The 144,179-nt window shown below is 41.7% G+C and overlaps 2 protein-coding genes across 2 annotated transcripts; one reads left to right on the forward strand and one right to left on the reverse strand.

Annotated features, from left to right (window-relative positions):
* The first annotated feature begins 17,245 nt into the window (after positions 1-17,245).
* ppp1r3ca (protein phosphatase 1, regulatory subunit 3Ca) lies at positions 17,246-19,701 on the forward strand. Its single transcript, XM_040034015.1, has 2 exons — positions 17,246-17,432; positions 17,729-19,701. The coding sequence occupies exons 1-2, from the start codon at positions 17,419-17,421 to the stop codon at positions 18,750-18,752; spliced, it is 1,038 nt and encodes a 345-aa protein (XP_039889949.1). The 5' UTR covers positions 17,246-17,418; the 3' UTR covers positions 18,753-19,701.
* Positions 19,702-62,796: 43,095 nt separating this feature from the next.
* Positions 62,797-118,510, reverse strand: hectd2 (HECT domain containing 2). The gene is made up of 22 exons (XM_040034016.1): positions 117,962-118,510; positions 110,388-110,529; positions 104,358-104,496; positions 104,141-104,243; positions 103,876-103,965; positions 103,229-103,293; positions 102,899-102,944; positions 99,290-99,399; positions 97,269-97,417; positions 97,049-97,172; positions 94,877-94,973; positions 94,627-94,734; positions 92,100-92,232; positions 87,939-88,027; positions 81,763-81,827; positions 81,430-81,523; positions 78,857-78,931; positions 74,386-74,473; positions 72,449-72,555; positions 68,968-69,083; positions 67,810-67,953; positions 62,797-66,807 (listed from the first exon to the last, which is right to left on the reverse strand). The coding sequence occupies exons 1-22, from the start codon at positions 118,043-118,045 to the stop codon at positions 66,687-66,689; spliced, it is 2,289 nt and encodes a 762-aa protein (XP_039889950.1). The 5' UTR covers positions 118,046-118,510; the 3' UTR covers positions 62,797-66,686.
* Positions 118,511-144,179: the final 25,669 nt, after the last annotated feature.

A 144,179-nucleotide genomic window follows, 5' to 3' on the forward strand; every position in this document is an offset into this window, starting at 1 on the left:
CAAACAGTTTTTCCTGCTTGTCAGCCTGAGTCTACCTTCTCCACCTGGATCACTGGATTTTCTGTTTCTACTGCTTTGGTTTTGACTGAATAAAGGTGAGTTTTTGTTCATCAAGTTAGCCTGACTATTCCCCTGCACTCGATACAATGACACACAAAAAAAAAACCACTTTAGAAAACCGTTTAAATACATACATGAGGTAATTTAGGAGAGAGGACACAGCTGGGGAAAATAAGACACAGGTGAACAGAATCTAACTAACGAGACAAGGGAGCTCAAAACTAAACACATGACACATGATACAAGAGACTAGCAAAATGAAACAGGAAGTAGCAAACAACAAACAGTGATGGAGACCTGACCACAAGACAGTTTGTTGCATATGGAGCTCTTCTCTCACCCCAACCGGTCGCAGCAGATGGCCCCGCCCCTCCCTGAGCCTGCTTCTGCCGGAGGTTTCTTCCTGTTAAAAGGGAGTTTTTCCTTCCCACTGTCGCCAAAGTGCTTGCTCATAGGGGTCATATGATTGTTGGTTTCTTCTCTGTATGTATTATTGTAGGGTCTACCTTACAGTATAAAGCACCTGTAGGCGACTGTTGTTGTGATGTATAAATAAAATTGAATTAAATTAAATCAAAGCTGTGACGCTGGTCTGGAATCTAAACTGAATGGAAGTTTGGGTTCCAGACCACATTTTCTCCAACCATTTATTCACATCATTTTCTTTAATTCACTGTGTGTGTCTTCACTTAAGCTTTGCACTGAATTTCATCAGAAGTCACAGGAGTTGCTTTATATTTGACACACTAACCTTCTTCCACATAGTCGAGGTCTTCTGCTGGACCTCCCCTCCTCCAGTTCTCAAGCAGACACAGTTAAACAGAGAAACTCTAAAGGTCATAAAAAGCCAGACTGGAAAGAGTAATCAGGTTGATGGGCTGTTATTGCAGCCTTTTCATGTCTCGCTCCACATCATAATCACCTCACCCACTTCACATCTCCACAGTGGCCTGATTGTCCTTGAACTACACACACACACAGAGGAGGGAGCAGCATGGGTCACATCCTCCATAGATCGGGACACTAAGACCCCCCATGCTGGACGCTGGCTGCCTGCCTGTGAGGACTCGGGCACAGCAAGGGTCTGGCAGCTCCCTGCTCTGCTTTTCTTCCTCAGCTTTTTCTCTGCACTCTTCATTTTTCCTCTTCCCTTTGTGGGCACACACCTCCACGCACACTGCCAAACAAATCCAACACTCCTGTGAGCTGCAGATGAAGTCACAGAGACGTTCTGGGAAACAGATTTCTCCTTTGTCCTTCAAGAAACTTGGTAAATCCTTTTCTGGGGAATTCAGCAGTTAGAAGCTGTTTTATCTCTGAATGAACGGGAAAAAAGTGTAATTACATCAGGAGTTTAACCAGTGATAAGAAATCTTTATCAGCTAAACACCTATTTCCTGTTGCAGAGATGATGCAGCGTAGCTCCTGCCAGAGTCAGCCCTAAAGGCTGCAGTAAAGCACGAGATGTAACTAAAACAGACTGAAGTCTAAACATGACACTCACTTTGGCTTTTTGACATAGCTCGTAATCTTATATATTTTTCAGGAATTCTTGCATAAGAATCAGATTTTATCTGAGCAGCGTAGAGTTGGTTTCAGAGCTGTTTGTGGGACAGTTTAGATGACTTTGATGAAGGACACTTCAGTGTATCCTCAGGTGAAGGAGGTAATCAAGGAAGCACTGAAGCACCTTTCCTCAGTATCCAGAGAACTCAAAGTGCTCTGAGCTGCAGATACTTCAGGGTTACTTCATTCAGCAGCGCTGAAACGCGAAGAAGGTTGTCTGTGAAACAGAAAACAGGTGGAAACATGGTAAGGCACCACTCAGAGGAAAACCAAAACTTGGCAAAGATATGCAACGTAACATTTTTTAAAAAAAAGAGAAAAATAGAACCTCTCCGATAAATAGCTGAAATCATTTTTCATTGTCTTATGATTTCATTACCTGGAAGCAGCGAGTGGATGGCAGTAACAGCGCAGCGGGTTTAGAGTTTATGCACAGGTTCAAACTGTTCTGGGGTTTTATTAGAGAATAAATGAGCTCCTTCAGTGGGAGGAAACTATAACTGTCTTCTTCACACCAGCAGGATTTTTCCATGTCTGCTCTCACATAACGATGCCTACATTTCTCACCAACTCAGTAATGAAGTGTTTCCAAGCACGTCGATGAATCTTCTGGGCAGAAGATAAATTACTTTTGTTTTTAGCTGTTTTTTTTTAAATCAGTGTGGCCTCTCATGTTTGTCCATCACTCTACTGCCATCTCCAGGAAATTCGCTATCATTGCAAATGATGATGCAAAATGTGCATTTTCTGAATAAAGACATCGAACTTATAGGACTGTCAATAAGGTCCTAAACAACAGAAAACCTGACGCTCTGACTGACTGTTGCTTCAGAAAATTAGAAAGAAAGTCAAAATCTCATGAAATTAGGAATAATTCACAGCTTTTGAACAGTACTGCTCAGTCTTGTCTGTATAATATTGCCTTTAATGTACACAGTATACACTGGCGGTGTTGTTCTAGTGCATATTTTATATATTGTGCAGATAACGTCCTTCTCTTCCACCACGTCTACGTCCATTCTTGTCCACAGTCTTGTTACCTTCCACACTGACTGTTTGAATTCTCTCTTGCATGGTCTCCCCCAAAAATCCCTCCATAAGCTTCAACTGTTTAAAACTCTGCTGCCCGCATTATTACCAGACCCCCTCCCCCCTTCTTCAGGAACTTCACGGGTTCCCTGTGAAATTCTGGATAATATACAAACTTCTTCTGCTCACCTTCAATGCCCTTCATATCCTTGCTCCACTTTACCTTTCTGATCTCTTAAACACTTCAATCTTCTTCTTCTATCCAGCTTTCTGTGCCTTCTTTGTTTTTCCCTGAGTCATTGGTTCTGTCACTAGTTAGCTAACATAAACTTAGTTGCTTCTCAGAGGCTTAAATTAACTATCCAACCCAGTGACGCCATGCTCTCTACTGGCACATGATGATGAAAACTATTCTAAAACACTTCTTCCTTAAAGCTTCACAGGCAGCGTTAAACCTATGATGCTTTGATATATGCAGTGTTTCATGTCCACTTTAAAACTGACACATGCAAAGTAATTTACTGTGTACTTTGTTTAATCTTACTGAAAATGGTAAGTTAAAAATGATATGAAGACAACATTCTGAGCGGCAGCTAATGCATGAAGCCAAATTTCACCACCAGAGGTCACCGTGAGATCACGGCAGAAAAAAACCTCTCGTGATTTAGGGAGAGACAGAAAACCCGTAGTCTGTCCATGCATCCGTTTTTTTAACTGCAAAGAGGTCATGATGGGCTGTCATGGGGTGGGAGGGGGGGTACACTTTGGGCAGGTCTCTAGTAAAGAGTTAAATATGGACACATATAGGAACAGAAAAGGTGCTCAGCTCCTTCAGTTTTATACATTTAGGTTTATAGCAGTCATTTATATCAGCTCATCCACACTCTTACAACAGTGAGTATGGTTAATTATTCACTAGTTTTATCACCTGCCTTATTTCCTCCCTGACTGTCCTGTTTAACTGTGGCTGCTCTCCTGATAGCAGCGTGATGGTTAAAACGTGAAAAGTGGAGCGTTTCACACATCAGTGAGCTCTTACATCAGTCTTCTTTCTCCATCCAAAGGTTGAGACATGATCGAGGACTTATTCTGGTTTCATTCTCACTGTGACAAATGGGCCCAGTGAGTCTGGCTACTCATTTACTTTAAAACACACAAACCTGAAACTGAACAGCCTGTGGGCAGGAGAGTTATATGATGTCCGAGTGACACCAATACCCCAAAGTGAAAGATATTTATACCCCTGGAGGCATATGTTTCTATTTTGTGCCTGTAGTGACACGTGAAAGGGCCGTAGAGCTTTCCTCTGCTTACAAACACACTTCAGTCTTGTGTAAATTCCTGTGTGATCAGCTGTAAAGTGTGAATTCATGTTTGACCACTTCCTAAAACACCGTATGTGCTGCAGCAGCATTTGAAATGCAGTAGAGGAATTTCACACAACTACAGTTTAAGACCTCAGGAAGACAAGCTCACTTTGTTTCACCTGCTCACTGTGTTTCTGATCCAAGTATCTGCTATGTCAAGATGAAGCACGTGTTTTTTTAACATGCTGTCCTGCTCTGCCTCGCTCCCATTTTTTTGGACAGGCATGAGGCTCATGATGTCCTGAACAACAAATGCTCACTAGGGAGCGTCTCCCTTGATTGCAAAAAGACTTGTGGTCCTGTAAACACTTTACTGCTTATGGGCTCGTTTTACATTCATTTCTGGCTATAATCGATAAAACATTAAGTTTATTTAATACATTTTGCTCAGCGCGAGTGTCAGAACAACTATACTCACTGCCTAACGACTTGTGATTCATAAGTCATTAGCCAATAAGCATGCAGATTCTGAGTCACCTCTCCCTCAAATCATTTAATCATGTTGGACTTTTGAAAACAGGAGTCTAGTAGAGGTAGCACATCATTACCACCTTCCAAACAGTGCTGATATTAAATTTTTTGTCCAAACATATAATATATTTCACTGTTTTTCTTTGTTTGTGCTTTTTTTTTTAAGCTGCTAAACCTCATAAACCTTCTTCTTCATGGATGCATGGACGTTAACTTTATTGCAGCACCTGAAAGAGAAACCACGCTAATCATTTTGTTGACGCTAAAAGAATACGGATCATTCATAACGCTCTTATTGTTTGAGTTTGGCAAATGAAGAAACCTTTGGACCTTCAACTGAATAAATGCCTCAGACTTAACAATAAACATGCTCTGTTTTTTATTCACAGCACTCTCAAAGTCATTATTAGTGCAACTTTGTTTTCAGCTATCAGCTTTAGATCTGTTTTAGCTTAAGCTAATTTTCAGAGTGGCTTCACCTTTTAAATATACGAACCAATGCATGCTCACGTTGGTTTTTGATAAAGAATGAGATAAAACACTTCCTGTGTGTTTGTATTTAATTTTGGTTCAGGTGCATTAAAATACTTTCAGTTTGGTATCTGACAAAATTAAGCTAGAGTGTTTTAGCTGTAGTTAGCTATAACAACCATGGAGCAGACAGACTTGTTGACCTTGCCTTATCCTTCTGCGTTGGCCTGTAATGACCGCTACTGTGAGTCCCTCACGCCGCTGTCATGATATTTACACAAGCTGCAACATCGATCAAACATCAGTCAGATTACTCTCTGGCCTCAGACAGCTGGTTATTTATTTCAGGACCACCTGAGCATGAGGTGACAAAATCCAAGAGTGTGTAGGTGTGTGTGTGTGTGTAGGTGTGTGTTCTACATACTTTTGTGTTTGAAAATTTTCCAAAATAGAGTGAGCTATATATAAATGGACAATGCATAATGTTTGTGCATGTATGTGGGGCCAGGACTGACCTCATTTCTTCAAATAGTTCAACAGGGCCTGTGTGAAAGGTTAAAGAGAAATACAAACCTTAGTATCTGAATCTAAAAGATTATATTTTAAAAGTAATTGGCTCCCTTTGTTACGCCATTAATTACCTGCGATTAATCACAGTTTTGGAAAGCTGATATCAATTTCACTGCCACACTGAGGCCAAAGAAACATCGTCCCAAGAAACAACTTAGAAATAAAGTCATTGACATCTGTAAGACTTAGAAAGGCTTACAAAGCCTTTCTCACAGTGAGACCTATTATCCACACATAGGCAAAACCTGGAACAGCGAACCTTCACAAAACTACTCCAAGGCTGTAGATGAACCCTCAGCAACATCAAAAGAACTGCAGGCCACATGTGTCTCAGCTAAGTTAGAGTTCATGATTTGACACTATGAAAGAGTCTGGGCAAAGACGGCAGCCTGGGAGAGTCCCAAAGGGAAGACCAGTGCTGACCAAGAAGAACACATAGGCCCATCTCACAAGAAAGAAACATCAGGATGACTCCCGAGACTTCTGGCAAAATATTCTGTGGACTGAATTTTTTAAGGTTTGAGTCCCGTTAGATTTGGGGCAAAACTAACCTCATAAAAAGAACATCGTAGCAACAATCAGACATGGTGGTGGTGGTGTGATGGCCTGGGGCTGATTTGTTGCTTCAGAACGACAGAACGACTTGATATAATTGATGGTAATGTAATGTAATTCATTGAACTCTCCACCAGAAAATCCTGAAGGACAAGGTCCGGCCATCAGCTTGTGCCTTGAAGCTTGAGCTGATGGGGTATTAATGAAATACCCCTCTTGATTGCACTCATCAGTGTGTTTGGCCAGATGGGATTTGTTAAAGGCTGTTTTTCTGGCGAGGGCAGCATGACCTTGAATTGGATAAGTGTAAGAGAATGATTAGCCCACCTGCTAATGTGAACTAATTACTTGATACCCAGCATAGCAGCTAGAGAGCTAACCCCAGCTTGCTTTGTCACTTTTTGGACGTGGAGTTTGTGTCGGAGTCTGGCGGGTTGGGCAGGCAGTTGTTTGGTGGCATTAGTGATTAGTGGACTCCATTTCTAAGCTAATGTTAGATCCAGTCTGTTCGGGCACTGGCAGTAAAGAAAAGGCTCCAAAACTGAAACAAATGTTACCTAACTCACATTTAACTCTTGTTTTAGCAACTGAGCTACATACAAAAGTCAGTGGTTCTTTTCCAGGTTTTAATTGTCTCATGTTGCTTTTATTTAGAAATGGAATCATCATTCAAAGTTAATCCAGAGGTTATAATGAAAACAGCAGCTGGGTGTGACAAGTGGAGCAACAGGTGGGAATTTCTATCATGCATGACAGGCAATTCTGCTGAAGCGGTCGGTGATTCTGGATACCTGCGCAGGTGTTGTCAGTTATTCTGGTTGATTAAGCCTTTTCAAACCAAGATGGCATCTTTCTGGTGGTTCGCTATTTGGAGTGACAGATTGCATCCTGAAGATTCTTTGGACAAGATTAGGTTTGATGGCTTAGGAAATTCTCACAGCAAGACACTCGACCACATACACCAACAGATGTCTTAAGCCTCAGGTGCCACAGATTCAAGGAAATTTGAATTTGTGCTAAGATAAACGGGTAAGAAAGGAAAGATCTTTAAAATTGTTCGACAGCATCTCTTCAGTCGGTTTATGTACAAGTGATTCTTTAGGGCCAATAACCAAAAGTGTCACAGTCCTCAGTCCTCACTTACTGACTTCACAAAGGTTTGTTTTTATTTTGCTGAAGCTTCAGGGGCGGGACCCATTCGGGGTCTCCGCCCCTGAAGCTTCACATCTGGGATAATCAACGCACGTGCAATGAGCCCACCCGTGGCCACTACTTGAACTATGCCATTAGTAAAGCCCCGGCTCCTTAGTAAAAGTATAACCTAAATATAACATTTACATTTACAATAATTGATTACACAGCAGTGGAGAGTAGACTTTATCACAGTAGATGTCTTTCTGAAAGCGCTGTAACTAAGTCTAAGAATATAATCCACCCACTGTTATCATCTTCAATGCCCTGTACCAACACATAGAGCAGCTATCTGAACACTGCTCCAACAGAGGTCGATCATCTTGTTAATAATTTCACCTCCTCACTGCACGTACGACTCTGGATACTGTGGCTCCTGTGAAAACTAAGGTCTCTAATCAGAAGTACCTGACTCCGTGGTATAATTCTCAAACACGTAGCCTAAAGCAGATGACTCGTAAGCTGGAGAGGAAATGGCGTGTCACAAATTTAGAGGATCATCATTTAGCCCGGAGAAATCATTAGAGGAAAAATTACTCATAATCATCTCACAGATGTAATATTATCTACAGCTACTTTTAGTACCATTGATGTTAAGTTAGAAATATCAATTGGAGAAAAAGAGCCTAAGTTCACTTCAATAATTACTTCCTCCAAACCATCAACGTGTCTTTTAGACCCCATTCCTACAAAACTGCTCAAAGAAGTCCTGCCATTAATTAATGATTGGCTTAGGAATTAATTAAAGATTTTCCCTGCGTAAGCAATCTGGTCTGACTGGAAATGACATCTGCAATCAGACTCAGGATTAAGTCAGGGTGAGACGAGCGTTGTAAAGGCTAAGTTGGCTCATTGCTCTATCAGTGTCATGAGGCGCAGACGTGCTCGCTGTGTTTAGAGTGTCTCGGATTACAACAGCTTTGAAACAGCGATCCCCTAATCTGTATTAAAAGAGGTCAGATTAACGTTTATTAACATATAACAAAAACTAGATCTCACATGCACATTGTCATGTTTGCTGCAGACACACCTACGACTTTGTGCCAAGACAAACACAAAGACAATGACCTGCATTTACCTGCAGAGCTGCTAAATAGCTGCCAGAGTTTACTCATAAAAATCTCTATTTTGATAGTGGATCTATACCAGCCCTGGGCTTTGCTATTGTTTTGCGTCACTCAAATTCAGCGGACTGCTGGATGTTGTTTCAGTATCTTCATTAGGTTTGATGCTTCGGGTCAAAACTGCAGCTGCAGGAAACTACGAATGCATTTGCTTTTATATTTACATCTCCATAGGAAACCAATCTTTCTTTATAATATATAACATATTTCCATAGGTTCAACCAGTCGCAAATTCACAGACTGTTGGAAGAAAAGATTGCTGAAAAGATTCCTTTTGGAATTGTACTTCAGAAGTACAGAAAACTTTGATAGAATACACAAAAAGTGAAATTATAGAACCTCAGCAGCAACAACCGTCTCCAGACAATCAATCCCTGCTTATGCTTGTGTTTGAAGCAGCTAAACTTTTTCAGCAGTGTCTCAGGTTAACCATTATTTTTTATTATTGGGTTTTTCAGTCATTCTCTTGTTGGTTCATCTTGTTACATCACCCAGCCACTCCTACACTTCAGGTCATGGACGTCTGCCTTTTGTTCTTGTAAAATAAGTGATCTAGAAGAACAAAGGGGAACCTGTAGGTTATTAATGTCGGTCAGGGTCTTCTAACCAATTACACTTGGCTGGACTTGCTGGCTTTGACTCTCTGACACTTGCCAAGCATTTTCAAATATCTCTCACTCATGCTGTGGCAACAGTGCAGGTCTCACAGGAAATGTGAGTATGTTGCTGCCTGGACCTGTGTTTGCCTGCAGTGAGGCAAGGTGAGAACAGACCGGCAGTTGCCTCTGTAAGATGAGCTGTACGGTCAAAAATACAACTAATCAGACCTTAAAGTCATACAAGGTGATCTGAGTCTCACGCACACTCACATTATTTTGGTATTTAGTTTAGTTTTCCAGTTGAATACAATTTAATGATTTAAAGTACAAGTTTTGTCTCATGCTACCAAAGAATATTGTTATACTTTACATTATCATGCTTTGCATGAACAAGGATATTATCCTTTTCCACCTCATGGTGTGATTTCTGCAGGACACCCACTCTCGGGGGAACAAATGAAAGAAATGATGAATTCAAGTAGCTCATAGTGAACTCTTTTGGTACACATCTGTGTTATTGCTGTTTATTATTGCGAGTTAAAGGTCAGCCCACATTTAAGAAGTGATAACAGAGCTTTCAAAAGGCTCTACAAACTGTCAGGCAGCTGTTAAACCTTGTTTTTAGCAGCAATCCTGTAAATCCGATTTATACTGAATACTTAATTCGTCCAGCCTTTGAGTGTTTGCTTCGCTGCTCCTATTAACTATTTATTTACATATAATGTGTCTGTTGGCATCCAACAATAAAAGTAATGGTTTTAAATTTTCTTTGAGCATTAATTATTTACCTGTGAGTGATGTATTCAAGAGTTTCTCTTAAACCAACACATGGCCCTTTGGTCCCATTTCTCTCCAAATATTTAAAAATTAAAAGCTTTTGTTGGAGTTTTTAAACTCTGCCACTTAAGTGCTTGAAAATGCTTGATGTTCCTGCAGAGTAATGAGCCTTCTGCCCCTGCAGCCGCTGCAGTTGTTTGGCGTTTGCTAGTTTGAGTTCGGTGCACGCTCGTACAGGTGCTCACGCATGCATGTGGCTAATCCCCAAGCAACAGTGCTGATGCTGATGAATTTGCTCAGGTGTTGAGTAATAACGGGATTCGTGTTGCTTATAAAGTGGAATTAAAATGTCAGATCCTGTGTCCTTCTGTAATATCTCTGTCATCTAAAGCCGTCAAAGGTCTTCGCTCCATTTGGGATCGAGTGGCCCGTTTGATGTGCCTGCACTGTCTCAGCAGGTCTTAGCACTAATGCGTGCTTCTATTTCTGTCATTGTCCAGTGACGTCACACTGCATTGTTCAAGAGCGCCAAGGTTTCACCAGCAGCCAACTGGCAACGCTATGAGCAGAATTCGCTGTCGCATTTCAGGTCTAGTTTATCTATTTGATGTGTCACCACTGCTTAGAAACCAGGTCTATTTTGACTGTAGGTAAACCAAAACCAGCTAACTAAACCAAAATGCAATGGATGGAAAACTAAGTATTCCCTGAACTGTTTCCACAGGAATTAAGTCATTTGCAAAACACTTTGAAAATTTCAGTAATCATGCCGGGAAAGTCAAACTAATTGTTTTTAATCGCCATATTATCTGGGGATGGAGCTCCTTGGTGCAGCCTGGGCTGATTATATCACTCACACATGCCACTCAAGCAAATACCAGACTGCAGCCAACAAGGCATCCAGTGACAACCAAAATCCAGATCAGAGGACCAGCGACCTGACCCAGCAACTGCGCCCTGAATACATGTGTAAAAATAAAACAAAAACAGTGATTTGCATTTTTATATCTATATTGTATAAAAAACACATCGGCTTTTAGCTGCACGGACTGATCGAAAGACTTCATGGTATGTGTTGTTTCAGAGCGTGAGCAGGTCTGATTAGAATCTTTATTAACGATTAAATGTACAGAAATGAGAAGCAACTGTTTAAAAGGAAAGTTCTTGCTGTGTAAGGACTACTGCTCCATTACTGATAACGATACATATACTGAAGCTTCACGGAGGGTTAGTGTGAGGGTAGCTGGGTTATAGAAGCTTATAAAAACCATCCAGGACACAGTGTTTAACATGGTCACTGCTAACATGCTGACATGGTCACTTAAAATCTATATTCCATCCATCCGTCGTGGATTAAATCTAACCAAACACAAGTTACTTTTCTTTCCCAGTTTCTGAGATCTGTTCCACTGAGTAATGAGGGTTTTCTTTAGACATGTGACCACAAATCACATGACTTGGACGTGTAACGATGATGGTGAGGATGCAGGGTCAAGTGAATAAGGCCGCAGTCACACAGGCCGAGAACTCGGGTTAATGATGACTGTCTGGCACCACCGGCTGTGAGGGAAAATGATATCGATGGCAGTCGCTGGGAAAATGAAGAATGTTAAAGCCCCAGTTACACAGGCCTACCAACATGGAAACCTATCCTCTCTCTGATTCCAACGTTGGACTCTTCAAGGACTAACCTGCTTTTGGAGCAGCATTCAGGGACGATTAGCTGACCTGCCTCACATTTGTTGATTTATTTCGCCGCGACAGCAATAAAAACCCAATTTATACAGTTTAGGTTGCATTTCTAATTCGAAACAAACTGAAGAAGTTGTTACGGTTAAGTAATAGGGGAAAAAAACCCTGACTCCATTTACACTTGACCATGTGACTGAACTTGAGTCTCAAAATGAAATAAACCAGGACTATTTTTATTCTGGGTCTCATGCAGGTATGCTGTACCTAAGCCTCTTAAACAGAGTCATACATAACCTCAAAACCTGTCAGCATCTTAAGAGAAGTCTGCGTCATGTGATGACTGCTGGCCATTAACTATGCCTGATAGCCTCTCCTGATCCCATTTTTGCCTGCGTGCCTTACGTGAAGACTAACAGTGCCAGCTGGCAGCTCGGGAATCACACCGGAGCCAAGCGTGTCATAAGCTCTCTCCTGTTTGCTGCTCTCTCTCGCTCTGTGGTCGGGAAAGTGTCTCAATCTCCCTGTTATCTTCAGATCTGATGGAATATGGAAATTTTGAAATTCTACTGAGATTTCTCCTTTTCTTCCTAAGGGAGAAAATTTACTGTCAGTAGCAGAGAAAAGAAAACAAGGAAACAAGAAAATGTGAGTCACGGTATTGACTGAAGTCATTTGCTGCCCTATGGGAATGTCCCCAAGAGGGTTGTCCCCCAGCCCAAATTGCTCTTTGGACTGAACAAGCTTCTCGGATGAGAGGTGAAATGTTTTCAAGAAACTTAAAGAAGTCCAGATGCAGACCAAAGTTTCTTTTAGTTTCTGTTCCAACTCTCAGTATCACTGTGAGTCCACTCAGTTCTAACAGCTCGATTCAGTTCAGCCTGATTCAGCTCACCCAATCCTTTCACCCACTGTACTGTAAAGTGGCTGGTTATGATATACTACAAGACGCTTCAGCAAGTTATCAACAAAACTCCAACAGAATGAACGGAATTAAAGTGCTGAACATGAAATCAACTGTCCACAGACTCACAAAGAAAAGCGTGCCAGTGAGGAGCACTTGTTTAATTCAGTCAAAGTTCCACCCAGTTGACCGCTGTGGGCCATACGTACCTTTGTGCACGAAGAGCCCAGGCACCGTGACACTGACTGACTCAAAGCTGGAGGAGGGTTGCAGAGCGGCTTGCAAAACATGTCAAAGTATTCTTTGACAAGAACCGTGAACCCCGAGTTGCATTTTTTGTGTTTGTGTGTGAATGTGTGTGTGAATGGGTGGATGACTGAATGTGTAAAGTGCTTTGGGGTCCTTAGGGACTAGTAAAGTGCTATACAAATGCAGGCCATTTACCATTTAAAAGTGAGCATAGGAAAAGATGTGCTCGTAGTAGAAGTGTTGCATAAATAACATTTAACTTCTCACAATTAATAGCCTTCATTTTCTTTCTTTAGACTATAACTGCAAACAACTCAAGGAGCCAAATTTGTCACCAAACTAATCAACACAACAATTATGTGACAACTTTGTCAGCGTTTTGGGGAAGTTATTTTTTCTCATGATCATTTAGCCTTCTAACACGATTGTCTTTACACTGGATAACACAAACCATTTGCTACAAATTCAGCTTCGCACACTTAGGTTGAATTCATATTAAACAACATATCTTTAATGATAAATGACCTGGGTAATCAAAATTAATTAACAGATGAAGATCAAAATGAGACAAGAGTTTGGAGCAGTAGTGTGGTATCATCTGAGTCACGTGTCAGGAACGCAGGCCGAGTCCAGCGTTGGTGAGATCATCAGCTGTGTGTTTGTAACGCCGCTCACTCCTCCTGCCAGAATCGTTTCCATCTCTTGCTCACGCTGGAAGCCACAACCAGCTGCTTCTGAACCGTGATTTGAATGAGCTCTGCACTGGTTAATGATCAGCACACCTGTGATGACTTAGCACTTTGTGTGTGCCTCACAAAGAGATTCAAGCCAGTAACTTCACTGCTGGCTTTCTTGTGTTTAAGCAGCCGTGACCACAAAATATTCACCTGAAGGAAAGTGGTAATACAGTCGACCCCTCCACCTCTTTCATAATGTGATTGAACCTAAATATGAGCTTGTACAGCTGCAGGCTCGCTGTGATATTATTAATTTAATCTTTATTTTCTATTATATCCCAGAGGCCTGAGCTTCAAATGAGGATTTCATCTCAACTTCAGGGTTAACTTTGGCTTTTCAGTGGTTTACTTCTAGACTGTGAACCTAATTTGCTCTGTAGGAGGTCATAGAGAGTAAAAATCACCAATGAGTTCTAATTAAAGCAGCATTGCTGTACTAGGAAGATCCCTCAGACTGATGAATACAGATAACATGAGGGTTTAATAGTGTCTCTGTGTTTCCCTGATCAGTAATAAATATTGATTCGTAGATGCAACTTTACTCCTCGATTAGATTTCTCCCTGTTGGCAGTAAAATATTTTATTGTTCCATAAGCTAAAACAGAGCAGCTATGTGTACTTGCTGACCTTAGATAAAATTTATTAAAATGTTGTTTATTAATTTACATAAACTAAGCCAGTGTTTGAATTCTGATTTTATACAGTCCTGATCAACCATGCAAAAAATCATATTTTGCATGGTTGGATCTTAACAAGGTTCCAAGTAGAGCTTCAACATGCAACAAGAAGAAATGTGAGTGAGACAAAACATTTTTTTGAGCATGAAATTTATTGAAAACAATGCTTAAACTGAAACAGGCGGTTTTACAGCTGATCCAAAGTTTAGGACCACACCTCCAAAAAACCCGTAAACTGCCCCGAAAACAGAAACAGTTCCAAACAAACTCAGTAATGAGAAGCTTCACTGCTATTATCGATCACTTCAACAATTCTTTGCAGCATGTTTGATGCAACATTTCTCCAAGTGGTGCAGACGGTCGCACGAAGTCTGGAACTGTTGTCCATGTTTGTAATCTTCCCTCGCCATCCATCCCCAAAGGTTCTCGACTGGATTTAGATCAGGGGGAGATGCAGGATGGTCGATGATGGTCCCTGTTTATGCAGTTCAACAACCCGACCGCGTTCAACAAGGGAACGTTAGTTTGGCTTTGCCGTCAGAACATCAGGACAGCGTGGCTACCTGACACAAAGTTACAATGAATCCACATGTTTGCACAGATTTGGCCTTTTAAAGGCACGTGGTCCTAAACTTTTGATCTGCCACTTGACTAAAGGTAACTGATACTAAAAGTAACTGAGCAGCAGCTGAGTTACCTTCAGTCTATTTTCTATATTTGACTTCTTCAGTCTTTTCTAATATCATGTTATGGCAATAACAGATAACGGACAGAAAACGTGGGTATATTGAACTGTCTTCACAGTGCAGGACCCAGAGCTGCAGCTCAGGCATGATCACTGCATGATCACTAGAGTCAAAACATGATGTGCTGCATCGAGACCACAAACGGAGCACGCCCAAAGAATCAAGCATTCGTTTCTCTCTTATCTTTTGAGTGAAAATATGAACAAAATATTCTTTGGTTTATGTGAATAAAAAAAAAGTCACATGTGCTCTTCACACTTTCAGGGATCTTTATAAATAAACCATGATAATAACTTTATTTAACCTCTTATGCAAAGCTGCTATTTGAACTGTTTTCATTGCTTTCTTTATAGCACTTTATTTGGGTTTTTCCATCTGTCACATTTACTTGGATGTTTCTATATAAAGAAATCTATTTTCTGATTATGCAACCCCGAGGCCGTGTCAATATTGACCTTCAGACAGACAAGGCTGTGATAAGTAGTGTCTGTTGTCTGTAGGCCCATGTGAAAGTGGCGTGGATGTCACTTTGAGTCTAAAGTCTCTCTGCAGGAGACTCAGACGTACACAGGCGGTGTAAAGGGGGGAGACCCCTCAGCCTCAGGAGGAATCCTGCCCTCTGACCTGAAGAACACAGGAAAACATGCATCGCTCTAATTGGAAACTCTGTGGCTTTTCTCTTGTGCTGTAACAATGTAGCTACAGGTGGATGAAGGCAAGAAGGCAGTCAGATCTTTAATTTTAGGCTTGTTCGGAAGAATCTGGAGAACTGAGGTGGATGGAGCATGTTCAAATAGGGTTTTTCCCCCTAATTTTGGTTCACTGTGGCCTCGGGAGCGAGCAGAGTTTATAAATTTTCACCTTCCTCCCAAATGATAACAAAAAACAAAACAAAACGTGAATACAGCCATTAGCCCGGGGTTTGGCTATTTCTGTGTTTGATAAAAATCTTTTTTGATGGGTCTAATCAAACTTTCAGATGGTAATGTTTAACCCACGGCTGAAAAATCGATAAAACTTTAAAAATAGCATCTCTGTCTAAATGTCTGAAAGTGAAAACAGCAACAACTGTGAGTACGAGGAACCAGAGATGCTTTTTGTGAGCCTTTCTCAACACTTCTCTGTCAGTGCGATTACACTGAAAGCTACAGTATAAACATGATTCTACACTTTGTAAAACTTTGTCATTTGATTCAGACATGAGAAACCAATGGTTAGGTTTAGCTACGGTGCTGCATGGCATTAACTAACAAACACTGGCATCTTTCAGATTCACTGTCATAAGAAAAACAATGTTATTATCTTTAGTTATTCCCAAGCTGCAACCAGCCATTTGTAGAGACCATTACAAAAAACTAAGCTAGTCTCTCGGGCTTTAGGCAGGGGAGGTCAGTCTGGGTGACCCAAAACAATTGTCTAAAACAGCAACATGTCAAAGCTCTCAGAGATGTCACAAATGCTGTTTTGGCCAATATTCCTGTTACTGATGACACAGTAAATAAAGTTTACGCTCAAACAAGGATTACCAGACTTGTGTCGACACAATCAGCTTACGGACATCACAATAACCGCACGCGTCACAGTGCTGTGATTTAAATCTTATATTGTTTGTTGTCACTCTTTTCTTTTCTCTCTTTGGCTTTGCCTCAGGCAAAAAGCCCCGAGCCAAAAATCACCCACTTGCAGGCCTCACCTCGGATAATTCAAGTTACTATAATCGACCTTGCAACTGTTGGTGCCTCAGGTTTGATGTGTGAGGTTCTTACCTTGCACTAATTATTGTGCCTGTGTCACAGCAATGTACCCACACAGTCTGAATGCAGCTTTTCTGTTAGCTGACATTAAGCTGCCATTAAAAAACAACAACAGCACCAAAGAACTTCAGAACCACTTGGAAACATCACTACAGATTTGTCCATCTTTTATACCCAGCCTGTTTCAGGCTTTGACATTGTGCTCTCTGATTGAAATTCTGGGTCAAAAGTACCAAACACTGTGAGACGGTGCCTTGCAACAACACCTTTCCAATTTGCTTGTATTCTGTATTATATAAAAATATATTACAAAGGATCCCTGTGTTGGATTAAACAAGCCAAATATCGGTTTCAAGATTCCTCTCGGTGCGTTTGCTCTTACACGAATAACCCTGCTGTGGCGTGTAAAGGGAATCCCAGTCATGATAAGGAGGAGCCACAGGGGATATGCTGCACTCTGCAGTGAGTAGTCATCTCTAACACCAGCAGGGGTCCATCATGTTTCTCAAATAGCAGCTGAGGCAACAGGCAGAGGCATCTCAACCATGAGGCCCATGCAGGGCCACACGCCCCTATCAGCTGGCTGACAGCCAGGTCAAACTCAAGCTGATTGGCTGACTTAGATTTCCACTTACTTCCCATTGGTTGTTTCAGGAACCATATGACTGAATATGCTAATTATCTCTATGTGGCAGTTGAAATCCCTGAGAGCTGAGCAGCACAGGCACTGAAAGGGAGGAAGAGAGCGAGACAGTAGGAAGAAGAGGGGGAGTGACTGCAGCATGCACTCATAGGAAAAGCTGCTCTGCAAACTGCAAAAGTCAAACTGAGAACTTTTAAAAACCGACTTTTCTTTTTCTTGGAACCTTCTATTTTTATTCCATGAGTGCTACAAGGTAAGCCTAGCTGACAAACAACAAGGAAAACATAAATAGATGCGTCGCTTTTTTCACTGTGCATAAAGTTAAGCTATTTAGAAACTGGATGGATTTTACAACCATTTTTGGCGACATGCTAACAAGTTTTATCAAACTAGAGCTGAAAGCTGATAAGTTAAGCGATATTTGTTTGGATTAGGCATCATTCTAATGTCGCCTGTCTTCCTCTTTTCATCTCCCTGAAACTTTCTCTAACTCTCTGAACTTTTATCCTCTCCCTCATCACCTCTCCTTCCCCCTTTTCCCTCCGTCAGTGTGCTCAGATCTTTCAGTCCATCAGCGATGCCCGGCCCAGTAATGCCGATGGATGTGGCTATGCGGTTCTACATCAGCCATTCTCCGCCTCCTCTTCGAGGCTTCCTCAGCCACTACGAGGACCTGCAGAGGGCCAAGAACCGGGTGAACCGGTCCAGCACCCATAACCGCAAACAGCAGCTCTACAAACCTCTGCGACCCTGCCTCAGCAACCAGCAGAAAGATGACGGTAACTGCGTGGGCTGGAACAACAGCAAGGCCGGCAAGAAGCAAGTGGTGTTTGCAGACACAAAGGGCATGTCGCTCACCGTCATCCACGTCTTCTCCAAATTCGATGATGAGCCGTATCAAAGCAAGCACCTGGACGCAATCGCAGATGAGCTGCAGTTCGACATGACAGACCTTGAAACGGCTACAATGGATCTAAAGATCAGCTCGGTTCGCAGCCTGGCGTTAGACTTCAAGCAGCCCTCGGCCGACTACCTGGACTTCCGGAACCGCCTGATCCAGAACTCGGTCTGCTTGGAGAACTGCTCCCTGCAGGAGCGCTCGCTCACGGGCACCATCAAGGTCAGGAACATCGGGTTTGAGAAGACAGTTGTGGTGCGCGTCACTTACAACTCGTGGGTCAGCTTCACCGACATCGACTGCACCTTCATGAACAACGTGTACAGCTCCCAGGACAACGACACCTTCGCATTTGTCCTGGAGCTGCCCTGCTTCATCCCGCCGCATAATCGGGTGGAGTTCTGCATCTGCTTCAAAACCCAGGGTCAGACCTTCTGGGACAATAATGACGGCAAGAATTATGCGCTCAAGCACATCGGCTGGAACGGAGAGGACCTGAACACTCGGCCCTCCCTCGGTTCTGCTGAGCAGAAAAAGTCCCCAGAGCAGAAAAATGAGGGGGTCAAGTTAGTGGAGCTCGAGGTCGATCAGTTCGGCAGCCCACGCATGTCCAGCGGACTGTTTCCCGGCTGGCAGAGCTGGGGTCAGATCGATAACACAGTGCCTTATTGGTGAAACCTGCGGCATGTTTGCTGAACTGGCATTAAGCAGAAGAAGACAAACAGACATTGACAGGGCATTCAGTACGAATCCAGCTGTGGGTTGACTCGCAGCCAGAGACTAAACTGAAGCAGTAATGTTCTCAACTGACCTGGTTTTTGCTGTAACGATTGAGGACAATGATGAATGATTGATGAAATATGGGTGGAGAATGACGAATATTTCGGGTTTCCTGTTGTAAAATATTCATGTGCCTTCTCATTGTGCCTGCCCACTAAAATACAAATTATTTGTACAAGCCAAGATAAATGGGGAGCCCCCTTTGGAGGGCCTGACGGATTGGGTAACATAAGCACTGATTGAGATGTCCCTAATAATGTGATATCTGTAAATGGAGCTGATCAAGTCCTTCATATTGAAGGGGGAAATATGGGGAGCGCATGGCGCAATTATGCTTCTCTACTACAGAAAACACAGTTGATTCATTGCTAATGAAAAATGCACACTAAACGTTTGGACATTAAAAATGGCTAAACTGTAATATTTAAGTCATGCCGCCCTTTCTTTCCCTCCATGTAAATTGCACATATTTGTCTGCTAAAATGTTTGAGTGGTAATATGATGGAAGTGAGCTGCTATTGTGTCTCAAGAAAAGTCGCTGCATGTGAGTGGTTGCTTCAAACTGGGGAGAAGTTTGGAAACGTCTGTGGTTCTGGTATGTTAAGAAAGAAATGATGTAAGAGCGAATGTTTGCTTTTAGAAGTGCAATTCTTGAAGATGAGTGTACAGTATGTGTGGCTGGAATCAAGAATTTTCTGTTTTGAAACAGCTTATGTATTTTCTTCACTGAAGAAAGCTCTGTGCCCGGCCTTCTGTGTATCACTTGAAGGCGTGTGTTGCCGACGCGCACCACGTCGTTATGTATTTCCTTTTTGAAATAAATTTCTATATTTGTGCTAAAATGTTACGAGTCCAGACCTGTCTTTGAAACAAACGCTGGTAGCTTTTACACGTGTTGGGGAAAAAACATAATCCCAGTAGCTTCTCTCTGGTTTCGTTTACAGTCAGTCTTTCATGCAATTACACTGAAGACTCCTAAAAACAAGGTTTACATGCTAACAAGTATAAAATATAGTCTGCTTGTGAGCAGCATGCACCGCAGGAATTCAAACCCTCAACTCATCAAAATGATTAATGGGCTGGTTTTAAATATCTCATAAATATTATTAATAGTTTAATACTTTATTCTTCCAATTACATAACTGATGTTTGTAAACACAGCAGCGAAACAAGCTTGTGTTTACAAACATTTGAGATGAATCATTTATGTGTGCCTATACCGGGAGTGGGCGGGGCTTTTATTCAATCAAAACAAGAAGGGAAAGTACGGCAAGACTTTATTATATGCAACATAGTAAATAGTCATGCTGAGTTACAGATTTTCTTCTATAGTTTTACTTTAAAAATCCATCTCTGTCACATCAGATGGATTTAACACAGGTCTGAATGGCCGGAAGGCTTTTAGTCGGTATCATGTCACCTGTATACACTAAAAATCTTCCCATAGAGACAGTTTAGTTAAAGCCGGCTTAATCATAGTGACCGGTCAGTCCTCACTGATCTACACAATGCATTCGTCCATGCATTATGTCCCACGTGCAAGTTTCAGTTTCAGATAACAGCTTCCTTAATTTGATCAGCTGCGTTCAGGACGTGTGACTTGCTCCACAGATTTCAGATGCGTTTCTTGTACATTCGGAGTGACTACAAACAGAACACGCCTCAGCTGCCTGCAGGAATTTGGGCTTTATTTCGCTTCCCTCGTTTCACTTGTCCCGTGCGGCTGCTCGTGCTGGATTCATATTCAGCAGGAAGAATGGTGACCGGCTGGCATGCACAAAGGAAAGTCCTCGGGCTGGATCAGAGCGAAGCCGGAATATTTTCTCTCTTTATCACGCTTTAACTCTTGGAGTGCATCTTTAGCTTTCATGTGTATAGCTTTTACATAAGAAAACTCTCTACTCAAAGCACGATACAGTACCGTGACATACCATGGATGAAGACAGTGATGTTTTTACCCCATGACTCATCAAATTATCGTTATCCAGTTGTACTTATTAGCTTATCCTCCTCAAAAAGTATCCAAGTGTTCCTCCGACTGTTACTGGAGGCCTAGGTGATCCTATCCGGAGTGAGTTTCTGGTTATGCACCATGTTTCTGAAGTGTTCAAGGCCAAATGCTTTATATTTTGTTCTAAATTTAGGAGAAAATGCAACTTTGTGAAGTGTGAAAAACTCTTTACTAGACGTAGTTTGTCAGATTTCTTGAAATCCTTTATGTTCGTAATGAAACAATCTGAAACAAACTGAGTGGATGTGTGAACTCAAGCCCACTCTGCATGGACATGTACCGTGTGGAGCTTTCTTTTTCTTTGTGCTGAGTGATCTGTGCAGATTTCACTTTGACCTTCACTGTTGAATCTGACCTGGGGGTCTCCTTAAGAATCACCACCCTGCTGCTGCATTTCTCACTGTGGGCTCAACTGCATAAAAATTGAAAAGCTGATCCAGTATCAGCTTGAGACGACGCTTTGATCGTGAAGTCAACCTGGCTTTGGGCTTCAGCTCTCCTCCACCTGCTGGCACGTGGATCCGCATTCCTTTTAAACCTGTAATTTCCTGAAGGATCATCACAAAAACTCTTTCTGCCCGTCAGCTTTTCATTCCGTTTGTGTACGAATGTAGGTTCCTACACTCGCCGTCACTGTCTTCCCTTTTATTGCACGGCCTGCTCTCATTTCCTTTTCTTCATTTGGTTTTCCTGTTTACATTCCTCTACACTCTGTCTCGGCAGATGTGGTAAATTCAAGCGAGTAAATGAAAATGAAAGAATTTTTTATCATCAGCGCGTCTGCACTTTATTATGAGTCTTTCTCCATCATTTCTAACTTCTATGATAAATTTAGATACACAGTTACAGCAGAGCCCAAACAGTAAGTCCAGCTTATAAACTAAATGGCTGCATAACCACTCTATAACACGTTTATTACCCTCTCGACACTAACTGATTGCTAAGCACAGCTTTGCACCATAGGTTTCTTTGTGAGGGATGTTCTGACTGGACAAAAGTCAACCATGCATTCAGGTGCAGGAAAGAGTTGTGATCAGAAAGTGAATTAACTTGCTGAAAAATGCAAAGTAGACATCAGGACATGTCAGACAGAATTTGAAGTAAAGGGGAAAATGAAGCACCAATAGATTTTTTATGCATTTTTTGCCAAACAATAATATATTTAAAGTATCCTTCCACTCGCAAGGTGTCTCCTTCCTCTTTCTCCCTCTGCTCTCCGGAGGTCCTCAGTGTCTGTCCACCTGTCTTCTTTCAAAACATGGTCCTACTGTATCCCACCAAATATTATCATCAATCTGTTTATGATCCACAAACAAACATGTTTATTTTGATGAGGAAAAACATCAATACCTGAAGTTTAAAATAAAAGTCCTCATATTTGTATAACCTCCAGTGATGCGGACCCCTGGGCTTGTGCCCAAAATACATCTTGTACACCAATCAGACATAACATTAGACCACTGATGGGTCAATAACACACCTGTCAGTGGGTGGGATATATCAGGGAGCAAGTGAACATTTTGGCCACAAGGTTGATGTGTTTGGTGCGGAAAATTGGACGTGCACAAGGATTTGAGTTTGTTTGATGATGGTCAAACTGTGTCGGTCAGCTGATTGGGTGAGAATCTCTAGAACTGCAGCTCTAGTGGGGTGTTCCCAGCCTGCAGTGGTCAAGGAAGGAACGGTGGTGACCCAGCGACAGGGCCAACTGATGCATGTGTGGAGAGAAGGCTGACCTGTGTGGACCGATCCAACAGACGAGCTACAGGAGCTCAAATTGCCAAAAAAGGTCCTGCTGGTACTTATTGAAATGTATCAGAGTTCACGGAGCATCACAGTTTGTTGTGTATGGAGCAGCGTAGCACCAGATCAGTCAGGGTGCCCATGCTGACCCCTCTCCACTACCAAAAGCACCAACAAAGGGCATGAAAGAATCAGAACTGGACCACGGAGTAATGGAAGAAGGTGGCCCAGTCTGATGAATCATTTTTTCTTTTACGCTGATGGCCAGATGTGTGTGTTGCTTACCTGGGGAACACCTGCCACCAGGATGCACTATGGGAGGAAGGCAAGCCATCAGAAGCAGTGTGATGGTGTTACCTGGCCTCTTCCAGCAGAATAATGCACCCTGGCACAGAATGGTTTAGGAATGGTTTGAGGAGCATAACAACAAGTTTAAGATGTTGACTTAAATCTCGGTCCAATCCAGCATCTGTAGGATGTGCTGGACAAACAAGTCTGATCCGCGGAGGCCCACCGCTCAGCTTACAGGACTTCAAAGGTCTACAGCACACCTTTAGGGTCTAGTGGAGTCCATGCCTCGATGGATCAGGGCTGTTTTGGCAAGAAACCCTTTGTACCAGGTTGGTTTTTAGTGTCAAAGGTAGCTGAGATTTGGATTTACAGTGATGTATGGCTGTATGGGTGTAGCACAGATGTTTGCCAAGAAACATATTGATAAAATACCCAAGTTTCATTCACTAAAACTGTAGCACAAACCGCTTCCATGGTCTGTTAGTAACCTCACAGCAAATCATTTTGTTTGTCAGATGTTTCCATTTAAAGTTGCACAAACAGAGTCTGGTTGTCAGTCAGCCTGTGTCAGGTCAGTCAAAGCAGCCACATCTCTGACTCCAGTATCCAGGTGGTGTTACATCACCATCAACATGACACCTTTACCTTTTCCCTCGATGAAGGGATACAAAAGTGTTTTTGAATCAGGCTATAAACATGTTTTTCCTGTTGTAAAGTTTGGCATTTTAACATGGAAGTCAGTGGGGAATGATTCACTTTTAGTGACAGCATCAAGTGGCCGTTCAGCAAACTGCAGTTTTGGTCCTCCCACACTTGCAGGAGGACCCGCTTGGAGCAAGTATGCAACAGGGCCACTGACCACTTAGCAGTTAGCATGAGGCGACTCTGTTTCACGAGAATGTACTCTCCGCCAATGCAGAAGCAGCATGGGATGTAACGTGTTTTATTATTGCAAGGTTAGAAAACAACCAGGCGCATTCAAAGGCTTATCTGGAGGTTTCAGCCAATCCTTCTCTTTGTCTTTCTCTGCTCCTGATAACATTTGTATAATTTCTAATGGGGCAAGAAGGGGAGACAAGGCTCTGGACCTTTTATATGCAAATGTAAAAAACACATACAAAGTGGCTTCTATCCACCCTGCCTGCAGGGCTTTTGTGCTGAAGACAACTTTACTCTTCACTGAAACTGGTGTAAGCCTTGGGTTATAAACAACACAAATGCCTCGTTCAACCAGGTGCAAAGCTTTTCAAGGATGTGATTATTCAATAGTTCTACAGGGAGAACGAGGACTGGAGAAGGGGACTCGGGCTAATCCGCATTACTGTATTATGTCTGAGGCCTCATCATCCACCTGGTGAAAGCGCAGAAACTATTGTTCTTAATGATGCTCATTTCCAGCTTTTGGTTTTTAGGTTCTCTCAGACGAGAGACCGTTCATAGCTGATAATAATCCTTTTGTGGATTATACCTGACATCATCTACATGAAACAAGTAGTTTTAGTTTCTGTCTCCTTCCTTTAGAGAGCGATGTGTCAATTAGACATTTAAATCTTTAAACATTGGACATTAAAGTTGCTAAAGATAAGAAATACTAGTTGGTTACACAGATTCATTCTTTTGAATTCTTCATTCTTTTACTAAAATTTTGATTTTGTTAATTTTGTTAATGCCACTGCGCAACTTTGTGTTTATTAAAACTTAATGCTGTTGTTACACAATCACGTTGTTTACATTATCATATAGTTTCACTAGCAGCTAAGAAATGTGTGGCCGAGCTCACGTGCAGCTCAGAGTCCAGTGCTGGTCAAATATGAACGGAGTTCACACCACATCCAGGAGTGGACAGAAGTCATGCAATGGACATGACAGGAACCTCCCCTGCAGTGACAGTAAGGCCACAAAAACAAATCCAATCCTCTCAGACGTAAAGAGATGAAATCAGTCCTTTCAACCTTCAGTTTCCACCTCGTCTGATTGTTCTCATTATAAATCAAAGACATTCGACCAGCTAGCTCACTCCAAAAGCTTTGGAGTCTCCTGGTAAACTGGGGCACTCAGATGTGGCCTCTGCTAGTTCTCGCTGTGTCTGCATTGGCATCCTCACACAGTCCAAAGACATGCCTATTAAGCTAATCCCAGATTCTAAACTGCTGTGGAGCATCATGTGCAAAGTGTTTAGGTGGACAGGATAAACATCTGAATATCTTTGGAACAAGGTTAATGTAGCGCCTGGTTTAAACGCACCCTGAGTGGTCAATAAAACTAGAAAAGCTCTATATAAATACAACAAATGCTAAACAAGGACAGAAGTGGCTCAGTCTGAAGTGTAGAGACTCCAGCTGTTTGTGTTTCACGGGAGGGGGGGGAGCCTTCAGAACAGGCAAATAAGGGTATAAAGTATGTAAAAACAGACAGTCCTCATCTCGGTTCATTTTTATGCAGATGACACCCAACGACCCCCCTCCCGGTCACCTCCTGCTTACAGGCTATCTCATCACCACATCACAACATGACAAACCCAAAGCCAGTAAAAGTTAAGTTTACCTTGTTAGCTCAAAGGAATCACTTCCCAAAATTCACCCTAGTATTGTCTCTGCAGATGGTCATCAGGTCCACACTTACAGACACCCACAGCAGGCACGTGCAGAGGGGGGGGGGGGGGGCTAGAGGGGCTTGAGCACCCGCCCCTTTCCTGATGGGTGCCCAAAGTGCCCTTTTGTTGAGGCAACTTTTTAAAAAAAATTATTATTATTATTTTTAATGTGTGTGGGCGCGCGGAGTCCTGTCTGTGCTCCTCAACAATAATATTTAACTATTAATCACAGTTTTGCTAAATAAAAGGATCTGGCTTGCATCAGTCACATGATCACATTTAACCAATGATCGCCCTTGACGGCAGAACGCGCTGGCTACACAGAGTGCGTTTACTTTGATCATCGGGCTACCTGAAACCAGCCCAGTGTGCTACAAAAGAAATGCTAAATCAGACCGCACAATGGCTTTAGAATTACAACAGTTCTCCTACAAACAGACGAATGAACAAGCTGATACAGAATAAGAAGCAAAGAAATATATAGTTATATATAATTACTGTTGTGCGAGGAGAGGAGACAAGCCTCAGCAGAGATGAAACGTGCAGGCTGAGATGAAAACACTGCAGAACAAAAACAAGAGGCGCACGCTGCTCCTCCTCCACCAGAAACAAAACAAACAGAACAAACTGGGTGACCAGGTGGGTGCTGATGTGGGTGTGTAGTTGTGCTCAATTAGAAGGTAACATTGGTACTGCACAGTGAGATATACAAGTTTGTGTGTGCATATAAGCATTCCTGTGTGTATTTGAATGTATTTTCTGACTGTCTGTAAATAGTTAGCATATGCTAAGTTTAAAGGTCACGAGATGGAACATCCCCTCAGTTCATGACCTGAACGATAAGCAGCCAGTGGGAACGCACGGTATTAGGTTTGTTTGGATCGGCGTGTGTTTGATTAGTTTTTACTGATCGTGTTCATCGATGGGGGATAGAAGGAGGGTAGCACGAGGAAATGTATACAGAGGGCGGAGCCAGGTGTGAGGTGTGAGGTGTTACGTGCGCTTCACTGTAACAGCGTCATTATCTCCTCCTCCAGCCTCCTGTTTGGCCTGCACGTGCACGACTTCCACATGTATCAGTGTACATATACACGTGGAGACATCACGTACACAGCTTTGTTCATGAGTGCACAATAAAAGGATGGATGCATTCATATTTCTACTACTTTTATTTTACTGTGACGCTGCTGGTGTGAACATTAATCACTCCTCTTCCAAACACTGATTTTAAAAGCTGTAAAACTTTAGCAGCAGAGCTAATAAAAGAAACCATCCAGTTTTACAGGAACATTTAGTTCTTCATTGAATGACAGGCTGGTACAAAGGTACCAGTTCATCAGGATCAACTCAGGAACAACATGAAAAGTTAGGTTTAAACTTATCACGACCTAATGATTCACTGCTGTATCTTCCAACTGGATCCATGTAAAGTCCTGGATCAGGAATTGTAAGGAAACCAATGTTTGACTCAATAACTACCAGAGGATTCCTCATTCATTATTCCTCCATCTGCTTATCTGGCCCAGGTCACAGGAGGAGCCATCTAAGCACAGATGCTCACATCTCCTGTCTCCTCCGAGATCAAGTTCTTCTGGAGGTGCCACGAGGTGTTCCCAAGCTAGCAGGTGGAAATAATCTCTCCACTGTGCTATGGGGTCTCCTCCCATTTTTATGCCCCTGAAAGACCCAGAAGGTATCCTGGCCAGATTCTCGAACCACCTCAGCTGATTTCTTTCGTTGTGTAGGATGAATGACCCTCCACCTCCTCACACATAGACACCCTTCAGACATCACCTTCCACCTGTTCCCTGCTCTCAGCACAGATCTCAATGTTAGCAACATCATAGTCCACAGACACTCCTGCCTGACCTCAGACTGTCCATCCCCACCTTCATCATGAAGAAACTATTTCTCATATCAGCATGGTGTGGCTCACCCTTGGCTGTCCCTTTGGAGTCACTAAAGCTTCCCAATTCACTGTCTTCCATCCTCTCTCTCTCTCATTTTCTTCATTTAGGAGCTCCTCCCATCTTCTCTACAAGCTCCTTTCACTCGTTAGCACATTTCCATCTCTATCTTTAATCATCCTAACCTGCTGCACATCCTTTCCAGCTCAATCTCGCTCTCTTCTCCTATCTCCTAAACCAGACAGCCGTTCTCCACTCTTGCTTAAAACTGCTTAAAACTGAATCTCCCTCTTGTACTGCCTCACATACAGCTCATTTTAATCCTTTTCCTTTGCTTTTGAAATATTTTTCCATGACGCCATTGGTCACACAGCTCATGGCCACAGATGAGACAGAAATGTAGACTGACCTGTAAACCAGCAGGTTTGTCTTAACCTCAGTTCTTTCTTCACCGGCAGGCTGATATAGCATTCAGCTCACTGCTCATTCCTTTGACAGCCTCCTGCTCTACCCTCCCCCACACAGCAACAACTCCAGCATACTTGAACTCCTGCACTTGACACAGAAACCCCTTCCTCATTTCTCAGTTTGCCCTTGACTGCAAACTGCCCCACTGCCCGATGACTTTCTCTCTTACTGTGAAGCGTTAGCCTTTTAGTTTGAACCAAAAGAAGCAAACAAGTCAGTTTGTTACTGTAAAGACACCAAAACCAACAAATGATACTTCAGAAGGGATGCTGCTGAAGTTCATGTTCACACTGAAAGTAAAGATCGTGTGCTTTTAAAGAACAATAATATTTAAAAAGTGTCAGCTTTGCTTTGCTAGTTTCCTGTTAGTCTTTCAATGCAAAATTCCCACAGAAAAACTGCTCATTTAAGACGTTTTACTTTCTAAATGCTTATATTGAAACACAAAAGCATGGATTTATCCACAGGTAGTGATGCATGTAGGAGGTTTATAGGTGATTTTAAGGCCTAAGGTTTTCTCTGTGAGCACTGTTAGTGGGAGCGCGTCACAGTGGTTAACCACAGAGAGCTGTTCAATGTAGCTGAAGCTCTGCCTCTGAATCCTTGAAGGCAGTTGTCTCAACACAAAGACTCATGTTCACACACAAGACAACATATAAGTCACAAATACACACACAGGAAATGCTAAGATTAGCACAGTGAGTCGTGACACGTTACACTCGAGAGACATGACGATAAAAAATGAGGAAGTCAGAAATACACACAGTGGAAGAAAAATACAACACACTATGTGTTATAGGTGTCAGTGATGACTGCAACAGAAGTGTGTTTACACAGGAATCCAAAGCTTTGTGTAAAACTGCAGAGGGAACAAAATCATTTGAAACAATAGAGTCACTGTTGAAAATGTGCAGCAAAGACCAACAAACAAGAAGAACACAAATGCACTAATGTGTGAAGATACACACATGCATGTGTGTCTTTGCAACCTAATTTCACCTCAGATATACATGTTCTGTATATTCACATGCAGGATGTGGATATTTTAATAGCAGTAGCCTAAAAAACATGTGAGAGTGGCCGAAGGACGCTCATCACATAATCTGTGTATGACGAGCAGGAAAGAGTCCCAGTCTGCTGAAATCTTTATTAGGGACGCTCGTTTGAAGCAACACCGCTAATGCCTTACTATAATCATAACATAATGTTTTTCACAGTATTACAGTAATGTATCATTGTACAATATTCAGTAAGCACAGTGCTGTTACCGTAATGCTCTTCAGTTGTTTGCATGGCAGGCAGGTAGAAAGAAAAACAGTCTAACAAATGTCCTGTTTTATTCCTGCGTGTTGGTGCTGCAATCAGGAAAACTGGAGGAAAACCAGTGACTCTGTCTGAGCCACATTTCCTGAGGAAAACCTCGTCACACCAGCTAAATTCCACAAGGAGTGGGCCACGATCATGCTAACAACATGCTGAACCAACAGTCAGTTTTCCTTGGTTTACGCCACAGGTGTTGAACTCCAGGCCTCGAGGGCCGGTGTCCTGCAGGTTTCAGATGTGTCCTTGAGCCATCACAGCTGATTCAAATGGTGAAGGACCTCCTCAACATGCATTGAAGTTCTCTAGAGGGCTATTAGTGAACTAATCATTTGATTCAGGTGTACTGAAACTGGGTGATATCTAAAACCTGCAGGACACCGGCCCTCGAGGCCTGGAGTTCGACATCCCTGATTTTACGCCATGGTACCTTTTTTCATTTTCACATTCTCTGAGCACGGCCTCCGCTGTAGTCTTCACCATCAGAGCACAGCAAACACTTAAACAATGATTAGAACATCTTTAAAATGCTTCAGCTGTGACACAAAGCAAAGTCACCGCTGTACCACACCCAGGAGCTCACAACCACAGTGGGCTCTCTGTTCAGGTTCGGCTGTGCTGTCCAAAAACAGAAAAATGGCAACAAAGACCTTCTTGTTTCCTCCTGACTTCGTCACAGAACCTGCCGGAGCAGTCATGGTGTGGTGGGTATGAGGGTCACAGGCTTTCCTTTAAGTCGACCTTAATGGCAACCGCGAGCTGCTTTCCGATTTAGGGAAACCCCTCCGGTTTGAAATTTGTTGCTTTGAAGTCATGCAAATTGAATCTTATCGCAGATTAGCTTGGCTACACGAGGGTTGCTGTCTTGAACAGTCACCAAATTCTGCTACAAAGTGTTGTTTTCGCTACCAGAGCAGCTCTGCAGTGCTGAGCGCGGCTCCATGCTGCAGATTTAAACTGTGCTGGGAGTTTCAGAACTTTGCTGGCTCACACTCGAGCATCACACGTGATAAAAGACCTCTGTGTTCGGTTTGTAGGCAGATATTATTGCTCCTGGCTTTTACAAGCCCCAGAAGAAGCAAGACTTCTTTGCTTAAAAGTAATAACTTTAGTTTGCTTTTGCGATTGTGTGTACACACTTATGAATTAATGGCAAACAGATGTTAATGAAATCTGTGTCAAACTCCCGTATGAACCTGATACAGACCTTTGAGTTTACCAGATGAAAGCAGGGTGGAAGATTGTTGCTGTGGCTCAATGAGCTTCTTTATAAAAGTTCCGTTACATAATGCACTTTTTGAGAAAGTGTGTAATGGCTTTTGAAACTGGCTGCTCCACAGTCCTGACATCAGCATCGCTGTAATAAATGGGATAAACAGAGATGCTGCCTGGGGGATATTCAGGCACAGGAACACGTCCCACAGCGCGACGCTCCTCCACAAAGCATCCAGTTTTTTTCCATTGCATATTCCTATTCAAGTCCAGCAGAGACATAAATTCATTTGCACGAGTGCACAGTGGTCATTTTTACTGGATTCTACTGATGATTTCACTCGTGTGGTCTCGTAGCCCTGTTTGCAAAGTCAGGCTGGTACTCTGGCTGCTATCGTGTTTTTTTCTTCTTCCTTTTGGAGCCAGACACTGTTGGTCAAGATACTTGAAAAAAGTAATTAGTAACTAATTACTGATTACTTCTCCTAAAAAAAAGTAATCCCGTTACTTTACTGATTACTTATTTTCAAAAATAATTAGTTATTTTATTCCTTGGTTACTTTTTAAAAACATGATACACAAACAAAATATGTAATAAAGCCGAAGAGCTTCCAGCCCAGTTCTACATTTTCTGCACAATCCATCATTTAAAACTGAATCTAATGGAAAAGTCTCTTTTTAAAATGTGTTTTAATCTTTTAACTTTATGCACATTGCATCAAGCAAAAATTGAATTATATGCAACAGTCTTTGACTTTAAGAAATGTGTTTAGCATTTAAACCTATTGTGGCGAGCTCAGACAAGGAGGACACGAAGACTTCTGTTTTAACCTGCTAGTCCTGCCTTTGCCATAATGCTAAGCTACAGGGAACACAGCCTTTCATCAGGAACACCCCATCACCCACAACAGCAGCGAGAGGTGGTGCACGGGCACAGCAGTCTGAATCACGGTGCTCCGCCAACCACATTACATTGCAAATAGATGCAAACACAGCAAAAAATAAATAACATCAAAGATTCAGCAGCACTAACGCCTGTCGCTCTTAAATCTGTTGTTACCTGTTTAGCAGGAGTGGGGCGGGTGGAGGTTTGCCCACAGCGGTCATGTCAGTGGGGGGATCCGGGGGTTTCTCTGTGAATGTCACATTTCCGTGGCAGCGTGCTCGGTGCTCGCTCAGATTTTATTTGGACATAAACTGGATTTATTTTGTCATCAGCAACAACAACGTTCACTCGTCACCCTTACACTGTGTTTGAGCAGCAAACTTCACTGTTTTGGTTTCTTGCCCAGTCAGCGTTGACCTCCTGCAGCTTCACGAACACCTGCGTTGCTGTCTCATTCCCATACGGGTCTTATTTTTCCATTTTTGTTCTCCCTGGAAAAACAAGAAGGATTATTTTTTAACCCTTCAGCCGCAGTTTTCCAGCTGAGTAAGTTTCAGATGTTTTTTCAGATGGAAATATCAAAGAATGGCCTGCGTGCAAAGGGTTAAAGGTGATGTTATGCCAGTATTGTGTTTGCAGCTCTTTCCGATGCTCCTGTGAAGTTGAGTGTTCGGCACAAATGTAGGTCAACCTTTAAGCCAGTCTTCATAAGAAAACTACAAGTTCTGCGACGAGTTGAATGCTGACAAAAAGCTATTTGTCCGTTTTCATTGATTTTCATGTCTCACTTATTTTCTACAGTCACTGTTTAGTGTTGACACCCTACAGCACTGTAAAATACACACAGAGGAGAGTAACAGTGAGTCCCTGCAGAAATGAGGAAGTTTCCGAGCTGTTACTCATTTATTGAGAAGCTTCTGCTCAGAATAGATAAGAGTAACATTACTGTTGAGTCAGAAACAATGTTTCTGTGAAAACACAGCCTGTATATGAAAGATGGGCATAGCCATCATAATGTTAGCACACTAACAGCCGTGACGTATTGATTTTTGGTGTCACTTGGTGCCATTTAGTTTATGTGTCTATCTGTGACACGCCTCGTCGGGGTGTTAGTCAGAAACATGTGTAACTCCCATCTCATCATTTGTCAAACAGCATGATGGTCACTGTGAATGAGTGTGTTTTAACACACCCTAAACCTAAACTCTGACACGGTGGCCCGGCGTGTCTGTTACACGCTTTGCTGTGATATCAGGTTCCAACAAACTTCTTAAGCTTTCATCCCTGCACCGCAGCATTCAAATCGCTGTGGTTATGCGTCGACCCGACGTGAGTTACATGGCAGGTTACGTAAAGGTTGCTGCGTCGGGTTAAAAAGGGGTTCCGGTTACGGCGTAGATCTGATTCGTAAGTAGGAAGCAAATCAGTTTTTTTGGCCTTCTGCCTAATCTGAACTTTGCAGGTCTGTAAAAGATGTCTGTTATTTTCAATTCAATTCAATTTTCTTTATATAGCACCAAATCACAACAACAGTCGCCTCAAGGCGCTTTATATTGTAAGGTAGATCGTACAATAATACATACAGAGAAAAACCCAACAATCATATGACCCCCTATGAGCAGCACTTTGGTGACAGTGGGAAGGAAAAACTCCCTTTTAACAGGAAGAAACCTCCAGCAGAACCAGGCTCAGGGAGGCACGTGGCTGCTATTTCCTACAAATAATTTATTACTTTGGGTTATTCCATCAACATGTTCAACCATCTCTGATTTGCTTCTTTGATTATGGTCAAAGGTTGTTTTTTTGGTTTTTTTAATGACATTTTTTTACAGTATAGTCCATCGACCCGTTTTCAGGCTATAACATATAGATATAAAACTATAACAGATAAAAAGCCTGAAATATCCACTAACTGTCCAGCTGAAATATGAACAAACATATTTGAAACACAAACAAAAAAGACAATTTCTGAATATTTATGAGTTTCACGCTTTTATAGTTATATTTCACAGTAATTCAAAAACAACCCAAATGAAAAAGAAATAGAAAAAACTTATAAAAGACTTGCATAAGATGTGGCCTACTTCATATAGTGAATCATATCAGGCTTATATGATTTACTCATGAAAGTGGCCACTTTCTCATTACTTTCATAGATTGTTTTAGGAAGTATCCAAAAGAAAAAAGTTTCATTTATATAATTTTTCAATGGATCTTTTATCTGTTTTCACTCTTGTATGCTTTTCATACAAGTTTCACACAAGACAGATACAAACTTTATAAGATTTATACTTTAATTTAAACTGATAAAAATGTTTCGCAGCAGTGTAAGTGTATATGGCATGAACACTGGAAACTTGGTCTGGCAAGACTACGAAAATATTATAATATAAACAAAAATATCTTCAATTTTTCATGATTTTCATGTGCATTCATGTAAAAAACAAAATGTGTACATCTTGCAAAGTCTGATCCTGTGTATGAGGCTAAAACTTCACAACACTCTTTATATACATTCAAACTTTGCACCATAAATGTTTTATGCAAATTGGAGACGGCTGAGAACGAACAGTTGTAAAAATGTGCTAATCTGAGATGGAATCAGTTTTCAATTATCTGCTTGATGAGCAGTTAGGGAAGAAAAGTAAACAAACACAGTAGGAGTTTATCTTTAGAAAATAAAAGTTAAGACGTGGAGATATAAACATTGTTATTATTATTTCTAACAGTGCAAAATGCCACAAACATCCACTGATGCTAACACAGTAATACAAAACTAAACCCAGCCATCAAAACTCTTATTTTTTATTATTATTATTATTTGTGATTTTGCTGATTTTTGGCTCTTCAGCAACTTTTTTGATTGCCTGAAATTTATCACATGACCAAACTAAATCGCAGGTACAGTTATGGGCTTGCTTCCCTTTGCCTCAGCACACACGTGTTGCCGTGCAACAAGCAGCCAGCGATGAACTCTGTGACACGTGCCGTGTTGCGTCTCTGCGGGCTGACAGCGCGGGTCAGAGGTCCACGTCGGGATGAAGTTTGCGCCCCGTTAGTGTTTGACGAGCTTCCTCTCAGGTGATGGCGCCGTGCAAACAGTCACTATCTGTTAAAATCAATATGGCACTTCTCACCTCTGCATTGATCTCATGGACAGGAGTCCTCTGCAGCTCAGTGCTGCAGCTCTGTTTGACCATAAACACTCCAGTCCCAAACACAAGTGTGTTTGACCGCACACAGAAGTGTTGCTGCGTGTTTGTGTCGTCGCAGTCTTTACATCATCATGTGCATTCGACCGAGTGATGATTCTGGCTCAGTTTCAAACAATCACAGTTTCATAAACTCCAGACGAAGATCAGCATTCTCTGATAAATATGTGTGAGTGTGGCATATGTAAACAAATCTGTGCAGCACTCACTCATGCAAAGTAGCCACACATCATATTTCAACATCCATAAAGCAGTTTGTTTACTGCTACGACCCTGACCTCTTTTTGTCACAGGCACGACCTGATTTCTACTCAGGCTTCAACATGCAGGCCTGAAGATTAAAGATTCAAATGTCCAAAGTCTGAAAGTCGGAGTTTATTTAATAGGAATAAGGAATTAATAAACATATTAATTAGTATGTAACTATGTTACATGTGTATAATTAGCAGATATTTCTGTGTGGAGTCCAGCGTGTGATGCTGCATCTGTCTGTCATTTATTTTCCTTTAAGTGATCATTTACACATGAAAAGCATGAAAAATGATGACGTGGTAACTACGACACAGCAAAGAAGAGATATTGATACAGAACGTGAGACAGACTGGGGCAAGATCCCGACACACAAACAAAAAGGAGAAACTTTGATGAATAATAACTAAATCATACATGGAAAACATTAACTCTGCTGCCCGGGAGCGCACACACACACACACACACACACACACACACACACATATATCAAACATGACTGTTATTAGTAACAATAACGCATCCTGGGCTTTGGAAAGTGTGTGTAAGCATTGTGCTCATTCTTTCTTTATTAATGCCAGTGTGTGTGTGTGTGTGTGTGTGTGTGTGTGTGTGTGTGTGTGTGTGTGTGTGTGTGTGTGTGTGTGTGTGTGTGTGTGTGTGTGTGTGAGGCATTTCTCTGCTACATTATCTTACCATGTCAATCACACGGACAGACTCGAGACTGTTCAGATGGTTTTGCCTCTGCTAACAGGAACTAGATTCTAGAGCCATTAAACAAACAAACAAACAAACAAACAAACAAACAAACAAACAAACAAACATACATAGGACCTTTTTTTTGTAAATGAGGAAACACGTCACACAGTCCAGAGGTGTTTTTTAAGGGTGTGTTTGTAATTGTTTTTGGACAGCTGTCCGGGTCGTGGCTCAGAGAAATGTTAGAGCGATGTGTTCGTGTGATGTGCCAACAGCAGCATGCTAGCATGGATAGAGATAATTACAGTAAACCAAAAGTTATTTATTTGTTGAAGTAAAAAAACCTAAAAGCAAGACAATAAATCCAGTAAGTGTTTGCGTTTAATCTTTCTCAGCCTGCTTGAGAATCCACTTTATTCCAGCCACGTGTCTGCGCTCTAATCCTGCTCTGAAACTCTTCAAGGTCAAAGAAAAATGTTTTTGTTTTTATTTTTAAAAACTATGCTTCAAATTCTGAAACATTTGATCTCTGACCTCGTTTTTTACATTTCACATCTGCATTTTTTTTCTTCACCCCAAACTCATTAAAGTACGTTTAAAAAGAAGAAAGAAAACCAAATGACTCATTAAAAGTTGATTAGTATTCCCTTGAAACTAAACACTGCTGCCGCTGAGTTCTTCTCGTTGTCAGTTTTTCCTGGCTCTGCCTCGGAGCTGTCAGCTTTTTCTTTTCTCTCTTGTTTTGTGGAATCAGAGTCACGCGGCGCCGTAACATCGCAGAACAGAAGAGATCGTCGATTTTTAAATAAAGCACCAGAAGATAACCAAACATTGATAGAAAGTGGGTGGAGACGTGGAGGCAACACATTTAACACATGGAAACATCATCTGTGAATTATTAATGAGTGGAGTTCATTTATTTCAGAGGTTGAGGCACCCCTGTCAAAGGACAATCAGCTCCTGTAGCTGAGAGAAAACGTGAACCATCACCTGTCGCCTGAAACAGATCCGAGCAGAGAGCTCACATCTACAAATCTGAGAAGCAGCCTTTCACTAACCTGCACAGAAATCTGGTCACACATTCACTTCTCATAATTCTAATTTGATGATAAGCACTTTATCAGACGTGAAAGATACAAACTCTCCTTACAGTAAATCTCTGATTATATTTCCAGTAAGCTCTCTTTCCGAGTCGCTCCTCATCAGATTTGACTGACAAAGAGCCCGGCTGATGGAATCATTGGTCACAGTCAGGGTGTCGACAGCTGAGCAGCATCAGCAGCTGCACTCACATCTACACTGGCGATAAACCGAAGTGAAAAACACACAGACAGTTTCCAGCTCTGAGACGTCCGCAGGGATTTATTTCAGCCATGTTTGCTGCATATAAACTTTAAGTCACTGTTTTCACTGATGAAGTAATAAAATGCATAATTTATACTTGCAGCTCAATCAGAGAAAAACTACATGAATAATTAATTTTGGCATTTTAAACACATTTAAAATAGAAAGGTGGCTGCAGGAAGTTCCTAACTTTACAGCCACACAGCCTGAGGACGTCATCGGGTCGGCTTATATTGATATTTTAAACCTAAACAGCGTATATTTAATAATAAACTACTAATAATAAACAGGTTTTTTTTGTTTTTTGTTGTTGTTTTTTACACATCTGCTTACAGAAATTTCAGAGGTATATCCCTCAAAACTGTAAATGCAAAAAAGTTGCACAAAATAGTTCCAACCACAGGAAATTTATTTGGAGTGTCTTCATAAGTTAAGTTTTGAGATACAGAAATTTTTGTAAACTGCAGGAAAAATGAAAATAAATATAATCGTGCACAATTTGCAAAAAACAGCATCAAAATAAATCCTTATTATTTAAGTTCTAAGCCTCCCAGAAACGATACAGAAAGGCATAAAGTAAAATATGAAGAATACCAGGAAACCTTTGAAAAAAATAAGTTTACCACAAAAATTATGTCATTTCTGGTTTGACAGACGGGGCAGACATGCGATGGTCCGAGCACCAAATATGGTCACTTCTGGCTCTAAAACCAACATGGCTGTGGCTCAAACAATAAAATGCTGATGTTGATGCTTTAAGATGCAGAAACCAATGGGTGACATCAACATGGCTACCTCCATTTTTTATATACAGTCTTTGTGTGAGAGCAGTAGTTGTAAATTAACTCAGGTTTGCTCAGCTGTGGATGTTCGATGTTTCTCTGCACTGTGAAACTAACTTGATGCATCTTCACTGACTTTGTCCTGTCACTGTATTGCATCCACACCATACTGCTATTTAAATATAGACACGGTCAGTTGGCAAACACTCTCTGGATCTAATAAAATGTAAATGACACCAGCGGTTTTTGCTGCATCTGAACATCTTGCACATGTTCACATGTCACCACGGTGGAACCATTTTTATCATAATGGACTGTCTCCTAAGCCGAGGAATGAAGAGCAGCTATTCCTGGAGAGTGACGGCTGTAAAGGAAAAAAGGCTTCTGCTGCAGAAGTGTGCAGCTGTAAAGCGATGCCACGCCAGATCCACGCTATGAGAGCGTGAACGGCTCGAGAGGAGAGGGGGGTAATGAGAGAGTGGAGAGTGATAGGAGGAGCAGAGAGAGTCCAGGGCTTGGAAAGGAAATGTAAGGAGAGGCGGGGAGCTGACAGTGAGAGTTTGTGACGCAGCAATAAAGAGCCTTTGAGAGCTGCGACCTCAGCTCAACCTTGTTTAAATACAGACTCAGAGCAGCATGTGTAGCAGGGGTTGATGGGTTTTTTGTGTTGCTAGCCCTAAAATAGTTTTGCACAAGCAAAAACTATTGTGTTACCTTCAAACACTAAGGATTTATAAAATGAGCATAAAATGACCACATTAGTGCATTTATTGCATTTAGCAGACTCAAAGGGATCATATTTTGCAGCTTGCTCTGATGAACTGACGCTGCAAACTGTAGATCACAGACAATGGATAAAAACAGGCATCCGTTAGTAATTGTGCGTGGGCAGCAAGTGCATGTGCAGCACTGTTGTTTGTGCATGAGAGGAGATTTTAATGGGGTCTTGTTGTGTTTGCTGTCCGAGATTCAGAGTCTGAAAAAAGTCCAAGTGAGTTTTAACGACCCAGAGAGGAGGCCATGAGAGCGGCGTTCTCCAAAGGCCTCATCAAACCACTCAACGCCAGAATAACTTTGCATATCCACAATGTGAGCACTCAGTTTCTCCACAATACGTCATCAGTACAGACACATGCTCACGTTACTGTCAGAGTTAAACGTGAGCAGAGCTAATATTTCTATTTAACCAGAAAAATTTGCATTAATTTTTAACTGGATCTTTTCGGGACGTCTCCTCCCTTCAGACGTGGAAACACAGACAAAAAACTGTATATAAAAGATGGCCATAGTCACTGTGTCATCATCCAGTGGTTTTGAAATTTGCATTTTGAACACTTCATCTCTGTTTCCCTCCACATCTTCCTCCTGTGACGTTTACTTTAACACCAGTGTTCCCTGTTTTTGTTATTTTTTCCTCTTTCACTTGGTTGGTCCATTTCTGTACTTTCCCCGATATTTTGTTTTTACCTGCTTTTGGACTCAAAGGTTTTTTTTCTCTTACATTCTGAAATCACTTTAAGAGAGAGTTGATAAGCCACTCCCACCTGCTGTTCTAATCACGACGAGCAGCCAGTCAGATGAAAGTTGGCTTAAAAAGAGGCTGGCCTTAAAGTTGGAGGGCTAAAAAGCTTCTTTCAGACAAGACATGAACTGAGGGACAGCATCAAACGCTTAGCATGAAAGAAATGAAGACGACAAAAAACAGAAATGAGCACAGCATCTTAATGAGAGACAGTTAATGGCACATGTGCAACCAAATCAGTCGCCGCTCTTTATTCAGCCAACAAGCAAACCTCCTATGTGTGCACACACACCGAGTGTCTGAACCTCCTTCATGTCCACAGATAATATAAGCATGAAAAACAAAAGGTCAAAGGTGAAGTGCCAAAGGAGAGGGAGATTCAGAGGTCCACTTGATTTTGTAGTCAAATGATGTGCACTAATGAGGGTGCTGAGGCTCGTACATACGCCGTGTAGCGCTGCGAGCAGTTAACGCTCTAACGATGCTGCCGGCCTCCGTCCATGTTCATTAGCATCACAGCGCCTTCACCTCTTCACTCTGCAGAAGATTAGAGCTGTGATTTCTTTGGCTTTGTTCACGAGCGCTGAAGCAAGACTGAGGTCAAATATATTTAAGCACTTTGTTATGAGCGTTTAAACTCTCCGAACATACTGTAACCAGCTGACCATGAATAATGCTTAATATAACTGTAAGTACATTTCGAACAGTGAGCTTATTAAAGAGGACATTCAGCTCATTGTGATGGCTCGAGCTGTCTATCCTTCAGGCACAGCAGCTGCAGACTGAAGCTGAGTTGATTAAACGGTGCTGAAAGTCACACAACACTGTGCTGACACATGAGTCCAGGACACAGTGTAAGAGGACACAGAGCACGAAGGAAACTCAATGACAGGGGAACTGAAACCAAATCCTTTTCAATCAGTTTGATGATTAAATATAATTTTATTGACATGAAGATCTGAAGTATTCTTTTTGGCTTTTGCTGTAACTTTTCCACAGTTTCAGGAAGATTTCCTTTAACGCCACACGCCATAAATATGCTTTTTTTAATGTCCAAACATTTGATCCGTACATAAAATCTATAAAGCGGCACGTGCTTTCACGTATGTTCAGCATTTAGTGTAAAAAGAGACAGCAACACGCAGATATAAAAGATTCATGTGCACACAGTGCAGACTGTTGTTGCTGTCAACAGGTGATAAATCTGACACACTTTCAGAGAACTCAAACAGGTGGACGTGAGATGGAAACTCTGAGCACGTGACCTGGACTATGTGAGATAAAGGTCAAAAACTGTCGTGGCAGTGCAGAGCAGGTGAAGATAGAGGAGGTGAGAGGGGACGAGTTGGAGACGAAGAGCGTTAGACGGGTGAAAGATAGACTGGAAAAGATGGAAAAAATGATGAAAATTTTTTAAGGGGGGGGACAGATAAAGTGTTGTGCTGTGATCGTACATCCTGTTGTTGATGCCGAGAACTCGCTGAGCCTGTGTTTGAGATGCCACGGAGTCTGTACAAAAACAGGCAGTACAATGAGAACAGCTCACATCAGGTGACAGTGAGCTCTGCATCCTTTTAAAACTAATTCCTAATTATATTCTGTGATTTTAAAAAAGTGCATTTTATTCATAAAAACATTGTTTTATTTTTTTTTATTTCAGTCATAGACAGTGTTGGTCAAGTTACTTGAAAAAAGTAATCAGTAACTAATTACTGATTACTTCCCCAAAAAAGTAATCCCGTTACTTTACTGATTACTTATTTTCAAAAGTAATTAATTACTTAGTTACTTAGTTACTTTTTAAAAACACGATTTACAACCTGAATAGGTGATAAAGTGATAGATCTTTCAGCCCAATTCTACTTTTTCTGCATAATCCATCATACAAAATGTAATCAAATGGAAAAGTCTCTTTTTAAACTTGTTTTATCAGTTTTAATCTTTTAACTTTATGCATCAAGCAAAGATTTAATTATATGCAACATTCTCTGACTTGAATAAATTAGTTTAACATTTAAACCTATTTTCTGCACATTCCAGCACATAAAATAAAATATTTTTTGTGTTTACACTCACTCTTTCAAATAGATGCAAGTAAAACACAGCAGAAAATAAATAAAGTCAAAGTCTCAGCAGTCCTGTTGCTCTATTTTCACCTGTAAAGCAGGAGTGGCGTAGGCGGAGGTTTACCCTGGTGCAGGTGTGCCGCGGTCAGTTGAAGAATCCGCGAGTTTCTCTGTGAGTTTCCCATTACGTCGTAGCTACTCGGTGCTTGCTTGGAAGTTTAGGGGTTTTTTTCGCTGTAAAAAGAAGTTTTCTTCCCACGCACGATGGACGCTAATGTTTTGGTCACTTTTTATGGAGTCAAACTCAAAGTAAGGTCAGTACTTCCACGCTTTAAACGCTGCACGCTCATACTCTCTCCCACAATCGATATATGATCCATTGTTGATCTGCACACAGCTGTTGTCACTAACGGCGCACTCGCTTACGTCACTGTCGTGAGACATTCTCACAAAAAATCACGGTTTTAGTAACGCAGTAACGCAGCGTTCCTACGGGAAAGTAACGGTAATCTAATTACCATTTTTGCAATAGTAATCCCTTACTTTACTCGTTACTTGAAAAAAGTAATCAGATTACAGTAACGCGTTACTTCCCATCTCTGGTCATAGACATCTCGTCTGACCTCCTGCGTATAAACTGTTGATTTGAATCAAAAGCCTTTTGCTTCCTTAAGAATTCATTTTCATTTCAATTTCATTTTATTTACACAGCGCCAAATCACAACAGCAGTCGCCTCAAGGTGCTTTATACTGTAAGGCAGACCCTACAATAATACATACGGACAAAACCCAACAATCATATGACCCCCTATGAGCAAGCATTTTGGCGACAGTGGGAAGGAAAAACTCCCTTTTAACAGGAAGAAACCTCCAGCAGAACCAGGCTCAGGGAGGGGCGGGGCCATCTGCTGTGATTGGTTGGGGAGAGAGAAGGAAGACAGGATAAAGACATGCTGTGGAAGAGAGACAGAGGTTAATAACAGATATGATTCAGTGCAGAGAGGTCTGTTAACACATAGTGAGTGAGAAAGGTGACTGGAAAGGAAAACTCAATGCATCATGGGAATCCCCCGGCAGCCTACGTCTATTGCAGCATAACTAAGGGAGGATTCAGGGTCACCTGGTCCAGCCCTAACTATATGCTTTAGCAAAAAGGAAAGTTTTAAGCCTAATCTTGAAAGTAGAGATAGTGTCTGTCTCCTGAATCCAAACTGGAAGCTGGTTCCACAGAAGAGGGGCCTGAAAACTGAAGGCTCTGCCTCCCATTCTACTTTTAAATACTCTAGGAACAACAAGTAGGCCTGCAGAGCGAGAGCGAAGTGCTCTAATCACTAAGATAAGATGGGGCCTGATTATTTAAGACCTTGTATGTGAGGAGCAGGATTGGCTTCTTGACAACCAGCTGAGACCATTTCTGATGAAGATATGTGAACATGGATCGACTGACGGGCCAGATGCATCTCTCAGTCTTTGCTTGTCTCTTAAGAACATGATTTACAGATAGTGTTCATCTATGTAGACAGTTTTTTAGGCCTGTCTGACTTCTTTTGTGCAGAACACACTGCGCTGAGAGATGCAAAGCTTTTGGCTAATAACTTTTGGGAATCACCTTGTTGGTGGAAAAATCATATTTCAAGTTAAACTGTCTTATTATGGCTCCTGATCATGGATTCAGCTAAAGAAATGGGAACAAATGTTGGCTGCTGGTAACAAAGGTACAGTTTAAAGTTTGTTCCTTGCCAAGTTGTGTCTTGTGTGCAGCTGTGACACTGGTTCATCTCAGCTTTTGTTCACGCTAAAAATTTTGGATCCTTGGAAGCAAAATATGAAGAGATGAGGGGGTGACTCAAGATGTTTGCACAGTACTATATAAATTGTGTTTTAAACTTATAAATGTTTGTGGATGATGTTCCTCTGGGCTGTAAAAATGAGTTTTCCTTCCACGTCCATGGATCTTCTCGCTTGTTTTCCTCCACCTCCCTCAGGACCTGCCTTGCAGTTTCCTCTCATACAGTCTGCCAGCATGAGAGGAAGCTGCAGTGATAAAAATAAAGATGCGAATGCCCTGTGAGCTTTGAGCGGCTGCCACGAGCCACAAAAGCCACGAGAGCCACAAGATTCCCTTTCCTTCAGTCTAGTTTTGGAACATGCACCGAGTGGCTGCCCCCATCCAAGGACAGCCCACTGCAAGGCTTCCTGATTTTGCAACCTGCTTCCTATATTCCATGTGTCCTTCTCAACCCTGCTTTCCTTCCGGATTTCTCTGATCACAACATCACTGAATCCTTTTACCTGCTATGTTTTTTGTGTTTGATAAAATGCATTGAATTATAATTTCTCTATAAAACATAGAACCTAAAACCCTTCTCCCTGCTCTCTGTATTATTAATAAATGAATGGATATCCTTTCTGACATTAAAATCTATTTATAGATTCTACATAGATCTGTTGTGCAGAATGAGAACAGTATGCGAGGGTTAAAATGGTCCTTTAATGTTGCACAATTAGGAACTTGTGGAGACAGCTGAGTTTGTACCGACTTCACGTGACAGCAGATGGTGTTTTGGAAAAATTAATTATGCAGATCTTGTGCATGCACTTCACTTAACGATGTTCCAACCTGCTCACATCAAAACAGGCAAAACCACAAAAGCTGGAACTCATGAAGGTAACTGCAGGGAGATAAATGGCAAGCCAAGATCCACAATCAGCCCATGTAAGTCAAACGTGATGAAACAAGCTGCAAATGTGAAAGGGTATTTATTTAGCTTTACCAGTGCAGATGTTCAGCATGAACAAGCTGCACACTGTTAAAAGCACAGTTTCAAACCAGTTGTTGAGGTCCAGTGTTCACCCACGACTGTCAGGCCCGCATCATCACGACTGCTGAAGCATGTCGATTGGCAGCGATGATAAAAATGCCATTGTTGTCTGCAGGCAGTTTTCTCACACAGTGAGCGCCCGGGTGTAGAGTGCCAAACAGGACCAAACCCTGTCAGTAATGATCCTGTTACCACACCGACCAACGATTAATGAGTTCTAATCAAAGACAGCATCACACACTCAACTGACAGGACCAGTTTAGCCTGTGCCGCTGACAGCAGAGCTCTGACGGGGCTGCGATACTACGGCATTACCAACCTGCAGCAGAAGCCAGTCCAGGTCTGATGTTGCTGCTGAGCCTGGAGGTGTCACATTTATCCAGTCTGATGTGGAGCTCCATAACAAAATGTAATATGATTCCTACTTTTTTCCACGGGTAAGTAAATCCTACATCCCTGTAGGACGGTCAGTGTGAGTGAAAACAATTTACAGGGGAGGAAAAAGACGAGGAAACACAAAAATACTTCAGCTTTCATTCTGTCATCAGCTACAGCTACATGTACAGGACACACAGGAGAATTTCTCTCACCTTTAAAGAATTATGGACACTTTATGATAATATATAAAAGTTATTGTACACTAGTGCAATATGTAAATATATATATGAATGAACAAACAGAGCAGCTTGTAAGTTGTACATGGACAGCAGTGCTTCGTTTAGCAGTAAAGAAGAACAGCAGTGTTGATTTTAGCTCTGATTCAGTCTGTGTGGAGGCTGCGTCCACGCGTCCGCGGGTATTCTTATAAACAGATTTTCAGTTTTTTTTTTTTTTTTTTAAATCCCATCCACACGTGTAGTTTTGAAAAATATCTCGTCCACATGTAAACACAAAAAACAAAGTGAAACGAAACACGCCAAAGCAACAGGTGGTGAAATAAACCCCACCGTGTAGAAATGTTGGCCAATCAGAATTGTAGAAGCCTGGGAGGGAAAGAGTAAACAAAGATGGTGCATAGAAGCAGTCTTTCTACATACAGGGACAGTAACTGTGTGTGAAAACTGCAGATAGACTAACAGCAGAAGTTTTTGTCTCTATCATTGTAGAAATTCATCTCATGTAAGCAATAACCTGGCGCACAGCTTTGATGTTGTGCGACTAAATCTCTGTTTTCCTCGTCCACAGGTAAAAGCAAAAACTGAGTTTTCGAAGATCTCCACCCTGGCAGGGGTTTTTAAAAATCTCTGTTTTCAGTGTTTCAAAATGCCGTTTACATGTGGACGAAAGGCCCGAACGAAGAAGCTGCGTGAAGGTCTGGATGCAGCCTTAGCTTTCAGCTCGAGCTGCTCAGAACACAATTTAATTGACATGATGGATTTTTGGCTTGAAAGACTTTCTCAATAAATCGAATAATTGTGGATCAAATGAACCAACTAGACAAAGTAATAATACTGATAATTCAACCACAGCTACAAGATTATGGGGAATAAATTCCTGGTTTAAGTACGTAGATGTCATGATTGTAGATTACTTTGTTAAAATGCTTGATTGTTGGTGAAGTGCTGTTACTGGGATTCACAAACAAAAGTGCAGGCCTGGATGATCAGGAAAAACCAAGGCCTCAGTCACACCACATCAGGCTTCATGTCTAATCTTGTAACGATCCATTTATTTTCTATAATGTGATTTTCTTGCAAATGAATCTCTGAAATTCTTTTTTCCGCCAGAAATCCAGAAAAAAAATACGGCATCAAAATGTAATCACTGCTAAACCGATTACCGTCTGCTTGGAGAGAGAAGACTCCTGCCGCAAAAGACGTTCAGTCTGTCTACGGTTACACAACAACACAGCCAGGCTCGCGCGTTCCCCAGGTGCTGAACGCTGGTCATGTGAATAACTCCTGTTTACTCACCTCACGCACACCTGCTGATGAAATCGTGGGTATACCCGAGGTTGGGCAGAAGCAGAATCATCCATTTTCTCTCTATCAGCTAACGATTTAGCTCTATACAGCAAACCCAGCAACAGTGATATGTGAAGCAGTGAAGCTCAGAATAATGACAAGAACATCAACAAGTCTTAAAAGGCTACACACGCACACACGCACACACACACACACACCCCTTTGCTTCGAGCACTGAGTCACAAACGATGAGTAAATCTCTTCCCTATCACAACAAACTCATTCCATTCATTCCAGCGATATGAACGTTATTTCGCCCTCCTACACATGAACGCTCTGATCATCAGCCGAAGAGTAATGTTACCAACATGTTACTGCGCGGACGCTCAGGTAAACACACAGTCTGCTGGCTCCACAGCAGAAATCTGTGTTTTCGGCCTCTAAATGCATCAGATGGCATAATTTGAAGTGAAGAAGTGATTAATAATATTATGAGTGATCTAAAGTTTGAAAAGGGAAAAGCAGCGCCAAAGAGGAAGGATCAGCATGAATATCTTATCAGGAGGCTTTTTTTCATGAGCTTTGGTTTCCAGTACAAACTTTAGAAACCAGACGTGACCATCTTCCTGTCGTTCATGTCGTGGATGTTCGTTTTGAGCACTTTCAAAAAACCCTGTGAGTGTCTGTACAAGTAACACTGCTGTGCAGGCGTCACTCTGCTCCAAACGCTACATTTCAGACAGTTATTCTACTCTTGGCACATGTCAGGCTAAAAAAGCTCACATCTGCTGTGCAAATTGAGTCAGCTGAAGGGAGGAGGGGCCTAAAGGGGGAGGAGCTGTGAATGTAATGTCATGACTATGAATGTAAATGACCATATACAGTATAAAAAAGATGGAGCAGCTTTCTGGTCTGGAAAGTGAAGGCGGTGCAGAAGTGTTTTAAACTTTCATTCTTTATAAAAGCAAAAAGATTTGCACGGGCAGCAGTCTAAGAGCACCAGACCAGAAGGGGATTTGTTCCAGTTTGTTCTACAGTAGGTCAGCAATGTAAGAAATAACTTTACTTTTATAGCACTTTTCAAAATGACTGGAGCTCTCAGGCTCGGTGAGCAGGGCTGGTACTGACTGCCCCCCTCTCCTCAGCGTCTGTAGACCGAGTTATGCTCACTGCCAGGAGTAAGGTGGACAAAATTTTTAATACATTGAATTAGTAATCGCAGAGCATTCACTGAGGCAGGAGAGGCTGCTGAATATATTAAGTACAGCTGTGTATCATCTGCATAGCACTGGTGAGTCTGTCCAATAGCAACCGAGATTCCATAAAACCATAAACTACATGACCAAGGGCCATATATACAGGGAGTGCAGAATTATTAGGCAAGTTGTATTTTTGAGGAATAATTTTATTATTGAACAACAACCATGTTCTCAATGAACCCAAAAAACTCATTAATATCAGAGCTGAATGTTTGTGGAAGTAGTTTTTAGTTTTAGCTATTTTAGGGGGATATCTGTGTGTGCAGGTGACTATTACTGTGCATAATTATTAGGCAACTTAACAAAAAACAAATATATACCCATTTCAATTATTTATTTTTACCAGTGAAATCAATATAACATCTCCACATTCACAAATATACATTTCTGACATTCAAAAACAAAACAAAAACAAATCAGCGACCAATATAGCCACCTTTCTTTGCAAGGACACTCAAAAGCCTGCCATCCATGGATTCTGTCAGTGTTTTGATCTGTTCACCATCAACATTGCGTGCAGCAGCAACCACAGCCTCCCAGACACTGTTCAGAGAGGTGTACTGTTTTCCCTCCTTGGAAATCTCACATTTGATGATGGACCACAGGTTCTCAATGGGGTTCAAATCAGGTGAACAAGGAGGCCATGTCATTAGTTTTTCTTCTTTTATACCCTTTCTTGCCAGCCACGCTGTGGAGTACTTGGACGCGTGTGATGGAGCATTGTCCTGCATGAAAATCATGTTTTTCTTGAAGGATGCAGACTTCTTCCTGTACCACTGCTTGAAGAAGGTGTCTTCCAGAAACTGGCAGTAGGACTGGGAGTTGAGCTTGACTCCATCCTCAACCCGAAAAGGCCCCACAAGCTCATCTTTGATGATACCAGCCCAAACCAGTACTCCACCTCCACCTTGCTGGCGTCTGAGTCGGACTGGAGCTCTCTGCCCTTTACCAATCCAGCCACGGGCCCATCCATCTGGCCCATCAAGACTCACTCTCATTTCATCAGTCCATAAAACCTTAGAAAAACCAGTCTTGAGATATTTCTTGGCCCAGTCTTGACGTTTCAGCTTGTGTGTCTTGTTCAGTGGTGGTCGTCTTTCAGCCTTTCTTACCTTGGCCATGTCTCTGAGTATTGCACACCTTGTGCTTTTGGGCACTCCAGTGATGTTGCAGCTCTGAAATATGGCCAAACTGGTGGCAAGTGGCATCTTGGCAGCTGCACGCTTGACTTTTCTCAGTTCATGGGCAGTTATTTTGCGCCTTGGTTTTTCCACACGCTTCTTGCGACCCTGTTGACTATTTTGAATGAAACGCTTGATTGTTCGATGATCACGCTTCAGAAGCTTTGCAATTTTGAGACTGCTGCATCCCTCTGCAAGATATCTCACTATTTTTGACTTTTCTGAGCCTGTCAAGTCCTTCTTTTGACCCATTTTGCCAAAGGAAAGGATGTTGCCTAATAATTATGCACACCTGATATAGGGTGTTGATGTCATTAGACCACACCCCTTCTCATTACAGAGATGCACATCACCTAATATGCTTAATTGGTAGTAGGCTTTCGAGCCTATACAGCTTGGAGTAAGACAACATGCATGAAGAGGATGATGTGGACAAAATACTCATTTGCCTAATAATTCTGCACTCCCTGTATGAACACAAAGCAGACCTGGACTGGATTGAGCCCTGGGGAGGGTCTCCACATGAGGACTGCATATGGGAGCATACATAGGTTGGTAATATGAGTTTTAAATGATCTGTCAGATGATGAAAACCAGTTGAGAGCAGTGCCAATGATGCCAGTGAAGTATTCTCACCTTTGTCCAAGTGCATTACAATATCATTAGTAAATCCCAAGGATTTTGGAAATAAATGGCACTTTGAAAATTGACCTGTAATTATCTAAAACATTGGTATCTGCTTTGGGAAGGTGTCAGGTAGAACCACTTTAATGGATTTAGGTTGGCTATTATTATCAGGTGGGCAAGAAAAAGAGTCTATATGTGAGGAAATATCCAGAAGGTTTATTGTAGAATTCAGTTTAAACTCAAACCTACTGGGTCAGAAACTTGGGAGGCAGGATGAAAGTGTAGAACCTTCAGCTGTGACCTGATACTGTCAGCAAAGAAACTTTGGGCTGCAGCACGATCCAGCATTAAGGATTACTTTGAACTGAATCATGCAAAGCTACCCTAACAGTGTCCAAGAATAAAAATAGATCTATTCTGGAGAACAAGGCTTAAATGGAACAGCTGATCTTCCAAGGCAGAGAACCACAAACTGTTTATTTTTTTGCATTTTGCGAGACTGTGCATTAGTTTGTTGAACAGTGGACACAGTATCTGTTACAACAGTGATGCTACAAATCTGCAGCTCACAGATTTCAAAGTGCGATGAATACCTTTAATGTAAAACAGTTTGTTTTCAGTATGAAACCAGCTTTAGATGGCAGAGTTTTGTGAAGACTGCTGCTGTGGTGTTGGATAGCATTGTTGTGTCGGTGCCAGGGTTTGTAGTTCATGATAATTAACCAAACTTTCACAAGTCTGAATGTTGTAATGGCAGAGCAGGTGTTGCATAGTATCAAAAGTGCATATAAACCAGTGTGTGTGTGTCTGTGTATTTTATGATTGCACAGTCTTTGCATTGGTACAATGCCAGATGCAAACAAAGCGCGGAAATATACCGAGGGAGGTCTTGCAAAATGAAACAGACCTTGAGATTGTGACCTTAAACGCACAACAATTTTGCGTGTTGCATAAATACTTTTATTTTTCTCTCTGGTCCGTTAACCTGAGATGAACCTTGCACCACAGCCAACAGTGAAATCAGCTGAAAGGTTAGTTACCTACATTGAACTACTTACCAATCGAGTCTTTGGGCAGTTTTGTTGGAGAGAAAAAAATAAAGCATAAAAACACTGCAGGGTTAATTCCATCTTGCATTTGGTGATTTGTGTTTGATTTATAAAAGTTTACAAGCTGATCATGTCAACACAGTTACCGTAAACCTCGTTTCAACATCAAGATTTATTGTGTCATCAGAAACGGCAACACTCCCTAAAGCAGCGTTTGTGGGTTTTTTGGCTACAAGCCTGCAAAAGTGAATCTGCGGGTTTCAAAAGTGAAAAGCCAGTTATTACATGGCAGATGGAGATACTGGGTTTTTTTGTCCATGAGTAAGGATAACAATCATGGAAACAGAGGAATGAATAACTTTATACTGGTTTCTAACAAAGAGACACCAGCAGCAAAAACCAAACAAACCTGAATATTTCAGCATGCAGCAGAAAACCAAGAACATAACTGTGTCATTCTTGACCCTGGATTTGTTTTAGTTCTGCAGGCTGCAAAAAAAGTGTTTATTCGAAACGACCTGACGAACACGTCACGTGTGCGAGAAAACCAGCTGACCTACATATCGTCTCTGATTTTGATCTGTTTCGTATGCTTCGATATAAAATGTAATTCTGTTATGAAGATTTTGAATGACTTTGACAAATCTTAATATTTTGTTATGCATTTCTTTGCCATTTTCCTGTCACGTGTGGAGGAGGACGGGAGATCCTGTCACCACATGACCCAACATGCTGCTGATGAGCTTAATTAGAAAAGAGCATGGTTATTATAGTAGAGACAGGCATGTATCTGTGTGTGGCAGGTTATTTTGTCTTGATGAAGGTTGAGGTCAGCAGGTCAAGACGCCCGTAAATTCTCCCTGACGTCCATCATTCTCAGGAATGCCCGCCGTCCGTTTGTCCTGCATTCATTTGACACACTGACCTTAAAGCTGCAGCCTGATTCACAGACGGGGGCAAAAGAAGGATTTGATTTATTTTACTTTTTTAAAAATTAAACATCAGCATTTCTTTTTAAATGGCACTGCCTTGAAGAAACACTCGGCAACAGTTACAAAAGAGGAGGAGGAGGAAATGTGCAATATTTTACTTCTCTGAAGTGAAGGTGGGGTGAAGGTAAACAATGCAACTTTAACATGCTGTTGCATGCATCTCCTCCTCCTCCTCTGATGAGTGCAGCAGGTCAGATGAAGCTGAAGAAAGAAGAAACTCCTCCCTGACTGCTCAGATTGCTTAAAAAAAATCAGTTCCTTCTCGATGCCCCAGAGCTTCAAATGAAAAGGAGAAAAACTGAAACAAAAACATTTTAACTTCTTCATTTCTGTCATTTCCTCTGCGTCTCAAGCAGTGCCACAAATTTCTAAACACGCCTGAAATCGGAATATTGAAAATACCCCACCTGACTGTATTTCCCGAGCCTCTGAGAGAACTTTAACCTTAGAAAGGTTAAAGAGGTCATACAGTTTCATCTCTGCAGCTTTATTTCTTCACAAACATGCAAACAGAAAAGCGCAGTCCCAACCTCTGCTCAAGTTTAATCAACACCTTCTCTTATTGGAGATCATCCGCCCTGAAGCATAAAAATAAACAGTAGCAGCATATCATGGAGGACCACGACGTCTTTGTGGAGGAACAGCGTGTTTGTTTGATCTGAGCAGACTGACCGACCGTCGGTGCCATGAGCTCTGGCCTGATCAGAACACAGTAACTGAAGCCTGCACTTTAACTGGTCATGCTTTACTTCAGCTTCCATCTCCTCCCAGCCATGAGCATTTGTAGCATGAATATAAGATATAGATGGTTACCATCAGATTTTTGGGGTTTGGGTGTAGAACTTCTCCTCATGATGGATGTAAACATGATGCCAAGAGAGATAATTACTTTTATTAATTTCACTTTTCTGTGCTTGTTTTATTGAAGTACGATGCAAAGTTACATGTTTTTAATGTTTGATGTTTTTACATTATATTTAAGTCAGTGTGCCAAGCTCAATAACGCCACTACAGCGAGTCAGATGAGTTAGTCCACTTATTTATGGCCAATGGTTGGACTTGATTAAGCTGTGCACACATTAATAAACAACTACAGTCGTTTTGAATGTTCACACATTAGTGATGGTGAGGTTAAATAGAATAAAACACTCTAAAATATTAAAACGTTATCCTAAAAAATGATCAAATGGTGCAAACTTGTCTGTAATATAAAAGAACCCCCCGGACTGCTAAAGCAGAGGTTAGCTGACACACTGCCACGACCTCTGCCTTTTAAAAGCACCAGCTGGTGTCTACCTTCGTTCATTCCACCCCTGCCCTCAGAGTCTGCAGTCCGAGTTATGCTCACTGCCGGATATCTGGCATAGATATTGTTTACATGAGGGGTAAGATAGCTCTCCTCTTGCATCAGATACTAAGATACTGACATTGTCTCGTGGGCGGGGGATTTGCAATATTGCCATGAAATGATGACACCAGAAACACATTCAAAGAGAATATTCCTTACCTCTTTGAGGGGCTGCATTTGTTACAGTGACGAGGAAGAAACAAGAGAGTTAGCAGGTCTTAAATCGGAGCATTGACCACTATTGCCGATTATAGCATGAATTCTGAGCTAGCTATAGCTTTGATGCTACCTGACAGGCTGTCTCAGGTTGTAATGCAGCTTTTTAAAGACGCTGCATGCGTCATATCAGTAAATCGTTACTTGAGTGTTGGGAGTGAAAGGAATATGGTGACTGACACTAAGAGCGATGCTAAAATTACCAGTAACTCCAAGAACCCGATCACATTGTAACCTCATTTTAACTCAACCCAGCCAAGCAATGTTGGTGCTAACCACAGAGAAACCACACAAGAAGTGCCACAAAAAAGTAAATATCAGGGAGTTAAAACCAAAAACAGGACGTGGCTGATAAACCTGTGGTTTACTCTGTGCCATCCCTTCATTTTCTCTCCCCTCTATAGTTTTGTCTGTTTTCCTGCACTTAATTATATAAACTCGTCTTATTACCGAGACACCAGTGGCACTGAACTGAGCGCCAGTGTCCGACTTCACGGGATAAGAATGTGTAAATACTCATTTCATAGAAGACTGTTGGCACACTGAACCCCACAGCAAGACATGTTATTTATTAGGTAACTGAAAATGCTCCAACATCTTTTGACAGACATGGTGAAGAGATTCGTTTCAGTTACTCTGATATGTAATCTGACATGAACTGGCACTGGAGCGCAGTAAGAAGGTTGTGGGTTCCAATCTCGTGGTGATTCGGAGCCACTCTGTGCAGTTTGCATGTTTGCTCTGTGGGTTTAAGTGGCTTTGGTAGTTTGTTCTGTGCCTGCCTGCATGGATGCATGTCTGGAGACGTGACCCGGTTAGTTTACAGCAGTTTTAAAAATAAACAAAAACTGTAGCTCCACATGAACACATGAAGGACTTTAACTGTGCCACACAAGCCCTAACAAGCACTCAGTGCTGATCTCTGGATGTGACGGTACCCAAACCTGATGCAGGTGTTATTATACAATGTTTGAATCTCTGGGACTTTTTTGTTGTCTATTGGAAACCACTTAATTAATTGACGAGACTCACTTTCCAACCTAAACAGTCTGGAGATGAAAACTGTTTCTGCAGGACTCTCCCGTCAGTGTGATGAGGAAGAAGTGACGAAGCTAGAGAGCTGCTTATGTAACAGCGCTCTGTGCCAGGACTTGTTTATCCTGCACTGAACCACATTGTTGAAGTCTGTGAATCTGTCGAGTCAGACCCTGAAAGCCCTCCAAACCACAGCTGGGCAGAGCCCTCGCTGCACAACGCAGGCTGTTTATTCACATCTGGAGCAGAAACAACAGGAGCTTGTGGAGCTCTGGGCGTAGTTTCAGAGACAAACTTTATTGTGAGGAGGAGAAAAGTGGGTTTAAAAACGAAAATGTTCCTGCTTTTTCCTGGACACAGAAAGCTCATGATGCAGTAATCTGAACAAGACATGAATAAACAGGTACACTTTTATAGATTTAATACAGTTTATTATAAGGTTTCCCGTCTAGGTTGTAGAGTTTCTACGTAAAGTTCAAAATGACACCAACTGCTTCAGTGTTTTACTGTTTTTGATTGAAGCTTCTTCAATAGGTGCAAAAAACTTTAAAACATTAGAAATGTTTTGTTCTATCAAAGCAAAATTATGTTTTTTCCATTTGCAAATCTTTTCCCATATAAGGAGATAAATGAATACCATTGTTTGGATTTCCTTCACACAAACAGTGCAGTTCATAATGTGCAGTTTTATTCCCTGCAGGCCCAAACAAGTCAGTCTGTTCTACTTGACACACATGTGCACACACATTCGAGGCTGAAGGTTTCCAGGGTTGGCTGAGGACAGCCACCTGCAGGAAGGAAATCTACAGCAACTTCACAGCGAAAGGATCAGCAGAGCGTGTGATGGTGGTAAAGTGTGTCCTGGTAAGGAGAAGGCTTCCTACCACACACTCACACGGCTTTCTGCATTTTACCGACTTTCTGTGCAGTTGTGTTCTTTCAGTTTTAGACAAGAATGGGAAACTTTAAAAACAGTGTGGTCTCATGTTCAGCAACTCCTTGAGTGAGCAGTAAAGAGCTTGTGTTGGTGCTACTGCAGGAGTTTCATACTTTAAGTAACCTGAAGCAGAGATCACAGCATGAACAGGGCACTCTGTGTCACAGTGAATCCAAATACCTTTGGCAGGGTTCATATGTGCAGGACAACATCACTCACCCCACCCGTTCCCATCATGCTGGGAATGTGATCACAATGGCACCAACTGTGTCTCAGCCACACCTCCACTAACCTGCGTTCACCTTGAGTCGTTCACACGTTCACTCCGTGCTTGCACAGATGTGTTCACATAATCAGAGGATGAACAGCAGTTGCAAAATGCACGTCGTCATGTGTGAGTAGTGAAGAAAAATGAGGGCAACAAACAATTTTTCAGCCTGAAGGCGACCACGCCCTCTGCTGCTGCGACACCGCTGCAAGTTAGCTAGCTAGCTCAGAGCTACTACACTGCAGTGTAAACAGTAAAATTCAAATGGACGATTTAACTATTCTCAGTAATTATGGAGGGGCTCAGAGTAGAGCCATTGATCCTCCTCATTGAAAGAACCAGGTAGTTTTGGCTGACTAGGTTCTGGTGCTGACTGGGTTGCCCCTCAGCTGGGGTGTTTTGGGAATGTTCCACCCAGGATACACCGGAAAGGTGTCTTCCTGAAAGTGCTGGAGGAGGATAAGTGGCAGAAAATCGATTGATGGATTAAAAAAAGCCCACTGTAACCAGTTGCTGTTGGGGTTTTTTTGATCAGCTACAATCAGCTGACCGTGTTTGCCACCTTCTTTGTCTCCTTTCTTGTTGCCAGGCTGTGTTAGAATGGAGATCTATGTGTATCTGTGCGGGCCACCCTCTCCCCATGACATGTTACAGCTCGCACACAGTGATCATAAAATATGATGTTGCCACTGCCCTCACATGTTACCAGTCAGTGCAGACTGACAGCAGATTGCACACCAACCCACGAGCCCCTGAGGTACTCGACTGTTACCCCGTTTAAACTAATACCTGCTATAAACCCAAACAGGTGATTGGAAATCAGTATTTATTGGACTCGTGATGCCCAGGTTTTATTTCGGTGTTGCATACTCTTCATCATGATTCCATCTTAGTCTATTTTTACCTTGTTTAGCTGTTATACTTGCTTTTATACGTTCGTGCTTGTTTTGTGTATGTTTCCATTTACCTCGTGTTTTTTTTTTTTTTTTATTATTTATTTTTTGTACTGTTGTAAGGTGACCTCGAGGGTCTTTAAAGGGTTAGGGTTATTAAAAAAAACAAAAAACAAACCTTTGCACATTTGGAGTTTTACCTTTAACCCAGACTTAGTTTAGTTTCCATTCCACTTTTACTCGTCTTTGATTTCAGCCCATTTTCACATTTTCATGTGGAAACATCTCTCACTGATAATTAATTCTGAGTTATTCAACGTTGGAAGATTTTCCATGTATGATCGCTGCATGACTAAAACACAAAACATGTCTCCCCACTCTCATCAAACACTTACGATTGCAGGACGTTTGCCTGACAGTATAAAGTATCTTGGCACTGATGCTGTTACTAAACTGGAGCTTTTAATAAACTACTGAACTGTCGCATGTGTATGATGTAGCATCACTCACCTTGTTCACTATTTATGTATTAGTTCAGAGAAAAGGAAATACAAGAAAATAAGACGGCCATGGTATAGCTTAGCTTCCTTTGAAAGTTATTTACATAATTAGAATGATTTTATGCATACTACAAACTAAACATGTAACTAAATACATAATGAAAAACTAATGCACATCAGCCTTCAAAGTATTTCTCAGCTTTGACCCACATTTACGTTGCTGGGACCTGTGACTGTGCTCTGATTGTTTCACAATAAAGGTGGAAGTGAATCACGACTATGGACGGGGAACTCTGATATTGTCAGTCTACCTGGCTCGTCTGGGCTTCACACCTGAGTCAGACTGGACTGGAAATTAATTTATGGTTTGTTTCACTTGGCAAGGACTCAGGTATGTTGTATGTTTCACAGAACAATAACCGGAGGGTCTGAGGACTCAGCACACGAAACATTTTGAAAGTTTAGATTAGACTTTTCCCGTCCTATTTCAGGGTCAGTCAGCAAACATTTACAAACAGTGTTATTGCATCATGTCTGGAGACCTCATTCTGCTAGGCGCAAATATTGCATAGTTTTGTGTTTGCAGTATGCCAGTGTGTTGAAACTCTAATCAGGGATAGCAAATCAATGCTAATATTGATCCTGGCTAGCTGACAGTCATTATATAATGCTAACATTGCCTAAAAGCTTTTTGTTTAAAGCTATGAAATACAGTCTTTATTCTATTTGATGTTTCTTATAGAAAAATAAAAATGATGAATTGAAAAAAGCAATGCAGTGCTGCACTCCAGGTGGAAAAATAAACCACGATGGAAAAATGGTTATATGATTATGTCATCTCTGCCAATGTTAACGACCCCTGAACTTTCTGGACTATTTTGCAAATGAATGTTGGGACAACGTGAGAAGAGTCATGTCGCCTCAAACAGAGACAATTTTATGTCCAAGTGATGGAAACTTCCAAAACATCCAAAATGTTAGAATGATGACAGCCGTAAAAACGGGGCCCAGTCGGTGCTGTCACGTGTTTGTAATGAATTGTGTTAGTCGATGTTTTTCCTCATTGTTAAACTGCTTTTGTGTCAGAGTGGTTGTGCTAAACTTGTAGAGTTTGACAGGTTGTAGGTCATCTGGTCTCTGTGCTGCAGTCGATTGATTTCTTTAGCATTGCTGTCCTCTTTTCGGGGACTTTCCGCTGCTGCCGGTCTTTGTACCCTTCTAAAGGGATCAAGTTTACTCTGTGGGTATAAACATAGAATTTATTTTTTAGATGTCTTAATAGAATTTTAAAAAAGCACCTTAGGTTTCATTTGTAGAGAGTTCAAGTTTGGAATCTCTCTGTGGGTTTAATTGACTCTTGCACATAAACCTGAGTGACTTTGAGCAGATTTCAGTGTGTTGACTGGGAGTGATGGCTGCTTTTGTTCAGGCCTGCACCTGATTTACAATTTTATATCCAGTCCTGCAAAGAGAAAGCCCCGACAACATGCAGTGATACTCCTCTCCACAAATGTTTTCTTTAAATCGGACTTTTGTACCTTTCTACCATTAATGACTGGCACTTGGGCTCTACCCACCTACACAAAGCAAAATTAAGAACTTTTAACCAACCAAAAAAACCTGGATCTTTTCTCCAACAGGAGAAATCGCATGACTAGGCTCCACACCCATGCACAATCTCAGCGATGTCCTACGCCAATTCTTTGATATTATATAGCCCACATGATAAAACTAAATAAGAAAACCAACCTGCAGATATTTCAGGCGGACATTTAAAGCCAGTTGCTGGAAGCTGCTGCCAATTAGCTTCCAGAAAAGACTCATTCAGAAGCACAGCTGATGAAGCAGCTCACCTGCAGCTCGTTAAGAAACCCTGCAGGGAGAAATCGAAGCAAATCAATGCCTAAATATAATTAAATAATAGCAATTAGAAGGATTTTCCCAGCCAAGAATGGTGAAATACTAAATTCATAACTGGCCCCATTCATTAGATGCTTTAACATTAAACCCTGATCATAAAAATAAGATGAGCGATACAGATAAAAATCCAAAGCTACAGGCTGTTGCTTTAAATCTTTTCCATGTATTCTGCCTTTCTGCACAATAAAAGCTTTTAATTTGGTAACACTTGACTGAGCTGAGCAATCGCTAACCAGATTAATTTCAGTGATAGTCTCTCAGTCACAGCAGCCGGCTGCCATGAATCAACTAATCTGGATGTAATTGAACTGTCAACAATCCCAGTGTGCAAAATGTGATGCAAGACTTCACAGTTGGCGTCATGCGCATCCACTGAAGGTCTCCAAAGTCTCCTACACGTCGATCCTAATAAGGCAAACTCACCTCTGTTATCTTCAGTCTAAAGAAGGAGCTGGAATGCGACCTATGCAAGGTTTTTCTTCTAATAATAGAAAACACAGCGGCTGCAAGTCTGCAGAGGCTCCATCATTGCATTTTTAAAAAAGACTTCACTGTGAATGACCTCACAGAAACAAGAGATCAGAAAATTCTTCTACACTGTTTAACTGTCAAAGCATCAGAATAGAGACGGAAACCAAAGAAAGCTGGACAAGAATGGATCCGATGATCGGAGCCAAAGTTCCTCTGGTGATAAGAGAGGGCAGAGTATACAGAAAACCAAAACTGACATAAAATACAAATGTTAGTGAATAAATAAATATGTTCTTAAATCAAAGACAAACAGGTGTTTTGTTAATTCATTATTGTTAATACTTCTTTAACTCACCTGTGCTTACCGTTCCATCAGTCTCTGTCTTTTCTTATTTAATTTTACATTTTATTGTTTAACTTATTAATCACCAGTTATTTACCAACCCCCTCCTCCTTAAATGTGTTTCCAATAAATCCTAAATGTTTCTCCTTTCCTAAATTTGTCATGTGGATCTGCTTTATGTGAATAATATGTTTTCAAAATTAATTATCGCCCATATTTCTTTTATTTCTGTGAATATTTTTGGCAGTTTTGGTCCTCCACAGCAGAGTGTCTACATAAAAGACAGTTTTAGAATTTCTTTCCTGCCATGTTTAACGTTCATCTACAAAATGCACTTTGGCGAGGAGCTGACACTGAATGAAAAAGGTCAATGGCCGAGCAGAGACGATAAACAGGTCAGTGTCTTTTAAGCCCGGCGAGGTTTTACCCTTCCCCTGTTTGGATGATGGAAAGGTTGTTTTCCTTTTTTATTCTCACTCTGTGCTGAACAAAGTGTCAGTGTTTAGTGGGTGAAGAGCTGTCCACCTGCCAGAGCTCAACACTAAGTTGTTTGTAGCCAAGTTAAACTGAAATAAGCTGACGTCAAGCTGATCTGCCAGCAGCTATGCTTTGTATCAAAGACTGTGTTCCTCCAGGCTCAGTCAGACTCGATGGTTTTTCTGCCCAAAAAAACGGCAAAGATACGAGAGGAGTTACTCCTAAACTGGACATTCAAATGTGCTCATCTCATCTTAGGAGATAAAACTTGTTTTAAGGACTCATATATGTAAATGTCTATTCATATTGTCTAAGTTGTAACAGGACTTTAGACATGGATAACCATTTAAGGAGAGAGTGAAACAGGCTGTTTTACAGCTGATCCAAAGTTTGTTTTTGCCTGTTTCAGTGTAAGCATAGTTTTCAATAAATTGCATACTCAAAAACATGTTTTGTCTCACTCCCGTTTCTTCTTTTTGCGTGTTGAAGCTCGACTTGGAACATTGTTAAGATCCGACCATGCAAAATATAAATTTCTTTGCCATTCATCAGCTTTTGATCGCAACTGTGTATGAGTGAAACGTGGGTGTTTATCAAGCCTGGTTTAAATTGCCTTTATGAACGACTTTGTATAAATTCCCATATCTACTTTATGATTTAATTGATATTAAACACAAAATGACAAATTATGCATGAAATTCAACTTTTACAAAGATATTTTTTCCCATTTTCTGCCGTATGTCTCCTTTTGTGCTCTTCATGTCAAACGTGGCTAAAGTCTCCAAGAATGAAGTCAGTGTCAAGTAAAGCCACTCTGTTTCCTTTTTCTGCTCTTCACTCCGTATGACCTCAGTGGGAGTGGATCTTTCTTTATGTGGAGCAGCCATTTGGATGAAGTTTTCCTAAATGAGGATGAACTAAAACAGCTTGTTTCAGACAGACGATGAACTGAGGGAACAAAGTATGAAATAATAAGGATTATTTTTACCTGATTCATGTAAAGCTGCTCCAGCCTGAGAATTAAATATTGAGTTCAAATTAGGAGGCTCGCCTTTAACTTGCAGAAAGTAATAATTGCATTGTGGCTCCTTTTCAGTGACCGCTTCACTCACAACAAAATAAAAAAAAAGTCTATAGTCATGGTGCTGCAAAGCAATAATCCCCTTTCTTTCTTTTTTGCCTTTTGCAACACATTTGGCAGCTTGACGTCACGCCTCACTCAAGTTTTTAATTTAATGTCCTGTGTCAGTGTGAAGAGGTACTAATCTGTCATTTCAGATCCAAGCTAAATCACATCATCACAAACAAATCTGTCACATTACTGTTTATGGATGTTCGTTTTTACAGACAGTCCCATGCTGGGAGAGAGCCACGCGACATCAGCATGAAAGTAACCCGACCCAAAGAAGTGTGTGTCCTGATGATTAGCCAGGACACAGCAGGAATTTATAATGTGACCCAGTAACTGGGTCATATTATATCTGACACAGGTATCATTTAAAGTCTGGACACCTAATATTTTGCAAATTGCTCCACTTTGAACTTTGGCTTGAAGCTTGTTTGGTAAATGTTTAATGAAGCAATGTTATTCCATGTTGTTCTGCTAATGAAACAGGGAACAAACTAAGGAAAGTAGGCATAGTGCTAGCGAGAAGCTTTGAGCGCTACATTGTGAGTGAGCTACCAATTAACCTTGCAGTGTCAGCGGTTTCCCATCAGCACCTTGACTGCTGGCAGAGACTAAACTGGGACAAACCAGCCGGGATAATCTGCACAGAAACAAAAACAGAGAAGCGAAGACTTTGAAAAAAAAGGGTTTGTGTCAATAACAATCCACCAATGACTGCACCGCCACAGCCACTCCTCTACTGCTGTCGTGGAGTCGTGTGGAGTTATGATGATAACAGATCAATGAAAAGATGAACTAGATTTAAAAGAAGGAATCCTCAAGGTTGCTCTGCTGATCCACACAGGAAGCAGCGCTAACATAAAAAAACAAAGGACTAACTTAAGGTCATTGTCCAGACACTTGGCAAATTTGTGTGCTTATTTTTGAACATGAATAGGGAGAAAATTGCAGACTCAGCCAGACGGGAGTCCTATTAAAAAAATATAATGGTGGACTGTTGTTTGGTTATTTAGTAACAAAGCCGTGCTGGCCATGGCCTACATATTTCTGTTTGTTTAGCAAACGATAAGATCTCTTGTTCCCGGCATCAATGTGGGCCGCCTCACCACGGCGGAGAGGCACAACAAAAGGGGAGGAAAAAATATGCATGAGAAAAAAGCAATGTCAGTGCGAACTGGTGTCTAAACTTAAGGAGAGAAAAGGAGAGAGGAGGCGTGTTTGTGTATTTGGGGTGTGGAGGTGAAGCAGTGCATAAACAGCTACTTGTTCACCATCACACTTCATCTTAGTCACAGTTATATATGGTTCATATGTTTTTGGACAATTACATCAGTTATTCATCATTTTAATTCTGTAAACCAAGTAGTTTTGCCACGATATTCATCTTTGATTGATACTGACGCCTATGAACTTGGTTGTTTCTGTGTTTTAGTTTTTACTCTTTGATTGGTGTGTATGTACTTGTCATAATCATACTGCTGTCCATCTTGGCCAGGTCACTCCTGAGAAAGAGATTTTAAATCTATTAATTTTCAGAGGCTCAAAAGTAGCTGCTTGAACTCTCGGTAAGAGCTCCAAAGAGACGCTGACGATGGTGAGGGACACCATGATTAAGATGAAGAAACAAAGTTAACATATCAGACATAAAGCAGAAACGTCAGGAGCGGCCAAATCAACAATCTGTACATGAAAAGGCCTGGAAGACCTGAAGCTGTCGAACACAACAGGAGGTAACGCTATTTTATAAGCGTGTGTCTGCCAGTGGATGTGGTCTGAAGAGAGGACGAGCATCATTTGATAATGTCCATGGGCTCCAAACTTTGATGCATTTTTTTTGTTAAAATGTTTGAATTAAACTGAAAATCTGCACTTCAGTTGTTTGATTGAAACCCTGGTGGACCTGACCGCATATCTGAGAGTTTCAGTTTGAAGCCAAACTGAATGCTTCACCACCGCCGCTGATGAGTCAGGTTTGCTGGTATCCTTGTTCAAATTTGAAGTAGAGCTATTTGCACTTGACAGACACTTATTATCACGCAGCCACAATTTGCACTGCACTGTGATGCTGTGACCTAAAAGCTGTGCTCGCCTCGAGGTGAGTTACCAGTCTTGATCTGCAGCTCCTCTGGTGCAGCCACAAAACCTAAGCTAAACTAATCCAGCGAGAAGCTGCAGGAGGCTGTGATGGTCTGTGCAGCTGCCAGCTTGAACACCAGGATGTGCATGAATTAAAATAAAACTGGATGGAAAGAAAACTCAGGAGGCCAGTTCATCGGCTTTTACTGTAAATACTTGTGGAGCAAACACAGTATGTTACGTAAGATTTGGGCAGCAGAAAAGCATAACAGGTTTCAAATATGAGTCATGCAAAGTCAACCCATGATAAAACCCAACAAAACACAGGATAAAACACATTTGACACCTTCCCTGTGAAAGCAAACACGAGACTTTACTTTTTAAGTGGCGTCTGCACTTATTTACATATCGGACGTGAAAATTATTACACCGCAACAAATCTTTGAATCGGTTTGAACTATTTTCAAACTGATTTTCAAGAAGGTCTCTGCACTGCTGTCTCCACTGCATAACCTGACACAGCTTGGTCCTATTCACGTAAAACACACCCGGGTCAAATCAACATTTCAGGAAGACACTTGAGTGACATCACATTACCCCCGACGTCCACGTTCCTCTCAGTTTCCGTCTCCCGACATGTAAAATGTGTCTTTTTTTGTATTTAGCAAAGCGGCTAACGCGATGCAAATGTGCCACGGAGGCCTTCTCCAACACATGCTTGGAGACGGGCTGCCTCTTCTGGCTCCTACTGCTGCTCATTAAATGACAGAAAGGACCCATTGTTGCGTCAGGGGCTTTCTCAGACCCTATAGCTGAGTGTGAAAGACTGACCCAGATTAGGTTGATGTTTGGATGGTGCATCCATACGGCTTGCTCGGCTGTTGCTTGGTTACTTCAGTGTCTTTTTAGGATTTCAGACATTTTGCCATGGTAACATTGCATAAGAGAGCGCTGGGGGTTTGGAATTACCGCCGCCCAGCTGTAGAGAGAGGAGAGAGCGGCTTCGAAGCCAAAAAAGTTCAACAAAGTTAAAGAAGCAGGGAGTCTGGATGCCAACCGGCTTTTTACCCCACTGATTAAACTCAGTGAACGAATTTTAAGGCCTTACAAAGTAACTTTGCTCCCCTGAACTGAAGCTACAACGTAACAACTGCAGAGTCATTGTTACACTATAAACACCACTTTGGGGAAAAACAGCAGCACTGCACTCGTGATGGAAATGATGATGGCTCTATTTGATTATGCAGGGAAGAAAAATCGCATTATTTTCTTTCTAGGAAGATCAAAGAATCTCTTGTGCTGTAAATTTTAAATATAAATCAATCCTCATCGCTCTGAAACTGACACTTAATGGCCTCTTGAGCTCTAAATGGGTCACTTTCCACTACTGATAAAGTTAAACTAAACATTTTCTCTGAAATACCTGATTACTCAAGGGCATGTGAACACAATGAGTAAAACAGTGTCCCATTCCTGCTCCAAAGCCTCGAAATAACCTCATCTCGACTACAGAATGAACCCTGAAATCCAGAGAACACAGTCACCTAATAACCAGTTCTTTTTTCAGTGAATCTGTGTGTCTGTGTGAAGATACGGCAAATGTTGGGTTAACACAAATCTAGGTTTTGGTGTAGACCTAAAGACTCGTACTAATCTCATCAACAGTTACTCTGCGTTTGTCAGGACCCGAGTGCAGTGCTGCGTTTGGTTCTGTTCGATGATGGATCTCATATTTTGGCTCAGAGTGTCTCTCTGTTCCTGCTTTCTGTGACAGCCACGGCTCCACTCTGCGCATGGGTGGAGGGGCATGCAGTTTCATTGAACTCAGTGCTTTCCCAGGCCTCTTACCCCCAAGTTTAACCCACTGGATACCAAATCTTAACCCAAGGATAAAGCTAATTCCGATTTTTGTTGGATGTGGAAACAACAATAGCGAGTCGTAAAGTTCCAACTTTTTGAAACGTTTATGATGCTGGTGGCAAGAATGGACTTTTTTCATCAATTTAAATAAGTGTCCGAAATAAGTCCAATAAGGAAATTAACGAGCAGTGCATGTCAGACAGAGGTGCTTAACTCGAGTTGTTTCTCTCGGGCACAAAGATGACTTTGTGATAAAATCTGTCAGCCCTCGGCTACAGGCCGGCTCTCAGCCCGAGGGCAGCCGTCACTCATGAAAACAAAAGAAGAAAACCAAAATTAAAAAAGAAAACAAATATTAATCAACAGCTCAGCTTTAACTCCGTCATCATTTCAAAACATTTCAAAGAACTGCTGCAGCCTTTGTTCCATAAAACAGGCGGCAATGTCAAAAAACAAGCAAAACACTGATCACAAGACGATCGACGTACATCTGACGGTAGCACATCCAGCAAAGCTTTAAGTCCTCACAGTGCAAACCAAACAAAACCATATGCAACACGTTTCAAATGCCTCAGTCAGGACTGACACTAATCTCCCCTCCGGGGGTGTTTCTGTCCGAAACATTCGCCTCTGGTTTCTACTTTTACTTGATTTAAATGAAAATGTTTAAATGATGAGTACTCAGGAGCGTGATACTGCCGAACTTCCTGTTAGGCCAGAGCCTCTCCAAAGTAAATGTTCAGTGGTGGGCAAACAGCAGGTCATTGGTTAAAAATGACTCGATTTGAATATTTACCCAAAGAAAGCAGCAACCTTAAGGAGACGTTTAGTTTTTAGTTATATAAGGTTTAAGGGAACAAATATAACCGGGTTTCAGTGGCACGGACCTACAAATATATGAAATTCTGTATAAAACATAACTTTTTAAGATAGTTCTATTTCTTTTTGTATGGTATCTACAGGGTTGTGTAAAAGTTCTGAAACAATGCAAAATGATTTATAGGTCTACAGCTGTCATTGCATGTGCCAGACCGCGAGGTTAGATTTAGGGTCCTACTTTACTCCATCTTATCCTCTAGTTACAGCTTTCCCCTTGGCAAATATACCAAGCTCCCAGCATCCCTTTGCACTGCCCTGCACAGGTATACCCTGTCCCTGAAACCTCAACACCTTAACTGCAGTTTGAGACGGTCTGTGATGGCACATCCATCCATCCATTCTCTTCTGCTTATCCAGTTCAGAGTCCCGGGGGGTGTATGTGGCCTATCCTAGCTACCACAGGGCGAACACTCGTGTGACTTTAGCTAATGTGAAGCCTGCTGGCAGAAACATGGGAATAGTTTAACCACACCATCCCTTTCAGGGGCTCCAGCACACACAGCCTCACATCTTCTGGGTCAAACCTAAAGGTGACCAAACATTAGCCATTAGGACGCATTAGGATTAGTTTTTTTATTGGCCTTTTATCATCATTATTGTTTCGTCAGTAGTTTCTGTGTCATTTCTTTATTAGTGTATTTTTTCTGTTATGTTCACCTGTATTTATCGTGCTTTGTGATTTTCTGCAGGGCAGTTTCTTCTGCATTAGCTTTTCTTTTGCCCTGTCTTTTGTTTGAATTTAGTATTCTGCTGCTCTGCTGCAGAGATCAGTGTCTGTCTTTAAAACATAACCATTTTTGTCTGCGTCTATTTATCCAGCCACTCGGCAGGTCAGCTGTTCCAAGCATCTCGGCCCTTCGTGTTATCCCAGACCGACTCCGTGGTGTTGACATTAGCCATCATCACTCAGGACTCTTTGTTCTCTCACTGTCTGAAATTTGTTCTTTATGAATCTGGCTGAACGTTTGGGACTGTTGTGATGAATTTAGGTTTGAACACACGCCTCCTTCACTGTATTCTGTGGTGGGTAAGCATGCAGTAAACTAAAGTGCTTAAAGAGTTGGTGTTGTTGGTGTTGTTGAATCACAGAATGAGTCCACGCACAAACTAAAGCATTTCTGGAGTTTCTCTGCAGCTGTTTTCCTGGCAAAGCTTCCATCTCGTGCACCGCAGATTTGAATCATCGATGAATCCATCTTCATAAGAAAGTTGCTCAACGTGTTGACTCACAACGAGCAACTTATTTCCTTTCTGATCTCAGATGCGTTGCGGGAAAAGTTTCAGATAGCACTGCAAACAGTCTGTGTGTATATGTGGGAGTTTGTGTGTGCAGATTAGTCACTCAAGGCCAAAGCCCTCAGCATTGGAGATGGCAATGGTCAGTTTCTGTTTGAGCTCCTTCCTGGTTCGATACGGAGGCAAACAGATCTGATTGAAACAGGTGTGAGAGATCGGCAGCCTGCAGAGAGAAAAAGAAAAAGAAAAACAAAGTTATACAGTGAAACATAAAGAGGTGCCAGTGAAATCACTCTTTCATCAACCTTTTCTGTTGAGGTTGCATCACTTTAAAATGACTGCATCAAGACAAAAAGTCAGAGATGTTAACACTGACCACTGAAGCCTCACTGAGGCTGCAGCTGCTGCACAGAGGGAGCAGCAGAAGCCAGAGCTCCTCTGCACAGCAGCACTGCTCATGCATTCTTCACATGATACTTTTCTGACAAAAAAACTTTGTAAAGGGAGATCAAACGCAATAATTCCAGATGACAAAGTCTCTAATTAACAACTACAAAGTGTGACAATCACTTGTGAGTGCGGCAGAAAAACCCACATGTCCAAATTGTTAATCCCAAAGTTGATCATCGAATGCCTCCATAATTAATATTATACAGCCCAATATATACAGAGCTGTTAGCATTTTCCCACACAGCTTTATTTATCTATCAGCTCCTGGTGCTTCGACAAAAGGAACGAAGAAAAGGAAACAATTAAGGAAACATTTTAGAGTGTGTTTAGTTAGAGATTAAAGGTGTGTGTGTGTGTGTGTGTGTGTGTGTGTGTAAGCAGCAGTGGGCCAGCTTGCTCATTCCTGACCCAGATCCAGAGTTGGTTAAAGTTCAACAGTGAGTCTCATGTAAACAGCTCCACAAATCGAAACCTCCAGCGAGTCAGCCGAGGGAGTTTCAGCCGAGCGACTCGAACGCTTCCGAAACTCTAACCCGAAAAATGAGGATGGAAATGAAACAATTTTGTCTGATCAAGACACTCGATTTATTCTTAAAGACTGATTATGCAAACTGTTCAAAGAGTCTGTGTTTGTTCCCAGAGGCACCTGCAGTCAAGTGTGCAGACCTCACACAGGCAGGCAGCTCTGAGGACTGCTCCGTGTGCATTATGTTTCAGAGCTGACAGTGTGCAGCCCGAGTCCTCGTCTTAATATGGCAGTTTTTTAAAAACCTACCAGTCGGTCGGCACATCAATCTTGGCGATTTTGAAGTTGAGGTCGGCCATTCCTCCGACTGGAACGCGGTCGCTCCCTGTGGCAAAGTGGAGGAGCTTCTTTTGCAGTTCCAGAGGGAAGGCCAACACCACGTCCCAGAAACATCTGCAACAGCACGAAGATCATATAATAAAATAAACAAATCAATTACAGAGACTCGGAGAGGGGAAGTGGATTCTCTAAGGGTTAAAACGAGAAAAGAAACACTTGGACGCTCGCTGTCATTCAAGCAGTAACTACAGAGAGAGAAAAGTCAAGAAAATAAAAAGGAAAAATGAATATCATGATCACTGAGAGCCCTGCGACAAACTGTCCGTCCCACCCCGACCCTGGCATTGCTCCCGTCCAAACTTACTTGCTTGTAGCCTTCAACGTTTCTCGCTTTGTTAACGTTTAAAGGTGAGTTCGATCGTGTGACATCATTTATATGATTATTGCAATCTTTATGTGTGTGGTCGAGACACCAACATTAGCTGACAAAACAAAGCGCAAAATGAAACTTTAATCAGACAAACACTAACAAGAATTTTTGAAACTGCTGGCATCACAGCAGGCAGACAGCACTGAAGTTGTATAACAGGCCTGCAGCTGCTTGTCAGCAGCACGCTGAGTTACAATATCTGCGGCTCACAAGTGTCGGCATTTTCCTCCCTCACCGCCACAAACAAAGGCCTGTGTGTGTGTGTGTGTGTGTGTGTGTGTGTGTGTGTGTGTGTGTGTGTGTGTGAGTGTGTGTGAGTGTGTGTGAGAGAGAGAAACAAGTGAGAATTACACCCTGCGAGAAAAGGAATCCAAAGCAAACATTTGCACCCTGCACACGTTACTTCCACCTTATTTCAACAAACAATCAGAGCTGAGGAGACACAAAAAGGGCCGTAATTCCACTTTATGGTCTGGAGCGACAATAAAAGTCAAAGGAGCCGAGCAACAGTAACATTTTAACGGGTGCGCTGACCTCATCACATTATGTAATTTGTGCATGGAAAACTTACAGTGGGGTCAGCCTAAAAACAGAAAATGTACAGAGGTTCTCTGTCCAAGCAGAGAGTGGGAGGTATGTGTGGACTTCCTGCGCAGCAGTTAGCTAGTGTTAGTAAACAGGAAGTGCTGGGGTCGTACCGTACGGTGGCGTCGGTCTTGCTGTATCCTTCGTACTGAGCAGCTTTCTGCAGGGCGCTCATGTCGAGCTCTGGACTCCCGCACACCAACATCTCCACCTCCTCAGGCCGAAGCAACTGCAAACACCAGACGATAAAACACAAATGATATACGATTCAGAAAAAAACCTCAGCCGTTATGTTTGTTTTCCCACATTAATGTTCAACACAACACCAATTATTCACACATGTGTGCGGCTGTAATCTGCAGCTGTCTGGTTGGTGGGTAGTTTCCTCCTTTATAACAATTTCATGAAGGGGATTTTGTTTTGTAAAATATCCTCTTTGGTTTGTGTTCAGGCTTAAAGTTACTTAAAGTTGTGGTGTTGTAAACTGGTGTTGGCTGAACAATACAAACTAACTGACCAGAAGGTTATTCTGTTCATGATGTTGGACCAGAAGTCACATTAGGTCAATAACCAACATGTCGCATCATCTTCAAACTATTCTGACGTGTCTGAGGTGCAATGATTCGGCACACTTTGGTCTAATTCTAGTTTCCTGCAGGCTCCTCCAGCCACAGCCAGAGAAAGACTGGAATTTTTTGATCATGAGGTCCATCTGTTTTATTTCCTAATAGAATAAGACTGCATGAATTTCAGTCTTATTCAATTAAATCAATTAATGCAGTTTTATTTCTGGAAATCATATGAATGTGGGCTGGAGCACACTGCTCAGCTGTTCTTATTACTGCACTTCATGCAGTCTGAGCTTATGTTGAACTCTGTTTCTTCAGTGCTGTACAGGTTACACAAAATATGTACTAAATGGAAACAGTCCCTAAATTACCGATAAATATAAACTAAAGACAAAATAAAACAAATATGTTTAATAAACATAAACAGATTTCCATTTAATAAGCAGAATTTGACATTTTAACCTTGGAAGTCTAAATGTTTTAACCCACAGAGCTGATGTCACTATACAGAAGCTCTGCAGCCTTGCCACATACCAGCTTCTTCTAAATTAATAAACGAAAACATAACACCACCTAAACACAGAATCGCTTCCGCTGCTCGGGCGGCGTAAGTGAAGCTCAAACAGCAAACGAGGAGGAGAAACAGGAAGTCTCGTCAGAGCTCAGCAGCTGATAGCATCCGATGTGTCAAACAGTCAACTTCACAGGAATCCAGTGAAAGTTTCACTTTATTTTCTAATGAAATGAAAAATAAACTGCCTGCAAGGTGAAAGCAGGTTATGAGCACGCAGCCTCGTCCTGACCTATCTGTGCAGGACAAAGACTGAAACAGCGAACCGCAAAGAACGAAGGAAAACAAACTGATCTTGAGACATCTGACCCAGTTCACTTAGCTGCTAGAAACTCCATCAATACTCAGCGCACAGACGCAAAGTGTGAAACCCTCAAAGCCAAACACGCCCCCATCAAAAATACCGTAGGGCTGTCTCATCACATCTTGAAACGTCAGCGGGTGCGGACGTGACTCAAAGAGCGACACTAAACGGAAGAGTCAGAGTCATGTCAGAAAAACTGAAAAAAAAAGTATTACTCAGAAAGCAGAAGTAGGTGAAACTCACGTCAGCACATCAAAACATCACTACCTGCTTTTAGGAAGTCAGCTCAGAAAGACGGCGAGGCTTTTATTTTTACTTTGTCAGGATAATCGTGTTGATAGCAGCTTAACAAAATAAAATAAAAGTCATCATACTGGGAAAATAACAGACGCTGAACAAATTGCATTTACTTTATTTCTTAATGTGAGCAATTTGCATTGATCAGGGTGGATGTCGATCGGCTTATCCAACGCCGTGGTCCAAAGAGAGGCGCTCTGATGTTCGGACATTCTCAAAGTTACTAACGAGACAACATCAAAATTAATTTGCATCAATTCGATCTTTATGCTGCTCGGAGAATGATCGAGTCCAAGTGACGAGGCACGTGTGCAGTGATTTATTCTGCATAATAACCTCAAAGAAAACCAAGTTTGGTTTCTACACGACTCAGCTGGAGTGAAGGAGTATCTCTGGGTCTTATACATGACAGAATAGGCGTGTGTAGTGAGAGACTGACAGGTGGATTATGGGTGCAGTCTGTCATCATACGGTCTGTTATGGTGACGATACGTGGTGCTGTAAATAGTGGCCAAAAGAACAAGATGACAGATACCATCGATGGGAATGAGCTCTCTCTGGGTTCAGCTTTACAGACTGAACATGCTTCTCTGCTGTGTTGGCAGACAGAGAGCTGCACACAGCCCTTTCAGCCACTGTCTGTGATTTTCATGCTTTATTTTTCATCTTTAATGTTCATCTCATGACCCTGATAAGGTGACAAACTCAGTCATTCGGCTGAAAGAAAGAGAAAGACATGATGGTGTAGGCATGTCCACTCAAGAGGCAGGCCAAGGACACTGGACGGTTTGTGTCTCTCACCTCCAGAAGAGCTGGAAGCGCCGGCTCATCTGGAGGTCTGGGTATCTCTGATTAGACTGCCGAGTCTAGGAATAGTTTGGCTGACTTGTTAATGTTTTATTGTAAGTTTAAAGAAGACAGGAAGAGCTCTAGACTTTTGGTGTACTCGTAAAATTAGTTGCAGAAGAAGTGCAGTAAGCAAAGATGAGTTAGGCCAGTGTTTCCACATCAGTGTGTGTAGATTCCCAGTGATGTAACTTTCCTCATTGTGCACTCCGATTTGTTGTAATGCAAAAGCTACTCCAAAAAACCCAAAACCAAACACCTGCTCAGCCATCGTGTCTGCAGTCGTCTGCATCCACAATCACAAGCAGGTTTAATCCAGTCCTACAGTGACTGTAAACTGAAATGTATATATCACTAAACGAATCATAAATGATCCAAACCATCATAGAGACGTTCCTGGAAAAGCACACGGACACGGTACGCATGCCGTTTTTCCCCCAAACTGATATAAGGAGGCCAGTGGAGCGAGTTCTTATCAGCAAGCCTGAGACCTGCTGCCACTTTACTCTTTACAGTTTGACTCGTCGTTTGTCTGACCCAGATTCAGACTCGGCTGATAAACGGGGGTCAAACTGGGCAGCTTTATCTCTAACTGTAAGAAAGACTGTGGGTTTGACTCCATAATCTAAAAAGTCGTACTAACACAAAAAATAATCAACGCATGAGGGTTTTCTTTCCTTCACGGTTGCTGCTCAGGAAGCGATAAATCTTACATGACTGGCACTATTTGAATTGTTTCTCCAGCAAATTTATACACAGTTGATCTCGAAACAAACAGAGAACTGGTATTTTGAGAAGCCCTTCACTGGATGGAGTGCACAGTTTGGCCTGTTCCATCTCCCTCGAGTTTAATTCGAATGTTTAAAATGTGACAGAGAAATATTTTAAAGGTGCCATGATCAGGTGGAAGGGAATGGATGGGTGTCTTTGCGTAAGAGTCTATGTTAAGAAATGCTTAAGAAAAGGATATATTGGTCTTTAAATAACACATTTTGTAGCAGACTCACCATGAGAGCGTCCGATGCGCACACACTGTGGAAGCCGTGGTAGAAGGCAGCAAACTGTTTATAAATGGATTTATTCAGCAGGAAGTCGACATAGAGCTGGACATACTCTGTGGAAAGAGAAAAAACTGTTTGATTTCCATTACAAACATTTGCCCTTCAGCCTTGGCTCCTCCGTTCAGCAAACACAGCGAGAGGGATGCTGGTAACGAGTGGGCTCGGACCCCAACAAGAGCCACTGGATGGAAAATCAAGTTTAATAAGAGAAGCAGAGTTGATGTGCTCAGCTGGACTCTATCCCCCCAGGAGGAACAAAGAGGCTTTTTACCTGAGCCAGGTTTCACCGCTCGCATGGAGTTAAAGAGCACAGAAGGCGCAATAAAGGTGTTCCTCAGGATTACACACTCGAGACTATTAAAGACTGCAGGACAGTAGCTGTCTTTACATTAATGAGGATGTTGGATCACAGAGCTGATTTCACGCTGGAACAATTTCGTCACTAAGTGCACTGCATTAAAAGTTCAGAGACTGCGGAGTCTTATATGAATCCATCAGCCCAGCGCTGAAATATCTTTCCAGCTATTCAGCGAATGCTCATCCGAACCAATCCGCTGATTTTACATCCAGCTTCTTATGCTGCATGCTTATCAGATGATGGTCTCAGCATCTACTGAATTTGCTGCCAACACTAACGGTTCCCATGTGGTTTGCCACTGTAGTTTTCTGGGAGATCACGGAGACGGTAGAGAACTGCAGACACCCGCCTACCTGCAGAGAGCATCTGCTGCCAGATGGAGGCTTTTTACAACACTGTGGGAAATGTGAGTCACTCTTGCTTGTGTTGTTGGTCCGTCAGCCACAGAGATGAGCACAGTCACAAAACACACTGTTAAAATAAAAGAACAGGAGAGGAGTGTGCCTCCTTCCCTGTTCTGGTCCACTTTTGAACCCATAGTTACTGGTTCAAAAGTTTTGATCTAAGAAATACAGCTATCAAAACTTAGTCTAATAATCAATTTTGTATCTTAACTTTGTAACACTACCGTCATCTCATGTCTTGATGTTTCCAAAAGCCTTTTCATTTGCCTCAATTAAAATTAGAAACTCTATTCTCTAAAATGACTCCAACTCAGATGCCTGGCTTTCAACAAGAACAAGACCGCTTATGCTGACAGGACAGCCTGAGATCTTCAGGCAACGGTCCAGAGAGGCACCTAAAGGTGACTTTGCTGTCAGGTAATGAACTAAAGAAACCTGATTAATGTCATCAACAAAGTTTTATCGGAGAGCCGTTATTGACCTCATGTGATTATAATGATGATCCCTACGAGTGCTATAGTTTGTAGCTGTGTAAAAGGTCAAGTGCAGTGACTCTGCACATAAAAGGTAAAAACCATATCTCCTCTCAAGGTCATCTTCTTGTGCACCTCCGGATTGCTTTCAGCAATATATTTGGATCACTCTCTAAATGTCCTGTTTTGATCGCTGCGGGGACGTATCTGTGATCTCAAAGAACCAGTTTAAGTTCAGTGCAACCACCACCCTTTTATTACTTCCAAGGTTCAAAGGCTACGCTGTGTACTGTTTACTATGAATTTGTCACCTAGGGTCAAACTGCCAAGTTGTACTGTAACTTATGAAGTTACTAAACTCTAAACCCTAGACTCTGTCTCAAATTTACTCCTACTACTTACTACTATTTATTATGACTGTGCCCTTCAGTGTTTGGCTGTCTGATTTTCTGCTTCATACTTCAGAAGGTGAGTATCATATGCAGCACAGTTTTGCAGTACAGTTCATCCTCAATTAAAGGTACAAGTACTGCACTGCAGTTAAGGACGCAGGTTCATACAGGTACAAAATGCTCTTTGAGTGCCAGTGAGAATATCTGTTGCCTTGGAGGTGAGTTACTGCCAATGGTGACTGCAGTGTGGACTCACCCTTCCTGTTCTGCTTGGTGACGGGAATTTTGTCTCCTCCAGGCTTCAGGTTGTAGGATTTGACCACGCCCATCTCCTCCTGGAACACCTGAAACGCACAAAAATCAACATCACATATGCAATGGTGCACAAACTGTTGTAGGCCATCAGTGAAGAAAGCCCCGGCACTGGAACATCGAGTTGATTTTAGATCATGAATGTGCTTCTGCTTATCTTCAAATCAGCGGCCATATCAGCCAACACTGCCAAAAAGAAACAACCAGGCAGTCACGGCGTGCTCACCGGTCTCGCTCTCTTACTTTATTTTTCAGATAGTGGTTACTTTCACTTAACGAAAGATTAACAATGAATTTCTTGGCAATCTGATGCAAAGACAAGAATCCAGGAAGTCAGCGAGCTAGGTCAACAAACGGCACACAAACAACTCATCGTCTCCATGTTGTGGTTTCATCGTGGATCGCTCAATACAAACATCATCAAATCGAAGAAAAGTTCCCATCCGATTAGATTTTTGTCCAATTGCTCCGACATATTTAATGAAGCCATGTAGAATTTGTCATGTCCTCAAAGTGCACGGCAGTGGGTAGATTGGGCCTTTTTTGAGCCCTCATAACTTGTTAAAAAGCCTTTGTTAAAACCTGTTAGCAAATCTATTTAATTTCTATAATGGGATATATCATACAGTGTCAAACTTGTTATTGGCTCGGCTTGTTAATACCATGTTAATGGCTGTGCCGTAGAGGATATGAATAAGTGCTGGTACCCGGGATGTTTGATTTGGTTCTGATTAAAAACTGGAGTAAACTTAGAAAAGTACATTTTGAGTAAGTCTTCAGGGTCATATCACCTTGTGTGATAAGCGGCTGGTAAAACAAGTTTCAGAATATTAAAGGTGTCATTTTTTCCTGCATTTTCAGACCAGGTTGCAGCTTCACCTGCAGCTTGTTTTTCCAGAATATCCGACAGATGCTCAATCGGATAGAGCTCTGGGGAATCTGGGCGCTGCGTGAACACGTTCACCTCTTAGTCATGTTCTCCAGATCACTGCTGAACAATGTGCGGAGTTTACCCGGGCACATTATCCTGCCATCGGGGAATACCGCGGCCACAAACCGGTGCACGTGATCAGCAGCAATGTATATGTGCATGTTAAAATAGCCAGGGCTCAAGGTCTATCAGCACCTGACTGTCCACATGATGCACAAGAAAACCTGAGGCACCCTTCATTCATCGCTCCACTCTCACACTCACATGTCCATTGTTGTGGCTGCAGCAGCTCTTAGGTTTGATAATGATCCTCCGGCACAAATAATCCTTGAGCTCAGTGTGCACCAGTAAGACCTACAACACCTGTCGCCTCATAGACGCTCTGACACATTCACAGTGAGATTGTCAGAGTTGTTCAGACACTGATGCTGGACATTTTTCCTGGTTCCAACACATCGACTGTGACAGCTGCTTTTGAAATGAAATAACCACTGTGATGTGCTCTTACCTCACCTGTCGATGCTTTCAATGGGTGGATGAGTTTTTTAGTGTTTTGGTTCCCCCGGAGAGATTTTAAGAAAAGCCAAAAGTCAAACGAAAAGGCAGGGAGCTAATAAGGTAACATACTCAGTGCCTTTACAGTATGTGTAATAGTTGTGCTTGTGCGCCTCATCATCCCCAAAAGGCTCGTTCAGAGCCAGGAAATGTTTAAAAATACACTTTCATTTCGGGTTTACAGCTATGGTTACTGTAGAGAATTTATTATTTCAGTGTAGCCTGCAGCATTGCTTACAGAGGGGTATAAATGCAGTGAAAGGAATACATTGAAGTAGAAACATACAAGAATAGGACACAGTGAGCCGGAGCTAACCAAACTGATCCAGCAAACTGTAAGTCAGTGAGTTCATGTGTAGCACACAGAGGTGCGACTGTGACCAGCCTGCAGCTCACAGGGAGCTGACACACTGGGTTAAAATAACACCTCCTCTCTGCTGTTTGCAGACTCTTTCTTCCCACACATGCTCCAGCTTCACCTTTAACCTCGACATAGCACGAAGCAGCCTGATACAACCAGACTGTTCGCTAAATATGCAAGATGCTACAAAATGCAAAGTTAAGCAGGAAGAACTCATTTTAAATTGTTTCCACAGGCTTTAAAACTCACACTGCAACCTCTCTGTAATCTGTTTGCAGTAATCTGACATTTAAGTCAGTGCGTAAACTGATGAACAAATACACTATTTTTGTGCATATTTCAGGAAAATGACAGACCTGCTTTGTCATGACTAATGCAGGAGGTTGTGAGCATCCTCTTAGATCAGCAGGTGATTACATCTGCTGATCTAAACAGGAAGAGGGTTCTGAGGTTATTTTTCCTTTAAATTTTGAATAAAGGGTTTTTTTTTGCAGGAAATGTACTGCTCCTGTTGAAGTAAATTAAATAATTTTATTGAATTTAGTTAATTTTTGTTTTTGCTTTTAAGAGATGCAGCTACCCAAGAAAATGAGCAGTAGAAGATAATTTGACTTTTGAAGTCGGAGTGGACAATTCATATACATGCTTCACCTGAAGTTTATATTCAGTGTCTGAATTGAAATAATAAATTTGACTATTTATTTAATAAGAGAGCATTAAATAAATAGTCTCAGGGCAAGATTACACAGCACTTTTCTTTCTCTCGCCTCCAACACACTTCATTCATTCAGCTCATCGTCTTGTTCTGAGGCAGCTTCAGCATTTCACACCCAGCTGATCACTTCAATCAGAGGATTTGGAGCAGAGACTGGCTCCCCAAAGGAGAACCTGCGAGCTTCAGGATATATAAATATTCAACTACTAACTTACAGGAAATGGAACTTTGGGGGGAGGAAAGGATGTGATTGGTCAGTCAGGGTCATTCCTTGTGACAGGGAGGAAGAGTGGACCACAGAGTCAGGTCTGAGGAACCTAAGTAGGCCAAGGGTCAGTGTGTGTGTGTGTGCGTGTGTGTGTGTGTGTCAGGAGCATGGAGAGAACTTTGACGCATTTTAACAGAGCACCAGGATGCTGCACTACTCCAAAGTCAAATGTCAGAAATGTGATATCCACCTCTGTTTCACATCCACCAGCAGCTGCTTCACGAGGTTCCACACAGGATGGCTGTCAGTGTCAGACACACAGACTGACCCATGCATGCGCACAGAAACACGCACACACACTTACTTGGTTGCTGGGAAATCTTTTTTGACATCCACAACACGAGTATGCACAGAAAGCAGCGACATTGTTGCCTTGAGGCAAGTATATCGTAAAAAATGAATGTTTTTATTTGTAGCGACACGTGTTCATTTAACCTCTGAGACTGGGGGATTTTAACCAGGAGCATATGGGGGAATGACCCCGTTAGGGCCAACCTCTGGTGGCTATTTAGCACTTCTGTGTTGGTGTTTGTCATCACAGGCTGATGCTTTAAAAAGATCAATAATCTGACTGAACCCTGAAAACCAGGTTTCCAAACTATTAGACAGTTTCAGACCCATCTGTACCAAGAAAGCACTACATTTTTAAATTTTTGTTACTCTGATGTTGTTAGTGAAATAAACGTTCATTGGTAGTTTGTGTTTGACATTTGACTTCCTGGCTGGACGTCATCGGTGGAGCCAATCCAGGTCACCCACTGCTCTAAAATTACCAGAGCAGTCACAGCTGTCTGTCGCCACCTTCATACACTTTAATCTTGATGTCTGCGGTGTGTGACTGTGTGCATATAACAGTTCTAACAATAGCTGCTTGGAAATTTTCCATGTAGTGAGGTCTCTTTCACATCATTAACAACCGGAATCAATAAAATCCTGCAGTCAGGTAATCACTTACACCTTTATTCAATTACAGTTAACAGCTGAACTCAATCCAAGAGGACAACAAAGGAAAGTCTTTGTCAGATTTTATACAAGTGGCATTTCTGCATTTTCACACCTTTTGCAAGAGTGGAAACATGTGCAGAGCAGAAGCTATTCAACATCACAAATCTCTGAGCTTCAGGGCTGTAACACAACAGCAAGTTACTTTAACGGCTTTAACGAGGGCAAGTCACATCACTTTCATTACCACTCCCCTTTTTTTTCAAAGCCCAAGATTGGCTTCTTATAACTTGGGTTGAACTGTTATGAGTGCTGAAAGCAAACTGAATGCAATGCTGTGCAGCAGGAAGTTAACGAAGTAGCTAAATAAGCTAAATGTCAGCCATGTTAGCTGTTCTGTTGCCTTTTCTGGCTCATTTTCATTCTCCCAACAACAATTCGGACGATCGTTGGCTGCAACTGAGCGCACAACAGGAGACGAGGAACTGTCTCTAAAACCAGTTTGTCTCTTTGCTGTTGTTTTCATGTCCAAATTGCTAGCCTAATGTAGCAGAACCTTGTAGTTACCACTGGTGGCCACAGAGGGCACTGTTGACTCTGCTCAGCAAATCCTACACAAGCTGCTTTAAAAGAAGAGTTTTACCTGGAAGGTGAGGTAGAAGTCCTCTTCCACATTTCCCTCATAGCTTAGCAGCTCTCCCAAACCGTGAGCCAGCTCCTGCAGACGGACACGAGAGGTCGAGAGGTCAGAATCAGGAAACGCATGAATGAGTTGCAGCATTTTTCATTTCTGTAAGTCACAGCTTTTGTTTGGTGTTGATGGATTGGAGGGAAAACTCTGTGACTGCAGGTTAGGAATGAAACAGCGTTTTTAACACACCCTCTTCTGACAGAACACGAAGATGACAAATGTTTCACACAGTTCGCCTGAGGTCTGAGCTCTAATGAGTTTAGCCTGGCTATGCCCCACCTCAAAACGTCGACATACCTCAGAAGCAATAAATTAAAGCTCCGCTGAGCTGCGAATAATGACTCTGACGCCGATATCTGAAATCAGTAATGTGGGGACAAAGAAGACCCGAGATGGCACGGAAGCAACTAATCAGTACATTTATTTGTGTTTTGTGTCGTTACGTCATCGTCCTTCTGACTTACGATTGATTTTACAGTTTTAAGGCGCTCTGAGGCAAACACGGTGAATCTCACTGGTGTTTGGATAAAGTCTGTTCCTGGAGAGTTTCCAGAGTTATGATTCCAGCATCAACTCAGGCCTCAAACTATATCTGATTTCCTGCTGTTACACAACTAGGGACAGTTATAGCACCTGTGTGTGTGTGTGTGTGTGTGTGTGTGTGTGTGTGTGTGTGTGTGTGTGTGTGTGTGTGTGTGTGTGTGTGTGTGTGTGTGTGTGTACTACGAAGGAGAGGTTTGACCTTCATGAGGACGAAGGTGTTGGATGTGAAGCAGCTCGTGTATCGGATAACTCGGACTGACCGTCAGGAGATGTTTCACGATCTTTCTGAAGGTCTTCACGTATGAATGAACAAACGAATGACAAACATCTTTATTATCTCTTGAAGTCACAGCTAAGCTGCACGTAAACTGCAACTAAAATAACAACTACAGCAACTCTTGTGGCTAACATGGCAATTTCTGCAACTAACCCAACCATTAAAAAGTGCAGCAATATAAGCAAACCACAGCAACACCTGCAACTAAACATGGCACCTCTTCAAACTCCAGCAACAGCTGGAACTGTTGTGGCAACAACTGCAAGCAATCCAACTACAGGGAACTGCATCTGACATGGTGACTATTGCAACTGAATCAACTCAGCCTATGCAAACACAAGTACACATGCAGCAACTGTGGCAACATTTGCAAATGAACCAATATCTACAGCAAAGCTTTCAACCAAGCACGGCAAATTCTGCAACTGACCCAACCACCATAAACTACTGCAACTAAGCAAACTATTGAAATTGCAGCAACACCTGCGAGAATTGTGCTGGCAACTACAATCAGTCCACAAAGAACTACAGCAACTTCTGTATCTTAACGTATCAGTAACTCTGGCGACTCGTGCAACTAATGGTGGCTACTGCAACTTTGCATGTCTACATCTGCAAAAAAGCAACAAGTACAGCTCCATTAACTAACACATTAGCTATTGCAAACTAAACTAAATCAACCACTAAATTAACCACCAACCACTTGGTGGCTGTAATGTTTTGCATGTTCCATATCTTTTGTGATTTATTCGCCGCGTTGTGCAATGTGAACGGTTTACAAAGAAACCAGGAAACAGCCTCTGACAGCACACCGATGAAGCCACAGACCCTCGGCATGCTTTACTATCAAATCTCAAAGCTGCGTGTGTGATAGACTTTATATAAAAGTGTGTGTAAGCCAAAGAGAAATTTACTAATTAGGTGTGAGAGAAACTGGGGGGAGCACTCGGCAAATGAAGCTAAAGTTTCCAGCTATTTGTTACATCAACAGTTGCATGTGAATTTGACCAAATCAAAGAAAACACAGCGATAAAAATCTTGAAAATCTATGAAAAATGAGCATGCACAGCTGTGGGCTGGCACACTGCATGAAAAGACAACCCAGCACTGTGAAAATTACACAAGGGAATGTGAGCGGGAGAACACATGAAGCTAGGTCAGAGGAACGCAGGGCACTTAAATCACTTAACCCCAATCTCACAACAGTGCATGGAGTTAAATTTAGACTCCTCAAAGAGAAGGATTATGGGAAAGACGAGGGTGAAAGGCGAGCCAGAGAGTTCATTAGTTTAACTCTGGCGCCCTCTAGTGGCGGGCAAGAGAAATGTAAGCGTGAAAATGGTTCAACATTACAAGATTTTAGTTTTCCAGCGTAATTTAACAGCTCCTACATGTGATTTTAAGAAAAGAAAAACCTAAACGTGTTAGTGTAGTGCAACCCAACCAGCATTCCCAGCTTAAAACACGACTTTGTGCCACTGTGTGTTTTACAAAAAGTACCTTTGGCACAGCCTATATGTGCTGAGGGTTTACCTTCTTTTCCAAAGCATGAAAAGAAAGAGAAAGACGATCCTGTCCAAACACAGGACAGGTCCCATCAAGCACAATCAAACTGACTGAAGAGAACATAAAGTCAGTCTTTTTTATAATGAAGCTAATCTGAGTCTCTAACTAGAGAGCAGAAGAGGTGTAATGAAATACCTACCGGCATGATCTGCTGCAGGTCGTCCAGGGTGGCATTTGCCATGCCAACGAGGGCATTTTGGTCACATGGTACAGTGGGTGGTGTGAGGAGCTTCCTGTAAGAACAGAAGAATTACAATTATTAAAGGTTACTTCATATTATTCCCTCTAAATGTTGGATTGTGGCGTCTGAAACATCAGCAAAAGTTTCTACAGCATCTCTATGATTAGCTGCAACTCGTGCACAGGAAGCTTTTGCAGCTGTGAGGTGATCCGTCGCTGACAGCAGCGTTACACTTTAGATTCTGCAGAAGAAGAAACACTGTCGAGGTAAAAGGAATGGAAACTCACCCACCTGTAACAGTAGAGAGGGAAGTGGATGTCCAGCGCGATGCTGTTGTAAACAGCTAAGCCCATCAGCTGATCAGACATGAGGTTAAGGAGGAAACAACACAATAATGTACCGCAAAGTAAAAATAAGCTTCTCTCAGTCCTCGGGGGGAGACTCTGAATAATTATGGGTCTTTTTTGTTTTAAGTTTGTTTTCATCTTTATTATTAACTTTAAGTTGTCTATTATTGTATATTTGTTTTGTATTTTTCTGCTACACAAATGTCACTTAATTAATATATTGACTGACTGATATTTCCATGCTTAAGTTAAAATGCTTAGTTTAGTGTTGAATGTGGGCGAAACTGTGAAATTACTGTAAAAAAAAAAAACAAAACCAACAAATTGAACTTATGAACAGTCATCTAAATTTTAGCAGAAGGAAATGTAGGTCAGGAAAAACAAACAAACTGTGCCCTTCATTGTTTACCTGTGAGCTATCATCATGTTACTGCAAATATGCTAATGGTTACACGAGCCTTTCATATAACAGGAAACAACTTTTGGGGTTCTGAACCTGGAGGGAAACGTGCAGAAGGTTCAAATTTATATTCCCAAACCCAACAAGAGCACTTCTCTGTTGGAGGAACTGCCCTCTGGGCCAGCAGCAATATTAAATTATATTTCAGTAACAAACATTTCACTTTTCATCATAAAACCTGATCCGCCAACGGAGAGAAGCGTGCAGCTAACACTGCAGCTCAGATGGAGGCGAGAGCGTTTAATCTGTGCCGAGCACGAAGCTCTCAGACACACACTTTCATTTACGCAGTGTTGCGCACATTTACAATATCTAATATCACAATTAATCTAATTAACAAAAGAACAAATTTATTTCTCTTTCGTGCAGAGCAAACGTTACGATGTCAACCTCTGTGTGTGTGTGTGTGTGTGTGTGTGTGTGTGTGTGTGTGTGTGTGTGTGTGTGTGTGTGTGTGTAGGTGATAGAGAGTTCACGTTGTGAATGTCACATGGTCATACAATCTTTTTCTTCATTTTCTATGTGAAGGGCGGCGGCCCTACACACTCACAAACTGCTCACAGCTGCCGCATGTGGCGACCAGATGTGGTGTAATTGTGCGTGTAGGTTGAGAGTGTGTGCGTCTGTGATGTGAAGACCACTGTTACAGGTAGGTGACACACATGTATGCAAATAAATAAGTCGCTCTCTGTGCGCAGCACACACACACACACACACACACACACACACACACACACACACACACACACACACACACAGGCCCCAACATGAAAACAAACATAAACTGGACCATTAGCGCAACCATTTAGGAGGCCATTAAGAAGTCACATACACGCACACTCACACACCTACACACACACACACACACACACACACACACACACGGCACCTTAAAGCATTTAGCAGCCCTGGTTCATAAATCTACACTTTATGGGACAGGCATGAATAAAGCTGTCTCCCTCTGTCTTTTATCTCTTTATCCACCTCTCCTTACTCCTTACGTGCCCACTCCGTTTCACAACCCCTCTCCATCCCTCCCTCTCTCTCTCTCCTTCCTTCTTTTTGCTTCTCTGGTCCTTAAAGTCAGAGTTTTCTCATCGCTGCCGCAACCTAACGAGGCACAAAGTCACGTGTAAAATCTGCAAATTAATTCTGCTACTGATAAGTTTTTCACACAGGAAGTGCTGGATAAACGAACAGGTTTTATGTCACGGCTCGTCACAACCTTGACGAGGAATACTCGGAGCACTGCGCAGCATCGCCGCTGCTCTGTGGTAACTTCATTACAAAACACAGATCAGAGTACGTGACGACTAACACAAAACTTTAGAGCTTCAATTAAATTAGCACACACCAGCTGACACAGAGGCCGCCTCGTGGAGCCGCCCCCTTCGCATGCTGGTCTCCTTACACAAAGACTCTCAGTCTGCAAACAATCTCTTTAGAAAGGTTTACGGGGTGTGATGATGGCAGCAATATTAGGGCTGAACAAAAGATGTTTTGCACGCCAAAGCCAGGGTTAGAAAACTCGTTCACACTAACGATTCGGTTTGGCCTCTCCCGTTCGCCTACATCTCTCCTCTGATGTTATCCTTATCCACGCAAACCACATATGCACATGACTGCTCGATCACAAATCCTCCTGGTTATGAAGTCCAAACCCCAAAAAACAAAGAAAACAGAGAAACAAACAAACAATCATCATAAAAAATACAGATTTGAACGCTTTCACTGGGATGCCTAATCTGCAGCTGGTCTCCGGTCCAAATGAAACTGAAAATGTTTTTTGTGTTATTTTTACATAATTTCTTCTTGCAGATGTTTATGATTTTTAGAGCAATTATTGTAATTATTACAACATGGTACCAAAGGTAGAATAATGACATTCTAATAGTTTTAAGCTAGATATGATTTTCCTCCAGTTATTAATTATTCTCTTTTTTGGTCATTAAAAATAATATGATTAGTTACCACATATGGATCTTTTTTCACCAAATTCAGGCTTAAATAATCAGGAAGCTGTCCTCGGGGGATCCCCGTTCCAGGCTCTCAGGAACCCCCAAAGACTGTAACGATGTGCCCGTTGGTCTGCACCATGCGACAAGGTGAAAAATGTAATTTTCAGCTCTTATTTTTATTTTCATCATCGCTCTCCCTCTCTCTGTTTGTGACACACTGTGCCTCATAAATGTGGGGGCTAAGTAAGTGGCTGACGGTCGTTACTCTGAGCACCTCTGCAACGTGGTTTTCACTGTCTGTGTGGCCAGAAACAAAGACTAAACACAACATAAGTGACATAATGATCTGAGCACTGATGAATTAGGGATGTGAAGTAAAACAGCAGTTCCATTAGTCTTTGTGATTGTTAATATACACACAAAAAGATTTTTAAATAAAACAAGTATGTATAGTGTGTATAAAAGCACATGTAACTCAACAGCTGATGATTTTACACACAGAGCGCTGGAAACATTGCAGCTGGACTTTATTTCGGCCCCGTGTTGTGGCAGATAAATTGGGTTTCATCTTTCCGCGTGTTCATCTCTCTTTCTCATCAATGTTTATTCCACTTTGTTTACATCTGTTTATATTCTATCATTTCATTTGACATCCCCCCACTGCACCACTTTCCTTTTCACTTATCTCCCTCTGTTTAGTCTCTGTTACACACTCTCTACCGGCCCCCTGCCACATATCCGCAATGATACAGTGCTGCCATGGCGACAACACAAGAACCAGGGAGACAGATAAATTAGCTCCCAGCACAGACACACATGTGGAACATGCAAAAAACACCCAGCAGCAAACACACACGTGTAAGTACACAGATTTCCACTTCTTTCTTCTTTTGCTCACTCACTGATTCGACAACTGCACATTTATGTTTCCCTCATTACAGAGGACTCGTTTACTGAAGACGTACTCCGACCTTAACCGCCGCTGTAACCGAAAACTGCCTCATCCCAAAAATTTACGTTTATGGGAACTTAAAGTTGAACGCTGGATCCCCAGTGTGCGACTCAATAAACAGATTTATGTTCACACACACACACACACACACACACACACACACACACACACACACACACACACACACACACACACACACACACACACACACACACACTAACCTGGCGAGGAACGGCAGCTATTAGGTTATGTAACCTTTTGACAGTTCCCAGCTGGCTAGTAACTGAGCCCGAAGTGCTGAATCACTTTCTGGCCACATATTACACACACATGAACTCTATGAACACACACACACGCGCGCGCACATAAACTTTCATTGAGGAGAGAAGAATGATGATAATAACACGGGCCACAGGGAGGCTGTGCTGTGCATGAATGTGTAAAAAGTGAGTGAAACAATGCAAAAATATGCAGGTCCGTTTTAGGTGGGGCCGAGTCAAAATGAAGGAATGTCCACATGAACTGAAAATATTTTAAATTGAGTGAAAAATTGAAGCTAATCTCAGCCCTCCGACTGGAGAACAGGCATTTTACATTTCTGACCACCTGACTATCATTTCCTTTTCCTGCACGTGGCAACTTTCAAGCTACACACGGTGCAGTTAGCTCCAACAGCCTGAAAGAAGGCGGGAAGGTGCAGCTGCCTGTAGTCAGAAAGCTGTCGGATACAATGCAGTAAAAAATGTATTTAATTTTTAAAGTTCACATTAACACACTAACACCCAGTCTTGTAAAACAGCATCCAGATGGATTTACTGTATATAATACTGTATTCACATTATTTATTTATTCATTGTAGTTGAGTTTAATAGGAATAAATGGTGTGTTGTATTTACTGTATTTAACCCAGACTGCAATCCTTCCCCGACCTTAACTAAAGTGCTTCTGTTGTTAAAACGTAACCACAGAGGGGACTTGCAGTCCCTGGACTCTGCTCCCACCATCCACCACGTCCACCTTCCTGTGACTTCTGCGTACTTACACGCAGTGAATGGAAACTATGATGCGCGCGAGTTAAACTCAGACGGCAATTATGTGCCTGAAAACTCAGCGAGTGGTTGAGTTGATGCATGAACAGAATTTGTAGGAGACAAAGAAGTACATTTTGTAGTAACTCTATTACAAAACTCTGCAGAGCAGACAAAAGGGAAGAGAAACTGGACCAGAATCTTTGAGGACTGGGTGCCAGTTAAAGGAGCCAACATGTGATAATGCAGGAAACATAAAACCCTTCATTAGTGTTTGTAATGCATCTGCTCAGAGGATCGTGGTTTATGTTCAGAATTGTCATTTTTGTGCTGGTTTACGTTATGTTGTTTTAACAGCTTGCTGTTAAATTTCCTGACCTGAAACTGAAGACAAATGTTAACTTAATCTTGTTCCAGATTGACCTGTATGATGTTAACTGTGGATGAATGAAAAGCTTGTAGTGCGTCTGTACTTGTTGCACTTACATAACAGCTACCAAAGGCCGCCTATAGCCCGTGAGCCACACTTTGAGAACCCTGAAACAGCAGGAGCAAAACAGCTGATCTTTGGTGCGTTTCAGGCTGAAGCAGAAGGATAAGTGATGAGCTTCACTGCTGACTGAACGTTTGCATTGACTTAATGACACAGACTGTATATAAAAGACAGAAGTAATGATGTCACAGTTTCAATAAAGCATACCATGCTTTATTGCCGGTTACAAAGTTGTATCAATAAGACTTCAAACTAGCAGCTGAACCAAAAACTCATGAAGGAATTGTTTACTGAGGTCACAGATTTACAACTGGAAGGCAAAGGAAGCGCCCCCTGCTGGCCATTATTATAACTGGGCTGATCATGTAGCTCATGTACTCACACTAACGACAAATATGACTCAAACCTACTGAGAGGAGCACTACAATCATTTTCTCATAAACATGCAAACAATCAGACTGCCTTTTGCAATGTAAGACGCTGCCCTCTGCTGCCCAATGAAAAGCAGGTTTAAGGCAATTCTATATTAGGCTGTGTCCATTTTTGGTTTACAGTCTGTGATAAAAACATACTTTTTTAATATCATTTATTATTTAAAAACACACAAACCTGCTGTGATTCTATTTGTATTTGTTACGAAGCTCTTCGCGGAGGTCTTGTTTTGGAAAAATGATTCTGACCACGTCGATTCAATTTTATGTGCTGCGCTGAAAAAGCCTCCACAGAGCGAGGCGTATTTGTTACATGTGCAGACCCACGGCCTAAACACACACATTATAGTATCTTTTTCTCCTCTGCGGTTTAAAACGGAGGAGTGTTTGCTACGTCAGAGGGGAGTGCACGAGGAAAGCTCCTGTGTGTGGTTATTTGTGCCCTTCTGCACATTACACGCATTTATAGTCCGACCCTCCCAGAAACACTCAGCAGTTTTGTCTAGAGCAGAAAAGCAGATGCTGTGAAACTGCTCTGCAGCTACAAAAACAATGAAAACGCATTAAAACACTAACGTGGGAGGTGCGGCAGGTGCTAAACAAACTGCTCCGATGCACGTTCATTAAAAAAATATATATACGTATATATTATTGTCCTTCTTTTAACTTGAACCGGATAACGTAGGCAACCTCGTTAGGCTCATTAGGACCTCCAAAGAGCTCATTTATAAAGCGCTTAAACAACATTTAAAGCTCGCACATACCCTGATGTTTGTTGTTGTTCTTCATAAAGGATACAGTCCCGACCAACTGGAACTCAGAGTAGTTGTCACACTTCCAACTGCTGAACCAATGGCAGCGTGAGTCCTTCATGTAGGTAAACATCCCTAAAAAAAGAAAGTACTACATTTAGATTGAACACATCTCTTTTATTTAATTCGATACATTTGATTGGTAGAAAAAAGGATACAGGAAGTGATGGAGGCAAAAAAAAAAGAAAGAGGAAAGGTCATTTTTACGACAAACAGAGGGTCTGAAGAAGAAAAGACAGAAGAAAAAAGACACGTGGTACATGTAGTTGGACTTTTCCCGGAATCAGTGAGTCCCTGTTAAATTAAAAAGTGTCCACATAAAGTTTTCAACTCAGGACTTTCAATCAACTGTCCAAACTTGGGGGGAAAAGGGATTTAGGTTGAGTCGAAGTCGAATTAGAAAGTAGCAGTAAAACTGCACTGAAATCAAAAGCACTGCTGTTACTCTGAACACAAGCGGAGATAGAAACCAAACAGCGCGGTTTGGGAAAGTGTCGACTGGACTGCCCTGCAAGTTGAAATGCGAGGCTGAACGAGTGCCTGGTTCATCACTGAGATCACTGAGCTATATCAGAGTTAGAGGTTGGTTCGCATCTTCCCCTCATGTGGAATTTTAAATGCACATTTGGAATTTGTGAGAAGGGGGATCAGAGGGTGTGCACCACCTCCAAGGGAATTGTGGTTCTCAAAGGGTGACCGCCTCTGCAGTTCAGCAAGCAAAGGACACTGTCCCCAACTTCCATTCAATGTTGTAGAGGTGTGTCAACCAGGACAGTCCAATGGCATCAATGATGTGATTACATCACTGCTGCAGGTGTAATGTGTAGGTGTGTACATAGCACACGCTTCTTTAGCCTCCACCTGAAAAGCTTCGCTGTTTCACTGCTGATCTGCTGGATGTCAGTCACATCACCTCTTTTCTGATTAGAGTTTCTCTGCAACTGCAGCACCTCGCTGACGTCCTAAGCATATTAAATATTTAATTAAAATAAATAAATCATTAAAAAAAAAGTAACACACAAGTTGTTGAGACTCGAGCGCTGCTGAAACTCTTCCAGCTGTGACTGAAAGAAACAGCAGCAGTCTGTTCAGAGTGGAGACTCACATCTGGACCACTCACATCTCTGAACACACAAAATGGAAAAGACCTCATGTATAAAAGAGCCTGTGTGTGTGTGTGTGTGTGTGTGCGCATACACCTGTCTGTGTGCAGCTGGGTGTGTGTGTGTGCAGAGGTGGGGATTTCCCCATGCTGCTAATGAGGGGAACACAGCTTTCATTGAGTGTGTTGCTTTGGGCCGACATCCCCCTGGCACCGACAAACACAGACGACCGCGGAAAGATGGAACGACGATGGAAAGAACAACTTGACCAGAGCGGAGACGCAGAGAGCAGAAAACGCAGATGCACAGGCAGACGCTCGCTTGGTTTCCACTCGAGTATATTTTATGCAAATTCCAACATACTGAACTACAAAGGCTGAACGGACGCGGCCGAAACTTGGAGAAAATGCTATATCAATATTGTAAAAAGGGGTTTTTTGCCCAGACGTGATGTGAGAATCGTTTTGCAGTTAGGGGAAATGTTGGAGCGGCAGTGATGGAAACACACTTGTTGAATTGAAAAATGGAGGAAGAAAGGCTTGAGAAATGTTTTCCTCACAATTCACAGAAATTCAGTTTGGACTGAGATCTAAATGATTTTTGTTAACCACCAACTCGCCACCATTTGTGAAATGTGCAACTCAGCACAGCGCAGCTGGAAAGCGGTGAATAAAATAACTGTTTGTGATAAGTGCGTTCAATCGAGACTTCACATTAAAGGATTTTTTACTGTCTCCCCAAAAGAGCAAAACCAACAATGAAAGTATGGCGCTATGAAGCACTGTGTATGTATTTAAAGGCTGATATAACCCATGCATCTGTGCGCTGCTGTTCTCCAAGAACTATTAATAACACATGGCTGCACTATGCTGTGCGACATGCGCTTTAATTACCACGAACAGACACTGCAGTTTGTCCTGAGTGAATCCCACACACACGTGTAGTAATCCACCACTGAAAATAGTCCCCAAAAACGTGCCGTTTCCTCAACTTTGTTTCATGTTTGCTTAAAACTAGACTTTCCAGCTGTTTTAGGAAACTGTTGAATCCTTTCCAAAGGGAAATATTTGAGCCCTTTACTTAAGATTTATTTATCCACATTACCAGCGGGCATGGAAGTGAGAGTCTTTCGCTGCGTTTCCACCAAAGGCCCACGTAATCTTAGTTAATGTGTGAAAACTTGCCAAGGAACTACAGGTTCCTTCAGCTGTTGGTGACTGTCAAACACAGACACTTATAAAGGAAAGGCGGAGCAGCCAGCAAGCTCAACTCAATTCAGTTTTATGTATGTGGGGCCAAAACACAACAGCAGGTCAAAACCCGTCAATACCACTGAGAAATAAACTCTATTCAATTCAATTTTATTTACACAGCGCCAAATCACAACAACAGTCACCTCAAGGCACTTTATATTGTAAGATAGACCCTACAATAATACATACAGAGAAATAACCCAACAATCTGAAAATATGACCCCCTATGAGCAAGCACTTTGGTGGCTCAGGGAGGGGCGGGGCCATCTGCTGCGACTGGTTGGGGAGAGAGAAGGAAGGCGGGATAAATGACATGCTGTAGACGAGAGCCAGAGATTAATGGCCTTTTTATAAGTATAAAAGGATGAGCAATGAATGACCAATTTAGAAGAATGTGAAGGTAGATGCTAAACGTGCGGAACGATGGGGAAGAGGCGGCCTTGGCCTTGAGGAGGTTGTTTGTTGCGGTTGCTGACGCTGGCTTGACCAAGTGAGACACTAAAGATATTAAGTGTGAAGAAGTCTACGCTGACAGTTAACGACTATAAGCTATTACACAAATACAAATACAAAGGCCTTAGAAGTACTCAGTGTTAAACTATAAGGTGAAAGTGATGCCTGCAACATCACTCAAGCACTTTTTTGCATTACAGAGCTACTGGTTTCAATATGATGGGAGGTTCTTGGGTTTTTAAAAGGAGAGTATTGGAAAAATACTCATATTCCTATCATTAGAAATAATAACGGAGTAAACCCTCTTATGTCCAGGATCTCTCTCCGTCCAGCCAACGCCTGCCTGAGGCCTTTCCTTCTCATTTGACTGTATTTTCCGTTTTATTGCCTTTTTTGTGGCGAGTTCTTTCTTTTACTGAAAGAAAAGTAAAGTTTCCACAGTTTCTCCAGCTGTTCCATTGTCCAGCATTCTTGCTACTGGGGAAAAGTTGCCAATAGCTACTGGGAAAAAAACAAGTTCTAGCTGAGAGGCTGAACACTGAGCCAGTCAAAACTTGGGGCACGCATAAAAAGCAAGGCTTACACTGAACCATCTAAATAATAATGGTGTCTTTATTCTAAAGCTGTCACATCGAGCAAACGTCACATCAAACACGAGCAACTTTACATGTGATAGTTTTACCGGTCGTTGTAGAGCCTAACGCAACTGTAACGAGAAGGAGTGACTTAGCCGTGTCTGGCTTTAGATTTGGAATAAATCGTGTAAACAGAGGTGAAGGAGTTTAAAAGACTGAGAGAGCAACACTGAGAAAGAGATAGGCACAGTGACAACAATGGCAAACAGAGATAATTACAGTCAGGCAGCCAGAACAGACAAAAAGGAAACAAGAAACAAGAGAAGAAGACCATCATAATAAGAACTCTTCCAGACTGAAATGACAGCTAATTATATAGTTGCCAAAACCAACACGGGCCACTTTTCTCAGCCATCTGACACTTATTCCCGCTGCAGTTTCACTGACCCGAAAACTCACAAAGCACGTCCACCGAGGCCTCCGTCTAATAAAAATGTACTTTCCGTTTTATCCAATAAAAATACGATTTTTTTCCGCTTGACTTCAATAATAAAATACAGCTTCACTTTCCACTGACTTTGTATCAAACGGGATTTACCTTCCAGATTTTCAACCTTATCTGTTATTCTCAGCTGCTCCCTCGAGACCTATTCAAAGAAAAGCTTTTTTTCCATTTTTATGATGAAGGCTGGATTGTGAACACTCGCAGCCCAGCAGCTCATATTTCAGTGTGAATGACCTCCAATCTGAAACCCTGACTCACCGTAGTCTGTGTGAAAGATTTGTCGGACGAGTAGCAGGAACCACTCTTTCGTCAGGCCGCCCATGTCCAGCCCCGCCTCCCCTACAAAAGTCACCCGCAGCTTCTTCTTTAGATCGCATCGCTTCCTCGTCAGCTATCGGCGACAAAGAGATGAAACAAACAAACACACACACATTTCGTTTCAGTTTGCATTGCAGAAACACTTGCTGCAGAAACCTTTGTACCCCTTTGTTGGGTAAGAGTTGCAGCGCCTGAAGCGTCTGATGTGGGGTTATCCTGGGTGACACGCCTTGGCAATATTGTGTCCAGCTGTTCTGCATGTGCTTTGTGGAACTGGTGTGCGATTGCTCTTATGGTGCCCTGTTTGAGATGCTTAAGAAATCTGGGGTATCAGGCCCATTATTATGGGTTATTTGGCTCCTGTAGCACACCAGGGAAAGTTGTGCATTGCTAACAATAAGTCAGCAAATGCAAAATTGACAGACCAGTGGTTGTGGTGTCTGCTGGGATGTGGATGCTATTTGTTCTGGTAAAGAGAGATATGACAAAAGCAGCTGATTTACGGGTCCATCTACACTCCTACCCACATCTATGGTCATGATGAGGGAAGAAGTTATGAAAGGAATTATGAAAACTGCAAGCAAGAGCCCGCAGAGGCACTTTCAGCTCTGCTTCCCAGACTAGGTGAGGAGCTCAGTGGTTCAGGAGGTGCTGAGAGTAGAACTGCTGCTCCTCCACCTCAAATCAGACCAGCTGACCAGGTGCCTCTGGACGCCTCCTGTGGAGGTGTTCCAGTCACACCCAACATGGGAAAGATTCCAGTGCAGATATGATGGAGAGATTATGGTTCTCTTCTGGCTTGAGAACGCCACAAGAGCTTTAGGCACAGGTCACCGAGAAAGAGGACTGGTCTGCTTAGACTGCTGCTACAGACAGAAGCAGTAGAAAATAAGTAGATGCGGAAATATTTTCTGGGTAAAAAAATGACATCCTCTGCTAAAATTTCCCATAAACACTGTTACTTAAGTTGCTAAATGGTTTCTTCAAATGAAAGTATGAAAATGCTGTGATCATGTATTCCTCAGTGTCTGCAGGCTGAATATCTTCACAGGGACAGACCAGCAATTAAAGACCAAAATGAAAGACATTTGGTCTGAACCTCACTGCAGGAAGAAAATAACATTTCACATAATTTAGACTTGGATTTTAGTGTTTATCTCAGATTTACGGTTACATTTCAGATTGGCGGAGGTTGAGGGTGACACACGACTGCAAAACATTAAAGGCATACTTGCTGATCCTCATGGCAGGGTCTATATATTCACTGGCCGATATTCCCAGTATTCCCACATCACAAGTTTCCAATTTTTCCCCTCTTGCTTAAAACAACATTTTAAGAAATTTTTTGGTTTTTGGTTGTTATCACACTCTCAGATGTCCTAAAAATCCCAGTTTACACCCATGAGATTCTCCTCAGTTCCTTCTTTTTTCACGATCTTTGCTCAGTACTTCAGTGGAGAAGGCACATTAACACATCTCATTTTTCTTTAAATGACGCTGAACCTGCACCAATCTGTGCTTGTGTATTTCTAAAGAACATATTGTTTTCTGATTGGCTTTCCGGTATCAACTAAAATTGCATTAGGACATTTAAAACACACTAAACATAAATTCACAGTGTGTTATGGCTCAAGGTCACTTCAGATATCTGCATATAAATATGTGTAAAGATAGTAGACAAAGGATGAGTTTTTAGGGACATGAATGTTCCTGGTTTGTCTTAATTTTAATAACCAATCATGTCTGAGCAGGTACTGACCAGGTAAACATGGACAGCAAAAACAGAATGCATTTACCAAAATTCAAATTCAAAAACACTGGGCATTGTCTAAAGAGGACAAAGGTTTTTATTAGCTTTTTCTAATTTATTAACGATCATAAACTATGATTGGCAGACACATCAGGAAGTCTCGGCTCAGACAGCTGCTAGCATTTGTGCCCTTAGTTTGTCAGCTGATGGGTTAACGGGTTCCCAGATTTGTTTTTAGAAATCAGAAATCAGACATAGTAATCAGTAATAGGTTTCCATGCAACTGCCATACATGTTATCAATTTGCCCCTGAATTTGCCCCTAAAAGGAACTTTCTACTAAGATTACCGAAGCAGCCTTTATAAACCACCAAAAATAAAGCATAAAGCACCAAAATCAGAGAAACTGAATTTAGAAATTCCAGTTCGCACTGGAATAAAAATAACTTTCTGATGAAAAAACAGAAAGATATCATTGGGAATTTGCAGGAGATTTTTTTTATCTTTCTTTTTTTTAAATAAATAATCATCATGGCAGTTTTTCATGCATTAAAGATCAGACAACAATCACATTATTTCTAATTAATAAACGCCCCGATGACACCGGTCTACACTGCATGCTTTAACTTGCATATTTCAGTTTAAACAGTTTAAAAGATGTTTAAACGTCTTGTAAAATGATTATACATCAAAAACTGAAATTTGTGAATGTACTAACCTCATCCAGTGAGTCGCTGAGAAGCTGTGCTCGTCGTACTTTAATGTTGAGAAACAGAAGGTTCATGTCCACTCTCTGCCTGCGAGAAACTTTACTGACCAGACTTTGCTGTGAAGCAAAAACACAGGATCCTAAACTCAACAGACAAGCATTTGTTGCTCATATACAGCTTCAGCAAATCTGCCTGCTCTGTGTTTCCTTATTACAATATTTTAAGGCTGGAATCAGGCTTTGTTAATGTGCGACTCACCCTGGCCTGACTGATCATCTGTTGCTCTGAGTCTTTCTGGATGATGGCTTTCTTTACCACCGTCGAGAGGATGAAGGGAAACTGACAGAAAGAAAACCTGAAAAAGAGGAAAAAATTAAGAATAGTTAATAATTCTCAGGCAGAGTTTCTTAGTCTGTTTTTCTATCAGCAGTTTCATAAATATGTCTTTCTGTAACTGCATTTCTGACCAGCTTTCAAGTGTTTTCAAAATTCTATACTTTACCCTAATGAGCAGGCTCTGAAGTCTACACCCTCCAAGCCACATGAGCTCCACAAATCCCCCACCGCACCAGCCAGAGGCTGTAAGAGCCGGTCATTTCAACTGTAAACTCCAGATCCATTTTCTTTGTGAGACGTTAACGAGCCGTGACACAGCGTGAAACGAACTTCACGGCTTCTGCAAGTCTTTCCATAGTTCTGGATAAACTGCAGCTGTGGAAGCGTTACTTTATTCTGCTTTTGAGGAGATACTCAATTTCACTTCCAGGAATCTTCAAAGGGATGTTAGATGACTTGGTCATGAGTAGCACTTACTCAGGGTAATGTACTGTAATGTGGAGGGTCAATTCTAATAGGAGCTTACAGGCAAGTCTAAAAACGTTTTTTTTTTTTTGACAAAAATCAGTCATCACTGACTATATCATCAACCCATCATTACTACTATACTGTACTATACTTTACTACACTACAAAGTAGTACAGCATTTTATGCTTTCTATTTATTGCTGAAATCTGTTGAGTGTTTAGTTTACACAAAACTAAACTGATGAAGATTTGAATAACAAAAGTGAAGTGAATCAGAGTCATTCAGGTTTTGTATTATTGGTCAACCAATCTGAATCCAGATGACATTGATTTAGTCTCTTATATAGAGCAACCCAGGGTTATGACTGGATTTGAATCACAAGTTAAAGTAGAATATGTTACCTTTTTGGTATTTTCAGGAACATATCTTTGTGGAAAAGTTGTGTATCCATGAGAAATGAGCAGCTCTAGCATAACCTGCTACTGCAATCAACCATAAACTTGTTACGTAGCAACAAATCAACTACTCACATGCTGACTACCATATTCAGTGATCTACAAGAAAGAAAATAAATGCCTAGTTCATACAAAATTACAACAGGGTCTCGTTTGCGCCAGTTTGTCACCGAAGAGGTACGCCCCACCAAAATGAGAGATGTCAGCTATTTCATTACATGCAGTGGTGTAAATTTAATGTCAAAGTTTCATTAGTTTATTATGCTGCAGTAAAGATGCTTGATTTGAACAGAAATGCATCTATGCTAGCAAGAAATTATTCCTACAAATCTATATGGTAATACAACATATCTCAACCCGTAGCAACATATAAAGAAAGAAATATTCAAAGTGTTCTGGTACCTAATATTACTTCAGTTATGCCTTATCAGCCTATGCATGCATTTAAAGCCAGACGTGGTCAGAATGGCTGGCTTTGGTGTCGACTACAGTAAGCCTTGGTCCTTCAATTTCTTTGTTATTTAATACTTGAGTTGGAAGATACAAGCAGTCGTACTTTTTGGATTCGGTTTTAAAAGTTTGTTAGTTAAGATATTAGTTAAGAAGCCTGAATCTAATAATAAAATTGGTTCAAGCTTATGCGTTTTATAATTATATTTACATAATTTAACATTCATAGAATTACAGCAAGATGGTGCCATCTTATATGCCATTAGTTCCACTACATTATCAATTTATGGACTAAGAAAATGTTTGGGGGCTCGTCCGGGATTTTCACCAGGACAAGCCCTCTATCATACCCTTTCTATATGATAGTTTATATATATATATATGTAAATATTTTAACCAAAAAGGTCATGTTCATCTAAAAGTTGATTATTGTTAAATTGCAAAATGACTCAAATGAAGTCCTGGAAGTAAAATGTATCCTATCGCCTTTGGTGCTCTAAAGAACGGTTCAAGTGAACACTAAATTTTGCGATTAAATTGAAAATCATGTTCAGCTAAATTTCTTGGCAGGTAATTTGTCCAGTATTGGCTGAAAGAAAACAAACCTAATTGCAAGATATGACTTTTAGATTTACTAATGATGCAAGCATCAGGATTTAGCAGGATCGAACCAGATGGAAAATTCATACAGTTTAATGTATACAGAAAAAACACAACTGACCTATTTGAGTTGCCATAGTTCTGCCAGGTCCTATAATCCTCCATAAAATCTATGTGTTCAAGAGTAATGTTGTAAAAGTCAGTGAAGGACATGATTGGAGGGGAGGAGACACTGTTGGCTGCATCTGAGGACAGGGAAACAAGAATAATAGTCAAATGTGACAGAAATCATCTGCAGCAGACATCGAGATGTTATTAGTTTGCGGATGCAAGAGACTCACTGAAGAGGCTGAGCACTTTGGTTGCAGAGGGAATCCACCAGGCGCACTTGGACAGAGGAGGAAATTCATCTGGTTCTGCTGGAAACAGGCGAGTGGAGATGAACTGCAGGAGGCGCTCTACCAGTTGTCTGAAACGCCTTGCAGACAGTCTGACACACACACACACACACACACACACACACACACACACACACACACAGATACATGGAGTTAATACTGGTGGCTTGGCAGAGTCAAACTGCACCCTGAAATATACATGTGCACAAAAATAGATGCTTACACTTCAAGGAGGAAAAATAATAGCAGCTTTGGAGAAGTTTGGTTTTTGGATCTGAGCAGAACTAAACAGAACTTCTAATTTGAAGCAGCTTGCTAGTAAATCATTACCACAAACAGCATGAATTCAAATGTTCCTCATTCAAGCCGAGAGGGAGACGAACAGAAGCTGGTTTACATTTGTGCTTTCAGGCTGTGTGTGATGTTTAAAGTCTTCTAGCTGGACAAACTTTATATTTGGACGGTGAGGAACAATGTAATTAAATAAGATAAAGAAATTTATAAATTAATAAACATGCTTTTTTTTACTATTGGAGAGAAGTTTAATATTTCATAAGCCCCATAACTATTAATCTCTTACTGTTGATTACTGTGTTGACATTGTGAAAAATTTCTTTCATACTAAAACTCCCAAACAAGCTTCCAGTCTTTGCAAGCAGATTCTCAAACATTAAAACAAATGTGTCCTTGTTAGCATCCACAAAAAGCTGAAATGAGATTTCCATTCCATTCCCTTGCTCGTATAGACTATTTGAGTCATGTGTTGCCTGGCACCAGTTTTAGTCATGTGGTATGTCACTGACAGATTCACCAAACGTGTTCTTAGCAAAACAGTATATAATGAAAGATGACCTGATAAAACTTTTCTAGGATGTTTTTCCATATTCAAGCTAAAACAGATAATATGTGTACAGTAACACAACAGCAGACAACAACTACAATACATTAGCACACAATGTTGTACACACAATGAGTTTTTTTTTTTAACTATTTAAGAACCGGCCAGTCACTAGCAGCCCACCTATGGTTAGGGTAGGGTCTGGCTTATGTTGACCCCTTTTTTAAATATAATATAATGCTTATTTGGAACAGTCACATAGAAAAAAGATGCAACAGCTGTCGTATGACTCTTTATTTGTAATGTAACATCTTGCAGTTTCTAAAGTTTTGCCAGAAACATTTTGCCAAAACAAAACTCAAGCCATGGACAGATTATTGGTGACCTGGTGGATGTCAAGTAGTTAAGCATACTCTTTTAAGTAGAACAATTCTATTATACTTGACAGTTAATCACAAATACACGTTTGAACTTTTTTTTTCCAGAAGGGAAAGTGTTGGCATGCAGGTCGCACTGTGTGGGCTGATTAGAGTAGGGAAAGCAAAGCTGAAGACAAAAACCAAGCTGGATGTAAAAAGAATGCGAGTGCTGCGTTTTGTCAAATTTTAGGGTTTGCACCAAACGACAGCAGAGATTCATAAAACCTCAAAACTGTGTATGTGATATGCATTAAGAAAGTGAGACTAAGCAGAGTAGTTGCCTAATTTATGTTCTCATCTCACAATTTATCACCTGCTAACCCTGCTGCAGAAACAAGATGACAAGAGCCAATCCGCCCACACATCCACGAGTTATTTAAAGCTTCAAATCCCACATTTTCCACAGAAGGCTGCACGATCTCTTTAACATACAAAATCCTCTCTCCTTAGATCCAGTGTGGATGACGAAAATCAGTAAAAGACAAAGTAATTCAAATGTAAAGACAAAGAAAATATTCTGTAGCTTTATAGACGCTGTAAAAAGACATCAATCAGAATATGATACCTGACATTTTTATTGTTTATTTAAACTGCGGTGAGGTCCATTTGTTACTGGCTGCGAACCAATATCAAACTAGTTACCACACACACGCACACGCGTGCACACACACGAACACACACACGCTTGCACAGAGTTTTGGACTTACTTTTTAAACCAGTGAACCAGGAAGTGATGGTCAGCCTCAGACAAAGCTGCGATCTGCCTGAGCAGGTGAGCATAGATCACATAGGTGCTGGTGCTTGAGTACTGTGGGTTCTACACACACACACACACACACACACACACACAGCAGAAACACATAGTTAAAAAGCCGGAATCCAACATGTGAACTGAGACGGAAATCGTAACACAAATGTCAAATGTATTGCATGATGCTACTAACAGAGACCTTAACAGGACAAATTGATAGAGCAGCAACTTAGTGCCTGGATGCATGTGAACGCACATGGCAACCATGGAAACGTACACAATTCAAGGTATCCTCTGCTTAAACATTTATGAGGGCATGTACTGTCTTGTATTAAATAGTATGTGAGTCAATATATACTACAAATAACTGTTATTTATGCGGGGACATGCTAAGGTAATGAACCACATGTTCATTTTACTTGCAGTAGTTAACCATGTTAACCATTTTTGAAATTCACTTTTTTAAACATGTACTTTTCAAAGAGTCTTTTTTTAAATGTCCACTTAGGTGGACAACATATGTTTTGACTGTGTGGCAGGGCATGGAGTGACACATCAGCGTCCTATGTAGTGGTTTATGTGCAAGTATACCATCAACACTGACACAAATGCAAGAACACAGCCTTTGAATAGCTGTCCACTGTAGTGACCGCTATGTGTGAAAGGGTTAAACTGAGTTGACTGATTAAAGCATGCTCGTCTGGTGAAAGCTGTCCTGGATAATCTCAGTAAACAGTTTTCTGATGACTTCATGGGCTCATTTACTCATTTCGAGTTATAAGGAATAAAACAGTACATTTGTTAATAACTTCACCTGCTGGTTTCCAAAGCTCCATCGTGAAGCCTCAACATGAGGATTTTTGTCATCAGAGGGGGATGTGACTGTTAAACTGCATTCTCATTGGTTCACAAACTGTCGATCACAATTCATTAGCCGATGGGCATAGCCCATATAAGCCTTCTTTCTGAAACTTAGAGTTAAAGGCTACTTCTACCTTTTATACTCTAACAGAAAGAGAAACTTATCACATAATGAAGTCAAAGGCGAGACCATAAGAGGACAGTTTTCAGTGTTGTTTTCATGGACGACAGTCAACCAAGAAAAACACGGAATAGAAATAGAAGGAAAACATCATACTTGAGCTACACCAATTACTGGATGGCTGCTTTTTAACTATGAACACTATGGATGAGCATTTACATGCAGATTCTGTCTCAGGTGGACCTTCTCCAGTGGACTGCTGCTTGTTTAGGGTGTTGTTCAGATCAGCAGGATAAGCCATGAAGTGTTGAGCAAGAGTCTGAGTCAAGTTTGTGGAACATTAGTTTTCATGAGTTCCTTATTCTTTTATTACTTGATAGGATAAAATAAAATAAGTTTAAGAGCATCATGAAGTGGGAAAATATGACTGATGGAGTTTATTCTTTATTCATGTTCTAACCATAACCAAGTGGCTTTTACCGCATGCTTGTCATAAGCATATTTTCCCTGTTTTATTTCTTATTCATCTCCTTATTTCTGTTGTTGAGTACATTTTTAGATAAAATAAAGTGACCATAAATATATCATTAGTTTGCATTACTAAGAAAATACTCTTTTTGAGGAAAGTACCCCTTATTTTGATAGTTTTGTGTATGATTTCTTTCACTTTTTAGAACATTTACTCACCAGTCTTAAACCTTTCATTTGGGATCACGGGAACATGCGTTAAAGGGAATCTGCTGGGTCTCCCACAAGCATCCAAACAACCCTTAAACAACCCCCTAGACAAATTTGTTTAGATGAAAGAATGAAAACAAGAGTTAACTGCCCCGGTGGACTTCATTACGGCCTCATGTTCTCAGCTCTTATTAATTAACTTGGAGAGTACAACATTATAACATAATGAAATAATGGGCAGAACTATGAAAACAAGTTGAAACAAAACAAAACAATGGTTCAAGTTGAACATAATGTTTGAGTTTTCCATTGAAAATGCTTCATGCTCAACATACGGTTCATATTTGTAAGATCCAGAGAAGGCTGGTTTACTGCAATTCCTTAAAAATCTCTCATTCGTTCAACTAACTGCAGGGCTAAAGGCCGACTGAAGTAGGATTTAAATGATTGTTATTCTTTACTTTTTTTCCTCAAGTGTGACCCACTTTCACTTTGACCGCACGCGCACAAGTTTGGATGCAATAAAAGTAATAACAAATGACAAAATGAGTGAGATAATCCCGAAAAGCTCACTTCAGTCTGAGAATGGTTATAATGCACAGATGAAGGGAAAAAGAGATGAATTTGTAGCAACCAGAGCCCATAAAGGAAGGAGAGTCATCATCAGGCAGGAAACCAACAGTCCTCAACTGCAAAATGACCTCATCCAGTCCTGATCTGTGTGTTTGTGTGTGCGTGGTTATGTTCTCATGAGAGCTGAAAGACGAGACAAGTCCTCAAAGTCAAATGGGGCAAAATCAGAAGTTTGGCTCGGCCGTGTGTGTGTGTGTGTGATGGAGGGTGGAACCACAGTGGGACTACTGTAGACTGCTGTCTTTATCTGATGCTGATCCCCAAAACCATATATGGGAATCAGACTGGACGGAGAGAACGAAAGACAGACCGAGATGAAAAATAGCATCAAAGAAAGATCCCCAAAAAGAGAGAAAGACAGAAGACTGGAATGAAAACAAGAGGCAAGATTAAGAAGAATAGCAAAGGGAAATTTCAAAAAGAAAACAAAACATTTTGATGAAAATGTCTTTGTTAAATAAGAATAAATATGGGCAAAAACTACCAAATTTACCAAATTTTCTCAAGTCCCAGTGACGTAGGCTTAAAAACCAGTCACTGAGCCCATGGTAACTACCGATTATTAGGGGACAAAAATGTGTAAACGTTAACTGTTTGGTGAGAGGTTGTTTGCTGACTGTTGCTACGTAAAACTGGTGGCAAAGAGGTAAACAGTGCTACACCGAAAACCTTGTTGTTTCGGTAGCTCGAAGGCACCAACAGCTTATATGGAAGACCCCGACTTCAAACACTTGTGAAACGGAACAAACCAGAACAGGAGACCATTCACCGTCAAAGTAAAAGTTAAACCTTTTGAAACATCTTGGTTTCAGCGGAAAGGGAAAACTTTTATTTTGAAGGTCTTTCAGGTAATTTGAACAACCTCCTTTTACTGTCGCAGTTTCATAGTCACTCAGTGGTTACTTAGCAAGTGTTTGCAGACAATCCCAAAAAGCTGATTCTGTTCATTTGGATGTAGCAGATAGTGAAGAAGTCACTTGGATGAAAACTCTATGTCCAAATCAACAGAATCTACTTTTTGGGATTTCCTTACCTGGATGATTGAACATGCATCAAGACATGATGCATGTTCAAGCGTAAAGTTGCCAACAGGGCGCACTGTTTTAGTCTGTCAGCCACTTTGCAACCCACCTACACTCTAGCTCCCACTTTCATGCTGTATCTGACTTAATCAGCTGTACTCTCTGTTCTCATTTATTTGATTTCTTCACTGATTTGTGATGAAGATTAGTTCACTGTAAGGGGCCTTCTGGGTACTCCCCACAATCGTACCTGAACGAGAATGAAGTAAGCTCGCAGATCATCTTTTGTCCGAGGCCTGAAAAAAGAACAGACAAAACCCAGAACACAGTGAGACACTGTCAACAAATAGTCCCACAATAACAAATAACTACACCAGCAAAGAGGTACAAAACAGAGATTCAAGGTATTACTTTAAGCTATTTTACTACAATTTAATATAAATGAACAAGAATTCCAACATCAGTGATTAGAATGTGAAAAATATCAATGAAATGTTAATAATTTCCTTTCATAAAAGCATGTATAGCAAACTTCATAAGTGGAACATGATAACACAAAGATGCAGAGAGCTCGTCTCACCCTTTCCACTCCCTCAGCAGGCTGTTAATGATCCCTTTCAGCACTGACTTCTGGGTGTCCTGAGGCTAAAAACACAACCGAAAACAAGCTTAGTGTGCAGAGGCCTACAAAGAGAAATAAAAACACTGAACGGCATATTCATCTAACCTTTACCACAACAGGAAGGTCACTTGTTCTACTTTTAAATTGAGAAAACGCTCACCAGGTGTGGACGACTCCAGTACTACTGCGAGGAACCCTGGAGTCAGTTTTGACCAGGATATATCTCTTAATACACATAACCCAAAAATCTCCATGACTGCCTTGTTTAATATGTGCAATACTGATCAAATTAGAAACATGCTAAATGCTTGATGCTAAAAAACTAGTTCACTTCTATGCTGGAGTATTGTCATTCCCTACAGTCAGTTCCTAAAAGCTCCCAGAAAAGCCTCAAGCTGATCCCAGCAGTTGATCAACTGCTGGGATTTGCTCCAGCAGTTGCACACAAGGTGTTGGCTGATGAGGCCCATCAGATGTAAAATATTTTACATTCAAAGGTGATTACAGGAAAACTATCGTGATTGCAAACAGCCAACAAACGAATTTCAGAGTATTTTCTCCTCGTTTCTGAGCGTATGTAAGCATGTCTGAAGGTGTGGTCTCACCGTGTTGAGCAGTGCGTCATAAACAGCGTTGACAAACTTGGTGTTGACTCCTGAGTCCTCTATAGTGTTAAACAATCCATTCGCCTCTCGCTGGGAAAGGAGTGATGGGGAAAGCGAAGGCAGAGTAACACACGGAGAGAGTTAGTGAAAACTGCTTTCCCATCGCACCACATCGTAAAACAGTTCTGTGAAATTTTACCAGCATTTAAAAGTGTTTTCTCACAACAGGCCATTCGCTGAGAACCAGATTCTGTGTGTGATATACCTTGAAGGCAGCGTTGATTTCTATGAAGGAGTCAAAGGTTGTCAGGTAAAACTCCCGGACCTCCCTCCAGTCTCCTGATTGGAGGGCACGCTCCATGTCCTCCCTAGCAGCCAAAACACACGAAAGACTTCACGGAGACCGACCTCTTTACCTTTGATTTAAGGATGTTTCCTGCATGTTTAAAGTGTGTTTAAAGCTCCAGCGAACTGACACCTACTGAAACTCCTTGGTAGTCTTGGTGCGCAGGGGGATGATGGGGTCAGAGGGGAATGGAGCTTTGACCTCTGGAGGAAGCGTGTCGATGGAGAGCCGATGCTTTTGACGAACATCGCTGCATATCGGAGGCAGCTCTCTCCCTGCAGGAGAGGAAAATAAAGAAGAGGAACCAGTTCAACTATAGCACGCTCTCAGTAACACTGACCATCTGCACAGAAAACATGACTTAAGGAGTTCTTTAAAGAAAAAGAGTTTAAAAAGGAATCTGGATGCCAAAGTAGAATTTTACAGGACGCCACATCCTCTCATCTTCTCAGCCTAGTGAGCTACACAATAAAAGCTTTCTCAGCTATAGCAGCACTCACAAAGGCCTAATCACGGTCATAATATAATATCAAGTCTGCTCGTTAAATGTTCATAATGTAAAGCAGATATCTGGTTCAAGACATCTTGTTTTATGTGCAGATTATTAATAATTATGCAATGCAATGTCTGTTTCGAGACCCTCAAAACGCTTTACAATTCCACTATTCATTCACTCTCACATTCACACACTGGTGGAGGCAGCTACAGTTGTAGCCACAGCTGCCCTGGGGCAGACTGACAGAAGCGAGGCTGCCATATCGCGCCACATCCCTCTCTGGCCAACACCAGTAGGCGGTAGGGTAAATTGTCTTGCCCAAATAATGGATGAAGATGGATGGATGGATAAAGATGGATGGATGGATGGATAGATGGATAAAGATGGATGGATGGATAAAGATGGATGGATGGATGGTTGGATGGTAGATGGATAAAGATGGATGGATGGATGGGATGGATGGATGGATGGATGGATAAAGATGGATGGATGGATGGTTGGATGGTAGATGGATAAAGATGGAGGGATGGATGGATGATGGATGGATGGATGGATGGATAAAGATGGAGGGAGGGATGGATGGATGGATGGATAAAGATGGATGGATGGATGGGGAGAGGTTGATGGATGGATGATTGATGGATGGATGGATGATGGATGGCGATGGATGGATGGATGAGGGAGGATGGATGGATAAATGCGATGATGATGGATGAATGGATGGATGGATAAAGAGGGGAATGATGGATGGATGGATGGATAAAGAGGGATGAATGATGATGGATGGATGGATGGATGATTGATGATGGATGGATGGATAAAGATGGATGGATGAAGATGGGTGGGTGGATGGATGAATGGATGGATGGATAAAGAGGGATGAATGATGGATGGATGGTCGACGAGGGGTGGATGGATGGATGAAGAGGGATGGATGATGAAGATGGGTGGGTGGATTCAATAAAAACATCAAACTGTTAATTACTCACAGCTGTAGATCTGCAGCTCGACAGCGTTTAAACTGACACATGGAGTGAAAATGAAAATAAAAACAACAACTGCAAAACAGACATCGGGCCTGTTTTGAATGTTTCTCGGAACATGTAGGTGTAGGGAATATGTGCTGGGAGACAAAAGAGGTCCACAAACAGAGAAATGAATCAACAACAGCTATTAACCCCAATCAGTGTGCAATCACAGAGGCCAGGCTGCGCTGCATAACACACATGCATTCATCTATCCTCCCACACTGATGACCATCCATCCATTCTCTTTATAATTAGCCTCAATCCCAACACTAACAATAGGCAGGCGCAGCCCTGTCCAGGTGCATTGTGGATGCTCATTCTGCAGAAGTGGAAGGATTGTGCAAGCAGAAGATAAAAGGGACACAAGAACAGAGATGGGCACGTGTTATATCACAGAAAAACTCCTCTCATCCACCAACAGAACAGCTAAATGTCTGCATTTTGTCCCGAGGGTGAGGAAAGATGCTACAATGAAGAAATCATTGTTTTAGAAAAAGTAACTAATCCAATAGTGAAAAAAATGTGTAGAAGTAGATTTCAAATAGAAATTTCCATTTCATCACTCGTTGTGATTTTCTCAGCCTCAGTGAAAGATGCCCCCCCCCCGAGTGCACTTGTGTCAGCAGGCTACCAGTTTGGTTCGGTGTTGGCCGAAGATTTAGTACCTGGTTTACCTTTTACTTTTCTCCATCAGTCCAAACATCTTGTGCTGCTCTGTGTGTATCTGATTGCGCACAAAACAAGACGTTCTGAACCATGAAACTGTCCAAAGAGCATTCCAGACGATGGATCAAACCGCTGATCAAAAGTAAACTTTGTATTGATGGTGATTGTGAAGGAAGATGAAAAGGAACAAGCCATCCTCTGTGGATCAAGAATATCAAACATGCAAACGGTCCATGAAATGAATCAACTACAAAAGCATTTAGATTGTGCTTTGTCTGCCAAAGCCAGGACTATTTAACTATTTTGAATAAAATTATCTGGACTGGAACCAAATTTGAATTGGCTCTTTTTTTCCATTATGCTCCATTTCTGTCATGAAATTCTCCTCGATGAAGGAATTAGTTGTTTCATTAATGAAATCAGACAGAAATTCATAATCAAAGAGGAAACAAAGCTGCAATAAGGAGAAGAACATATTGTTAAATCTCACCTTCCTCCTTCACACCATCCTAATTATCATTGCTTTGTCAGCTCGTATATCACTGAGCGCAGGGCTGACAACAACAAGCATCCGTTGTCATGACACCTTTTGATCATAAGAGTCACATTCATCTTTTTCCTCCTTCTCTTTCTTTCTCCAGAGTTTACTTTGATGTCTCTTGATGATGGGTGAGAGAGATCTTCCCAAAGTGTTTTCAAGTGCTTTCCATTCAATCCTGCTTTCATTGCTGCAGAGGTTTCTGAACAAAGCAAGCATCAGACTGGAGATGATGTGTGCACCTTGTTTGTGAGGCAAGTTGCACAGTGATAGCTTCTTATTCAGTCACGTCACAGCAAAATATGATTGCTGGTTACCTGCTCTATGTGTGAGCACGTGGCTACATGACTACTGTTTATTACAATTATGCATTTTTTTTATTCTGTTTAACTTGGTCATGCATCAAGTGTGAACCTTTGGGGCAGAAAAATGAAGTCAAGCGCTAAAAACTAGAGTCGTCACTGCAGTCAAACACAAGTGGATATGTAAACTTCTTCGTTGGTCTTCCATGTACATAGTTTCCACAACTTTTTTAAGGATTCTGAGACATGGCAGCTAAAGTTCTTTGGAAATCACCGCATTGGTGCAAAAATGTTGTTTCAGTCACACTGTGACATCTTTGACATTTTTCATATTTTTAGCAAAAGAAATAGGAACATATGAGGTATTTTTGCCAGAGGCTACAAGTAAAACAGTTCCTAAAGATTCGATTTAAAATGTGTTTTTTATTTATTTTTTTGCTATATTGTCTGTTAAGTTAGCTACCTTTTTATATCTGATTGTTTCAACAGACACTTCTCTGAAACTGATCACGTACCAGGCTGGGACTGAAAACGAGTGCAAAAGCAGCCAAAGTCCAAAGAAGGACTTTGAAAGACCTGCAGAAGCCTCAAGAACTGTTACTCAAGACCACTTTAAAAAATGACGAGAAAGCTCACCGGAAGTACATACAAAGAAAATAGTGGTGGTTCAAGACTTTTGCACTTCGTTCAACCAATTTAGCCATTTTATATATTTACTGCATTGAGTCATATCACGCTGCAGTGGAACAGTGTTCCTTCTGAGACCAAACTCAACTTTTATTTTGACAAATCTCTACAAAAACCCGTAACACGTTACAGATGAAGTAGCAAATTGTGGTGATTATCCAGCAGGCTGGCCGACTGTAACGGGCCCGAGGAATGCAACAATATCTCATGTGTGTGTCTTGATGGTTTTCACTTTCATATGGTTTTCATTTGGGGCGGAGGTTTGTATAATTATTCTGGCATCAGTAGCCGTGGTGACAAAGTGGGCTGGTGGGTGCTCCGCCGGGTCTCTGTTCTCACGCGGCATTTAAAAACAACCTCGCCTTTAACAGGAAGCAGCATCCCCTTTACCGTCAAAACACTCACAATGAAAAAATTATTAAAGCCACGCTGAAAAGCTCGCAATCTGATAACTGCAATGCTAATTTAATAAGAGAAACTAAAAACCTTATCTAAACACATTTTTTATGCCACTTGCCCAAAAACTTTTCACGTGCAGGAGAACAAACCATTTGTAATTATTACTTGTTTCCAACTCTTGAGTCTAAGTGACTTGAGCTTCAACTGTGAGTCAGCTGAGATCTGAATCACCCCTTAAAAATGTCTGTAAGTGTCTCGTTATTAATGAAGGCGTCTGATCTTCTCACACTGCGGGATGTTGAAATCCACAGCCGCACAGCTTTTTCTCTTCTTCTTCCTTTTCAAAGCTTTTCATTTCAGAGTAGCGATGTCATCATTTGCAGGCAGCATAAACAGAGTGTGAGTGCATACATCAAGCACACTGTAAACAGAGGAAGTAACACATCATTACATCGCAGACGAGGACGGGGATCGGTGCTTCCAAGAGAGCAAAGAGGCGGCGAACAATATTACAAAACACTGAGCAGCTTTACTGCTTGGAATGAAGCAGTGCCGATTCAGACGACAGGAAGTCGGAGCAAAGCTTGTTGCACAAGTAGAAGTAAAAAAGGCACAAGTTCAATTTGACTAAAGATGCTAAAGGCAAAGTGTTTCCATCTACACATTTAAAACCACAGAGAAGCCTCACAATTGCTTTTATGGTGAAGAACCTAAACATTAAAAGCTCTAAGAGTTTCAATGTTTTTTGCAGTAAAGTAGTGCATATTGCACGTAATCAAATATTTAAAGTGCTTCTGGAAGCAAGTCTCAAAACTTAATCCTATCTAAATATGCCAGCAGAAAGCCAAACCTTTCATATCAATGCCAACACTTCAGAGGTTTGGCACCTTTGCCCCTAAATCAGGTTTTAAACACTTTATTCCATTTGCAGCAGCAGCATCAAACTGTGCATGCACATAGTTTCACAACATCACACCATCTTCATCGTTTGGGTTTGTGAGTGTCATATCTCTTGATCTCTGTATGATGTCTATGGTAACGTTCTTATTATGTCAGTTCAAATATTTTTCATTAATATGAATCAGTTGGCACAGTGTCCGCGGCACAGTGGTGCAGTGCGAATGGTTGTGTGTCTGTGTTTTCCCAATGACAGCTCAACAGTCTAATTCTGCTGGAACGCTTCAGCATTATTGCAGTAACATTAGATGCACATTACACGTTTTTTTAAGTCTGGCTTAAAATAATGTAAAAAAAAATCAATGGAAAAAAGGGAGAATGCAACAAATAACTCCAAATAATTCTCCTATTTAAATCCTTTTAGCGTTTGGGTTTACAGAGCAGTGCTTCTCCAGTCAGGTTCTTTCAACAGGCAGATTTTGCCAAAACAGTTTTAATTTGCTCCTGGCTGCTGATGGGCCCGTGTCCCCTTTTCGGGCTGCGCCCGGGCCCTATGGACTAAGGCCCAGCCACCAGACGCTCGCGTTCGGCCCCCTTCCCGGGCCTGACTCCAGGGCGGGGCCCCTGGTAACTCTATCCCGGGAAGGGTGAACTGTTCCCTTGGTGTTCTACTCATAGGGTTCTTCTGAATCGCTCTTTGTCTGGTCCCTCACTCAGGACCAGTTTGCCATGGGAGACCCTGCCAGGTGGCAAAAGCCCCCAGACAACAAAGCCCCTGGGATCCCTGCAACACACAAACCTCTCCACCACAATAAGGCAGGTCTGGGCTTCTCTCCTTAGGCTGCTGCCCACGCGACCCGAGCCTGCTAAGCGGAAGAAGATGGATGGATGGAGTTTTTTTTAACTGTTTTTTAAATTGATTTTTTATTTTTACTCATAATGTTTTATGAATGCTAGCTCGAGTCCGGTGTCATTTCCTGAAAGCCAAAGCTCTAATCTGGTCCTGGACCAAAGGCACGAACACAGAATGGAGGATAGAGACAGCATTTTGGGAAATTTGATTAAATTTCCTTTTTCGATGTGCAAAGAAAGACAGAAAAGGGGCAAAACCACTCTGTTTGCTGAAATAATAATAAGTTGTGTCTGAACTCACCGTGTCTGAGTCCGTGATTACCGGTCAAGTTGCCCATGATGCCACCAGCCAGTCCACGTCCAGCCATGTCCCTCCTCTGGCTGAGCGTGGAGATGAAGGTGCCCAGAGACGGAAAAGGCTGCTTGGCTCCTCGCCCCAAACCCTACCACACAAAAACATGATCATGAAGACGAGTGGAAAGAAAGTTTTTTTGCATGCACGCACAACAGACCAGTTATCTCCTCCTTTGTTTTATCTTTTTGAACCGCTGCAAAGTCCTGAAGTCTCAAACGCTTCAGTCTGTAACTCCATAATCAACGTCACCAGGCTACCTTGAGAGAAACGTGGAGAATCAAAGTGGAGATGCCAGCTTTAGTGAGAGACTACCGGACATGACTTCAGCTACACACACAAACCTTTACTCCAAAACTTTATGGAAAACCAGCTCTGTTTATTTTCCGAGATCCAATCACATACAAACTAAAACAGAACTATGGAGCCCTTTAAAACCAGACACAACCTCCATCTTCTCTCCTTTTTTCTATCTCTTCTAGATGATCCAGGTTAGGACTTCAACTCGATTGTGAACATTTTAAGCCCAGATTTCACCCATAACACGAAGAAACCAGCACTTAGTGGTGCTCTAGCTCTTTCTTTCTAGAGTCAGAACCTCTAAATGAAATCAGGTTTTCAGCTGCATGAACAGACAATGACAACATGACCTGAACCGAATGAATGAACTTAATATTCACTCAGTCTTCTCTGTGATGAATCACACTTCTAATCTTTTTGGTATTTGATGAGTTTTGGGTGTCTGTGAACCACAAGTGCAATGAGAAAAATGTGGTAACAAGATGAGAAGATTGATGAGAAAGCATGTTGAAAAGAGAGAGCAGGAAAGAAGGATAAGTGAGGGAAAGTGAAGTAATGCAGAAAAGATGGGAGAAAGTGGGGAAAAATGAAGGAGGATATGAGACAGGAAGTCAGTGAAGAAATGGAAATGAAAGAACAGATGGAGAGAACAGATCGTGGAGGAGGCTTGAGAGGTGGAAGGAAGAGGAGGTGGGGAGTTCAACAGATGCACAGCAGCCGCTCATGACAGCCGCAAACACACCACGCTCTCTCTGTCACACACACACACTCTGTCACACACACACACACACATACACACAGCAGCACCAGCAGTGTTGTGTTCAGGTGATGGAACGGGAAGACAGTTAATCATCCATTCAAAATGAATCAGTTTCAAAAGAAATGAGACCCTGAGGGATATTGTGAACAGAATTTTAGCCCTTTTAGCCCTGACGACAGCCCACACACACACAACCACACACACACACACACACACACACACACACACACACACACACACACACACACACGTTGTTTTTCCATGTTATTTTCTCTAAAGCACTAAAAAGAACAGAAAAACAGTCAGGTACATGCCACATTTTCAAAAAAAAAAAAAAAAAGGATTACGATGATGCCATAGACGATCAGCCACATTATTAAAACCACCTGTCTCATTTTGTATGTGTCTCTCTTGTGCTACTGAGGCAGCTTACAGTCCTGTGGGCTGTGGGTGAGGCCTGTAATGCGTGGGGTGTGCTTTCGTTCATGCAGAAACCTCCAGGCTGAAAAACGAAGCCAAAGTGGGAGTGCCAGTAGCTGCAGTTCCTCTAACGTCCACTTGAGGCTGCCAAACTTCCAAAGTCAGTCCCAATAGACCCCAACGTAAAAATACCCAACTTCACAGTAGATATACATACGTTTACGGTCTTACACACACAGAAAAATGCTCTCTGGTCTCTATGGATAGTTTCCCCATTCATCACTACTGGGTAGTAGTTCAAATTTTTATAACTAGTCCATTTGAACAGGCTCAAAGTTAGGAGGTCTTCTTAATGCACACTGGATTGTAACAAGGTGATTCACCCAGCAGTGCTTTTAATGTTGTAGCTCATTTGTGTATGTGCAGTCTTATGTGTCACACGTCACGCAGAATACAAATAGTACAACAGATACACACACACACACGAGTCGACACGTGCCCTTTCATCTCATCTCTCAGCTCAGACGTTCCACAGTGTTAATGAGATGCAACAGGTTTTTCACTCAAATCAGATCAAACACTTTTTGAAAACCCAGAATTAATGCAGGAATACAAAAGCAGACACTGAAATCATTCAATAAATCACATGTCGAAGAAGATTCTCATTACTTCAAATTAAAGTGCATTTAAATTTCACTCAGTGCAGGCAGTGAAGCAGTTGCTCCATCTGAGTTCGTTAAATCGCCACAGGTTGAGAAATTCTGCAAAAAGCGTTTAATGCACAGCTTTCTAACTCGTTGGCTTTTCTTCTTGAGACTCTGCGAGCCTGACATTTGGTGTTTTAACTACATCTGTTTAAGGACATTTCCACAAAAGTCAGGATATACATGTTTCCTCAGTATTGAATGTTTTTATTTTGAATTTTTTTGCAAACTTACATTCAGACTCATACAGCTATTTGACAACAAAACCAGTATTTAACATCCAAATAATCACAGCAGATCTCTCTTGGAGATCGGGGCGATCGCGGCTCAAGAGTTGGGAGTTCGCCTTGTAATCGAAAGGTTGCCGGTTCGAGCCCCGGCTTGGACAGTCTCTGTCATTGTGTCCTTGGGCAAGACACTTCACCCGTTGCCTATACTGTTGGTGGTCAGAGGGCCTGGCGGCAGTGTCCTGCAGCCTGCAAAGGGGTGGCTGTGGCTACAATGTAGCTGCCATCACCAGTGTGTGAATGTGTGTGTGATCACTGGTTGTGTAAAGCGCTATGGGGTCCTTAGGGACTAGTAAAGCACTTTACAAATACAGGCCATTTACCATTTCTTCCTCTTGAAAGGAAGTTCTTATTGTTGGGGCTTCTCTCTAGAATATTGTAAGGACTCTATCTTATATATCTTCAGAGGACAATTTGGTGTTAAAAAGTTTTTAAAAACAGATACTGATATGCATTTACTTAAATCTTTTGAAAGGTTCCTTTAGACCTATTTTCCCCTTTAATTAGCAGCAAACCCCAATAAAACAGGGTTGAGCCAAAACGAGCACTCCAGAGAAAAATGTTGTGGCCACAGTGGAAACAGTTATAACGCTGCAAGCCTGACTGCTCGTCACTGCTTTTGTGCCCAGAATCAAAAACGATCTTAAGCTAAAGGTGGAGGTGGGTTGCAAAGCAGCCGGCAGATGGGCAAGAACTGTGGGCAAGCTAAAGCAGCCTAAGTAACACAGCCGACATGCAGTTTGTGATATGTAGAAAGGTATCAGCCGAGCCATCATGATGTGGGTTGGCACTGTCACGCTCAGCCACAATCCCAGTAAATCTCAGGGGCTGGGATTGTGGCTGAGCTTGACGTTGATGTCTGAACTAACATGTTTGATTTGGAACTGTCATATTACCATCCCATAACTGTGACCTATACAACAACGACACTGTTGAGATATTTTATACATTTTTTACTTGCATTTATTATCATTTATCAGCTCAGCTGGTTTCCATTAAGAACATTTTTGTTGATAAATGTTCATGAAATTAATGACACTGACATCAGTTTGCTGTATATATGGTATATATGCTGTATATAAGTATATTTGCTTCATAAATGGTGCTAATTAGTGCACTAAAAAGCCAAACTAAGATGCTAAATATCGACATGCTGCCACGGTGTTGAAGACCTCACAGAGCCCGAAGCGCCGCTGTAAACTTCTTCGTTCTCTTCATGCAGAGCTGCTTTCCTGCATCACTCCCTTAGAAGTGATGTGTGTATAATTACAGTCCTCTCCCAGTGAAGCCACATCACTCACTCTTTCATCATCGCCACAGGCCCGCCCACGCCAGCTGATTGACAGGTGATGTCCGGGAAAGCGTGTAGCATAAACAACTCGATCAAGGAAATGAGGCTGTCAACAAATCATTCCTGCTCAAGTTTTCTCGATAACTAGATCCCGCTTCACATCTGACAATAATTAAACGGCTTTAGCAGCAGTCTTGTGATTTCCGTCGTGTCCGGCTCTGCTCAGTCATTTAGTCTGAGAGGAAATGCTGTCATCCAGAGAGAAACCACGCCACGAAGAGCTCAGCGTCTGACTGTGTCTCACACACTCTGCTCAGCCTCTCCTCTGTCAGCTGCTCATCTCTAATCAGATCGAATATACTGTATAGAAAGCGTGAAGCACTGTCTTTACACCAGCTATAGATGCTTCAGTTCACGATCTCATCCAGCAGATTGACCTGCAGCTGATGTACAGTCTGTTAGAAACGGTTTCCAAATACACAGACATTATTCCTCATCAAGTTTGAGTAAGCACGGCTTAATGATGCCAGATCTGGCTGAGTTTTGGAAGCACAGCACCAGATGTGAGTCTGACTCTGGATCCCAGATTTAAACTTGTGGTAAAGTCAGCTGGTTTGGGTTGATTTAGGCTGAAATCAGCTCCAATGAGCAGCCAACATTTATCCGAGATGGCTCACAGAATCAGTGAGCTCATTCTGGTGCATCATCATCAGCATCATCACCACAAGTCTGGCATCAGTTTGGAGACCGGTCATGGCAAAATAAAGCAAGCATTAGTCCCGTTAGGATTTTTCACCAAGCGCCAATATCTGGGGCTGAAGAAAAACTCCCCAAACCACTGACAGAGTAGCCCAGTACTGCCTGGCTCTGAGCTGGCTCTTTTTTTTTTTTGGTTTAGTAATCGTGCACAGTTCCCAGGAGCCTCGTTATTTAGTACCACCTTGCTGGAGATGTGAAGCGAGCTGAGATTATACCAAAAAGTGACGTGAAACACTGCAGGTTACACCGGGGTCACGTGCTCTGATGATCAGTCCTGTTTATACTGAGGACGCGCTGTCTGCAGTGGCAAAGCAAATAAAGTTGAGCTCTTTCTTTAAGACGCACTTCGCAGAAATCAGATGTGCACTGCGTGTTCAAAGAGAACCTGAAGCTCATCTCAGAGCCGGCGTGTTGTGTTCAAAGTCAAAGGAAAGCCCCGATGTCACCCTGGACAGGGGACTAAAGGGAAACTAGGGGAACACCAAGAGTTTCTGTGGAGTTCTGAGTTTAGTCTGAAGCTGAGATGAACACAAACACAGACACACTCACTGAAGCACTGCTGCTCTTTCAATGTCTAGCGAGCTGTCAGCGAAGATTCAGTTAGCACGCTGGCTGTTTGCTGTGGATAAACACGAATGTCACCCAGGCAATCTGTACAAAAAATCATTTCTGTCTGATAAACATTCTTATATTTGGAGTTATTTTCTCCTCCAAACTGGGAATCTCATCTTCAAATCCACATGTAATTCATTTTAAACTGAATTCCCTGGTTATGGATTATCATGGATGGATTAGATGAACGCGAGCCAGGTCTGTCAAAGGCACTCTCGGAAAGTCATCTGCAAATCAAATCGCACTCAGCTTGTGCCACTTCATTTATGCTTCAAGGCTTTTCTTAATAGGCTAATCAGCAGGTATTTGAAACATGTTGCCATGGCAATGATCAACAGAGAAAACATGAAAGAATAAAGGGCCAGGGCTAGCTGCTTACCAGCGGCTGAACTGCTAAACAAAGACAAAGGAGACAGTCCAACATCAAAATAATCGTGGATGGCGTCAGATGGATGATGGAAATGCTCAAATATAACCATCTGGCTACATGCTGGAAATACTGTGTGTAATAAAAATCAGCATATCTACAGAGATGCTACTGTGAAAGTTTGTGTGGAGTGGAACCATATAAACGGAAGTCTATCAAAGATTTTTTAAAACCTGGAAGCAAAGCGTTTAAGAATTCCCTGAGCCGAGAACTAAGCCAGCTCCAGGACAAACCTGGGAGAACAGGAGGAGCGTCCACCTGTGAGCTCCCAGTGCTAAACCCTGAAGCACCATCCCACAGTGACATGAAAAAAAATTCAGAGAAACTATTTTTATTTCAATCTCAATATAACAATTAACACAAGGCTCATCTTCTGTGTGTGACACAGTCATATTCTAACAACTTGTAACACATGTAAAAGTCGAGTTTCTATTTAGTCAAGGAATTAAAACCTTTAAACCGGCTTTATTTCAGATTTGGCTGATTTTATATGCAATAACTCACAGTTGAAATACTTTCAGAGAAAAACAGCAGAACCCAACAATCAAAGCTTGAAACCCAAAAAAATGTTTGCCATGAATCTGCTGAGTCAGGTTTTACTTGACTTAAGTAACCAGACCATCAGCTCATCAAACTCTTGGAGGTCTGGAAAAAGTCTTCCAGATAATAACATGCTTTCTCATCATCGGGCAACTCTCAGAAACAAGAATTCTGGATCAGGTAAAAAAAAAAAAACAGGGAGCACCAGCTGCCTTCAATTGGTCTGTTTTTACTGGTGGGTAAAACAATGGCAGCCACTGTCTCCAGGAGCTGTTTCTCCAAACTTGAAGCCTGAATCTTTTCAGCTCGCACTGAGCCTAAGCAGCCAGAAAACTTCTGAAGAAGAATCAGAATCAGTCAGGCCAAAGCCCCGGAGAGAAAAAGCGCATGCGGCCACTTTATGGCATTTCCAGACAGAGTGGGTCTCAGCAGTGACAGACTGTTTATTAGCCCCGAACCTTCTGATCTGCACATTCCTGCTCCCTGACACAATGTAGATGACATCAACCGAGCAGCCAGCGAGCCCGCCAGTCTGCTCCAAAGTGACACAGAGAACCAAACCGAAAACAACGCCGGTGAAAAGCCCAACAAGCGAGGCGAGCGCCCGGCTCTGTGTTCGAATGATTACATCACTGCTGGAGAGCTGGAGTCAGGCATCATTATGTAAGGCAGGGGCATCACTTTTTCCAAAAAGCAACAAAAGTGCAGTCTTTTTTTTTTTTGTTAAATGTCACCTTTCTATCTGTTCAGGAAGTTTAGGGGACTTTACACAAGTTCAAATCCATGTACCTGATTCCTGAAGTACAAACAGTGAAGATTTTTGTCTTATTACAAAATGATTTTGGATCAAGTGGAACGTGAAACTGCATTAAAAAAGATGCACGCTGAGAGACTCATGCAGTGATGACCTGCAGTAAAATCTTTTGCTCTAATTACCGTGGTTTGTGTTGCATAATGTTTTTTTATTATTTCTTAGAACATTGAATGCAAAGCTGCCTGTACAATAAATGCACAATGAGGCAGAAAACGCCTGATATCTATTATTACACAGTAAAACTCAAACAATCAGTTCTGAATGTAACAGTGTGGGCACACAGACCCCAGTGCGGTTCCTGAACCTGCACCAGTTGCAAAGATGAAAGCTTCCTAAAAACCTGTCATTGGTTTGTCTTTTTAAAGCACATGCATGAAAAACCTTACCCTGAATTCATATATTGTCTTTTTCAAACGAGATAATGATGTCTAACATTTCTACCTGTAATGTTCAAACGTTGCTTATTATTTTTATAACTTTTCAAATATGCCTCATTATCACCAGAACAACCAGTAGCACGTGAAACATGTTTTCTGTACAACAAACAGAAAGGGATGACAGGGATCGCTCTGTTGTGGAATAGATAAAGATAAAAGGCGGGTTTCTTACAGCAGGAGGGGAGCTGTTGTAAATTGGTGGGAGCCTCTCTCTCTCCCTCTCAACTCCTGACAGCGCAGAATGTTCTCCATCCATCCTCTGAGTGTGGAAGAGTGGAAACGTTGTTTTGCGTTTTTCCCCGTCCCCTGGAAAGACTCACTCCTCTACAGCCTCTGTGCTGCTGTTGGTCACAGAGCTGCACATGTTTTTAACCAGAGCCAGCTCTGACCCCGAGTCCCCCGGCTGCCTGCTCGCTCTGCTCCGTTATTTCACAAAAATCAGGAAGACTCACATCCTACGAGAAACGGAGTGAAATCTACCTTCGTCGGACAGGTGGGCTTTCCGTTACGCGCACAGCCTGACGCGTAAACGTCTCCAAAAGCGGCGCGTAAAGTCTCCGATGTACTTTAAAAAGCACGAAGCAGTCTTGGTTTTGAATTAAGTTTTTTTCCTAAACTTTGGGGCGAGTTTCTACCCGCTTCTTCTTCTCTTTCTCTCCCTCTCTGCGTCGTCTGACGGGGAGGCAGCACAGCTGCGGGCCGGCGCCATGTTTGGAGAAGGAGGAGGAGGCGCCTGGAGAGCACAGCTTCTCTCTCTCTCTCTCTCTCTCTCTCTCTCTCTCTCTCTCACACACACACACACACACACACACACACACACACACACACGGGAGAGAGAGAGCTAGAGAGAGGAGGAAATAACGGCAGACAGTGGGCAACATGAGCTTTAGAAGAGAGAACGAAAGAACCTTTGTAAGAATAAACACATGTTGGTGCTGAAACTTTCACAATCTCTGTGAATTTAAGTAATTCAAGCAAATATAAACGCAACAAGAATCAACGAATACCTGCAAAAAAGGTCCAATCAAAAAAGCAAGAATAGAAAATACGTAATTAAAAATAATTATTACATAAATAAGTGCATTCATTAATATTTTTTAAAATCACATTGCTTAAAGTTAAGAAACCAATAATTTTATTTATATAACATAAAGCGATCATCTCGGAATTGTGATTTATGTCAAAAAATCGTCATCTGATATTCCGTCAGCAGGTGGGAGGGACATGCTTGTTGTCCTTTTGCTTGGTAGAAACAGAAATCTGTTAACGAGAAAGAAAATATTTCCTCGTTTATCTGTTTTTGGGTTTCAAACATTTTTAAAGGCATTTTCTTTGTGAGATATAAAACCTGTTGCCTGCTCTCTCCCACACTTTGTTCGGTCTTGTTTGTCTGCTTTTCTCTCTTCTCTCTCCTCTGCTCATTTGGATTTTCTTATTATCAGAATTTTTCTGTGAGATTTATTTATGGACATTAAACAAGTGGTCAGAAAATAACTGGTTCACTGTGAGCACTGAGCATCTGTGTCTCTGATGATAATTCTAAATGTATTGTATACTTTGCTATTTCCACACTGGTACTTTTGTTTTGAAAGGAAGCTGAAGGGAAGTAAGGAGCTGTGATTCCTCCTGCGTTGACTGTGCGGAGCTGTAGACTCTGCGTCACCGCCACAATTTAACTTCTGTCCATAATTAGAGAAACTGGATCTGGGCTACAGGCCAACTCTCACTGAACATAAAGAAACTGAACAGCTCCTCACAAATCTGTGTGTGTGTGTGTGTGTGTGTGTGTGTGTGTGTGTGTGTGTGTGTGTGTGTGTGTGTGTGTGTGTGTGTGGTTTTCTCGGTAAGCTTGAGATCATCTGAACTCTCCGTCTGGTTTCCTAAAAACAGCTCCAGTCTTTCTGCAGGTCCTGGAAAAGCCTTGAACACATTTTTAGATCAGATATTCTCATAATGCAAGCTCTGCTCTTTTGCACTCACTTTTATTCCAAGGCCAGTATAAAGTCAGACAACTGAGGCTTGTATCAAACGAAGCAGAGCTGAAATATATGGTTAGTGGTGACAATGTGCTGCTTTTGCTGCTACCTCGCAGTGCCAGTTGCAATTTAGGGGACAAGCCGAGTGCCACAGTGTGTATTTTTGTCTTGTATTTATAGGTTAATATAGGTTTAAGTGTACACTAAGTTTCAGTGGATGTAGCTCCAACCAATCACATCTTCTGTATCATCCTTTTTTTAGTTGGTTAACATCTTGATTTGATGAAATGTCAGCTTGAAATGCTGCAGCTGACCGAAACACACACCCAGACCTACTGCAGGGTAATGAAGGAGGATTCAGGGTCACCTGATCGGCCCTAACCATATGCTTTGTCACAAAGGAAAGTTGAGCCTAATATTAAAAGTATTGGAAGCTGGTTCCACTGAAGAGGGGCCTGGCAGCTGAAGGCTCTGCCTCCAATTCTACTTTTAAGTAGTGCTCTATTGGGGTGATACGGTAAAATGAGGTCTTTCAGAAAAGATGGGGCCTGATTCTATTCAAAACCTCGTTTTCTGGATTTAACACGGAGTCACTCAAGAGAAGTCAGTATGGGTGAAGTGAAGTATGCTCTCTCTTTCTAGTCCCTGTCAGGACTCTTGCTGCAGCATTTTGGATTAACGGAAGGATTTTCAGGGAGTTTTTAGGACTTCCTGATAATAATGAATTACAGTCGTCCAGCCTGGAAGTAATAAATGCATGAACTAGTGTTTCAGCCGGTTTGGAACTGGGGATTGGGCCTCGAGGACCTCCATCTCTGACTGATTCAAAGAGCGTTGAACCTGTACGACCCCTCCTGTGGGTGGCGGGCCCACATAGCTTTTTCAGGCTAAGGCCGGGGTGAAAAGCTCCAGAAGTCTGCAAACTTTCTATGTGACTAACTAAAGATGTGTTTCAGGTTTCAAACATTTTCAACCTCCTCAACAACAACTACAACCTGCTAAAGGAGAGCAATGATGCTCGAGGTGTTATAGGCAACATTCCTGTAATAAATCTGAATGAAATAAAATAATACTTTGTAATTGTACTGACTTTCACTGACAGTGGTTCCTAATATTGTGTCCCCGTCTTTGACTTACCTGTGACAACAGAATAACCTGAGGAACACGTGAACATGAAGTGGAGAACTTTCTGTTGAGCTTCACTCATCACACAGAGGTGGTCAGCGGCTGTGTAAAAATGGACTTTTTGGACAAGCAGTTTGTTTTTGTAGAGGAACCGAAAGCAGCTTTCAGGCACCAGCTTTTCTAAAATTGGTCGAGTCTCGCCGTCGGCTCGAGCTCTGTTTGTTTTCCGAGCTCAGAGTCTGTTCAGCAGCAAGCGCTGAGGGTTGCTGTAACAGCAGATGTGTTTTGCGTCAGCACAGAGTTTTTTATGGCTTCTGGACCTCAGACGTTCATTCGCTCGGGCCTCTCTGCACCTGATGGTGAAACACAAAGCTGCTGGGAGCTCTCGTGTGAGCCTCCGGCCCACGCTGGAGACATCAGCTGTAGTAAACAGACATGTTGTGTTTATGTCTGATGACAGATCAGATTTGTTCTCCTCTTTGTTACATCGTGGCGTGCTGGGATTCGAGGCAGCAGACTGAGGGACCAGGCACTGTTGCATTATGGGAATGTTACATAACAGCAGCAGGACTGCGGCTGACTCATGGATTTATGGGCTGCGGATCTCTCACAAAGGTTATTAAACGAGACCTTTCTGGCCTTTCCTTATGTTCTGTTATATGTAGACTATTACATTAATGGAGCCTGATATCAAAACATAGCTGAAGTTTCAAGCAATTAGGTCACTGCATACACAAATAATCCCTGAGAGCCAAACCCGGGCTGCAGCCTGCTTTAAACATTCACTTTAACATCCCTGATATGGGGATCTCAGGTGTCTCTGCATATCTCTGAGCAGATGTGGACTGGATGGCAAAGAGGAAACTGTACAGTTTTTTAAAACCACCTAATGCGAACCAGCGAGTATCCAAAAAGTAAAAATGTTGCAAGAAGCTTGATTACAGGTTATTAGTTTGATTATACGTAGTTATTAAAGGTTTATCTTGCTGCCAGAATCAGTTTAAAGATCAGTTATAAGACTGTCCTGTGTTGGATGGGGCCCTCGTCTTTTTAATGGGCTTTGGTTGTTTTTATCTTCTTTATTTGAACAGATACGAGCATTCAGAAACTCTTGAGTGGTCATTCCCAGCTTCTTCAGTTTATTATCAGCACTGTTGATGTGCAGGGAATGGTTGTCCGTCTTATCCAACGGGACACTCTGGCAGCCTGGCCTGGATGTACCCTCCTGCCTTTCGCCCTATGCTAGCTAGGATTGGCTCCATCCATGATCAGGTCAAACACATCTTTAAGCTCAGTTTTGAAACTCACTACAACCCATGGACTCGCGGTGGTCCAGTACGTATTTGGGTGCTAGTTGGGCTGACTCATATTTTAGAGAGGACACTGAGCTTAGAATCAGGACTTGTTCAGAGTGAGTAAACAAAACCAAAGAGCAGCATAATGATGACTTCTATTGAGAACAACTTCAGCCTCATCCTCCATCTTTGCTGTGCTAATGTGTTTATATTAGCCAAACCATACCTAGCTACCAGGTATGGTACCAGGTATGGTAGCAAGATATGTTACTCGTATTTAGATCTTCATCTTGGTTTGTGTTCAAATTTCTAGCAGAGCTGTATGGTTCGCTTCTTTAGAAAGGCTTCAGACTGTCATACTATCATCTTTAGATGGAAGCTAGCTGGCTAAAGTCTTGCTAGCTTCTGACTCAACTAAATACTGTAAAATCATTATTTCACAGATACCAGGGTGTTAAACTTCATTGTAACAGCTGGGAGAACAGCTACACTGATAATTTTATTGGAAATGAAAGAATCTGGGACACTTTTAACTCCTAACATTTGGGTCTCAGAATTGCTAATGACGCGAGCACAGCCAGGGATCAACGCTGGGCAAAGTGATTGGCGATAGCTCACCAATCAATTTCTGTAATTTCCCCACTGATGCATTAAGTTAATAGAGAGACAGATATAAATTCAATCCGCCCAGTTGTACGTTCATCTTGGACCTGCTCATATAACCAACTCTTGCAACACAGATGTGTCTGAGTGTGCACAGGCACACAAGCTAATACCCAGATTTCCGCACTTTGAAGTTAGTGTGTGTGTGTGTGTGTGTGTGTGTGTGTGTGTAGCAGCTACGCTGATCCACCACAATCATCACGAAATGAAAGAAAATAGGAGGAGGACATTTCTAAGTGTGACTGTGAAAACTCAGCTTTGTGTGGGGAGGGGATGGAGGAGAGTGGAGGAGACAGCTTTGATATAACACAACTATAGGTCTACGTCACACAAATGCAGGCAAATGTCTCGACTGTGTTCAGTAACTACTGAAGCTAAATCGTTGTTTGTCAACATGCAAATGTTTCTTCATCCTGGAAGTGAGAAATAAACTCCCAGCCTGCCTGCGTCTCTGTCAACAGTGTGGTTTTTTTTTTTCAAATGCACATTTGGGCCACACATTGCAGTTTGCGGAGGGCGGATGGTGTTACCGTGACGGTGAGCTCCTCTGCCGCCTGGTGGCAACGCTCCTCTGCGATGTGACACGGGGGTGAAGGGACCAGAGGAATATGAAGCAAACTGCATGAAAAAGATCTTTATTTGTTTATTTGGTGGATAACTGTAAAATCCAAGTAAATAAAAGGTTTTCCATAATGTGTTGAATTTGAATAAAAACACAGGCAGTGTGTGTGTGTGCGTGTGTGTAAGGACAGCGGGTTGGTCGGTTCATCCTGTCTGATCGCCGTCAGTTTGTGCTGATGTGAGAGCACAGAGGAGCTCAGAGGGGAGAGGCATCTGTTGTCAGGAGGAATATTTGGTTTGATTCATAGCAACGCCTCAAAGTGTGGGACAGAGAGGGAGAGAGCAGGAGCAACATCTGGGAGAGCGAGAGGAGCAGAATCCTCAGCTTCAGGCCGCTTGGCAGCGACGCGCTCGCACACGCCTTTCCCCCAAAAAACAGAGAGGAGAGGGAGAGAGGTTACTGGAGTTCAGAGGAGATTCAGACAGGAGGAGGAAGAGGAGGGCGAGCGGTGCAGCTATTTCCTGCACATGATGATGTTTCTGATCCGGCCCAAACACAAGCGTGTTTCTGAAGAAGGCTGGAAAAATGAAGGAAACTTTAACAAAGGACGAAAGGATCGGAAAAGAAGTTTGGATGTTTAGATTCTTGTCCAAAATGTTTAATGAAATTAAAAACAACAACAATTTTTTAAATGAAGGATCAAAAGTGCCAAAATCTACCCAACAACAAACAGGCGGTCAGGGAAAAACATCAACAGAGAGCAAATAAATCAATTATTACATTAATGTAGAAGATGATTTTAAAAATGTGACTTGAATTTGCCTCATTTCTGCTTTGGAGACAAATAAGAAGGACGTCGCTGAAGGTACTTTTATAACTTTCTGTGTTTGAAAAATAAACAGCAGATGAGACATTATTATTATTATTATTATTATTAATATTATTATTATTATCATTATTATAATTATAATTATTATCATTATAATTATTATCATTATTATTATTATTATTATTATTATTATTATATTCACAAGATTCTCACTGGTAGTCTTAAGAGTTTGAAAAATGAAGACAAAGTTTGTGAGGGTGTTTCACTTTTCATCCAATAGGCTTCTTCAGTTCTTCAGGGTCACGTGACAAGTCTAATGATCAACAGTGGGTGGGCGAGCACCTCCACAGGGGCCACTACAGGTTAAATACCTGGGACTCAACGCCTTTTTCTTTTAGAGCTGAAGAAGCCTCTTGAATGAGACGTGAAACATCCTCATAAATGTAAAAACAAAAAAAAATTATCTTCTTTTCAAGCTCTTAAGATCAGTTTTTACAAATAAAAAAAATGTTTGCTAGTCAGGAAAGTCATTAAGCACACATCCTTATTTACAGTGGAGGCCTGCAAAGGCAACGCCTCTTCAGGAGATGGAGGGAGGGCTCATTTATGCAGCATGGGTTTAACTGTACGACTGCTGGTTGGTTGAAAACAACAAATTGGCTGCTGAAAGTAAAACTGTGGAAAGAAAGTAAATAAATGGGGAACTGATAGTCAGATAAATGATTACAGAAGAAAACTGAAACTGAAATAATTCATAAATAAACAAACAAAACAACAGTAATATCTCAGTTTGCTTGCTTTAAAAATTAGATCTTAAAACTGAGACGATGATGCGGTTTGAGTCATTCCTCGTCTGAACACAAGAGGGCGCTGTTTACCCATCAACGCATGGTCTGCATTCATTTCATGCAATTCTTTTAAAATCTCTTCTTATTCTATCAGCTGGAACTGCTGAAAAGAGTCAAATGAGGCTGGTTCCTGAGAAAAGATCATATTTTATTAAATATAAATATCTTTGATGATTTGCGGGAGTTTTCATCCATTCACTGATGTCAGCACAAGCAGAGCTAACCACATGTTCATTCATTTGTTTCGTCAGTTTTGCTAATTTTTCACCTTTAAGATTCGGAGCTAACAACAAAAACTAAATAAAAGAAACGAAAGCAATAAATAAAAGACCAGCATCAGCTGTTAATCAAATCTATTTAAGCCCAGAATTTTCCGGATCAACAGATGTTTTGATGTCACTGCCAGAATACCAGCCAATGAGAGCGCTCTGAATGACCCCGTGCTGCAGGATGCTTCGTGACGCCAAAAGTTGACGTGGAATAAATTATTTTTCCACATGCTGTGATGTCTCATTGAAATAAATGAAAAGATAAAATATTTTGCGTCTGTTATGCTTTTCTCCAGATATTTCACAAGCTTTTCTCTGCAGTTTGGTCATTTGAATTACAAATACTAATGCGGTATTTATTTATTTATTTATTTATTATACAGAATCTCTTTACAGCAAGTGTTATGTCAAGGTCATTTTATTATAAGATAAGGACTGTGCAATATTAAGGGTCAGATAACCACACTGGCTACTGTGGAGAGGAAGAAGTGCCTTTTGAGAGGAAGAGATCTTGAGCAGAACTAACCTCAGGAAGAGTAACAATCTGCCAGGTGAGGGGAAAGATTAACTGAGCTCCTCACCCTTTCTCTAACGAACTCATTTGTGGCGCTCATAACCACGATCTCATCCTCCCCACAGCTCGAGGTCATAGCTGAGGGTAGGAACACAGAGCAGACTGGGGCTGCAGACGCTGCACACATCTATCAGTCTGCTGCTCCCTTCTTCCCTGACTTTCAAGTACCCATGGTACTTGAAATCCTCCACTTGGGGCACCAAGTCACTCTGACCCTGGTGTGCCAATTTCACCTTTTTCCCCACTGACTTCAAGATGGCTCATCCCAGCCTCATCACACTTGTGATGAAGGTTAAGGCTTTAACTGACTGATCTGTGCTCCTGGCTTTATGTTGGAGGGTATTTCCAGAAAGGAATGCTTGTTCATCTAGAGATCAGCCGTTTCAGAGTAGAGCTCGGTCGTTCAGGCTTCTGACTAGGATGCCTGCTGGACACTTGCTAGGTTACATTTTTACAGGTGTGTCCAACCAGGAGAAGCCTCTCAGGCAGACCTAGGGCACACTAGAGAGATTTTACCTCCGACTGGCTTAGAAACACTTCAGTGTCCTGTCAGAGGAGCTGATGAGGTAGCAGAGGAGAGAGAAGTCTGGACATGAGCACTCAGACTGCTGAAGAAAATGGATTTTCCACATGTCACGTCTACCTGACACTGCTTTAACAGGACAGCTCATTTTGTAAAATCTTCCAAAGAATAATCGCATAGGCACAGCACTTTTCCCTCCCAGGTTTTCCCCTTTTCATTTTATTTCTGCTGGAGGTTCCAAGTACACAGCTACGTCTGCCTTGTATTCACTGAAACCTGGGACTGAGGAAATTGTGGATTTATTGGTCAGGATTCCTCTTTGTGTTGTCCTTGCAGTGTCTCACTATGGTCCTCACAGATGTATCATCACACATGTGTGTGTGTATTTGTGCACTTTGTTGTCAGTGTCCCAGTCTGTCCCTCAGACTTTTACTGCCTCACATTACCACCTATTTACAGCCCTGTGGCCCTGCTGCTGTGGAAATGTGATCTAATTAATCGCACATCACACTGATCTAATGTTGGATGCCTGTGTGTGTGTGTGTGTGTGTGTGTGTGTGTGTGTGTGTGTGTGTGTGTGTGTGTGTGTGTGTGTGAGGGAGCTGCACCTGCTGGATAATCTGAGAGACTCTCCTATAGCTCATGTTTATGACCCAGCAAGTCGAGTTCATTGTCACAAATGAATAAAATCAGAATAATTGTATCTGTGCTGATGTCTGTAAGTCTGCTGTGCTGCACATGCACCTGTATAATACTTGCAAATTACCCTTAAGTCTTGTTCTTAAAGGTACTTTTTGTAACTACCCTCTGCAGTACTAGGATCAAAGTGTTTATCCAGCAGGGGGCAGTGTGACAGTGTCATAACTTTTGATAATTAAATTAAAGTGCTGCCATTTCCTCAGGAGGCTTTCATTCTGCCAGGTTGGCACTGTAAATAACAAAAAGGTTACCAAAGGTTTTTATTGCAGTGACTTTTTCTCTAATAATTGCTCATAATATTTTATAAACTAAACTGACTGTTAAAGGCACGATTTCCTCGTAACAGTTAAGTAACAGGTTAATTCAATAGAGTCTGTAGGAACATTTCAAAGGGCTGCGGCATTAATGAGGAAAAACGTATCTTTTATTTAGGCTCTTACGCACCAAATTAAAAGATCAAGAGAGCAAACATCTCTTCTCACTATAGACACTGTCCCGAACTCTGAGAACTTACTCTATTCGATGTCTCCAATAAACGTCAGAAGATAAAATCCCAACAACAGGAAAAAATCCCCTCTTAAAGGTTATGTACCCACGGGAATTATAATTGAAGCTGCGACTGTTGCAGTTGTTTTCCATGCATTCAAATAGAAGACGTGAGGAGGCCATACTTGATAGTCTGTTCCTAAAATCATGAAACATGTTGGGGTGTCTTTTCTTTACCTTGAGCTTATTCTTCTCTGCGTCTCTTTTAGTCTCAGAGTCTTTTCATCGTGCTGCGTTTAAAGTCAATTTTAAAGCTGCTCCTTCAGAAGAAAAGCCTGTCAACTTTTCACCTCTTCCTGTCACGGCCTGGGGGATCGGCGAGACGCTGATCGGCCTTTTTCTTTCTTTTCTCTCTCTCTCCTCCTCTCTGTCGCCAGGGCGGAACTCATTGTGGGTTCACGCCCTCGGCCCACGCCCACGGAAAAGAACACACCTGATGCCCATCAAGGTGAACGGCATTTAAGCCAGGAGGTGACTGCTGGTCTTTGCTGGATCGTTGTCTACCCCCTGGATAACCTTTCCCGTGTGAATCTGTGTGTCAAGTGTGAAGAAAGGAACTGCAGTCGTGTATGTGGAGAATTGGAGAGCGAGTGATTCCCCCCTTGGATTTCTCTGGAGCCCCGTCCCTCACATTGTTGTATATAGCACTGCCCGGCACTCTCTGTATATACACCTGGTGAACTCTGTAAATAAATCCTTGTGTTCAGCTGATTCAGGAGTCCCGCGTTTGAGTCCCCTGCATTGAACCTTAACACTTCCACAAGGATTTTTAAAATAGCAGCTGCACAGGGAGCGTCTCGAGTGTGACTGTCGCAGCTTTGTCTCGGTGTAAATGTTCACTCTCACCATGATTCACAGCTCCTGTGACCTGAGGGAGAGGGTGCGTCTGAGTATGCTCAGATCTTGTAAAATGACCCAGTAACAGTTGATAATGTGAAAGACGGATCTCTGCTGCAGAAACCTGATAAGACAGCAGCCATATGTCAACACTAACCTCCGTGTGTGGAGACGGCAGATACAGCTTTGGACACTTGAAACACTCGCTCCAAACTTTACTCACAAACTGTAACCAACAATAAACTCTGAACTACATATAACATCTCACTTTTTTGCAGCCTAGAGGTAAAAAACATCAATAAACATTTGTGCGTGTGTGTGTGTGTGTGTGTGTGTGTCAATAACAAAAAGGCAAAAAATAATTTTAAAATTAAAAATGAATAAATTGAAAATAATAAAAACACAACCAGTAAATGCTAATCATACCAATCCTGACATATGCTTGTTGTTCATATTATCATATTAGATAAAATGTTACCCAACACCACGGGCACATTACTATACTGACTTTTAAAAATACATGAATCCACCTTGGAGGTGAATGAACCTGCAGTTCCTCTAATGTCCAGCAGAGGCTCCAGCAGTGAACCTGATTGGCCAAATCAGGGCTCGACTGTCTGCTATCTGCCTGCTGTAGGCTTCACCTTAATCACAGTGTTGGAGCTTTTTTGTTTGTCTGCGTGATCTAGACTGTATCCAGCAACATCCGGTAGCACAAAACAGTCTTTTATTATTATTATTATTTTATTCTGTTTCCAGTTTCTTTTAGATTCAGTTAGATTCCAGATTTTTCTTTTCAGTTTAGGATTGATTGAAAATGTTTAGTTTGAGTTAATTAGTAATGATTAAGTCATGATTATTATTATATAAAGGGCTTTGTTAGGAGTAAGATTTAAAAGAAATCAGAATAGGTATTAAAATGCATACAGAAAACTGACTCAGACGTTCAAAGTCTAATGAAAAAAACATAATAAAGTCTGACTGTGTCGATCAAACTGACAAAAACCAAAAACATTTCTTCTGTTTTACTTTGTTTCGTCACAAAATTGTTCCAAAAACTACTTTTTTAGTTTTATTTCAGTCAAATAAAATGTTCTATGTTCAATTCAAATTCAAATTCAAATTTGCAGCGAAATGCTTAGACAACTGCTCGTGACCTAAAGAAAAAAAGGCTATGAATAAGGTAAATATGAAAATTAAAAAGGGTAAATTTAACTAGGAAGGAATAAAATAAAATATAAAAATTAAAGTTGAAAATAAAATAACTGTACGACAAAATACACAATACACAAATACACAGTATAGAAATATATAAGAATGTATGAAGAAATATAAATATATATACACAATAACAGCAGCTGTACAAGTATTAAATGGAAATGAAGAAATATAATGTCCAGTGTCCACATTTGTGTCTTGTGCAGTGCGAATATGCTTAAAGTGATTTAGTGATGAAGTGATTCGATTAGATGACCACGCATCTAATCGAATTAGTGTAAACAAAGAATGTCCAGTGTGTGTTTAAGAACTGTATGTGTGGGTCAGTACTGTGTGGTGGTGTGATTGAGAGACCGTATCGCCTGCGGGAAGAAGCTCCTCCTCAGTCTCTCTGTGTTGGTCTTCAGGGAGCGGAATCGCTTTCCTGACCTCAACAGAGAGAACAGTCTGTTGTTGGGATGGCTGAGGTCCTTCACCATCTTCCTGGCCTTGGTCCAGCACCGCCTGCTGTAGATTGAGTGCAGGTCAGGGAGCTCGGAGCGGATGGTGCGCTCAGCTGACCGCACAACCCTCTGTAGAGCTCGTCTGTCCTGCATGGTGCTGTTCCCGACAGTCAAGGGCACAAAATTACACAGACAGTGAAGTAACTGCATATTTCACATATGTGAAACATGCAGTCACACACCTGCTGCCATAAAACTGTTTCACACACACTGACTCACACACACACACACACACACACACCACACACACACACACACACACACACACACACACACACACACACACACAGTGTCCTATGGATCTCTCATATAGAACATTCTCACTCTTTGTTCCAGTCCAAATAAATCCTTCACACACAAACACACAGAAATACACATGAAGCAGCGATTCAGAGCATGATGTCATCTTTCTATTTCAGAAAACCACCTGTGGTGAAGTCACCCTCCCACCACACACACACACACACACACACACACACACACACACACACACACACACACACACACACACACACAAATGTTAATATATAATATATATTTTCACAGAGAACCATCAGGACTCTTTTCAGCGCCGCACTGATACACTGATCGGCTGTAACGTCGTCTGACATTTGCTGGGCTCGTATTTACATTCAGTAAGTTATTTTTTAGTGGTTTTTTTTTTCATTTTGTTGTGTTATATTCAGGTTTGACTTCATGTTTTATAGAATGTTATTCAGTAATTTTATTGGTCTATTTTAATTAATTCATATTTCATTCAACTGTTTTTGCTTGAATAATTTTACTTCATTTCAGGAAAATTGTAAAAAGAATTTCATTTGTGAAGTCGCTTTATTCTGAACATGTAAAAAAACCCACAACAACAACAACAACAACAACAAAAAGGAAAATAAAAGTATTTAATTTCACAACTACTCATCATTTTCCTTCCTGTTTATGCCCTATCCTATTATAAGTCCTCCCTCACTGTTTAGTACATGTTTTATAACCTCAGTAACATAGACATATTTACAGATATTTATACAGCAGGTAAAATTAGTATCCAACAGGTCATCAACTTTCTAATACAACATATTTATAAATGTGCTGCTGACGTGAAATTCTCACCAGATGTTGATAAAAACTCATCCAATCTGCTCATGCAAGGAAATCAAACCATAGATGTCCATCAATTCAGTCATGTGTAATAATGAGAAATGACACGGGGGCAAAGTATTGAACACATGAAGAAAGGGAGGTAGCAGCATATCAGCTGGTTCAGTCCTAAAGCCTGCCTCCTCCTCACACTGCTTCAGGTCCTCACTCAGTCTGTTTCACTCCACAAACAGAGATGCAAAATCAGTGAATTTTAGAATTTTTGATTTTAAGATTAAAACATTTATTTGATCTCTGACTGGAGAATTATGCACATGTCTGTGTTTCTCGTTTTGGCTGCTATAACAGAGGAAATTTCAAATTACGACGATAAATAAAGCATCTTAACAATTTCAAACATCTAATATATTTAATCACATATTGGCCACCGACTGCGTGTCATCGCTCCCACTCTCTCTGTCCCTTCCTGTCATTCAGCTGTCTGATAAAAAGTCAATAAATATTAATGTTAGGTTGAATGATTTTAAGTTTCCTGCATAAGCATCATCACTGTTTGTTGCTGTTATTTCATTTCTGTGCATTGCTTATGGTGACATTCACACTCACAGAGACTATATCAGTGTAATGCAATGCAAATAAGTTTCTGTTTGCCATCTGTGCCCCACTTTATTTAAATCCTCTCTTTTTCCTCTCTGGATATCCTCTCACACCGACCTCAGCAATAAATGCTTCTTTGTGCTGCCAGTATTTCTCTCAATGATGATCTGAAAAAAGAATTTCACCGCACAAAATCTGCTTTAAAAATAAGATAATTTGAGAAAAGTTAACTAAACTATTCATGCAGAATAATAAATGTGGATAATATTACACGGGTAAAGTGCTTGACATCCCCCCCGGGCTGCTGGTCCAGTATCAAATCAGCAGGTTCACAGGCCAGACTCATTTACATTTTGCAAGGACAGCTCCTTATTGAAGCTGCCACAAGGGCCTTTATTCATACTTTACACCCGCGAAGAGAGAGCAGCTCCTTCACCCTTAAATCATCCTGAACCCGCTCCCATTAGGCTGCAGCAGAATACACAGAGACACTTTTGCATAATTTATGTTCAGCAGTCAGGACAGAGAGAAAGTCCTGACCAAAAAACAACTTAAACGACATTACAGCAGCTAAATAAATAGATTTGACACACAGCCATAATTTTACAAAGACTGAACGTGAATGATTGTTTCAATTCACAGTTGAGTCTGATGTGTAACGTTTGGAGTCTTTTCTTCAGAGTAACAGGACAAAACAAAAACTCGGTACACCAGGAGAGCCGATCGCTCCTGAATGAGTGACAGCTCTTCTGTTTTGGTGCCCCTGCAGGCGGGCTAACATACTGTACATTACACTTTGTTCACAGAGTATTTGCTGACATAAAAGGCACCAACGCAAACTTCCAACTGCATCATTTATCATATCATTTATTCCTACCCTGTAAAACAGGGCCGTCAAACTTAAACGAGCTGTGGGCCACTGCTGGCACTGTCATCCCACTGAAGGGCCACCTTAGTGTTCAAGTAGTCCCCAAAAACCCAAACAAACAAGAAAACACCCACAAATATTTTAGAAAATGTTTTAGTCGTTTTGTTAACTTTCAAATATTGTATAACAAAACAAAACTGCAAATTGCTAACTAACTGAAGCCTTTCATTGATCTAACAAATAAACACACTGATCGTCTCTTGCTGCCTGGACACGCGGTGCCACGTCTGACATCCTTAAATTTGTATTTAACAAAATCAAAATGCCGACATCAGTGTTCACATTAGTGTTTGACTCTCTCACTCAGCTGTCACAGCCAATCCCTCCACATGTTTGTACTCTCTGCTCATATTTCTTTCACATTAAATCACTTTTTGATTTTTAAAGAACAAATCCTCCCTAATAAAAAAAAGTCTCTTCGAGAGCCAAACTGCATTATATGTTTTCACGTCAATATAGCAAGTAGGAGTGATGTGGGCCACAAGTGGTCCCCGGGCCACGAGTTTGAGTGTAGTGCTGGCAAGAAATGAAGCTGAAACTAAAAATATCTGACAATCCCAGCTTTGATGTGGGCGTGCTGGGCTAAAGGTATGATTAGATTTACTCACACATCTGAGCATTTTGTCATTTTGACTTTCTTTCTCCATCAGGTCAGTGTGGTTTCCCAGGAGACGTGTTTAAATGTTATTGGATGTGCTGGTCTGTCGTTTTACTTTTGGTATTTTTTGCTAGTCAGATACCCAAACCACCTTAGGTAACTCCTTTTGGTCTGGAGAAATGGATGGCAGTATGTGAGTTAAGGTGGAATCTAGACACCAGAGTCTGAAGGTCATTTCCACAGCAGTGAACTTCAGTCACTACTCACAGCTGGTGGTCAAATGTTACAACAGTAATTTATTGCAAAACCTAAAAGAAAAATCCACCTAAATGCTGCGTGAACATTTTGCCAAATGTCTGCTATCCACCAGTCTGCAGGTCACTGATGAAACCCACTGCATTGGCGTGGAGTTAAAATAGCAGGATGGACTTGCTGCAGTCATTCGCCTCACCAGTACTGCAGCTTGTCTTATATCCACTGGGTCACTCTCCCTTTACGATGTTGCAATCATCACTGAGAGGGTCTGCAGCCTGGTGCTTTGCCCACGTGATTCACTGTGAGGTCATTAATCATGGCAAATTACATTTAACCAATAAACTCCACAGCAGTCTCTCTTTTTTGGAACCAGTGTACCAAAGGAAAATTTATTACAATCAAAATAGTTTTAGACTGAATAACAATCGAACACTATTTTGGGGCATTCTGGGCATACTTTGCTCCTTGAGGCAATAAAGTGATAAAATAAGAACAAATCCTCAGTACAAAATAAGCGAGCAGTTAGAAGTGAGTCAGCAGAGTCAGCTCGTCTTACAGTTTTCACCGTGACGCCTGGAGTGAGCCATCAGCAGCACCCAGACACCATTTACCTACATGACTGGTAAACTGAGCAGGTGGACTTGAATGTTCTCTGATCTGAAGTCTTGTTGACAAACCACACACTGAGTAACTGGAATAAAACAGCTTTGCTAATAATATCTCAGTGTGCTCGTATGTGTATGAGCCATAAAGAGAGAAAGCTCCTCTGACATAAACCAGTCCCTCTTGCTTCTTCATGATGAGACATGTTTGAAAAATTAATTTAAAGGTGTCATTTTCATCTTTGTCATCAAGTTAAAGTTCTTACTGGCTGCTTCATGCACTCTGCATCTGTCACACTCAGTGCTATCAGAGACACACATGGCAGGCTCACTCATACGCTGTACACACCCCTCCTAAAACCCTCACGCCCTGTAAATCTGAATGACCTCTAACCTGCAGCCCCCTGCAGTCACACAGTCACTACTTTGGCATCCTAATGGGTCACCAGTATATCAGCATGACATTCCCTGAAATGGGCCATCAGCACGAAGCCATGCGCTGAGTGGACAGCAATGCATGTCATCATCATTACTGCTAACACTCTTAATATGTCCAACAAGCCCTCAGAGGTAATGAAGTGACCATTTATAAAAGAGTAATATGTAGCTGAGTAAATGACAGATATGATTTTATTAGTTGGAAGAGATAAAATGACTTCTTACGGTTTAAAAATGGTTAATGGTTTTAAACACAAGCAGCTTATTCAGGGTCCCGGTTGCCAAAAGCCTGACATGTGTGGAGGACGGTGCTCCAGAATTGGCTCGGCCATATTTGAGCTGCTTCTTTCGGTCATCTTGCAACTAAAGCTGGCCTGAGCACTTTTAAGTGAGGCAGATTTCTACATGCTGATCGGCTCAGGTCTGAGGTTAGGGTCCAGATTTGGTGCCACAGCACAGCTGAAGTCATGATGCTTGACTCATATTACTCCTGCTTTTTAAGCCTGGAATTTAACCTTGTGAGGTCCGAGTCAGCATTGGTATTGACCTTAACCCTAACTTATCAGAATATGAACATGAACTTCTCCAAGGTCCTGGAAATCAGGAGATAAAGAAAGTAGTTGTAACAGAAACACATGAAAAAATATTAACATTGTTTTATGTATTTATTTAATTTTATTTTATTTTTTGCCAGTCTTCAGAATTAAGGGGCGGGGCCTCATAGCAGCAGCTGTGGCTCTCACTGATGATGACTGAGACCTCGGAGGGTTAAAAGCAGCCCCAAAAACTAGGGCAGAGGTGAAGATGTAGATAACCGGGTTGTCGACCTGTAATTAACCTGCAGGCAGCGTAAAGATAAACTTCTCTGTCTGAAAAGTGAAGCCCAGAAGCACAAGAAGTACTTTACCTGGATTCTCCTTATTATCCACCAGGGGGCGATAACTGCGATTCTGCATTTTACAGTATTTTGTAGGAAATGCTGTGTAAACATGCAACTGACCTGAAAAACAAAATCCAACCAAATAACGCTCAGAGCCCATTCTGCTGGAGGGTCTTCCTGTTCAAAGGGAGGTTTTCCTTCCCACTGTGGCCAAAGTGCTTTTAGGGAGTCATGTGATTGTTGGGTTTTCTTTCTTAAATCAATATAATGCATCTTGATTTGACTTCATATTGATTATATTGAGGTCCTATATAAATACAACTGAATTAAGTTGAATTCTAATCTGTTTATCAGCCACCATTAAACAACAACAGAACAAGGTCACATTAAGGAAGAAGGACCAAAGACTACTACAACTGTCACGATGTATATAGCACGACTCCAAAAATACACAACGATGAGCTCCACCACAAACTGTGTCAGATAAAGTCAGGATGTCTCCCACAGTAAGGAAGCGGTATCAACAAATAACTGCACTGCTTCAGCAGAAACAACAAACAACTTTTCCACCTTAGTCGAGTCACTGTTCAAGAACCTTAAAATCAGTGGAATCAAAGGTTGTATTGGCTGCTCTGTGTGGCAGCGACTGCAGCTGCGTGTCTCTACATGTGACTCAGAGGAGGCGACGAAAGGCAGAAGGTGGAGCTGCTGCTTTAAATATTTCAACACATACGTTTATGACCTAAACACACATACGCAACATGCCTTACAGATGTAATCACACACACTCTGCAAACTCATGCACACGTAACATACTGGAGACTTACTCTAAACTTTAAACCAAGCTTAACCTTAAACTAACTTCACCGTAACGCGTAACCTTATCTCAAACCTGATGAAACCAGTGACCACAAAACTTTAGGCAGAGTCATGCTGTTTGGAAAAGCCTTTGTTTTACGTAACAGATGAAATCTTTATTTAATCCCACACACTTTCATGTTAGAGCGCCCAGTTTGACACCACAAATCAACACGTTTGACCTCTGCTGGTCTCTAACTCACGTTTGTAAAACTTACTCAGTGAAAGTAGAGTAAGGGAGAGGTATCAAACATATGGCCCTGGGGCCAGAAGTGGCCCGCCAAATGGTCCACTCTGACCCACTGGATGGCTTTAGAAAGTGAACTGATTAACTACTTAAACAGTTCAATGAAACTTACTGCTGTTATTTTGTGGTGATGCCTCGTTTCACAGATGTGAACATGGATGGAAAATGAATCTCGGCTGAGACCAGTTTGAATGATAAAGATGTTCAGCTGAGAAAAGAAAAACTCTATATTTGAATGTTTTGTACGTTTCCACTGTGATCTGTACATTGTAATGCACAATGACAGAATATGTTGGGGAAAGGTGAAACATGTCTTTAAACTTATCTCAGGTTTGTAAATGGATCACTCGTTTAAGAAGGATTAACAGCTTCTGCTGTCTGAAAATTTTACCGGACTCGAGATTTCAACTTTTAAAAAAAACACTCTGCCTGTCACTGTTCGGTGTGTAGTGGGGATTTAACTCCCCAAATTTACGTTTGGTGGCATAAATGTGTTTGATCATGTTAAGGTAAGTGATGAAAACTCCTTTTATGTTCTGCAGGAAGAGAAAGGAGAATGCAGTTACAGCAGGTGTCGTGAGATATGTGGGTAAAGGAAACTGTTCCACTGTTGCACAGTGTGAACATGTACTCTGATGCACATGCAGACCCTCTCAGCAGGGCTCTGCCGGCTGCTGTTTCTCTAAGCAGCCTCGACGTCAGCTCCACGCTCGCTGCAGGACGTCCCGCACCATCTGCTGTTTGACTTGGCCCAATCTTTGACACGTGGAAATCTGTGCCGGTCACTGATACTGAATGGTGGGATGGTATCAGGGTGAGGTAATATGCTGCATCCATGACACCTGAGGCTGATATCAGACTGGGTCACATTTCTTTCAGTTCCCAAAAGGTTGATTCTGCTTTTGGTGGGAGAAACGTTTCGTGACTTCTTTATTCTTTACTTGAAAAGGTACAGACCGTCTCTGAATCGATTCTGAATCTGGATTCAGGGTTTTAGAGTTCAAAGCAGTAGTGGCACATTAATTTTTGGCACCTCTAATGGACAAATGTGGAAGAAAGTGTGGAATGCCAAGTGTCCAGTTAATGCTAAGCAAGCAGAATAAGGAAGAGAAGAGAAGAAGAGGCGGGCGAACATCGATAGTTTCGATACCAACGCTGGTATTGGTATCGAAATGGTCTTAGCCCAATATGATCGATACTTTCAGTATGCAGCCCGCTGCAATGTGTTCATTACATTTTTGGAAATGAAAAACAATGAAAAGTGTCACGTCTATTTAATTTACAGCCACTAACACATTCAAAAAACAGAGTCGGACTCAAAGTGCCTTAAAACTCGTTTTTGTGAAAAGTAAAAATGACCTTAGTGGTGATTTAGTGGTAAATAATGTTCACAACTCGCTAACTGATGATTCATCCTATAAATCATGACACACTGCTCTGCCCCTGTATAAGGTACTTTAAACGTGTTGGTATTGACAATCTGACACTGTATTTACTCGGTATCAAAACATTTCTTGAACTGCATAGATACAGATAGTAAATTAGATGAACTGTAAACCTCGAAATGAAAAATGCAACAAAAATACTCCAACAGCAACAACAGTTCTGTGAATGAAATTAGCCGGTGAGTCGTGATCACAGGTGTCAGTTGGTGAAAATGCAGCTAATGAGGCACATCTTCAAACCCAGCTTTAAATATTGCATTTGTTTTGCTTTGCTCCGAAACATAATGGCACAAAATGTAAATATGCACTAAAACAGGGGATGAGAAACAAACTCTGTTTAATGTCTGCAGTTGATATTGATCCTTAATGAGCTGAGAGCAATAAACTCCCCTCACCTCAATAAAAAATTATTTTGTTTACAGAAATGTTCACGTGTCTGTCACATCACCCGACCTGAGCGTTTCCAATCCATTTGCCAAACCGATGCAGTGAGTCCAAAGAAGCACAATATTTACCTCATTATTTCCTCACTGAAGCTGTGTGTGCTGCATCCTGCACAAATCAGCCCCTGGAAGCCAGTGGAAAACCTCGAACAGGTAAAAGAACTCGATGAGATCCGCAGAGAGAGAAGAACAGCAGGTATAAATCTTTTGAACTGTTTTTATAATAAGCTGGCAACAAACATTATAGAAGTCCATATTTTCATGTCTACAGATACACCACAGGCCTCACCGTCCATTCACGTATGATCCGATATTAAAATACATACACAATAAAAAGGCGTTCTCCTTTGAGAATAACCGTGAAATAACAGCAAACAGGTAAATTCAAATATGTCAAATAATCTCATTTTGTCAGACACTGCCTGCTTTTCTCCATTAGCTGGACTTTGCTGGTTGTGCCTTGATGGATGGCAATACTGACCAACAACAGGATAATGACCACAATAATGACACACAAAGACTCACAGAGTCTGTGGCCATGGCTTATTTTAAAGGTCTGTGAGTCAGGGCACCATGCCTCATGCTTTGTGTTTTAGACTAAGCTGCTGGTTGGTTATATTGAGCCATTTATATCACATAGGTCTGGAGACTGGCTGGCAACCCCTGACAATCTCTGGTTGCTAGAGAAAAATGTGTGTTCTAGCTGAGTAGTTAAGATCAGTCAGTGACCCCTTGTAACCACTGGTCACCAGTTAGCAAGTAAATGTGGGAGGTTGCTGGAAGCAGATAGCATTAATGTGGTCACAACGACCACGGCAGACCCGATGGATAAACATGCTTTTCAGCAATCTTCTATCAACACTCACACGCAGCTGCAGCTAACACACTGCCAGCTCAACACAACAACAACATTGTTAACCAAATCTCCAAACTTAAGCAGGCGAGGCGTGATTGCAGATGCCGCGCAGGTGTGTCAATCGCACTGCAGCAGCATCGTCAACCATGCCCCGCCGCAGGGGTACTTAGTGCTGGACTAATAACCTCCGTAGTGTCCTGGTCACCTGTAGCTTGGGTGTTTGTCTGCAAACACTTGCTAACTGCTAACCTTGCTCCAGGCTTTGAAATGCTAGTCTTTGCTCTGTGTTCCTCCCCTCCCTGAGCCTGGTTCTGCCGCATGTTTCTTCCTGTTGAAAGGGAGTTTTTCCTTCCCACTGTCGCCAAGTGCTTGCTCAAAGATGGTTGTCTGTTTGTGGGAGTTTTCTCAGTTTTATTTTGTATTCTTTATGTTACAACATAAAATTCCTTGAAGCGACTAAGTAAATAAAACTGAATTGAACTGAATTCAAACTAGAAACGGATATTCTTCACCTTCAGAGTAAAAGTTGCAGTGTGCTGGTTATGGCACTACGACCTTCACTTTAAAAGTGATTGCTCATCGTAAGCAGTTTGCATCGCACCTCTTCAAGTTTCACTGCAGCTCAGAGAGTAAATGGAAAGTGTTTGCACACAAATCTGCATCTTTCATGCAACCTATGGGCACGACAATCATTTAGTGACCAAAGCTGTATTTGCATCTGCAAGCCAGAGGTTGCCAGATGTTGCCAACTGGTCTCTAGGGCTGTGTGTCCGAGACACTTAAAAACTGCCCGTTTAGGTTCAGGCTTGACTTGATGGTGGTCCTAAACAGAAAGTTACTGGTCACTTTAAACATGATGCGTCATCCTTTTTGAATCTCTTTGGTTAAAAAAAAATACATTAAACAAGAAAAGAATCAGCCTCAAAAGCACATTCATCAGTCACACAGAGGCTTTTCAGTCTCATACAGTACCTGGAGTGCACTCTGTGGAGAGTGCTTGAAGGATAATATATTCTTAATAAAAGCAAACAGTTTGCTTTCCAAGGTTGAACCTTTGGTGTGGCTGTCAGTGAGTCTAACCAGAGCTGCAGGTATACGAGACTCATCACAGTCTCATTCCAGACGCTGTTTACCTTCAATATCACTGATGTCACTACGTCTTTGTGTCCAGCGCACTGGCAGCGGTCCAGAGCTGAAGGACTCAGAGAAGGATGTCTGCAGAAAGTAGGCTGAATTCAATCTGAGGTATAATTCTATTGAAGTATATCAGTGAGGTTATTCACAGGTGAAGACGAAACTGATGTAATCAGGCTGTTCCTCTCATCACCTTCACATGATATTGTGTTATTCAAAGACAGACTTTGGTGCCTTTTCATCCTCATGTAAAATGCAAGAATCAAAACCACTTTTTCCTTTGTGAAGCTCCTCTCGTTTACTCATTTACAGCTGTGCATCACTAACTATTAAATGTGTTCATCGAGAAGGCTCTAGAGAAAATCATGCAAATCAAAAGTCATTTCAGTATTCCTGTGAGACTTTGGGAAGGCGTCAGACAACATGCTATTCTCAAACCACTCTTTAATTCTTGCTTCACCTCCACAGTATCTGTCAGTGCTGCATGACAAACTATAAGTGAAGTGATGTCATGATGCTGTAAAAACCCCGAGTGTTAACAACGCCCTGCTCTGCGTCATTGTTACGACTCCCTTTCCATTTTTTCACCCAGCCTGTTTGTTTTCGCCTTGACAGCCTGTAATGAATCTAACAGAGGAAGGAACTGAAACTCATTTGTCCTCCCACAGCGGTTTCGCTGAATTAGAACACAGGTTGTTCTCAGAAACTCTCCTTTTTTACTCAGCGGGGGAAAAATATATTACTTTCTCGCTCTTTGATTATCACTCTCTCCACCTACACAGATAAAAGAACTCACAGAGGAAACACAAGTTCACACAGCCACTGCACTGCAGAGGCAGTCGAATGGCATGCTGGGAGATGTAGGATCTGATTTAAGAAGAAAGAATGAAAAAAAATTAAGAACTTCAAGTTATTTGATCAATTTAAGACAAATCCATGTAATCCAAATCACAGCACATTGTCTAAAAATAAAGCATAGATCATGATTTCTAACTGGCTTAAAAAAATTAAATGCAACTTAACAAAATACAGATTTGGACCTTTATTCACAGCTATGATCGCAGAACGTCCTCTGAAAGTTGAAGTTAAATCCTGGTAAAGAGTCATAATGACTGCTGGGAATACAGAGAAAGACTTTAGGAAGATTTCTCAGGCAGAGGAGCAAACTGTGGGCAGATGAAGCATAGAGTGCACTACACTACACTCTGCCACCTGTTTTTCAATATTCACAGTTTGGCAAAACTATCAAGTTCATCTATTTAAGCTTGAGTGAATCCAGCCACTCACACTTGTGACCTGCCCACAGTGTAGTTCCCTTCATGCCTACAGTCAGCTGGGACTGGTTCCCTGCAGCCCTGACACGGAGAAGTGCCCGAGAAAACTGATGGACGACTGAATCGACTCATCAGTAAAAGTACGCCTGCAAACAAGCCAACTGAATGGACTCTTTAGTCATACTGATATTGTGATGCAGATCTACAACATATGAAAAAACGGCTTAAAACTTGTTGGCAGCTTTAAGTTTATTTTGAGCTGCACACACAATCTGCCGAGATGTGTGGAAATGCAAAACACACACGCTTTGTTCAAATGCAGCAGGATGGTTGTGAATACAGACACTCTGACTGCGACTATAAATGTACAGAGAGGTGATCGGGGCAGAGAGGAGACACCCGGGAGACACAGCTGAACTAAATCACAATGCAGGGAAGTTAAACTGAAACACAGCTTCACAGACTTCCCCGAAAGTTGATTCTGTTCATCTGTTCGTAGCGTTTTCAGTGGGAGAAACGTTTCATCATCATCCAGGTGACTTCTTCAGTCTCAGCTGACTGCAGGTTTCCCCAATCTTATAAACAGTACATTTGCACAGTGACTCAAACCAGCCCACTGAAGGAACAATGGGCTGAGAGGTCAGTTCCTCCCGTCATCATCCTGACGTGATCGTCATCGCCAAAGCTACGCTTCGTCCATGGATTGAGAAAACTTTCCATGTACCCCTGTTTGTCACCTTGCCTGGTCTTTTAGCTGACCTGCGTCATCAGTAAGTGGGGATATTTGATTGTTTTCCTCTTGTTTTTATGCTTCTCTGGAATTGAGCACACAAAATTCCCTGGGTGGAGTGCCCACTCCGGGTCAGGGACAAGTTCCTGCCCCAAGTGGAGGACTTTAAGTATCTCAGGGTCTTGTTCACGAGTGATGGGAGAAGGGAGCGGGAGATCGACAGACGGATTGGTGCTGTGGCCGCAGTGATGCGGAAATGGGCTTCCTCTGAAGGTCGGCTGGCCTCTCCCTTACAGATAGGGTGAGAAGTTTGGCCTTTCGGGAGAGGCTCAGAGTAGAGCCGCTGGCTCACCCCCTTGGCGCTTCCTGGGTGAGGTTTTCCGGGCATGTCCCACCGGGAGGAGGCTGGATGCATGGATGGATGGATGGATGGATGGATGGATGGATGGATGGATGGATGGATGGATGGATGCATGGATGGATGCATGGATGGATGGATGCATGGATGGATGGATGGATGAATGGATGGATGCATGCATGGATGCATGGATGGATGGATGGATGGATGGATGGATGGATGGAATTGAGCAGACAAAACTTCCAGCATCATCCCCTGAGCCGATGCAGATTCATGACCGAACTTTCCTCCACCTTCTCCTTTAGCCCGCTCTAACCTTATTTTCTTCTGTTTGCTAGTTTGTGCTGGTTGCTGGCGGTTGTGTTTTCCATTTTCACAGCACACTTTCAGTCCTGACACTTTGTTTGAGCTGACAGCTCTCGTGCTGGGGCCACGCCTCCAAGTGCAACAGCTCTTTAATGTCTGACAACATTTGCAGATTTACATTTGTGCAGGTATTCTTCTTAGAAATTGTTGTTCGTTAAATTGCTCAGTTGGTCTGTTTTTGCTTGCTCTTTTTCAGATGCTAGTTAACACCTCCTCCTCGCCTCTTTGGGAGCTTATAAGGAGGCTTCCTTCCAAGATGACGCTCTCTCCTTTTCATGGCACCGATATTTGTTTTCTTACTCTTTTCCAGCTTTGCTTGTTTTGCAGCTATCTCTAATTTACGGCACACGTTGGTTATAGGTTAGCAGCTAGTTTTCTTTTGTTCTCCCTTTTTGTGCATCTGTCTTCTTTGTTGTGGCCTGAATAAACCGGGTGTAACAAGGCGTTTCCATAGGTGTTTTTTCCTCAACACTGAGTAATTGAGCAGCCGATTTGATAATTTTAGCCGAGGACTGTGTACGATTCCTTTTTCTCGTATAAAATAGTTTCAAAGAACTCTTAATAATCCAAAGATGAACTCTAAGCTGATCATTGGCGACCTGGTGGATGCCCAGAGGTTAAGCACCTGTATTATTTTCATTGTTATTAGTATTTGTTAGATACCAAGCATTCGCAGGTTTATACATTCTGTGTCAGCTCAGGTTTTTAGAATTTCAGCTCGAGTTTGTCCAGCGCAGGTTTTTCATCTGCTCACCATTAATGCTGTTGCCTCCGATTCATCTTTCCTCATAAAGCTGAGGTTGATTACAGTGTTGGTAG

This window comes from Simochromis diagramma, unplaced genomic scaffold (assembly GCF_900408965.1).
Source record: "Simochromis diagramma unplaced genomic scaffold, fSimDia1.1 OVJJ01000176.1, whole genome shotgun sequence".
Taxonomy (NCBI): domain Eukaryota; kingdom Metazoa; phylum Chordata; class Actinopteri; order Cichliformes; family Cichlidae; genus Simochromis; species Simochromis diagramma.

What these genes read in the sequence shown, in the direction of transcription:
- hectd2 (XM_040034016.1), bottom strand. Translation starts at nt 118,045, where the DNA reads ATGGATGGAGAACATTCTGCGCTGTCAGGAGTTGAGAGGGAGAGAGAG. An exon ending in AGATGATCAGTCAGGCCAGG is followed by an intron (nt 94,735 to 94,876) that starts GTGAGTCGCACA and finishes TTTGCTTCACAG; the next exon opens with CAAAGTCTGGTCAGTAAAGT. An exon ending in CACCAAGCAGAACAGGAAGG is followed by an intron (nt 72,556 to 74,385) that starts GTGAGTCCACAC and finishes CTCTTTCCACAG; the next exon opens with AGTATGTCCAGCTCTATGTC.